This window comes from Nerophis lumbriciformis, linkage group LG09 (assembly GCF_033978685.3).
Source record: "Nerophis lumbriciformis linkage group LG09, RoL_Nlum_v2.1, whole genome shotgun sequence".
In the NCBI taxonomy this organism is placed as follows: domain Eukaryota; kingdom Metazoa; phylum Chordata; class Actinopteri; order Syngnathiformes; family Syngnathidae; genus Nerophis; species Nerophis lumbriciformis.
Genome location: NC_084556.2, coordinates 36,488,848 through 36,633,026, shown reverse-complemented (window position 1 = coordinate 36,633,026; position 144,179 = coordinate 36,488,848). Strand labels below are relative to the sequence as shown.

Here is a 144,179-nt window from a genome sequence, read left to right as displayed (position 1 = left end):
ATCACAATTGAGAATGCAGCTCACAATGATGGGTAAAGGCCCTCCAGTTAGTTATGAACCTTAGAGAAGCATGATATACAGTGTCAATCCTATGTAGACATTGAGCAGAGGCATTCATGTAAAACAGGTCTCCGTAGTCTGAAATGGAAATAAACAAAATGTTGCAGTGACAAAGCCCTTTTTTGATGAAACTAAGACCAAAACATGTAAATATTGTGGTTTCTAATCATAAAGTGCTATCTTCGCCAAAACGTTGGGAAGACTGGAAGGTGTGTAAGATCGATCGAAGAATGGGAGTTCATACAGGCAAATGGGAACATAATCTAGATATCAAAATCTCATCTTTACACATTTGGACAAATATTAACATATTTTTTAAGGAACCCTATTTGCCAGTTTGTCGTAGAGGAGGATTATAAAAAATATATAACAGTTTGGCCAGAATAAAGCAAATATAATTAAAGCGATGAGCTGTCTGACCAGTAGGGAAATAAGTAAGCTATTCTTCTTTGAAAACATTGCATTTGGCTGTGGTAGGATCTGTGTTGGATTAGTGTATCGAAGCATATGGTTCTGCACGCAGTTGGATTTTAAGGAAATTGGATGCCATTGGAGGCCTTTAAAAAAAACGATTTCACTCATGTTCTGATGCAATTGCCTGTTGCACATTTTATAAATGTAGAAAGAAAGTTCAATTCACAGCAGCAATATCCACACGATACACACAATAAAAGGTGAATACGGTACTGAAAACAAAAATAAGAAGCGCAAGGATGCAAAGTAGCCAAGTATTTAGGAGGTGTACGCGTGACTCTCTCGTCCCCTCTCACTGCTGCTGTCTCTGCCGAGAGTCTTCAGCAAAGGGAAAATATTGTGTTCAATTATTATCGTTTGGTTTTGTCTAATCTTGCTATATTTCTGATCATGCAGTGTGATTACACTGCAGACAACAGCCATTTAAGTAGTAGTTTGCATCAGAATGTGTACATCAAAATTGGTACATCCATCCATCCATCTTCTTCCGCTTATCTAAAGTCGGGTCGCGGGGGCAGCAGCCTAAGCAGGGAAGCCCAGACTTCCCTCTCCCCAGCCACTTTGTCCAGCTCTTCTCGGGGGATCCCGAGGCGTTCCCAGGCCAGCCGGGAGACATAGTCTTCCCAACGTGTCCTGGGTCTTCCCCGTGGCCTCCTACTGGTCGGACGTGCCCTAAACACCTCCCTAGGGAGGCGTTCGGGTGGCATCTCAACCAGATGCCCGAACCACCTCATCTGGCTCCTCTCGATGTGGAGGAGCAGTGGCTTTACTTTGAGCTCCCCCCGGATGGCAGAGCTTCTCACCCTATCTCTGAGGGAGAGCCCCGCCACCCGGCGGAGGAAATTAATTTCGGCCGCTTGTACCCGTGATCTTGTCCTTTCGGTCATAACCCAAAGCTCATGACCATAGGTGAGGATGGGAACGTAGATCGACCGGTAAATTGAGAGCTTTGCCTTCCGGCTCAGCTCCTTCTTCATCACAACGGATTGATACAGCGTCCGCATTACTGAAGACGCCGCACCGATCCGCCTGTCGATCTCACGATCCACTCTTCCCTCACTCGTGAACAAGTCTCCAAGGTACTTGAACTCCTCCACTTGGGGCAGGATCTCCTCCCCAACCCGAAGATGGCACTCCACCCTTTTCCGGGCGAGAACCATGGACTAGGACTTGGAGGTGCTGATTTTCATCCCAGTCGCTTCACACTCGGCTGCGAACCGATCCAGTGAGAGCTGAAGATCCTGGCCAGAGGAAGCCATCAGGACCACATCATCTGCAAAAAGCAGAGACCTAATCCTGCAGCCACCAAACCGGATCCCCTCAACGCCTTGACTGCACCTAGACATTCTGTCCATAAAAATTATGAACAGAATCGTTGACAAAGGGCAGCCTTGGCGGAGTCCAACCCTCACTGGAAACGTGTCTGACTTGCTGCCGGTAATGCGGACCAAGCTCTGACACTGATCGTACAGAGAGCGGACCGCCACAATCAGACAGTCCGATACCCCATACTCTCTGAGCACACTCCACAGGACTTCCCGAGGGACACGGTCGAATGCCTTCTCCAAGTCCACAAAACACATGTAGACTGGTTGGGCAAACTCCCATGCACCCTCAAGGACCCTGCCGAGAGTATAGAGCTGGTCCACAGTTCCACGACCAGGATGAAAACCACACTGTTCCTCCTGAATCCGAGGTTCGACTATCCGGCGTAGCCTCCTCTCCAGTACACCTGAATAGACCTTACCGGGAAGGCTGAGGAGTGTGATCCCACGATAGTTGGAACACACCCTCCAGTTCCCCTTCTTAAAGAGAGGAACCACCACACCGATCTGCCAATCCAGAGATACCGCCCCCGATGTCCACGCGATGCTGCAGAGTCTTGTCAACCAAGACAGCCCCACAGCATCCAGAGCCTTAAGGAACTCCGGGCGGATCTCATCCACCACCGGGGCCTTGCCACCGAGGAGCTTTTTAACTACCTCAGCAACCTCAGCCCCAGAGAGTCCACCACAGATTTCTCAGGCACTGCTTCTTCATAGGAAGACGTGTTGGTGGGATTGAGTAGGTCTTCGAAGTATTCCCTCCACCGATCCACAAGATCCGCAGTCGAGGTCAGCAGAACACCATCCTCACCATACACGGTGTTGATAGTGCACTGCTTCCCCTTCGTGAGGCGGCGGATGGTCTTGATACATTTTTTTTTACTTAGACTTAGACAAACTTTACTGATCCACAAGGGAAATTGTTCCACACAGTAGCTCAGTTTCAAAGCATGGAAACAGTAAGGATAGAAAGGATAATGCAGGTATTAAGTAGACTAAAAATGTACCATAGTAGCAATATAAAATATAACATATATGTAATATTTACATATTACATATACAGTATATAATATATGCTGATATGTTATATTATTATATTATATTATATTTTTTCTTTAATATATACAATACATAACAAATCCCAATTACAGCTGCAGCAAAAAAAAGAAAGAAAAAGGGCAGTATAAAATAGAGAGTAGATCCAGCAGAAAATAAACATTATAAACAAAGGGAGGTAGCGAACGTAGAAGCGGTCAGGTAATCTTCTACAGCTGGATGGAGTGCAGAATGAAGGAGTTCCTTTTAAAATGTTGCAGGTTAGCATAAATAAATGAAAAATATAAGTAAATAAAATGTAAAATAAATAAATATAAACACATTTATATTTTCTTATTTGTGTTCAATGTAATTTACAAATTGCAACAGTTTTTTAAAATGTGTTTTTAATTGTAAACCTTTTCTGACAACGACACTTCTGGTCAGCAGGTGGCGGTAGTTGGCCCACGTGCACAGCTGTTCACCGAATAAAACAAAGAAGAAGCAACAAAGCGGAAAAAAAGAAAGTAGCAAAAAGACATGTCAATATTATGTTATTTGTACACGCTCGTTGTTGCGTATAAGATCAATTTAATGATGTCGTTGACGTTTTCAGATGATTCTTAACAGCAGGAAACATCAAACGTGAAGAGGAAAGCTATGAAATAAATAGTGTTTAGTCCGTGTTGATTGGGAGGATAGGTGACATCCTTCATCATGTTCCCAGACTTGTATCCTTTTGTGGAGGATAGTTTTAGTCGCTTCCCCTCGCAGAGTAACATCTACGGACTGTGTCAGGCGGGGGAACACGAGCTGCTCGCTGCTACGCTCAAAGGGAAAGTGGTGAGCTTCACCTACCAGGAGCTGCAACAGAAGATAAGACCAGTCGCCAAAGAGGTTCAATTCACCTACATACCAGGTAGCGACACAATACTTGACTAAATGTTCTATATACACATGAATATCATCTTAAATACCGATACATTCGATATCTAACATTCCGAATGTTCTGAATAGTATTGAGATCGAATCATTCGATACCACAATGAAAATAAACAACCTAACTTCCATCCATCCATCCATTTCTACCGCTTATTCCCTTTGGGGTCGCGGGGGCGCTGGAGCCTATCTCAGCTACAATCGGGCGGAAGGCGGGGTACACCCTGGACAAGTCGCCACCTCATCGCAGGGCCAACACAGATAGACAGACAACATTCACACTCACATTCACACACTAGGGCCAATTTAGTGTTGCCAATCAACCTATCCCCAGGTGCATGTCTTTGGAGGTGGGAGGAAGCCGGAGTACCCGGAGGGAACCCACGCAGTCACGGGGAGAACATGCAAACTCCACACAGAAAGATCCCGAGCCTGGGATTGAACCCCAGACTACTCAGCACCTTCGTATTGTGAGGCAGACGCACTAACCCCTCTGCCAACAACCTAACTTATATACTTTAAAATGTATTACTTCATTAAAATGTGTCAAGTATTTTAAAGTTAAAGTACCAATTATTTGTCACACACACACGAGGTGTGGCGAAATAATTCTCTGCATTTGATCCATCACCCTTGATCACCCCCTGGGAGGTGAGGGGAGCAGTGAGCAGCAGCGGTGGCCGCTCCCGGGAATCATTTTTGGTGATTTAACCCCCAATTCCAGCCCTTGATGCTGAGTGTCAAGCAGGGAGGTAATGATTCCCATTTTTATAGTCTTTGGTATGACAACTTACCGATCTCAGGACACTCTAACCACACATTTTTGCTCGCAATTAAATTTGCCGTTTTAGCTGCCAAGAGTAACTATACATTCAAAAAAGAACAGCAGTATTCTACAACTTTCCAGTACTGTATATTAAAACAAACATCACTGTGATTATAGATATGATCATGAATAACAGTTCAGTTCAGTTTCAGTTTATTTCGAACATGCATACGATACAATGTAATGCATCACCTATTTCCAGTTGTTTCAATACACCATGTCCGAAAAGGAGTAGGAAGAAGCAGAGCTTATTAAATCCTACCCCTTTTCATACCATAGCAATTTTATCCAATTTCCTTGTTCTCTGTAACAGAACAGTGACAAAATAAATAATATACTACAGTAAGCAAACAAATAATAAATACATAAATAATCTTTGTCTCAATAAAAAGGAAAAAAAAAAAGGGTTCAAGATGTTCATCATAATTTTTGTTCTGTGTACTTTGTGAACACTTGTAGTTTGAAAGGTCTCTTAAAGTGAATCATATTGATGCTTTGTTTGATTTCTTTGGTTAATCCGTTCCGTAATTTAATTCCACATACGGATATACTAAAGAATGTAAGTTTTGTACGAGCATACAAATGTTTACATTTAGATTTTCCTCCAAGGTTATATTTCTCCTCTTCTGTTGTGAAGAATTGTTGTACATTCCTGGGTAGCAGGTTATAGTTTGCTTTATACATAATTTTAGCTGTTTGAAAATGCACCAAATCGTTGAATTTCAATAATTGTGATTTAATAAATAAAGGGTTTGTATGTTCCAACATTATGTATTATTCTAATTTATCTTTTTTGTTACACAGTTAGTGAATGAAGCGCACATTTGTAGTTATTTCCCCATATTTCTACACAATCACTCAGATATGGTAACACTAGCGAGCAGTAGTCAATAATAGTCAACTATTTCACATTCTAAAAAGAACAGCAGAGTTTTGGAGCTATCAAGTACATAAAACAAACAATATTTGTTCAATGTGGTTTTGGCGTGACCATCTGTGATGTCTTGTAATTTGTCATTAAATAGGCTAAAACAAATGCTGAAACATATTTAAAGGAGAACTGCACTTTTGAGGGGAATTTTGCCTGTCGTTCACAATCCTTATGACAGACAAGAAGATACAAGTTTTTTTTTTGCATTCTAATTTGTAATAATTGGCTCGTTACCATTAGCAATGCAGCTATTGTTAGCAATCCAATCTGTCTCTAAATCACATTAAATATGCATCCAAAAACTGCCAACAATACTTCATTTACATTAAGTAGTAATAACCAAGCTGTAGCAACATTGTTATTGTAAGAGCAAACACTGAGGAACTGTTTTTCAAGCGTAGTAACACATCACCTTGCGATGGCATGCTACGGCATTAGCCTTAAGCTAACTTCTTGCGTTGGGGAATGGCTTTTGACTTTGTATTGCGAAACACAATGTGATAGGACACCAATCTGTACTGACTGAAAAACATGAACAATCATATTACAGTATTAGCCCACATTTCGTGTTTTGTTTTTACACCGCTAGCTCAAGTGTTTTTGTAGTTGTAATAACGTGCTGCATGTATTATGATCAATTTTGTAGAGACTTACTTAATGGACATTTGTCTGTTTTGGTCCAGCTGGCACGTTTCACACTCTGTTCGTGCTCGCTTCTATAAGCAGCAGTTCATCGTCCGTATATTTAAGTTGAAAGTGAAGTTTGTGAATCCTCATTTGTCTAAAACTAGTCGTCTTCGTTGTCTATTACCAAATCTTCCATGATTAGCACACACTTGTTTGTTTTCGGAAGTAGGAACACACATTTGTTGCCAGAAGTTGGAAGTGGAAATAAATGCGCAGAGGAAACAAGTTCTGGTAATGCTTAAAATGTCCAAAATAGGGTAAATATTGTACCTATTACATATTGTTATGAACGTGTCTGTTACTAGATTATATATGTACCTGCAATGTGTATATACAACGTTGATGGAGGGTTTTCAAGTTGTTTTAAAGGGCCTTGAAGGCTACAATGGTGACTCCCATTAGCCACTTTTTGCAAGCTTTTTTTTTTTTAATCTTCTTTGGAATTCTAAAAAAAAACAAAAAAAAACCATATGTTCTTTCAGCCATCCATTTTCTACCGCTTGTCCCTTACGGGGTCGCGGGGAGTGCTGGAGCCTATCTCATAATTATTGTGAACGACAGGCAAAATTCTAAAAAAAAAAAAAAAGTCCAGTTCCCCTTTAAAGACAAATCTTAGTTTTTTTTAAATTTGTTATCAGTATGAACATTTCATCCTTTTCTCATTATGTATTGCCTTTTGTTAAAATTGTCCATTTTGCTGTTTTTTGTTTGTTTATTTATTTTATTTCCGTAATATAAAAAAAGAGCTGCATCAGGCAATGATCTGCAGGCCACACTTTGCCTTTCTGGTGAAATAAGTAAAACAGTGGTGCTTAAAGTGTTGACAAACAACAGAAGAGTGTCTCTAAGCTGTGTTTTGTAAAGGTTGAGCCGCACGCTTCCAGAGGTTTTGCATTGTTTCTTTGGTAATGCTCACTCCCTGGGCTTGTGGTGTCAGAGCTCTGCTCTCACTCGCACGTCGAATACTTTTGTGACCGCTTGTATTTGATTACCGAATAGATACATCACTCAAGATACACCTTTTTCACTTTTTGATGTGCAATGTGATTCTTTAAAGCTTCTCCTCTATTTAGTTGATGCAGAGATTGTGTCCATTGATGCGTTCATCAAGTCTTCACCCAAAAGAGGCCTGGTGGTTGGCATTACATTCATTAAGGTATTTCATATCCAGCATAGAAATGTTTAAATGTATTCATGTGTATTTATTAAGTGGAATGTTCTTTTTAACGTGGTCTCCTCACAGGACTCTGGTGACAAAGCTACCCCTTTCCTGAATATCTACTGTGACTATGAGCCCGGCTCAGAGTTCAACCTGGAGTCTATTGCACGTGAGTGAACCTCGCTCCACTCCACATCCGTCCTTGTAAACACAGAGGCATCATGAATTGATTTTAACCAGCCTGTCTGAACAGAGAGTTGCCTGAATCTGGAGTTGCAGTTCACACCCTTCCAGCTGTACCACACAGAGTAAGTTGGGTTGGTTTATATATGGTATAATAGCTAAAGATTGTGGAATTTAGCATCACATTTACAATATTACCATGAATTGATTTACGTGGACCCTGACTTAAACAAGTTGAAAAACCTATTCGGGTGTTACCATTTAGTGGTCAATTGTACGGAATATGTACTGGACTGTGCAATCTACTAATAAAAGTTTCAATCAATCAATATGAAATAAAGTAAAAAAAAAAGTACAGTAGATTTCCAAAGCCCTCATTGTACAAACTTTTCAGTTTACGGACCACAGACTGAATAAAAAATATATGCTTGGCGTACAACCTTTTCATCCGCCCATTGTGTGCCTAGACAGCGCAGCCATTTTATTATCGATCTCTGTTTCTCATTTAGTCAGCAGAGCAGTGCTGTTGTTAGCTACGTGCTACTTTGTATGCTTTTAAGTGTTTTTTTTAGCCTTTTGACATCATTTGTTGAGTTTTGCTGGCTTAATATGAGTCCTAAGAGAGCAATAGACAAACGATGTGTGATTAGAAAAATTCAGGAAGTACTCACAGCGTTGTCGACACCGCCGCTTCTACCCTTCATTGCATACCAAGAAAATCAACTGACAAAGTCAAGTGGATTTAATTTTTTAATTTTTAAATTTTAACCATTGTGGTGACCTGGCTGTTAAAGTTAAGGCGTTTTGTGATTTCAAACTATGAGTGCCCCACACGGCCAGTGATGGTTTGTGTGGGTCGGCAGGGCAGCTGCAAATGGGGACAGTTTTGATTGATTGATTGAGATTTTTATTAGTAGGTTGCACAGTGAAGTACATATTCCGTACAATTGACCACTAAATGGTAACACCCGAATAAGTTTTTCAACTTGTTGAAGTCGGGGTCCAGTTCAACTAATTGTTGTTTTGGCTTTGTTATTCAAAAGTTGATCCATTACCCCCTTATGTTTGTTTGATATACAGTACTGTATAGCGCGTTATGTTGTGTTTATAGTGTAAAAAACTTTACTCCAAAATATGTACTTTTGTCAAGGCTGGGACTCATTGTTTATGTTTTTATTGTCGCTTCACCATATGAACATTTCTGTTTACAAACACTGTTCGAAAACCAATTAAGTTTGTAAATTAAGGTTCCACTGTAAATCCATTCCAAGTCCAAAAGTCACTATCATGAAACATTTATTAGCCATGCAAAAAGGTATACAAACAAATGTCCACAACATTGCTCTCATTTAACAGTGATCCCCAACCACTGTGCCAAGGCACGTTGGTGTGTTAAGAGAGATTGTTAGGTGTGTAGTGGGAAATCTCACTTAATTGGTACGAAAATAATAGTTATTTTATATTTATATATTTAGTACAAATAATGCAATATTGTTCATGCCAGAAATGTTCATTATCGTGACGGGCAAAACTATTTAATAGGGATGTAACGGCATCAAAATCTCACGGTACGGTATTATCATGGTATTAAGGCCACGGTACGATATTATTGTGGTATATGTCCAAAAAAAGAAAGGACTTAAAAATGCCATAGTGTATAAAGTGCCAGGAATGTTTAGGATAAACACACTTACTGTAATTGAACACAAACATAATGCTAAAATGTTCTAATCATATATATTACTACAACATTTTTTACTAAAAATTTGTTTTTAAGTGCAAATAATTGTGCAGCAACATCTACTGTTTCAAGCAAATATGAAAAAAACTTACAGTTGAGTGTCTTTAAAGTGACAATGTAAACATCCAGTGTAGAACAATGATGTTCACTTTAGTGTCTTTCAACTTTTACATTCTGACAAGCAATGTCCTCCACTGTGGACATATTCGTTTGGAAAATGCTGTTTCTCAGAAAATGTAACTAACAGTTTAACTTTTAATAATGTAAATACCTCACAAACTGATGTTTAGCTTTGTTGGCTTCAAATCTATTTTCTGGGTGAGAGTTTGAGGCGGAAACTTGTCCCAGGGTGTAACCTGCCTTCTGCCCGAGTCCAACTGAATAGGCTCCAGCCCCTCGCGACATCAAGAGAGACAAACAGTGGTAAAATGGATGGACGGATTGAGGATTCATCAAGTAGCTTTTCAGTTTACTCCTATTATCCGCGGTGTAGTTTTTTTTGTTGATTTTCCTACGTGCGGTGCAATGTGACCAGCTGGCTGTGTCGCCTTCAAAATTGCTTGAGACAGAAGTGGCACACTTTGCTTTGCAGAACACAGACTTTTTTTTTTTTTTTACCCCCGCCAGGGTTTGTTTGTCTGTTTGTTAGCAACATAACTGAAACAGCTATGGATGGATTTTGATTAATTTTCAGGAAATTTCACTTCCTGCCTACGACGTTCCACGCCCTTTGCCCTGGCGCCACGGGCTGCGCAGAGGATTATGGGAGACGTTGTTTATTTTCAGACCCAGCCAATGCTAAAGCGCCAAAAAAAACTACACACCAAGTTTTTGTTAGATACCGTCACTGCACTATTGTGAAGACTTTGAAACCGTAATATCCGCAATATCTACAATGCCGTTACACCCCTACTATTTAATGTTTTTCCACTAGGGGTGGAAGATACACTACATCCCCTGCCATTTATGGGGGTTACATTCCAGGACCTCTGGTGAATGGTGAAAAATTCCAATAATGGTTGCAGTCATAAAAAGTTCTTAAAATGCCTATTTTAAATACCATAAACAAGGCACCTCAAATAGTCTTTTCATCACCCAAATAATAAAAAACCTCTGTCTCCCGTGAAAAATGCTCATTCCTGTAGTACTTCCTTTTCTTTGCGAAGGGCAACAGCGAGGCAAATGCGTCACAATGAAGCGGCGGTAAGAAAAGACAAATTAATATTGACCCCCACAAGAAGGTTTGTTGCTACTGGTTAAGCCCTGCTCCGAATTCCCACAAGTTAAGCGTTAAAAGTGGAAGACAGGAAGTGTTTCTTGTGTCATTTAATAGCAGGATTAAATAAATGTTCTTGTCAGTCATGCACAATCTTTATCTCTCTGGCTGGAGGCAGGATCGCTAGCTTACACTCTCAGAATGCACCGACCAAGAGCCCCGCTAGTGAGAAGCACCACAAACTAACAACATTTAGGAGGAAAAATATTATTGCAAACCTAAATGTCCAATGTGGGACCATTTACGCCTCAAACGAGGGAGCAAGGTGAGACCATCAACATGGTTGAATGAGCAAGTATGCCAAATTGTTGGAAAGTCATAGCAACATCAAAACAAAACACACAATCCAGTTTTTCCAACTGAGGAAAAAAACTGCAATTCAAAATGTTCTATATCTATTGTAATGCAATTTTTGCTAACAGAAATTGAGAGTCAATTTTATATTATTGTGTATGTACTTATTTAGGATAATCAAAAGTTGTGATTTTTACCAATTACAATGGGGGGAAAATACCAACGAGCAATCATAGTTCATTGTGTTTGAAAGCAATACTTGCACTATTGTTATTATATGATTATGTTAGTGCTAAATTTGGTCTCAACATAATGCTGACAATAATACCCTTTTTCAGCAATAATTTTATGAGATGATATATCGTTCAGCAAAATGTGTTATTGGCCTAAGGATGGCATGCACCTGTTGACATGTAAACAACATTTTAGTTGTGTTATTTTTCTAATGTAAAATATGTGCCTGGGCTAGATAAATGTCTAGATAAAGGTTTGGAAACACTGATATTCAATTATAAATATGATGCAATGAAATTAATGATGTCAAATGATTACATTTTTAAATCAGATTAAAATATGATGCAATGAAATTAATGATGTCAAATGATTACATTTTTAAATCAGATTAATCGCACTTTTGAATTTGCATTAATCACAGGTTATTACTCACATGCATTATTTAAATTAACTTTTAGATAGACCCCAATATTTGGACATAAATGCATTTTTATTGTCAGAATGTCATGACGGATTTTAAAAAAATTTAATTTATTTGCCTAAAACTTGGTAACAGTTGTATTTAAATTATAAATTTAAATTTTATTTAAATTATTTAAATTTGAAGCCAAATTTGCCTGTGAGCTCATTAGTGGAGTCTCCTAACTCATCTTTGCACTGACGTATGCATTGACCTAATCACTGACCGTATAACAACCTCTCAGGTAACCATCCACGGTAAAGGTACAGGAGCATCTATCCATCTATCGATTTTCTACCATTTGTCCCTCTCGGGGTCGCAATTGTGTGATTAATCTGCATATATACTGTACATGATTAATGCCATATTTTTTGTGATTAATCACATTAGTTAACTTATTTTTGACAGCCCTATTTGAAATATAAATGATGTCAGCAAAATTTCCTTTGTGTTAGAGTGCAGAGTGACGATGGAGGCAGAGAGACTGTTTTTCTTCTCAGTGGTCACGATCAGAGGATCCACCTGTACAAAGAGGTGAGATCATACCATGTATTTGTGCGAGAGAGCTTTTTCATAACTCATGGGAAGGGACTAGATTTGGTCCAAAAAAATGTTTGGTCAGCACACCTTATTTTCTTAAATGTTAAAGGGAATACTACTGTTTTATTAGGAATACTGTAGATAACCCCATAAAAACCTGGTAGCTGAGGTAAGCCCTTGACCAGTTTGCTAATTATTTAACAAATTTGCAAGAGATGTTAGTTTTAAATGACACGGAGAGTAGTAAGGATTATAACTCTGAAGTCAGCTGGTGTCTGACTGTGTTACCATGGTCATATAATAAATATGATATAGCCAATAAGCACATGCTTATACATCCACATAAGTGAAAAATGTCAGCTAAAAACTCTGCAAAACCAATTTAAGGAAAACAGAAGAAATTTCAAACAAGAAGAACCTTAATGTGTAAAGTGTTGTGACTGAGTGTTGCTTTTCATAGAACTATACAGGATTTTCATTTGCATATCAATACTTAGTTTACGTTGCATGATTGAGCCTCATGTTTTCAACAGAATGCTTCATTGCACCAGTTTGAAGAGCAGCCTGTGGAGAAGCTCTTCCCTGAACTCAAGGAATTACCCAGCAAGTTCGTCTTCCTTTAAATTCTGTGTGTGTGTGCATGTGTATACTTGCATGCGTGTGTGTGTGTGGGTGTGTGTGTGTGTGCATGCATGCGATATTTAACCATAGAATATTAATATGGATATTTGGTAACACTTTAGTTTGGGGATCATATTCGAAGTAACAAAGACTTAATTTAGAGTTATTTGGACACTAGGGCAGGGGTCGGCAACCTTTACCAGTCAAAGAGCCATTTTGACCAGTTTCACAAATTAAAGAAAACAATGGGAGCCATAAAAATCTTTTGAAATTTAAAATGAAATAACACTGCATACAAAATTTTTTTTTGCTTTGTGCTATGTATAAACCAAGGGTCTCAAACACGCGGCCCACACCTTTAATATGAAAATTTAATGTTAGTGCGGCCCGCGGGTTTTATATGAATGGCGCTTGACAGCGTCATACTTGTCAACCCTCCCGATTTTTCCGGCGGACTACGAATTTCAGGGCAACTGTTCTCTCGAATGTGCCGTGATGGTACAGCATTTAGCGCCCACTGCAACCAGCGTGCCGGCCCAGCCACACGTTGTATGGGGCTTCTGCTTGCTCACATAAGTGACAGCAAGGCATACTTGGTCAACAACCACACAGGTTACACTGACGGTGGCGGTATAAAAAACTTTAACACTCTTACTAATAATGCGCCACACTGTGAACCCACACCAAACAAGAATGACAAACACATTTCGGGAGAACATCTGCACCGTAACACAACATAAACACAACAGAACAAATACCCAGAATCCCATGCAGCCCTAACTCTTCCGGGCTACATTAAACACCCCAGCTACCAAACCCCGCCCACCTGAACCGACGCACAGAGGGGGGGTGTTGATGTGTGAGGGAGCAGGGTTGGGGTGGGGGCGGGGTTTGGTGGTAGCAGGGGTGTATAATGTAGCCCGTAAGAGTCAGGGCTGCATGAGATTCTGGGTATTTGTTCTGTTGCGTTTATGTTGTGTTAAGGTGCAGATGTTCTCCCGAAATGTGTTTGTCATTCTTGTTTGGTTTTGGTTCAAAGTGTAGCGCATTATTAGTAAGAGTGTTAAAGTTGTTTTATATGGCCACCGTCAGTGTAACCTGTGTGGCTGTTGACCAAGTATGCTTGCTGTCACTTATGTGTGCAAGCAGAAGATGCATATAACAAGAGGCTGGGCTGGCACCCTGTTTATACAAATTGTAGAGGGCGCTAAATGCTGTACCATCATGGCACGCCCTTATTATTATTGTAAGGGTGAAAATCTGAGAATATTAATCCCGGGAGTTTTCTGCGAGAGGCACTGAAATCCGGAAGTCTCCCGGGAAAATCGGGGGGGTCGGCAAGTATGCAGCTGAGCCGCATCAGAGTGATCAAGGAGCCGCATACGGCTCCGGGTTGCCGACCCCTGCACTAGAGGAACATATAAGGGTTAGGGTTAGGGTTAGGGTTACTAATAAGCAATAATTCTGAGGTTATTGAGGGAAGACTCTTAGTTAATGGCTTACTGGTTGTATAATAAGGCCATGCAGAATAAGGCATTAATAAGTACTTAATAATGACTGATTAAGAGCCAATATGTTACTAATTTGCATGTTAATAAGCAACTAATGAATGGTGAATATGTTCCCCATACTAAAGTGTTACCGGATAATTATTTATTTATTTCGGACACAACAAACCAAAAATACTATTCCATCCATCCATCCATCTTCTTCCGCTTATCCGAGGTCGGGTCGCGGGGGCAGCAGTCTAAGCAGGGAAGCCCAGACTTCCCTCTCCCCAGCCACTTCATCCAGCTCCTCCCGGGGGACCCCGAGGCGTTCCCAGGCCAGCCGGGAGACATAGTCTTCCCAACGTGTCCTGGGTCTTCCCCGCGGCCTCCTACCGGTCGGACGTGCCCTAAACACCTCCCTAGGGAGGCGTTCGGGTGGCATCCTGACCAGATGCCCGAACCACCTCATCTGGCTCCTCTCGATGTGGAGGAGCAGCGGCTTTACTTTGAGCTCCTCCCGGATGGCAGAGCTTCTCATCCTATCTCTAAGGGAGAGCCCCGCTACCCGGCGGAGGAAACTCATTTCGGCCGCTTGTACCCGTGATCTTGTCCTTTCGGTCATAACCCAAAGCTCATGACCATAGGTGAGGATGGGAACGTAGATCGACCGGTAAATTGAGAGCTTTGCCTTCCGGCTCAGCTCCTTCTTCACCACAACGGACCGATACAGCGTCCGCATTACTGAAGACGCCGCACTGATCCGCCTGTCGATCTCACGATTCACTCTTCCCTCACTCGTGAACAAGACTCCGAGGTACTTGAACTCCTCCACTTGGGGCAAGATCTCCTCCCCAACCCGGAGATGGCACTCCACCCTTTTCCGGGCGAGAACCATGGACTCGGACTTGGAGGTGCTGATTCTCATCCCAGTCGCTTCACACTCAGCTGCGAACCGATCCAGTGAGAGCTGAAGATCCTGGCCAGATGAAGCCATCAGGACCACATCATCTGCAAAAAGCAGAGACCTAATCCTGCAGCCACCAAACCAGATCCCCTCAACGCCTTGACTGCGCCTAGAAATTCTGTCCATAAAAGTTATGAACAGAATCGGTGACAAAGGGCAGCCTTGGCGGAGTCCAACCCTCACTGGAAACGTGTCCGACTTACTACCGGCAATGCGGACCAAGCTCTGGCACTGATCATACAGGGAGCGGACTGCCACAATCAGACAGTCCGATACCCCGTACTCTCTGAGCACTCCCCACAGGACTTCCCGAGGGACACGGTCGAATGCCTTCTCCAAGTCCACAAAGCACATGTAGACTGGTTGGGCAAACTCCCATGCACCCTCAAGGACCCTGCCGAGAGTATAGAGCTGGTCCACAGTTCCACGACCAGGACGAAAACCACACTGTTCCTCCTGAATCCGAGGTTCGACTATCCGGCGTAGCCTCCTCTCCAGTACACCTGAATAGACCTTACCGGGAAGGCTGAGGAGTGTGATCCCACGATAGTTAGAACACACCCTCCGGTTCCCCTTCTTAAAGAGAGGAACCACCACCCCGGTCTGCCAATCCAGTGGTACCGCCCCCGATGTCCACGCGATGCTGCAGAGTCTTGTCAACCAAGACAGCCCCACAGCATCCAGAGCCTTAAGGAACTCCGGGCGGATCTCATCTACCCCCGGAGCCTTGCCACCGAGGAGCTTTTTAACTACCTCAGCAACCTCAGCCCCAGAAATAGGAGAGCCCACCACAGACTCCCCAGGCACTGCTTCCTCATAGGAAGACGTGTTGGTGGGATTGAGGAGGTCTTCGAAGTATTCCCTCCACCGATCCACAACATCCGCAGTCGAGGTCAGCAGAACACCATCCTCGCCATACACGGTGTTGATAGTGCACTGCTTCCCCTTCCTGAGGCGGCGGATGGTGGTCCAGAATTGCTTCGAAGCCGTCCGGAAGTCGTTTTCCATGGCCTCACCGAACTCCTCCCATGTCCGAGTTTTTGCCTCTGCGACCGCTGAAGCCGCACACCGCTTGGCCTGTCGGTACCTGTCCGCTGCCTCGGGAGTCCTATGAGCCAAAAGAACCCGATAGGACTCCTTCTTCAGCTTGACGGCATCCCTCACCGCCGGTGTCCACCAACGGGTTCTAGGATTACCGCCACGACAAGCACCAACTACCTTGCGGCCACAGCTCCAATCAGCCGCCTCGACAATGAACATGGTCCATTCGGACTCAATGTCCAGCACCTCCCTCGTGACATGTTCAAAGTTCTTCCGGAGGTGGGAATTGAAACTCTCTCTGACAGGAGACTCTGCACTATTCTTCTACACAATTCCAATTCCAATACAAAATTGTCATTTGTAAAAAAAATAAAAATAAACATTAGTACAATTAAAAGAACATTTTAAAAATAAACATATTTAGTGTCTGAACATTAGCAGGAAGAAGCAAAGCTTATAATGTCTTGCCCCATCATTCAGATATGATAGTCTGATTTTTGTTCAACAGTACAATACATAATCACGTGATATACAACAATATTCAATATATTATTACAAGATACATATCATATATAATTACATCGACATGTACTTGCGAGTATTCATCATGTCATCAAATGCGATTTGTATGAATACATTACACCTTCTAGATATGTTATGTTTCCTTCTCCTTGTTGTACCTATCAAAAACATCTAAAAAATGTCATACCACTTGTCATACAAATTACAGCTTTTATTGTTATTTTTTGTTAATTTTTTAATTGCTGTTTAATTGATGTTTTTGTGTTTCAAGTATATTGGCCAGACGTTGCTGTCAAAGAGGCCGGAAAGGGGGTCTAATTTGACCTTTTACAACATATTACAAAATCAACACAATTTTTCCAATAAGTGATAATTTAAATCCAATTAATCTATTTCAGAAACCCTAAAAAATCAACACAAAACACATTTTATAGAGAATAATTAGAGTTTTACATACAGAAATATAACAATAGAGAAACATACAGAATATAATAAAATACAAATACATTTGAAATGCATGCGGAATTAAACCTAACTTCACTTTTACCTTTTATTGATGACTTGTGTATTTCTTGAATGCAATAGTGTTACTTACCTAATTTATAAGAGGTGCAAAATAAATATTGTAAAATAATTATTGGGCAGATATAAGGGATTATGATGTCAGACAGATAAATCCGAAAATGTTGAAAAGTAGCCACGATACGTTCAAATGAGGCAAGATTACACGTTCTGCGCTGTAAGTGGGTTAGCAAATCAAGCGCGCCTTTTCACCTACCTACCCTGTGGTGAACCTCCCCTGAACTCATTGTAAACAAACATGGCGTTAATCATGTGGGAATTCTTTACTGTATTTACACCAAATGTTCTGAAAACATTCCACGAGGAGATAAAAAAAACATCTCACATCAATACGTCAAATCTTATCAGCAACCTGAGGAGCCAGGATCAATACATCCGTGTTTTGAAATCCCATGAAAATGTCTGCTACTAAGAAAAGTGTGCACAAACTACAGTTAAATCTAAATAATAATGAAAAAAAGATATAAAGAAGTTATAGGTCTTGAAAAGCTGGAAGTTATCTGTATCGGTATCAGCTTGAAAAAAAAATTGCATCTCCATTTATCAAAGTGCTGTCACTCGCAACTTTCTTTGGACCTTTGGTAGCTTATTTTGCATGAATTTTTTTAAAAAGCACAAAGCTTTAGACACCAACGCGTGGGATTTTTTGTTTGGCCGAAGAATGACAAGCGGGCAGTCGGACTAGTTTGTAACGCGTAATGTTTGGCCGTGCGATATTAGAGACGATATACTAAACTTTTGGCAAAGGTTTTTGTCGGTAATGAATCAAACGAAAAGTGATGTGTACGAAAACCAACTCTGCATGGAATTAAAAAACATCATCTTTTATTTTTCCAATGGCGTTGTCTACAGGTCCAGTGGAAGAAAAACCCTTAATCATTGTAACCAAAGCATGAAAGAACAATATAATCCAGTATAAAATGACTTGTGTAAATCAAAGAGATTTGTAAAAGCAGTATTTCTCTTCTTTTTTAAAAACCCTGTTAAATGTAGATGTTTTCTGTTGAATATTTTCTATATTTGTTTTAAAAGCTATAAACTCGTGAAATAACGTCTTACAAAAGTTTGCTTGTAAGAAGAGAATTTAAAGATAAAAAGTTGCATCAATCCCTAATGAAATATTGTGCGTGTCCTTCCCTGCAGTGTGCTGTGGTTGGACATGTTGAGCATTGCTGAAGACAGAAGACTGTCTGCGTTTGGCTGTCAGAATGGATGTGTTGGATTGGCTCTTGTCAAGCAATTTGAACCAGGTGAGACAGAAGTCCTTACAAAATATGTCATAAATAAAAGAACAATATACCCAAATTTTTTTAAATCAAACTTCAAGACTATTCTTATCAACAAATGTTGTTTCTTTACACTTTGTTGTAGGGTTGTACGGTATACCAGTATTAACTAGAATATGCAATTCCGGAAGGAATTGCGTGTGAATGCCTTATGTGTGCCAAACACAATTACCCGCAAGCCGCCGATACGCGTGAGTGGAACTAAAATGTTTGTATGGCGAGGATGAGTGGATTGTGTGGCTATTGGAACGGTTCGAATCGGACAAGAAATGTGGGATATGAAGATGGTTTTTATATTGCCCATTCTATTTCAGTTGGGTAAAATTCCTGGTATTTTCGGGTAACCGGGAATTTTTATGGAATTGGGAAACATGTTGGCTTGAAAAAAAAAAAAATATATATATATATATATATATATATATATATATATATATATATATATATATATATACCGTATGTATATATATATATATATATATTATTATTATATATGTGTGTGTATATGTATATATATATATATATATGGCCAATATATATATATGTATAATTGTGTGTATATATATATATATATATATATATATATATATATATATATATATATATACCGTATATATATATATATATATATATATATATATATATATACCGTATATATATATATATATATATATATATATATATATATATATTGTCATTGAAATTAATGGGCCATTTTTGAAAGTTCCACATTTTTCTGCGCCATTTCTTACCAGATTCGAACCGTTCAACCATCCATACGCTCTACTCACCCTGAATATTGAACCCAAAAACATGTTTCCCAAAATTCCTGGTTTTCCTGGAATTTCCAGTAATTTCTCCCTATTGAAAATGAATGACAATACACAAACTCCACTACGAGGAAACACACAAAAATGTTACCCGATTTTATTCTGTTCATCTTTCAATTTAATTTAGCCTTCATTCTTTGTAGAGTGTGAGTGACTTAGTTATTAATTTTGGTACAGGCTCTGGTGTCCCCTCTCTAGGGGAAACACAGAGTATGATTTTTACAATGATGCATCACATTGACACAGTCATTGCTGTACATTCAATAATAACGACTATCATGTAACTGTCTGATTCACACACTGATCATCAGGAGTAATTGGGAGTTTACTATCTAGCTCAAGAATGCTTAGTCAGGACAGAGGGGAAACCGAGAGCAAAATCAGCAGACCTCAAATTGCTGCATGGTCACAGTACTATTCGAGCACTGCCCCCACATCATTTAAAATGTTTCTTACAGCAATCAAGTCATGCTGAAGACGGTTTTCATACACATCAACTTTTGTATGTATTTAGTTTTTGGGTGATGCCTTTCAGTTTTTAACTTGTGGTGACTTTGCTTCAGTTGAATCAGCAAAATTAGATGTAATCAGTAGGTCAACAGGAAGTCTGTAAGTGTGAAGTATTTCATTTGGGAATAATGCTGATCAGGTAGATCTTCTGGTTATGTTGGCGCTGTGCTAATTTGTGGAATCTAATTTGAGTGCTATTGTTTGCTGATTTATTTTTAGTATTATTTATATTGATCAGTACTGTTCTTGAAGTTGATATGGTTTTATCAAATGCCAAGCTAATAAATTATACTAAAAATTATACTGGTTGTTTAAGGCTTAAATTACGGCTGAGAAGAAAAGTCCACCAGTTTGAAAAATGGTGTACAACTGAATGGAATGTTCAGTGGCCTACTTTTGTGCAACTGGGAAGCTCCCTTGTTTCGTGACCCAAGGATTCGCACCATGGAAGCATACAGTATGTTTTGTTTTCTGTTATTTAGGGCTACATGATTTTTCTCTCCAAATTTGCGATTGCAATTCGATTTGCAATTTTTATATTTTATACATAAGGCATGTGAAATTTCCGCGAAAACGCAGAAATCCGTGTTTGTTAACATTAATTTTTACGTCAAAATATCACTTCCGCTCTTTTTGGTTAACGTTTGCCTCAGCCGCAGGTACTCACTGTTCATCTTGCCTAAACGGCGCTCTGAGTTGCAGGAAGGGGAATCTTATCAGAAACACCGAAACAAGCTCGCTAGTTAACTAACCATCTAGTTAGCTTACTTGTTATCGCCTCCGTTCGCTCCTTGAGCTACAACGTTGACGGCTGTCTAAATTGCTGATAATCATATTTGGATGATTACAAACTAAACACTGTTAGTTCTGAACTAGTTGTAGTGCTACAGTATTTATTAATAGCCAGCGAGAAGATATATTTTTTGATGTGATGGATCGTCCCGGCCTGAGAGGGACAAGCGGTAGAAAATGGATGGATGGATGGATTGTAACCACAAGTCACAACACCGTAAGTACAGTGTATTACCGGAGGGGGTGTGGTTACAGGATAGAGTTGCTAAATGGGAAACATTTGTTTTAGTTCTTTGATTGCATGGTATAGACTTTTGCATTGCATTTTCAGTGATAATAAGGCAAGCAAATTATCTACTAAAAAACCCCAAAATTATGTGGTACATTACAAGGGACATGTAAGTGTCAAAAAGAGAGCCAAAAAAAGTTAGTACATGAGAATAAATCTAACGGTAAATATAATGTAGAAATATACCCAATGGAAGGAAATGTAATCTTGATTTTCCCCACAAAATGTTGGGGGTTTGCGTGGAAGCACTTTGTGCTGATAGAAATGTTCCTCTTTTTTTTTTTTTCTCAATTTCCTTTTTTTTTCAAAGGATGCTCACATTCCTGTATATTCCTTTTTTTACCTATTTATTTACTTATTTTACCTATTTATTTACTTATTTAAATTTTTTTGACTTATTTTACCTTTTATTTAATTTGACCTTTTTTATCTCCTATATTCCTTTTTTAGCAGTTTTATCTTGTGCATTGTTCTACCTTTTATTTTCCTTATTTTACCATTGATTTGCTTATTTTACCTTTAATATATTTATTATTTCACCTTCTATTTATCTCTCTTTATTTTTACCTCATTTTTACTTCTGTTTACTTCATTTTACCTTCCATATTCTTTATCTTTTGTTTTTTTGGGGGGTTTTTTTACCTTTTTTTCTTACCTTTCTTAACCTTTTCTTTTGTTTACCTTCAATTCAACTTGATTTACCTTCTTTTATACGGTCTGGATTTTATAATTTTTTTATGAGTTACTCATTAAACGATTAATTGAAGCTAAAGAATATAAAGCAAAGCTATTTCCGAATCAAATAAATCAATTTATTTGTCTTATTACAAATCCGTCCAGTAGATGGCAGTGCTTTTGTACATAGTTGGCATTAGGAAGCTGGCTAGCTCTGAACAAGCTTGATAACTGTTCACAGATGGTCGGTCATTAGACCGAACAACAGTTTTACTCACTGTGGAAACCTGAAATGGTAAACAGCACAATACAAGTAAGTTAACACGTGACAACAATAAACTATCATTCACAAGACACATGCTCATCTACTGCTGCACAAAGTCAAACCAACCTCTCTAAGTCAATAACTTCATGTTCTGTTGTTAAATGAGATAACAATATGAGGTAATGTGGCACAATTCTTATGACACAAAGCAAAAAGTGAGCTTTTTACCTGTCCACACAATAACAGTGAGTTTTGCGTTAGGTTAAATTATGCAAATTAGAGAATGATGTCGTCGGAATTCTGCAGATAAACATTACAACCCAAGCAGGTTTTAACAAACTTCATTGTGCACAGTTAATACACAAGTCTTGCATGTAGGACTAATTATGTTGCTGTTTCTTCTCAAATTGTGCCAAAAGTTTGTACTTAAAGTGCTGTCAAATCTTCCTTTTTTTGTGTGGATTTTATATAATTTTTAGGGGTGTCCCAATCTGATAATGATATCATATATTGATCAGCATAAAAACAAGTATTAGATTATATCAGCTGGCGTGTAAAATGTCAGCTATAAGGTATGATACAAACCGTCCTGCAAAATGTTAATTTGTACAAAGCTGGGCAGACAGTTAACATTTAATGTCCTCCAATAAACATTCAAGGTTAGTCTTTTCTTATATTTTCATGTGGTGACGACTTGTCCAGGGTGTATCCCGCCTTCCGCCTGAATGCAGCTGGGATAGGCTCCAGCACCCCCGTGAAAAGCGGTAGAAAATGGATGGATGGATATTACTTACACATACAAAGTCTCCAAGGCAGAAAAGGCGTATTAGAAAGTATCCAGTAAAGAATGTGTCCGCATCATTCAACTTACTCTGTCATGAGGTTAGCTTAAAGAATTATTGTGACCACTAGGTGTCGCCACCGACAGCATAAGTCCATTCGAAAAGGTTAATTATAAATAGGTTAATGTTTTTCATACATACCATTATTATCCGTGTAAGTACTTTTTTTACTTAATTAAGCCATTTCCAAAATTACACAATAATAAAAGTATGTATGATTCTTGCTGATATTGTATCTGATCAATTTCGGTATCAACCAATTACTCAAGGCTCCAATATCGGTATCGGAAGTAAAAAGGTTGTATCAAGAGATAATTTTATTTTTGTTGTTGATGTATTTGAATTACGAGATTGTTCAACTTGCATGTCTCAAAATTGTGTCAAAATAAAAAGGTCTGGTGTTTTTTTGCAAAATTTGCATGTTTTACCTTTTTCCAGTACCGGTTCAGGCACCGTTTTATGCACCAGCATCATTTTAAAAGTAGGGAGTTGGCACCGGTATCGGATAATTGATTGCTTGATTTATTCATTGAGTGGTGTTTATTATAGGACTATACAATACATGTTTAATAGTTTTTTCCATTACAAACCAAACCAACAACATTAATTTGCAGTGTTAAGGCTTGCAAGAGACTTTCCACATCAGAAGATAATTCAAACCAGTTTATTACAATGTTTTTTTTCCCCTCTTCCAGTTTAATAATGTGGTTTAAACATAGATTTCAATTTGCCCAGAAAGAAAAGACAACAAAACATAATTATTTTTTGTTAATTTAGGTAGTAAACATGTTTTCTTTAATGACTACATTGTGTCCAGCGGAGGTTTTGCAGAGCTGGCGAGTTCAGTTCGACAGTCCAATTTCCATCGTGCTGCTGTTTCCCCTTACCTGCCAAACTGAGCCTGCTCCATCCAGCAGAGACAAAAGTATGTACGTTTTGTCCACCTTTTGTCACTTACAGTAGAACTGAATGTACTTAAATTAGCTGAATTTGGGAAATATCTTTTTTTTTTTCAGTTTTGGGAGTTAAAGGCTACAACCTTCTGGTAACTAGCACAATAGAGATGGCTGTTGTCTACAGGTAAAGTATCACATTTGCAATGCTTTGTTCTGATTTAAAAACAAAACAAAAACACCCTATTTAAACTGTATTTTTGTGTGTGTCAGAAATGTGCAGGAAGGAGGTTTGTCCCACTCTATGTGCCTCTCTGAGAGCGATCAGTGGGATGCGGTGCTTTGCGCCCTCGTCATCGACCTGGACTTTGATGGGGAGAAGGAAGTGCTGCTGGGAACATATGGACAGGTCATGAAGTGATAAATATACTTTACATGATAAATACGCTCAATCAGTGCTGTGCGGTGACGTTCATGGCTGGTGAGGAGGCACTGACTTATTTTTAAACGTTACATTCTAGTGCTCTAATGTCTTCCTTTAAAGGAACCATAGCGTTCAGATGACCAAAATTTCCCCAACAAATTCTCTTTATGTGATTTTTGTTCTTAATAATGAATCTGGCCGTCATTCCCATAATATGAATTAGTTTTTGAGTAATGGATAGATGCTGTATCCAACTGTTCTTGGAATGCCCCTTTTCTATCGACTCAATATGCCGCCGCCTCTCAGTGTGACGTCATCTACAGAACTGGAGCCATTTCCCACAATAGACAGTGTTTATTGATATTTGAATCTTATAGAAAGTGAAAAGGTTGTATCGGGACACCCCTACAATGATGTTCATGTTCATATCATTTTCCTACGGTATTCCCTTAAATTACATACAATCGTTTGAGCAAAAATAAAGTCAATAGTAAAAATAAGTAAAGAAAAGAAAACTATTAGCTCTTCAAATCCTAACTACAAACAACAAAACAACACAAAGGCTCGTATCGATCCAATACTGATACCACCCTAGATGTCTGGATCACCCCTATTAACTTGACAATCTTTGTTCTTCAAATGCAGGAACTTCTCTGTTATAAGTTCCAGCATACAGCAGAAGGGGAAGATGGACACTTTCAGTTTCTGTGGCGACGAAGCTTCAAAAGCCCTTTGCTGTCAATCATCTACTTAGACTTGACTGGTGACGGTTTGAGAGAGTTGGCGGTCCTGACGCTGAAGGGACTGCATATTTTACAGGTACAGTATGAGGAACAAAAGTGAAAGAGATTTACGAATGCAATAAACCATCTCTAACGTTAACAATACTGCACTTCTGACCAACTGAATGATTTTCAGTTCATTTAGGTAAATTCCCCTGGAACGGTTTCAATTTTGGATTATTTAACCCTTGAACGTGTCACACAGGCACAAACATGCCGCCAAAAATTATACAGTAGTACCTCGACTTACAAGCTGAAAGAGGAAATGCACTTTTTGGGGGGAATTTTGTCTATTGTTCACAATCATTATGGGGTACAAGAACGCAGATTTGGGGGTTTTTTGTATTCGAAAAAGCACTCTAAAACATCTTCAAAAACGTCCTTTAACGTTGTATATACATGTAGTAAGTATATATATAATGTAGTAACAGACACGTTGATAATATGTAATATTTGCATTATTACTGTATTTTGGTCATTTTTTAAGCATTACCAGAACTTATTTATTGGGCGCATTTATTGCAGTGCACATAGCATTGAAATAAGGATTCACAACCTTATCCTTTTGAAGCTGAATATACGGAGGATGAACTCCTGCTTATAGAAGCTGAGCGAGCACGAAGAGAGAGTGAAAGGCTGGAGAAAACGAGAGTTGTCAGTCGAGAGAGTCAGGAGCGGTGTGACTTTGTGGTGTAAATGTGGGGATTGGAGCCAAGCTACGACGACAAAATGGAGAGCTTCTGTTGCACTGAGTGGCACACAATGTCATTATGGATGGAAAGCCTTCATGTATGTGGCGAGGGGGACAACGCTGAAAGTAAAAGCACGAAAGACAAACTGCAAACATTTTTTTTCCACATACTCAAAATCTACTTGAAACGTTCCCCGGCCAGCTTGACCAAACAGACAAATGTCCATCGAGTCAGTCACTATAATATTGATCATGCTACATGCAGCATACATGCTTGTTATTACAACTACATACACTGTCGAACAAGCTGTGTACAAACAAAACATGAAATGTGGGCTAATACCTTACAGATACCATAATATGATTGTTCATGTTTTTAGTCAGTACATAATGATGTCCTATGGCGTTGTGTTGTGCATTACAAACTCAAAAGCCATTTAGCTGATGTTGAGATGCTAGCTTACCTCTTGCCGTAGAAGTGTGATTGTCTCTGTGAGCAAGACAATGTATTACTGCGCTAGAAAAAGAGTTCCTCAGTGTTCGCTCTTACAATAACAATGTTGCTACAGCTTGGTTATTATACAGGTTACAGAGCATAAATTGTTATTGTTATTGTTGGCGATTTTTGGAAACATTTATATAGTGATTTAGAGGCAAAATGGATTGCTCCCATTAGCTGCATTGATAGCCACCGGGGACGGTGTGGCGCAGTTGGGAGAGTGGCCGTGCCAGCAACCTGAGGGTTCCTGGTTCAATCCCCACCTTCTACCAACCTCGTCACGTCCGATGTGTCCTTGAGCAAGACACTTCACCCTTGCTCCTGATGGGTCGTGGTTAGGGCCTTGCATGGCAGCTCCTGTCATCAGTGTGTGAATGTGTGTGTGAATGGGTGAATGTGGAAAAAGTGTCAAAGCGCTTTGAGTACCTCGAAGGTAGAAAAGCACTATACAAGTATAACCCGTTTATCATTTAAAATGAGTGAAGTGAAGTGAATTACATTTATATAGCACTTTTTCTTTAGAGACTTAATGCGCTTTACATAGTGGAACCCATTATCTACATCTTTGAGCTACATTTAAATCAGTGTGGGTGGTACTTGGAACAGGTGGCTGAAGTGTCTTGCTGCTCAAGGACACAACGGCAGTGACTGGATAGCGGAAGCAAGAATCGAACCTGGAAAACTAAAGTTGCTGGCATGGCCGCTCTACCAACCAAGTCTCGCCGCCCCAATGAGCTGATTATTAAAAATTAACATGCACAAATTAAGACAAACATGTTTCTCATAAGGATTGTGAACGATAGGCAAAATTCCCAAAAAAGTGCAGTTCCCCCTTAGTTGGTTCTGTGACAGAGCTCCTAACTCAAAACACTTCTACCTCAAATTAACGTCTCCCATCGAAAATAATATATATATATATATATATATATATATATATATATATATATATATATATATATATATATATAATCAGTTTAATTGGTGCTCGGTCCCCCCAAACATTACAATTTGATCATGTAACATGCCTTTTAAATAGAAAAACAAACTTTTTGATTAGAATTTCTAAATGTAAATGTAAATGCTGTATGTGCACAAGCCGCCGATACGCGTGAGCAGAATTGAAAAGCTTGAATGTCCAGGGTGAATGCAGTGTGTGGATGTAGAACTGTTCGAATCCATTAGAGAAATGTGGAGGTTTGTAAATTGCCCATTCATTTCCAATGGGGGAAAATTCCTGGTAATTCTGGGTAACCAGGGAATTTTCGGAACTGTGAAACATGCTGGCTTGAATGTCCTCGGTGAGTGGAGTGTGTGGATGTTGGAACGGATAAGAAATGTGGGATATGAAGAGGTTTATATATTGCCCATTCATTTCCAATGGGGAGAAATTCCAGAAACCGGAAATTTTGGAAAATGGAAAACATGTTCTCGCCTTCCATATCTAGGGTGAGTAGTGTGTGTGGATGGTTAAAAGGTTCAAATTGGTAAAAAAAAATGGCGCAAAAGAAAAATTTGGGAGTTTTAGAACTTTGAAAATCCCCATTTATTTGAATATAAATTTACAGAAAAATTTGGGAAAACCGGGACAATAAAGATAATATCACAATTGTACTCGATAATATGAATGGGTTGGTGTTGGAAATTGTTGTATCGGTTTAGAAATGTTGACGTCGTAACACTTTGTAATTGAGAATTGGTATTTCGGAATTTGTACAAATAAAACAAAACAACTTGATGTCCCAACCGAGAAAAATGTTTTGATGGTGGAATGGCTGAAAAATGTGGAAGGTGAAAAAAACAACAAAGGGGGAAAATCAGGATTCTGAGACTTCCTGGAATTTTTTCAAACTTGGAAAGTGGTAGTTTGATTGTCCAAAGTAAGTGTAAGTTGTTGAAAGTGCAACGGTTCAAATCGGGTGACAAATGTGGCATAATTGTGCAAGTTATAAAATTGCCCCATTCGTTTTTAATGGTAAAAATGTTCTGGAAAACCTGGAATTCTGGGTAATCTGGGGAATTTTGGGGAAAAAATTAGGAAGCCAGTGATTCCCCGGCCAAGCTGAACGTTTTAATCCTCAAAGAGTTCCAATGTGCCTAAAGTTTTTGGGGCGGAATAATAGTAAAAAAAATTGATGATTTTTTGGTGTTGAACAACATTTGAGTGAATGCTTCAGCATTCACACAATAATAAATATTGTTTCAAAACAATACAATATAATGTACTACAAACAACTATAGTTTTTTTATGAAGTCATGTAATAATAATGTACATCATTTAGCTTGGAGACGGGACTTCTATGATATCTTCTTTCAGCTGCTTCTCCGTCTAGCACACCTTCAGCAGCATCTCTATATTTTCATGGATAAATGTCCACTGTTTGGATATCATTTTAGCGTCCTTGGCTAGCTTTATCGACTCATGCTGCTTCAGTGTGGTGTAGACTAGCAGTGCTATAGTCCCAACAGCTTTGCCAAGTCAGCGAGTTACATGCTCGGTCATGTTTTTAATTCAATGAATATCCTCCACTTCTTCTTCTCAGCACTGTCCTTCACACTTATTTTCTTCCTTCCCATGTTGGAAAAACAATTTTTGTCCATTTTCAGTTGTAAGTGAATGCTAGCAAGTCAGAAAGGCTGTTTTGGTCGGATCTTTCGGAGTTCACCGTGACATTTTGTTATGCCAGCTAATGGCGGGGATGCTTGTAACTCAAATTTGTTTTTGCAACTTAAGCATAAAAATTAACCGAAAGACTGCTCTTATCTCAAAACGCTCTTAATTGAAGGTACTACTATATTTCACATGTGACATTATTCCTTTTGCAATTTCAACTCTAAACAGTTAAATGTGTGCAACACCTTCAAATAAGCTAAGACCTTGACGTTATATTTGCATACACATTAAGATAAATCTTAGTTGTTGTTGTTATCATATGTTCTCTCTCTGTCCTTTTAGCATAGTCTCACCAGCACTGCCGATCTGGTCGTGGAGCGTCTTGCCAAGAGGGTGGCGGCGCGGACTGCCGACTCCAAATGGGTGTTGGCCAAAGGTCAAGATAGCGATGAGAAGAAAGAGGACCGTACATTTCATGCATCTTTAAATTAACATACAGTATGTTCTAACTGCATCTTCATGTCACCTATCACCACATTTGGTACAGTCACAATTTCATACCTGCCTTAAAATTACATTCATACAGTATATTTACTAGGGCTGTCAAAATTAACAAGTTAACTCGTGATTAATAACCAAAAATGATCGCATTAATGATGTACACACTTAGATTAATCATGTAATTTATTTTGACCCTACAAGCGCTTCTACCTTAACCGCAATACGGTCAGATCAGATCTATGCATATGTCAGTACAAAAACAAGTGAGGAACTCCGACTGGTGTGCTCGCTGGAAAATGTCACTCCAAAATACAGCCTGGAAAAACTTTAGATAAAACTGTTGTCAAGTTTTGTGCAAATAAATGTGGTGCATTCAAGTACAACATTAAAAAAAATTGCCGGATGACATTCCGAGAATAAAATGGCATTTGTGTATAAATATCGGGGTCTTTTATTGACTTAATTTCAATGATGCGAGTGATTGATCATAATCCATCCAAATTCCAAAATGTGATTAATCTGATTAAAAAGTTAATCATTTGACAGCCCTAATATTTACATTAAATGACATTTCAATGCTTGATTAAACTGCTCAATCAACTGAATACCTGCCCAACAAGTAATTTAATGTTTGATGCAACTTTTGTAATGATCTATTTGGCTTCTTAAAGCCTATTTTAGATACATGCCCCTAATTGTGTTCCATTTAGTATATACTGAGTGGTTATTATAGGGGAACTGCCCTTTTTTTTCACAATCATTTTAAGAGACAAGAAGACACTTTTTTTTTTTAAACAAAAATCATCTCGTTTAATTCTACCTCTAAATCACTTAAAAGATGCATTCAAAAATCGCCAACATTACTTAATTTACATTCCGTAACCTGTATAATAACCAAGCTGTAGCGACATTGTTATTGTAAGAGTGAACAATGAGGAACTCTTTTTTTTTTTTTTTCCCGTAGTAACACATCGGCGTGCTTCGAGATAAGCTAGCTTCTACATCAGCACGAAACGCGTTTGAGTTTGTAATGCACAACACATTGCGATAGAACACTAATTTGTACTGACTGAAAAACATGAACAATCATATTACACTATATGTAAAGTATTTCATGCTTTTTTTGTACAGTTTGTACAGTGATGTGTTGCACGTATCATGAGCAATAGTATAGTGACTTACTCGATGGACAGTTGTCCGTTTAGTCAAGCTGGCCGGCGATGTTTCCTGTAGATTTTGGTAAACGATCCATTAATTCGGCATAGCTAGGCTCAAAGTTCCAGATAAGCAGCATGACCATGTCGCATTCTGTCGGCTTCCGTCTGCGCCAACGTTTCAACCTCTTCTTCTTGCTCGCTTCTATTAGGAATTAGGAACATACAGTATGTGTTGCAGGAAGTTGGAAGTGCGCTGCTATGGAAACGGAAATAAATGCGCCGAAGAATTGGTTCCGGCTGTGCATAAAATGACCAAAATAGGGTAAATATTGAACATATTACATATTGTTATGAAGGTGTCTGTTACTACATTATATATAGACTTGCAGTGTGTATATAAAACGTTGATGGAGGGGTTTGAAGTTGTTTTAGAGGGCTTGCAAGCGTTGTATCATCTTTAAAATCCTAAAAAAAAAAAAAAGAAAAGACATGTGCTCTTGTCTCTAATAATGATTGTGAACGATAGGAAAATTCCAAAAAAGGTGCAGTTCTCCTTTAACAAAGTTTTTCGGCAACGTGTAATAAACCAAATGCTTCACTAGATAGAGCAGCTCTTCTTAATCATGCTTTCGCCAACTTGCTGTTTGTCAAAAGAGTTGAAGAGAATTGCCAAAAATGTGTTGCAGTCCTGCTTGATGATGAATAAAATACATTTGAACAACTTACTCTGTAAATCTGTTTTGGGGTTGGGGAGAAAACAAATTATAATATTGAAGTCAATATTAACCACAGTTAATTATCTGATGAATATTATACATTATGGACTTTTGTCTCAATGTTTTGCTTTGTTTTAATGTGGGATTTCAGTGATTGATCACAAAACATATTACATTAAACATGTATACACGCAGATTAATCATGCAATTTATTTTGATTGCACATGCTCCTTTATCATAACGGAGAATGGTTACCTGGAATGTGGCGCAGGTCATTGATTAGGTCATTGCACACTTTAGTGCAAATATGGGTGAGGAGACTCTGATTATGGTGTTCACAGGCAAATTTCACTTCAAAATAAACTTTAACAATAAATACAACTCCTATCTAGTTTTGAGCAAATGAATGACATATATTTAATTTAAAAAATGTGTTTAGACTTTCTGATCCTAAAATTGCTTTTGTGTCAAAATATTGCTGAATTTTTTAAAAGTTAAAGTTAATTTCCTCGAACGAAATAACTAAAGCAATTGAGGTAAAATAAAGAACATTATATTGTGGTTATTTTTTAGCATTTCTTACATACCAAGAAACAAACTAAAACAAAAACGGTATAAACCTTGATTAACCTAAAATGCATGGCTGGTTGTGTGTCTACGTACTGTATGGTGACAGAATGAATGGCAACAATGAGTATTTTGACAAGCTCATATATGAATAATAATGAAAACTGCAAAAGCATTTATTCCTGGACCTATTACGGACATTTTCTGAGCTTTGCATCCGAATCCGTCAATCACTTATGTTGGTTACAATCGGAGTACGCAACTGGTTGAGCCTTGGAGTCATCCATCGCCATTTAGTGGTATTGAAGTGTAACTGCAGTTTTCAATGGCGTTCTCTGTCATATTCTACCTCTGTGCAACGGCGTGAATGGTCTCTAAATGTGTACTTTACTAAAAACAAACCTTGTAAACCATCCATCCATCCATCCATTTTCTACCGCTTATTCCCTTTGGGGTTGCGGGGGGCGCTGGAGCCTATCTCAGCTACAATCGGGCGGAAGGCGGGGTACACCCTGGACAAGTCGCCACCTCAGTTATGTCCAAAATAAAACTTTGTTTTAATAATCAAATATATTACCTCAGTTTTTGTGGGCACCACATTTTATAAGATTCCGATTTCTAAATTGTGCCTGGTTTACGTATTTCGTCTTGGTTATCAGGCAAACGAACTCGTTTGTCCGGTAACATTTATGTGGAATCGAGTCCCCCAAGAATCCTGCTCCGTACGGCCAGCATGGGGCCAAAAAGAGTTATGTGTCAGCACTTTGATAAAGAAAGTGAGAAACACTATTGCATTCAAGAAAGTGTGAAAATGGTGTTTGTGCAGTACTTTCCTCCCCTCGTGCCTCTCTGCTCATCCATGTTTTCGCCAACAGTCTTCAATAAAGGTAAAAGTGATGTTAAATATTCACTGAAATAAAAAAAAATAAAAAAGGAAGGTCGTTTTTACACCAAATTACTGAAAATTAAAAAAAACAAAAAACTACCACTGTTATTTTTACATTAAAATCCTGGTGACTGAGCTGCCAGTTTTTTACCGTAAAATCTATAGATTTTTTTTTATAACATACATTTTATTCGCTCTTTGTAAAACTATAGTTATTCTATATATAATATGTTTTGTGTAAATATTTTTGGCTGTCTGGTACAAAAATAATTGGATATGCATTTGCTCCGTTTTTGTTCGATTTGATTTTGGTCTGTTCTTTTGGAACAGATTTCTAATGAAAACGGTATTCAATATTCCACTTACCGTATTTTCCGCACTATAAGGCGCACCTAAAAACCTCCAATTTTCTCAAAAGCTGACAGTGCGCCTTATAATCCGGTGCGCCTTATATATGGACCACTATTGAGCCACAACAGGTCTCGCAACTACGGGATGCATAACGTAACCCCATCCTCTACTGTAGCGTCTATTCTATGCGCCTTATAATGCGTGCCTTATAATGCGTGCCTTATAATGCGGTGCGCCTTATATATGAACAAAGTTTTAAAATAGGCTATTCATTGAAGGTGCACCTTATAGTGCGGAAAATACGGTATTTGCTTTGTCACTAACACAAAGCTGAGATGTGGATGTTTTGTCCGGTTAGCTTAGTACAGTCAATTCTCAGACTGTGTTCCACTAGTGTTACGCCAAATTATCATTTGATTAAAGTACAGTGTTTTATTTTCCTATAATCAAATACGGTGTTGCTGTTCAAACTGTGTGTGATGTTACAGTGGCCCAAAATATTACAAACATTTGTCAAATAAAACTATAATATAATATAAAATATAATATATACTTAGATCTACTATGCTTCTGTATTTTAATGTTAGTCATTATAGCGGTAATTGGAGAGCCAGGTTTTTTTCTGAGGTAGTATTAAGTGAAAAAAGTTTGAGAACCATTTCTCACATATTGACTGTTTGTTGGATTGTTGTTTAGTAGTGATGGGTAAATGAGGCCTCGGTGAGTGTGTGGCACACTCACTTGCTGTATTGACACTGCACTGATACTGCGTTAGTGTTTCATAATGACCGTCTGCCATCTACTGGATTTAAAAAGTCACTAAATTTTTCAAATCAATAGCTGTGCAGAAAGGAAAATGAAATGCGCAACTCTGATCAATGAGCCAACCAGTAAACAGAAAACATTTAACCTATTTGATGCTATGAAAGAAAAACGGTCCCCGGCCTTTGGAATATTTCCCACACAGCAGCTGTATCTGTCATGATCTGTGGCCCAGATCAATGTTTTGTTTAGGTTTTGTTCTGTTAGTTTTGGACTCCCTCAGTTCCTGTTTTTGTGCACCCCTGGGTTTGTTTCGTTTACCATGGTTGCTGATTGGTTTTAGCTGCCTCTGACTAATGTCCGGGATGCTCACCTGCTGCCAGGCACTAATCAGAGAGCTATTTATTCACGTTGCTCGACACACACTGTCTGGCTTTGTTATTTGCAGTATGCAACACGTTACGTTTGGTTATTTCTATGTCCTAGTTCGAGAGTCCTGTGCTAAGTTTTACCTTAGCTTCCGTGTGCGATCGGCACACATCCTTTTTGTTTGTTTCCTGTTTTTGGTTTGTGTTATGATTTATGAGGAAAAAATCATATCCTATCTTCACGCTGTCGTCCGGAGTTGTCCGCCTGCATCTTGGTAAAACCACCCCGCATAAACCTCGACGTGACAGTATCGGTCACATATATATATTTTTTGTTTCTTAAAGGGACGCTCACATCAAGGCTTCTGAGCGGCACTCAAACACATGTATTTATATATTTATTCAACATTTATACTGTATATCCGTGGCAAGACAATCAACAGCAGTTTTCTGACTCGCAATGCTGACCTGGCAAAGAGGCAGCATTTACATGTTAGAGAAGTTGAAGTGTGATGATAATCTCTCCTCGCCTTTCATTTACCAACAAAAATTAGCGCTATAGCGAGCTCTCAGCAGTTCACAAATGCGGGTAAATGAATGTTTAAGATGGACAAACACTTTCAAGCATAAAATAAACACGGAGAATGTCTGCAACTTGTGGACGACCGAGCATACAGCGGACAATTATCAAGTCTTTAACAGTGTTTTTAATATATAATCATAATCATTATTAGCTATAATGAATTGAACCAGTACAGAACATTGCCAATGAGCGCTGAGTGTGTGGTGTTACTGCCATCTAGTGTCTACTGTTAAATCCCTGTGGTATAAAACAAGTAATACATCAATACAATAATTGTTGAAATCATGTGCTAATTGAGTTTACGGTTATAAAGAACACTTATAACATTGACAAGCAAAAATCATTAAATCACAAGATGATTCTATATGTTATGAATTAAAATAAGCTTCGAAAACATGCTCACTGTCTGATTTTAAACATCATCGAAAATGTAAGCCAGGAGTTTTCATTGAGGTTATGTTTGCCTTTAGACGGACGCTTGTTACAGTGAATAAAATCCATCCATCCATTTTCTATCGCTTGTCCCTTTCGGGGTTACGGGGGGTGCTGGAGCCTATATATATATATATATATATATATATACATACATATATATACATACATATATATATATATATATATATATATATATATATATATATATATATATATATATATACATACATATACATACATATATATATATATATATATATATATATATATATATATATATATATATATATATATATATATATATATATACCGGTATATATATATATATATATATATATATATATATATATATATATATATATATATATATATATATATATATATATATATATATGTATGTATGTATGTATGTATATGTATGTATATATATATATATATATATATATATATATGTATGTATGTATATATATATATATATATATATATGTATGTATGTGTATATATATATATATGTATGTATATATATATATATATATGTATGTATGTATATATATATATATATATATGTATGTATGTATATATATATATATATATGTATATATATATGTATGTATGTATGTATATATATATATATGTATATATATATGTATGTATGTATATATATATATATATATGTATGTATATATATATATGTATATATATATATATGTATGTATATATATATATGTATATATATATATGTATATATATATATATATATATATATATATATATATGTATTTATATATAGATGTATATATCTATATATGTGTATACTCCGCTCCAAATTGACATTTGTTGAGCACTGTACGACGATCAGAAATGGAAAAATTCAACATCGACTACTCCACGAAGAACATTCCCATACCCGCGCAGAATGACTACAAGCTAAGGCTCATAGAAAAGACGGAACACTTCCTAAGAAGGATGCGGTGGAAAGCACATTTTTTCCTCCACCCTGAAACAAAAGGAATGCAAAAGGAAACTTACGGATTCAAATCACCACGCCCCTAGGCCAGCCTGTACCCACCCACTCTGTGCCCTATATAAACCATGGTATGCGAATGCTCCCATTAAAATCTCCTGATGATTGAGGGTACCCCCCCTCATGAAACAGGCCTGTAGAGATGAAATAGTCTTGTGATTTTTTTCCCACACATACATATATATATATACATATATATATATATATATATATATATATATATATATATATATATATATATACATACATATATATATATATATATATATATATATATATATATATATATATATATATATATATATATATATATATATACATATATATATATATATATATATACATATATTTAAATTTATTAGAGATGTCCGATAATATCGGCCGATAAATGCGTTAAAATGTAATATCGGAAATTATCGGTATCGTTTTTTTAAATTATCGGTATCGTTTTGTTTGTTTTTTGTTTTTTTTTATTAAATCAACATAAAAAACACAAGATACACTTACAATTAGTGCACCAACCCAAAAACCCTCCCTCCCCCATTTACACTCATTCACACTAAAGGGTTGTTTCTTTCTGTTATTAATATTCTGGTTCCTACATTATATATCAATATATATCAATACAGTCTGCAAGGGATACAGTCCGTAAGCACACATGATTGTGTGTGCTGCTGGTCCACTAATAGTACTATTTTTCACAGTTAATTTTACTCATTTTCATTAATTGCTAGTTTCTATGTAACTGTTGTTATATTGTTTTACTTTGTTTTTTATTCAAGAAAATGTTTTTAATTTATTTATCTTATTTTATAAAAAAAATTTAAAAGTACCTTATCGTCACCATACCTGGTTGTCCAAATTAGGCATAATAATGTGTTAATTCCACGACTGTATATATCGGTTGATATCGGTATCGGTTGATATCGGTATCGGTAATTAAAGAGTTGGACAATATCGGAATATCGGATATCGGCAAAAAGCCATTATCGGACATCCCTAAAATTTATATATAATACATGTATATAACTGCCTCTGCGCTTGAGTATTATATATATTCTTATGTATGCTGTAAAAATGTTTTACATTTTACTGTAAAAACTCAGCTCAGCTCAGTTGCCAGAACTTTACCGTTAACATCTGTGGTGTTTTTTTTCACAGCAATAAAGATGAAATTAATAAATGGAATGAAATAGAAAAAACGTATCACTGCTTTTTATGGTAAAATTTATGCAACAGAGCCAGGTTTTTTTTTTATAACTACCCTCAATGGTTGTTGTTTTAATAGTGTATTACTGTCCATGGAAAAACAGTTAAAAAGTTTATTATAAGGTAAAAAAAAATAAAAAAATCCTCAGTTGCCAGAATTTTACTGTAATATCTACAGTCATTTTTACAGTGTACAATTTGATGGATAACTTGCTTTGAATTCGTAACTCAAGCATATATTTAAGCATTTATCTTTAACCAAACCAATTTTTTTGTGTGGTAATTATGATAATAAAAATATAATAATTAAAATATATGCATTTGCATGCAGTACATGTATTTTTTAATGTCAGAATGGAGAAAACAAATATTTTATGTAAGAAAAGATTAAGTACTTTATTAAGGCATATTATGTCCAGGCTTTTGCAGGCCATATAAAATGATGTGGCGGGTCAGATCTGGCCCCTGGGTCTTGAGTTTGACACCTGTGGTCCTTTACCGTACCCAAATCGAACCACCGTGATTATAGGCGTACAATGTTTGAATTTGTATTTTTAACCTTTTAATTATTCTATTCTACTCTCAAAAGACAACAATCATAGCTACGTTCAGCACACGTAAAAGTTCAGTCACACTTTTCTAGCAGATATATTTCTCACTTTTCTCAGTTTTAACTATTTGTGGAGGGGCGTGGCCTGCGGGCCTGCCGCGGAACGGGGTGTTGCCAGGACCGGCCTCGAAGACAGCGACAGGTGCGTAGATGGCCTTGTTATCTAATCACCTGTCGCCTTTATTAGCAGCAGCCTTGATGAGACGAGTAGTTGGAATACGGTGCTTCCCGCGCAGACGGCCCCTCAAACGCCTGGGCAGGCGTGCTGGAGGCGTGGGTAGCCCGGTCAAGTGCGTCAGGGACCTCCACATGTGGGGGTGAGGCAGGTGATCCGGGTTGCCGGCCCTCCGGTGCCCTCCCCTGGCACGGGTGAGACGTACTGTATGCCGGTAAGGATACAAGGGAGTACACACTGGGCGATGGTGGATTCGGGCTGCAAGCAGTCCATGATCCACCAGAACCTGGTTCGACCCGGGGTTTTGAGGCAGGCAACACGGGTGAAAATTAAATATGTTCATGGGGATGTGCACGAGTACCCTGTGGTGCCAGTAGAAATTTGGTGTAATAAAAAACACCTCAACCCCTAGTAAGAGGCAGTGGAAGTTTGAAGTTCCTTGGAGTATCCCTGTCGACGAAAACACGTAAATAATACATGCTCTTATGAATGTGCCTGTTACCATCTTACATGTATACTTACAGCGTCATCATGGCAATGTGAAACATATAGGAGACAGCCTAATCACATGATAAAATAATTCCTCATTTGTGTTTGCATATTGTGGACTACATGTACCAAGTTATATGGCAATCTGAAATGTTTGAAACAGTAGCCTATAGGCATACCTTGGTAAAATGTCTCCTCTTTAGTTTTGGGCGTACATTAGGCTAAGCATCCATCCATTTCCCACCCCTTGTCCCGCTCGGGGTGGCGGGGGGTGCTGGAGCCTATCTCAGCTGCATTCAGGCAGAAGGCGGGGTACACCCTGGACAAGTCGCCACCTCATCGCAGGGCCAACACAGATAGACAGACAACATTCACACTCACTTTCACACACTAGGGCCAATTTAGTGTTGCCAATCAACCTATCCCCAGGTGCATGTCTTTGGAGGTGGGAGGAAGCCGGAGTACCCGGAGAGAACCCATGCAGTCACGGGGAGAACATGCAAACTCCACACAGAAAGATCCCGATCCCAGGATTGAACACAGGACCTTCGTATTGTGAGGGACACGCACTAACCCCTGTTCTACCGTGCTGCCCAAAGCATGCTAAGCATGCTCTACTTATTTTCACCTGTATAACTATTGCTAGCGTTGGTTGTAGTTCATTTTAGTCTTTGTTCTCTGATAGTACTGACAATACCCATATGATTGCCATTTGTTGTGATATTGTACACAGGCATGACATACTTCTTCCTGAAAATAGCCTAATTTCTGTGTAAAATGCATTGGTTAGAGATTTGTTATTGACTAAACGCTTGTCTATTCAGCGATTATGGTCCCAGCACCTCAAACCTTAGTAAGAGGCAGTGGAAGTTTGAAGTTCCTTGGAGTAGCCCAGTCAACGAAAACACGTAAATAATACATGTTCTTAAGATTGGTTGGTTGTAGTTTGTTTTAGTCTTTGTTTTCTGATAGTACTGACAAAAACCATATGATTGCCATTTGTTGTGATATTGTACACAGGCATGACATACTTCTTCCTGAAAATAGCCTAATTTCTGTGTAAAATGCATTGGTTAGAGATTTGTTATTGACTAAACGCTTGTCTATTCAGCTATTATGGTCCCAGCACCTCAATCCTTAGTAAGAGGCAGTGGAAGTTTGAAGTTCCTTGGAGTAGCCCAGTCAACGAAAACACGTAAATAATACATGTTCTTAAGATTGGTTGGTTGTAGTTTGTTTTAGTCTTTGTTTTCTGATAGTACTGACAAAAACCATATGATTGATATTTGTTGTGATATTGTACACAGACATAATGTACTTCTTCCTGAAAAAAAGCCTAATTTCTGTATAAAATGTGTTGGTTAGATATTTGTTATTGGCAAAATGCTTGTCTTTTCAGCTATTATGGTCCCAGCACCTCAATCCTCTAGTAAGAGGCAGTGGAAGTTTGCAGTTCCTTGGTGTAGCCCAGTTGATCGAGCTGGATTTGGCTGTGTACCTGGCAACCTTAGTCAGACAGAGAGAGCTAGGGACTACAGAATTTTGACCGTGATTACAGTACCATTTCTGGCCGGATTCTTACATATGGCTCCTTTAAGATTCACAGCAGATACTTATCGGATGAGGTGGCTGCAACTGACACAGCCAAATAGCTTACTTGTCAAACCAGATATCTGGTCAAATTGGTATAGCTTTCACAACCCAATTAGACATACGTGATAACTGTCTTTAATTGAACAATATTGCAGTCTGAAACTGCACATTTATCAATACGAGCAAGTATCAAATAATTATAGTTGCATATTACTGACGCATACAAAGTCTCCAAAACAGAAGCGTATTAGAAAGTATTCAGTACCAAACATGTTGGCATCCTCAAAAGCCATTACCACGGTGAACTCTCATAGGCACTGATTTTATAGTTTAGCACCTCTGTGTGCAATTTTTTACTTTCCACCCACAGTCTGAATGCTTCTGTATACATGTATATAGTATAATATTTAATACTAAATATTAATAGGCAGCACGGAAGAGGGGTTAGTGCGTCTGCCTCACAATACGAAGGTCCTGAGCAGTCCTGAGTTCAATCTCGGGCTCAGGATCTTTCTGTGTGGAGTTTGCATGTTCTCCCCGTGACTGCGTGGGTTCCCTCCGGGTACTCCGGCTTCCTCCCACCTCCAAAGACATGCACCTGGGGATAGGTTGATTGGCAACACTAAATTGGCCCTAGTGTGTGAATGTGAGTGTGAATGTTGTCTGTCTATCTGTGTTGGCCCTGTGATGAGGTGGCGACTTGTCCAGGGTGTACGCCGCCTTCCGCCCGATTGTAGCTGAGATAGGCTCCAGCGCCCCCCGCGACCCCGAAGGGAATAAGCAGTAGAATATGGATGGATGGACTAAATATTTAAACAACACATTCAGAACATTCGTTCCAGGACTGGACTGTGCGCCTACCTCCTTTCGCACGATTTTTCTTTTTTTTCCTTCCTATGTTTTGCATATTTATAGACTGTTGCACTGATACTGGAGTTGCTTTTAATCTCATTGTACCTGTGTATAGTGACAACAAAAGGCATTCTATTCTATTCTATCCTATTCAACTTACTGCGTCATCAGCCTCAGAATGTCATCAGAATTTTGACTGTGATTGCAGTACCATTTCTGGCCACATTATTACATATGGCTCCTTACCCATCCATCCATCCATTTTCTACCGCTTGTCCCTTTTGGGGTCGTGGGGGGTGCTGGAGCCTATCTCAGCTGCATTCGGGCGGAAGGCGGGGTACACCCTGGACAAGTCCCCACCTCATTGTCATGATCTGTGGTCTGGATTATGGTTTTGTGTTTTCTGTTAGTTTTGGACTCCTTTAGTTCCTGTTTGTGCACCTCCTGAGTTTGTTTTGGTTGTCATGGCTGCTCATTATGTCCACCTGTCTCTGATTAGTGTTCGGCCGCTCACCTGCTACCCGAGCACTAATCAGAGGCATTATTTAAGCCTGCCTTTGTCGGTTAGTCGGCCTGGCGTCATTATTTGCGGACTCACCGTGGCTTCGAGCTGGATCCGCTCCGCATCCATGAGCAAAACCTAACCAGCAACGGACTCATAAAAACCCTGGCTCATCTGGCCCGGGTCCGTTTTGGACCCGTTTATCTTATTTTCAAAATCCCTTCTGTTCTTGATGTAGGATAAAATAGGAAACTAACACTATTACGAGGCCCTACTACAGCAATATAGGCTTAAATATGCATTGCCTTGTATTTTTAAACCAACAATATTGTCAATAGGCAGAAACAGAAAATGGTCAATTTGTTAGTTTAGCTTCAAGCGCGATCAGGCACATTGTTCTGTCGGCTCGCTTTCTGTTTTGTACTCCTTTGATTTCGTGAGGAATAAATCATGTTTTTGCCTGCACGCCTTGTCCGGAGTAGTCCGTCTGCATTCCTGGGAGAACGACCCCATAGTAAGCTGCGAAAACCACCACGTGACACTCATCGCAGGGCCAACACAGATAGACAGACAACATTCACACTCACATTCACACACTAGGGGCCATTTAGTGTTGCCAATCAACCTATCCCCAGGTGCATGTCTTTGGAGGTGGGAGGAAGCCGGAGTACCCGGAGAGAACCCACGCAGTCACGGGGAGAACATGCAAACTCCATAACGGAAAGATCCCGAGCCCGGGATTGAACTCAGGACTACTCAGGACCTTCGTATTGTGAGACATGCACTCACCCAGGGGTCAGGAACCTATTTGTCTGAGAGAGCCATGGAAGCCAAATATTTAAAAATGTATTCCCGTGAGAGCCATATAATATTTTTTAACACTGAATACAACTAAATGCGTGCATTTTTAAGTAAGATCAACATTTTTAGAGTATAATAAGTATCTTATTCTTTTAAATGACATTGTTTTTCTGAAGCTAGCCAATAATAAATAAAATACTTCTTACCATTAATGCGACTTCTTGAACAGGTGCGATTGAAAATGCATGAGAATGTTTTATATTTTGAACGTTATTTTTTAACACTGTGATTACCAGCGGAATTATTAAGTGAAGTGAATTATATTTATATAGTGCTTTTGCGTTGGTGGACGCTGGCGGTGAGGGATGCCGTCAGGCTGAAGAAGGAGTCCTATCGGGTTCTTTTGGCTCATGGAACTCCTGAGGCAGCAGACAGGTACCGACAGGCCAAGCGGTGTGCGGCTTCAGCGGTCGCGGAGGCAAAAACTCGGACATGGGAGGAGTTCGGGGAGGCCATGGAAAAAGACTTCCGGACGGCTTCGAAGCAATTCTGGACCACCATCCGCCGCCTCAGGAAGGGGAAGCAGTGCAGTGTCAACACCGTGTATGGTGGGCATGGTGCTCTGCTGACCTCGACTGCGGATGTTGTGGATCGGTGGAGGGAATACTTCGAAGACCTCCTCAATCCTACCAGCACGTCGCGGAGTTCCTTAAGGCTCTGGATGTTGTGGGGCTGTCTTGGTTGACAAGACTCTGCAACATCACGTGGACATCGGGGGCGGTACCTCTGGATTGGCAGACCGGGGTGGTGGTTTCTCTCTTTAAAAAGGGGAACCGGAGGGTGTGTTCCAACTATCGTGGGATCACACTCCTCAGCCTTCCCGGTAAGGTCTATTCAGGTGTACTGGAGAGGAGGCTACGCCGGATAGTCGAACCTCGGATTCAGGAGGAACAGTGTGGTTTTCGTCCTTGTCGTGGAACTGTGGACCAGCTCTATACTCTCGGCAGGGTCCTTGAGGGTGCATGGGAGTTTGCCCAACCAGTCTACATGTGCTTTGTGGACTTGGAGAAGGCATTCGACCGTGTACCCCGGGAAGTCCTGTGGGGAGTGCTCAGAGAGTATGGGGTAACGGACTGTCTTATTGTGGCAGTTCGCTCTCTGTATAATCAGTGTCGGAGCTTGGTCCGCATTGCCGGCAGTAAGTCGGACACGTTTCCAGTGAGGGTTGGACTCCGCCAAGGCTGCCCTTTGTCACCGATTCTGTTCATAACCTTTATGGACACAATTTCTAGGCGCAGTCAGGGCATTGAGGGGATCTGGTTTGGTGGCTGCAGGATTAGGTCACTGCTATTTGCAGATGATGTGGTCCTGATGGCTTCCTCCGGCCAAGATCTTCAGCTCTCACTGGATCGGTTTGCAGCCGAGTGTGAAGCGACTGGGATGGGAATCAGCACCTCCAAGTCCGAGTCCATGGTTCTCTCCCGGAAAAGGGTGGAGTGCCATCTCCGGGTTGGGGAGGAGATCTTGCCCCAAGTGGAGGAGTTCAAGTACCTCGGAGTCTTGTTCACGAGTGAGGGAAGAGTGGATCGTGAGATCGACAGGCGGATCGGTGCGGCGTCTTCAGTAATGCGGATGCTGTATCGATCCGTTGTGGTGAAGAAGGAGCTGAGCCGGAAGGCAAAGCTCTCGATTTACCGGTCGATCTACGTTCCCATCCTCACCTATGGTCATGAGCTTTGGGTCATGACCGAAAGGACAAGATCACGGGTACAAGCGGCCGAAATGAGTTTCCTCCGCCGAGTGGCGGGGCTCTCCCTTAGAGATAGGGTGAGAAGCTCTGTCATTCGGGGGGAGCTCAAAGTAAAGCCGCTGCTCCTCCACATCGAGAGGAGCCAGATGAGGTGGTTCGGGCATCTGGTCAGGATGCCACCCGAACGCCTCCCTAGGAAGGTGTTTCGGGCACATCCGACCGGTAGGAGGCCACGGGGAAGACCCAGGACACGCTGGGAAGACTATCTCTCCCGGCTGGCCTGGGAACGCCTCGGGATCCCCCGGGAGGAGCTGGACGAAGTGGCTGGGGAGAGGGAAGTCTGGGCTTCCCTGCTTAAGCTGCTGCCCCCGCGACCCGACCTCGGATAAGCGGAAGAAGATGGATGGATGGATAGTGCTTTTCTCTAGTGACTCAAAGCGCTTTACATAGTCAAACCCGTTCTCTAAGTTACATTTAAACAGTGTGGGTGGCACTGGGAGCAGGTGGGTAAAGTGTCTTGCCCAAGGACACAACGGCAGTGTCATGTCTTGGTTTTCATGTTTAGTTTGGCTATGTTCTGTTTGGTTTTTGCACTCTGTCAGTTTCTGTTTTTTCACTCCCTGTTTTGTTTCCTGACTACCAATCAGTTCACCTGTCCTCACGACTCACGCACCTGATTCATTTGAACTCACGCACCTGTTTTCAATCACCACATGACTATTTAAGCCTGTCATTTTCTGTTGATCGGCCTGGTGACATCTGTCAAGACGTGGACTTAGGCGTGGTTTGTTTTCCCATGGTGCAAATGATTTGGACCGGACATGGCGTGAAGGTAAATACATATTTAATTCTATCACTCAAAAAAAGAACAAACAAAAGGCACTCACAGTGGAGGCACAAAACTTAACGCAGGGAACAAAAACTTGGACTATGCATAACTATGAACATGGCAAAACAAAAGACACTAACTGTGGCATAAATGAACACAACTTACTTGCGGAAGCAAAGAGCAGCATGAATGTGATGTCGCCAGGCCGACCAACAGAAAATGACATTGAAAACAGGTGCGTGAGTTCAAATGAATCAGGTGCGTGAGTCGTGAGGACAGGTGAACTGATTGGTAGTCATGTAAACAAAACAGGGAGTAAAAAAACAGAAACTGACAGAGTGCAAAAACCAAACAGAACATAGCCAAACTAAACATGAAAACCAAGACATGACAGGCAGTGACTAGGATGGCGGAAGCAGGGATCGAACCTGCAACCCTCAAGTTGCTGGCACGGCCGCTCTACCAACCGAGCTATACTGCCCCAATTTATTGATTACTTATCGTGTTAAGCAATGTCAGCTAAGATTTGTCTGAGAGCCAGATGCAGTCATCAAAAGAGCCAGATCTGGCTCGAGAGCCATAGGTACCCTACCCCTGCAAGAACTAATGTTGTGTCGTTCGCGAACGATTCGTTCGAACGAACAAATCTTTTGAGTGAACGTACTGAACCGAATCACTTCATGAACTGATTCGTTCCTTTCTCAGTTCAGTTGAGCTCCGCCGCGACCATGCCGGTATGAGTGGAACTGGCGCATTCTGTGACTCACTGAACCCTCGACGTCGGCGAACAACGCAGCCAGCTACTCATCACGGGGGCGGGGGGAGGGACTGAGCGAACGATTCGTTCACCGCGGATTAACGACATGAATCACTCAGTGAACGACAGAATCAGGACTCGCGAACCTACTGACACAGAGAACTGACTGTGTCGCGGAAGAGGACGTCACATTGAGGCTCTCGTTCAGTCACTGTGCGCGTCGTTCATTGGGTGCTGAGGGCTTGTGTCGTTCGTGAACTGACACACACTGAGATCTGCCGCTGGGGAAGCTGTTACTGACTGACTCATGATTCGCCGACCTGCACACAGAACTGCTGCTGCAGAAGTGATTCAGGTTCACGTACTGGACTGTGCTGACTGTGGCGCTGTGTCAGTCACTCACTGCCTGGTGTACTGCATGCACAGAGCTGTGTAGGGACTCGCGTTCACCTATTTGCTGCTTCTCTCGCGAATGTCTGCACTGTATTGTACTACGCACGCCCCCCCCTCCTATTTTTTTTTTTTGGGGGGGGGGATTCGGTGAACGAATTTTTTGAACGACTCAATTTAAGGAACTGATTCTAGTGATTCAGTACAGTCAAAAGAACTGCCGATCCCATCACTAGCACGAACCCCTGTACCACCGTGCTGCTGGGACCCGTTACCTCCCTGCTTGGCACTCAGCATCAAGGGTTGGAATTGGGGGTTGAATCACCAAAAATGCTGCTCACTGCTCCCCTCACCTCCCAATCATTGGTACTTTAACTTTAATATTGAGCATTCACATTTAGATTTAAGATTGATATTTAACATTTAGGTTTAGATTTAACCTTGAGGTGTAATATTATAGTCAACATTTAATTTAAACTTAATTGTGATGAAAATTAGCTAAATCTGAGAAAAGTGTGACTGGACTTTTTATATTCGGCACCCTGTGCAAGAGAAATGACATAGTTGTAATGTTTCTTTGCAGACTGCAGCCGGTGTTGGTATTGTGTGTGCGGGATTGGGGGTGCGAGTGAGTTTGGTTGAGCGCGTCAACAATAAAGCAGCGTGAAATGAAAAGAGCGCCTTTCATTCAATGGGGTTTATATTTAGCTCGGTGTGTGTGTGTGTGTGTGTGTGGGAGGGGGGCAGCAGTAAGTGGAGACCCCCAGTCCTGCCGGAGCAGATCTGTTTGACGCCAAAACTTGCTCGTTTGGCGGCGCGCGTCATCGTTTCGTGCGGCGGGCACGGCGCGTGAGTGTTGGAGAGACGCAGAGAAGGAAGAACACACGTTTTTTTTTCTCTCCCAGCTCCTGGAGAGGAACAACAACACACCACTTAAAGAAGAAAAAAGATGATGGCCGGTGGTGGCGAAGCCGCCATGGACCATAACGGGATCTTTTCCACGTCGAACCTGCACAACCTGCAGCAGAGCCACATGGAGGCTGACAACGCAGACTCCCGCAAGCGGCCGCTGGAAACTCCGGAGGAGGAGGCCGGATGTACCAAGCGCACCAACACGGGAGGTGAGAAACAACAAATACCCGCTCATCCGTTGCGTTGACGTCGCCTTTCGGCCCTTGTGTGTTGCTTCGACACAACGCACTGTTGTGGCGCACTTGCTCACACTTTGGAGTGCACGAGTGCTGTTCACACTGAGAAGTGCGCCAACATGTACACTGTAACTACCCGGATGTTGCAATCAAAACGGTCCAAAATAGTGAGCGTCCAGTGATGGATGGGGATGGGCATAGTTTGAATTTGAACGATTCTCGAAAGTTTGTACGGTTTATATCAGGTTCTTTTGGGATAAGATGTCCCCCTTTTTAACTAGAAAAAAAATATCCCCTTTAAAGGGGAATGTTGCAGTTCCTTCACAATCCCTATGCAAGACAAGAACACACATCCATCCATCCATTTTTTTTACCGCTTGTCCCTTTTGGGGTGGCAGGGAGGGGGTAGTGCTGGAGCCTATCTCAGCTGCATTCGGGCGGAAGGCGGTGTACACCTAACCTGACTCTCGCCAGATCCTTGTAGTTTGCTGAGCTCCACACAGGGATCTGGGCTCGAGGGCAATGCAAAGTCTTTCAAGATAGCAAAAAATAATGAACCAATCAGGATCGCTGGGCGGGATTTCATAGATGTGACGTAGCACCGAAGCGACTGTTTGATTCAAACAACAATGGTGGCATGCGGCGAGGAGTCGTGTGCTGACAACTGACCGTGTTTGTAAGAAAGCCAATCAGAGGCTGTTTTTCTTGAGGAGACTGAGGGGCTTTCAGGTTGATAGAACACTGATGAGGATGTTCTATTCATCTTGTATTGAATCTATTTTAACTTATTCCATCACTTCCTGGTTTGGTAACCTCAGTGTGGCCAATAAAAATAGATTGGGTGTTATAATCAAGGTGTGCCAAAAGACCATAGGCACTACCTTGAACCCCCTGAACCAGATCGATCAGGCCAGAGTCATCCAGAAGGCAAAGGCAATTCTGGTCAACCCTCAGCACCCTCTCTTCTCAGAGTTTAGACTCTTACCCTCAGGATGCAGGTACGCCCCTACTAATAGAAAGGCCAAAAACAACAGATACATAAGATCCTTTGTTCCCTCAGCTGTTGCCTTTATAAATGAGCTTCTTAAACAAGCTTAGCTGCTATGCAGTCACTTTAGTGGGAAGCGACGTGTGATGATTAGTTTTTATTGTTTTACAAATGTTTTTATTTTTTAGCTCAATGCTTTCATGATGGTTTGTATGTTGTATGTATTTTACGTATTTGTACCTTGTTTTACTGTTGTACCTTGTTTTTACTTTTGTACTTCGTTTTTACTGTTGCACCTTGTTTTTTACTGTTGTACCTCGTTTTACTATTGAACCTTGTTTTTTAATGACTACTGCTGCAAACCAAATTGGCCCTCGGGGACAATAAAGATTTTGTAAGTCTAAGTCAAAGACATTGATTCTGCTATTGCAACTGTTTTGTCGAATCTATCGAATATTAATTATTTAAAAGATGAACAGAGAACTTTTCGCTCTGTCATTATCCAATATGTCGGCTGTTCTGTTTTGGATTTCCCAGCGTCGCTCTTATCAGCGTCACGGGTTGATTTGGATGTGAGTGGTTGAAGTAGCACGTCATTCAAGATAACGGACAAGTGGTTTATCCAATCACATACAATTTTTTTTTTACAAGGCCCCGCCTTCGGAAATACATCTATTGAGAAGTCCCAGATCCTTGTGTGGAGCTCAGCGAACTACAAGGATCTGACGAGAGTCAGGTTAGGGTACACCCTGGACAAGTCGCCACCTCATCGCAGGGCTCAAGAACACACATATCTTTTATTTTGTATGCTTTGTAAATCGTAAATACGAGCTTGCAATAAGTATAGCTAACAATGCAAGTGGGATTCGATCTATCTAAGTGCTCTAAAAAAAACTCCATCAATGTTTTATATACACGCTGTAAGTATACATGTAAGATGGTAACAGGCACAATCATAAGAGCATGTATTATTTACGTGTTTTCGTCGATTGGGGTTACTCCAAGGAACTTCAAACTTCCACTGCCTCTTACTAGGGGTTGAGGTGCTGGGACCATAATAGCTGAATAGACATGCGTTTTGTCAAAAACAAATGCATTTTACACAGAAATTAGGCTATTTTTAGGAAGAAGTACATCATGCCTGTGTACAATATTACAACAAATGGTTATTATCAGTACCATCAGAAAACAAAGACTAAAACAAACTACAACCAACGCTAGCAATGGTTATACTGGTGAAAATAAGTAGAGCATGCTGAGCAGCCTAAAGTACGCCCAAAACTAAGGAGGAGACATTTTAACAAGGTATGCCTATAGCCTACACAAATAAGGAATTATTTTATCATGTGATTTGGCTGTCTCCATACATTTCACATTGCCATGATGACACTGTAAGTATACATGTAAGATGGTAACGAGCACATTCATAAGAACATGTATTATTTACGTGTTTTCGTCGACTGGGATACTCCAATGAACTTTAAACTTCCACTGCCTCTTACGTGGGGTTGAGGAGCTGGCACCATAATAGCTGAATAGACAAGCGTTTTGCCAATAACAAATCTCTAACCAATGCATTTTACACAGCAATTAGGCTATTTTCAGGAAGAAGTGCGTCATGCCTGCGTACAATATCACGACAAATGACAATCATATGGGTATTGTCGGTACTATCAGAAAACAAAGACTAAAACAAACTACAACCAACGCTAGCAATGGTTATACTGGTGAAAATAAGTAGAGCATGCTTAGCAGCCTAATGTACGCCCAAAACTAAAGAGGAGACATTTTACCAAGGTATGCCTATAGGCTACTGTTCCAAACATTTCAGATTGCCATATAACTTAGTACATGTAGTCCACAATATGCAAACACGAATGAGGAATTATTTTTTCATGTGATTTGGCTGTCTCCTATATGTTTCACATTGCCATGATGACGCTATAAGTATACATGTAAGATGGTAACAGGCACATTCATAAGAACAGGTATTATTTACGTGTTTTCGTCATTTTAAGCACACTGCGGCACAATTATTTCACAGAAGCATTACAACGTTCACTATTTCCCTCAACAACAACAACTACAACTAATCGTGGCAGACTTCATGAGAGCCTACTTTGGGAAAAATGATGATCCAGAGCGTAGCTACAAGAGGGGAAAGAGCCCCCTCAAATAAATGTCTTGCCTCGCAAATCAACATTTTTAAAGTTTAATATACTCACAAAATGTATATATTTAAAGTTAACAAAATTACCAGCAATAGTGGAGAAATCCCCTAGAAAGGGGACACGATACACTATCATCTTCCCTCATCTCTGTCCCCCTGTCCACTGTTGTCACAAAAGAAAGCCAATCGTATTTAATTTCCTCTCGTAGATAGGTGGGACAAGTTCGGAATACATCCACTCACAATTCTTCTACAGCATAGAGAGTGAGTGGGGGTTAGTTATGAAGTAGAGCCAGTCATATATTTTTCCTTGTGAGATGAGGGAGCTGAAACAAAAAATGTGTGGATTTAAAGTATTCTGCAACGTAATATGTGAACACCTGAGGGAAAGTGAAGAGGATACATTTTATTTTTTACGCTATATGATGCCATCAGCAGGCGAGTCATCGTGACATTTACACAACTGTAAGTTAAAGGGGAACTGCACCTTTTTTACAAACCCCGTTTCCATATGAGTTGGGAAATTGTGTTAGATGTAAAAATAAACGGAATACAATAATTTGCAAATCCTTTTCAACCCATATTCAATTGAATGCACTACAAAGACAAGATATTTGATGTTCAAACTCATAAACTTTTTTTTTTTTTTTTTTGCAAATAATAATTAACTTAGAATTTAATGGCTGTAACACGTGCCAAAGTAGTTGGGAAAGGGCATGTTCACCACTGTGTTACATGGCCTTTCCTTTTAACAACACTCAGTAAACATTTGGGAATTGAGGAGACACATTTTTTAAGCTTCTCAGGTGGACTTCTTTCCCATTCTTGCTTGATGTACAGCTTTAGTTGTTCAACAGTCCGGGAGTCTCTGTTGTGGTATTTTAGGCTTCATAATGCGCCACACATTTTCAATGGGAGACAGGTCTGGACTACAGGCAGGCCAGTCTAGTACCCGCACTCTTTTACTATGAAGCCACGTTGATGTAACACGTGGCTTTGCATTGTCTTGCTGAAATAAGCAGGGGCGTCCATGGTAACGTTGCTTGAATGGCAATATATGTTGCTCCAAAACCTGTATGTACCTTTCAGCATTAATGGCGCCTTCACAGATGTATAAATTACCCATGTCTTGGGCACTAATACACCCCCATACCATCACAGATGCTGGCTTTTCAACTTTGCGCCTATAACAATCCGGATGGTTCTTTTCCTCTTTGGTCCGGAGGACATTACGTCCTCAGTTTCCAAAAACAATTTGAAATGTGGACTCGTCAGACCACAGAACACTTTTCCACTTTGTATCAGTCCATCTTAGATGAGCTCAGGCCCAGCGAAGCCGACGGCGTTTCTGGGTGTTGTTGATAAACGGTTTTCGCCTTGCATCGGAGAGTTTTAACTTGCACTTACAGATGTAGCGACTAACTGTAGTTACTGACAGTAAGTTTCTGAAGTGTTCCTGAGCCCATGTGGTGATATCCTTTACACACTGATGTCGCTTGTTGATGCAGTACAGCCTGAGGGATCGAAGGTCACGGGCTTAGCTGCTTACGTGCAGTGATTTCTCCAGATTCTCTGAACCCTTTGATGATATTACGGACCGTAGATGGTGAAATCCCTAAATTCCTTGCAATAGCTGGTTGAGAAAGGTTTTTCTTAAACTGTTCAACAATTTGCTCATGCATTTGTTGACAAAGTGGTGACCCTCACCCCATCCTTGTTTGTGAATGACTGAGCATTTCATGGAATCTACTTTTATACCCAATCATGGCACCCACTTGTTCCCAATTTGCCTGCACACCTGTGGGATGTTCCAAATAAGTGTTTGATGAGCATTCCTCAACTTTATCAGTATTTATTGCCACCTTTCCCAACTTCTTTGTCACGTGTTGTTGGCATCAAATTCTAAAGTTAATGATTATTTGCAAAAAAAAAAAGTTTATCGGTTTGAACATCAAATATGTTGTCTTTGTAGCATATTCAACTGAATATGGGTTGAAAATGATTTGCAAATCATTGTATTCCGTTTATATTTACATCCAACACAATTTCCCAACTCATATGGAAACAGGGTTTGTAGAATGTTGCCTATTGTTTGCAACCTTTATGAGACAAGAAGACAGGGTTTTTTTTGCATTCTAATTTGTATTAATCATAGGCCTGGGCCGATATTCGATAAGTCATTTAATCGACGATAAATTAAAATTAAGTCGATAAATTTTTTCAGCATCGATAAATCGCCATCTGCATGCTTCAAGAGCATTCTCGCTTTTTGTCGCTTTTAGCAGCTACGTACGTTTGTGCTATAGCGGAATGAAAAGAAGGGGGTGAATTATCTTGTCATCGTTAAGTGTCGGTGACTCTTTGTGGGGAAACTCGTGAGGCAAAAAGCCTGCTAGCTTCACACAGTGCAACTAGTTAGCATGTAGCAGCTAACTTGGACAAAATGAACACAGTTCTAGTTTAAAACTTAGTTTAAAACTTTGGATAAAGTTGAGCGTATCAACACCGAGGAGCCAGTTAGATGAGCACGACAGACCTGCATGCGCTCCTAAAACTGAGGCGTTTGGTTTAATAAGCCAGGTCAGTGCAAACAACACAGCGCAAAATGGTGTGCGTTTATAGAAAATGTGGTTCTTATCACTACATCGCCAAAGACATGCTACCCTTTTATACTGTTGAAAAACTAACATTTCTATTGTGCTGCAAATGTTTGACAGACCTTTGTCATGTTGTCTTGTCATGTCGGTTTTTCCTCGCTGGGAGGTCTTAATCTTATACATATGACTTTTTAATACATCTGCTTATAATGTAGAGTTTATATTGTAATTGCAATTTTGTCTAAAAATGTCCTAGCGTAATTGCCAGTAATTTACAACTCTACCTCTGCCTACATGTTCAACAGTGAAGTGCAGCTTTGTTTGTCAATACTTAAAATGTAGCCATTTTATTTATTGTTTTGCTTGTGTATATTTTAGGCCTCCCCCCCGAACATATTGTGTTGCTTTTAGTTGTGATTTTTAATCAAGTGCGACATTTTGCTAACCAAGTAAATGTTATTATTAATATATGTTTGTTTTATTTTACTTGGAGATTTAAATGTTTGTTTCTTAATGAGCAACAACATTAATGTCTCTCGTATTTGCGTTAGCATTTAAGCTTGCTTATGAGCTAGTGCTAGCATACTTCTCCAGTAAAAGAGCAGTATCAGTTCATTTATTAAAGTGTTATCAATCACTGTTTTCCGACAATTTTAATACAAAATAGTAATACCAATTGTCGGGAGTTGTACCGCCGTTTATCAATTAACCTTTTTTCGTTACATCCCTCCTATACAGCGATCAAACTGTGAGAGTTTGGACTCAGTTTAAGTGATTCTGATCACACATAGTGACCTCTGAACAGCGCAAGGTACAATATCGTTTAAAATAAACAAGGTAGAAGTGCCGCTAGCAACAAAAGTAACCAACGCCAATGGCCTTCAGTTGGCTGCTTAGCAACTATGAAAACGCACACTATGGAACAGAACTCCCAGCCCGAAGCTTCCAGGCTCACAGATGGAATCTCAAGAAACAGATGAACGGAATATGACAATGTTGGTGCAAACAATACACAACCTACAATTAGATATCAAAAGTGCATCCATCCAATTTTCTACCGCTTGTCTCTTTTGGAGTCGTAGGGGGCTGTAGCCTATCCCAGCTGCACTCGGGCGGAAGACGGGGTACATCCTGGACAAGTTTCCACCTCATCACAGATAGACAGACGTTCATTCACTCTCACATTCACACACTGGGGCCAATTTAGTGTTGCCTATCCCCAAGTGCATGTCTTTGGAGGTGGGAGGAAGCCATAGGACCCAAAGGGAACCCACGCAGTCACGGGGAGAACATGCAAACTCCACACAGAAAGACCCTGAGCCCGGAAATCGAACCCAGGACCTTCCCGCTGTGCGACACTACCGCGAACCACTGGCCCACCTTGCTATCACCCAGATAACATAAGTCTACAATTAAATATAGAATGTCAACAATTAGATATTAGAAGTTTCAAATATCAAATATTGAAAGTGTACACTCACAGATTGACAGAGAGAGAAATGATTTTCGTGATAATATAAGGAAGTTCAAAGATGAAATGAAGATTCTCAGAGAGGACAGTTCAGCAGTGAGACAGGTCCTACAAAAGGAGAATGCAGCATTGCGCCGAAGTTGAATGCCAAGCAACAAGATAACACCAATCTGGAGAATATCAGACATTTACATGACCAAGCACCTCACTAAACACAATGCAGACATCGCCAAGAAAGCACGTGACTTGAGGAAAAAGGGAAAAAATTCAGGGAACTTGGAGTGCCAACTGCAAAATCTACATCGAGCTGAATTGAGGTCCAGAAGCAAGAGTACTTGTTGTGAAAAATATAAAGGATCTGGACAAAACTAAAGTTCACAGCGCTTTCACAACAACAACGATAATGGAGTCAGACGAAAAACAAAAATCTACATTCAACATCAACACTACCACGTTAGAAGAGATTACTGAGCAAGAAGACCTCCATTCAGGAGAACATTCATCTACACTCAAAGACATTCTTAAAGGGGAACATTATCACAATTTCCGAAGGGTTAAAACCATTAAAAATCAGTTCCCAGTGGCTTATTTTATTTTTCGAAGTTTTTTAAGAAATTTTACCCATCACGCAATATCCCTAAAAAAAGCTTCAAAGTGGCTGATTTTAACCATCATTATATACATAGCTCGGATTCAGACTCGGATTTCAGCGGCTTAAGCGATTCAACAGATTACGCATGTATTGAAACGGATGGTTGTAGTGTGGAGGCAGGTAGCGAAAACGAAATTGAAGAAGAAACTGAAGCTATTGAGCCATATCGGTTTGAAGCGTATGCAAGCGAAACCGACGAAAACGACACGACAGCCAGCGACACGGGAGAAAGCCAGGACGAATTCGGCAATCGCCTTCTAACCAACGATTGGTATGTGTTTGTTTGGCATTAAAGAAAACTAACAACTATGAACTAGGTTTACAGCATATGAAATACATTTGGCAACAACATGCACTTTGAGAGTGCAGACAGCCCAGTTTTCATCAATTAATATATTCTGTAGACATACCCTCATCCGCTCTCTTTTCCCGGGGGTCTGGCGGCAGATTTCTTTGACTTTATCGTTGGAAATGCATCTGCTTTGAGTGTCGCAGGATATCCACACATTCTTGCCATCTCTGTCGTAGCATAGCTTTCGTCGGTAAAGTGTGCGGAACAAACGTCCAATTTCTTGCCACTTTCGCATCTTTGGGCCACTGGTGCAACTTGAATCCGTCCCTGTTCGTGTTGTTACACCCTCCGACAACACACCAACGAGGCATGATGTCTCCAAGGTACGGAAAACAGTCGAAAAAACGGAAAATAACAGAGCTGATTTGACTCGGTGTTTGTAATGTGTTTGAGAAAATGGCGGATTGCTTCCCGATGTGACGTCACGTTGTGACGTCATCGCTCCGAGAGCGAATAATAGAAAGGCGTTTAATTCGCCAAAATTCACCCATTTAGAGTTCGGAAATCGGTTAAAAAAATATATGGTCTTTTTTCTGCAACATCAAGGTATATATTGACACTTACATAGGTCTGGTGATAATGTTCCCCTTTAAAGCAACACAGAAAACTTGCCGAACATGAAAATATGAAACTGAAAACCTTCTGCAACATACACAATAAATATTTGGAATAAGAGAGTGAGATATATCCAGATATATTTTTTTTATCAGGAATAATTGTTTTTAGTATACAGATGAACAATGTAACAGCAACATTAAATCCAACAACAAACTGGGACTTATTCATTTCAACAGCAGAACGTTGTGTAACACAAAGCATTTTTTGTAACAATTCAACGGAACCCTTCAAAATGATCGCTACCTCAGAAACTTGGATTAATGATAACAAGGAATTGATTTTTATCTGGAAAGATACGGTGGAAGAGGGGTTAGTGCGTCTGCCTCACAATACGAAGGTCCTAAGTAGTCGTGAGTTCAATCCCGGCCTCGGCATTTTTCTGTGTGGAATTTGCATGTTCTCCCCGTGACTGCGTGGGTTCCCTCCGGGTACTCCGGCTTCCTCCCACCTCCAAAGACATGCACCTGGGGATAGGTTGATTGACAACACTAAAATTGGCCCTAGTGTGTGAATGTTGTCTGTCCCGGAAGGGAATAAGCGGTAGAAAATGGATGGATGGAGGATACCAAAAGGGACAAGCGGTAGAAAATGGATGGATGGATATGAACTCAATTAGATCAGCAGAACCAACAAGAACAAAGGAGGTTAGTGGCGTTTGTGATGAAGAACCTGAAATACAAAGTGGTAAAAACATGTAATTTGCTATTGATAATATCTTACATTGTATAACCATTGAAATATGTCATGACAAAAGCAAACATGTAATGATTAGCTGTATATATAGAATACCTAAGTCAAGTATTGAAATGTTTGAGGATTGGATTAAGGCAACTTTTACTGACATCAGTCAAAAAGTATTTTTCTTATGTGGTGACTTCATTGAACTCTTGAATTCTAACAAGCAAATACCATTGATGACTTCATAGATACAATTAGCATAATATAAGTATATTATCCTAAATTACAAGACCAAACAGAATCCCAGAATCTGGCATCATACTCTCTTCAGCGGTCTTTGGAACTACCTCGGTGTAATATTCTTCTGAGTATCGAACAAACACTCCGTTATAGGAGAGCACAGCTGGTAGTTTCATTGTGCACTGTTGAATATCTTAATTGATCACACATCAATGTGTTTACATAAGTTTAGATTGAGGTATGTCGTTTCTTATTAGGGAAATACATTAATGTCTCTAATATGTACGTTTATGTCTCTAATGTAATGTTTTCATGTTAGCATTTAAGCTAACAAGGTGGTGCCAGTCAGTCTGTGAGTTTATTAAATGACAGTTATTAATCATGGTTTTTCGATAATTTGAATTCAAAACGATAATACTAACCATCGTGAGTTTTATCGCTACTTGACAAGGCTATATTTACGCAAAATTTGTAACTCTGACAAAATAAATACACTGGAAACAAATTTCCACAACAGAGATTGTTGGTTCTCAAATAAGAATGATAGTGAAAGAAGAAGTAAGGGCCCCCGGTCCTTACTTTTCTGGAAATGTGTTCCCTTAGTACAGGAGTCTGCAACCTGCGGCTCTTTTATGCCGTTGTTGTGGCTCCAGCTAGTTTATGCTTCTGAGTACTGTAGTCACTACACTGTCCCTTGAGGCACCGTCACGAGTCTTTCAAAGTTCTGCATTAGCCATACAATTCTCTGGTGAAAAGACCATGACACCTAATTTAACATGATTTATCTTGTTAGTTTCCTTTGTTGCCAATAAATAACGGTAACTCGAGAGGGATTGAGAGTTATTGGAACTGGTGCTGTGTTACAATACTTGAATTTCTAACAAAGAAAGCATTTTTGCAAAGGTGGGCAGTATGCCTCTTAAGGAATGGCATCAACACAGGACAAGTACTAAAAGCCAACCAATTACAGCCTTTGCCGCATCGCTGCTACGTAAGGTTAGACTTTATTTTAGGCATACGTCACACTGCACAATAAAATTTGGAGGGGGACGACAGAGCTCGCCTTGACACAGCAGTTCTTTTATCTATAGTGTAAAACAAGGGTAGGGAACCTATGGCTCTCGAGCCAGATGTGGCTCTTTTGATGACTGCTTCTGGCTCTCAGATAAATCTTAGCTGACATTAACACAATAAGTAATGAATAATTCTGCTGGTAATCACAGTGATAAAAATAACCTTCAAAATATAAAACATTCTCATGCATTTTAATCCATCCATCCGTTTTCTACCGGACCTCTTCAAGAAGTTGCATTAATGGAAAGAAGTATTTTATTTATTTTGGTTAGCTTCAGAATAACAATGTTATTAAAAACAATAAGATACTTATTATACTCGAAAAATGTTGGTCTTACTTAAAAATTAATGAGTTATATTCAGTGTTAAAAAATATTATATGGCTCTCACGGAAATACGTTTTAAAATATTTGGCTTTCATGGCTCTCTCAGCCAAAAAGGTTCCCGACCCCTGGAGTAGAACAATAGTAGAGAAACATGGAAATACCTAGTAAAGGAGAAACATGGAAGAAAATTAGAAGTTTGACAACTAGTGTTAGGCATAAGGCCGTTACATAATAATGGCATTACTAACACACCCACAACTTTTATACTAGTGGGGAATAATCATCAACAACTCAATGAAGTGATAATCATGTACTCCCACAATACTCAGTTTATGGACAAGGAGAGATACAGCCACCAAAGCACATTCAATCGCTGTATTAACTATAATTTATAATTCAAAGTAATTTGCCTAAAACTGGTGACAGAATCAGAATCAGAATCAGCTTTATTGTCATTACGCAAGGTAACGAGATTGAGGCCATTCCATACAGTGCGATGTGTGCATGCTAGAAAAACAATGTGCAAATATATAAAAATATAAAAAATGTAGAAGTGCAATGAATATGGTGTGAAATGAATATATACATGAAAAAAACAAAACAAAAACAGGGTGGTTGGTGGAATGGGTTATTGCACCGAAGAGAAGGCAGTTATGAGGGACAATGGGGCAGTCCGTTCAGGATGGTTATGGCCCTGGGGAAGAAGCTGTTCTTTAGCCTGTTTGTTTTGGTTTTAATGCACCTGTAGCGCTTCCCAGAGGGCAGCAGGTGGAACAGGTCAGAGCCAGGGTGGGTGCTGTCCTTGATGATGGCACTGGCTCTGTTGAGGCAGCGGGAGGTGTAGATGTCCGTCAGAGAGGGGAGAGGGCGGCCGATGATCTTCTGAGCCGTCTTGACCACTCTTTGCAGCCTCTCCCTGTCTGCTGCAGTGCAGCTGCCATACCATACCGTAATACAGTAGGTCAGCAGGCTCTCGATGGACGAGCGGTAGAAGGTCAGCAGCAGGTCAGGCTTCAGGTTGTACTTCCCGAAGACTCTAAGGAAGTGTAGCCGCTGCTGAGCCTTCTTGATGATTGATGTGGTGTTGACTGTCCAGGAGAAGTCATTAGAGATGTGGACTCCAAGGTACCTGAAGGTGTGGACCCTCTCTACACGCTCGCCGTTGATGTAGAGGGGGGCAGGGTCGGTGCTGCTCCTCCTGAAGTCGACGATGATCTCTCTGGTCTTGCTGGTGTTGAGAGCGAGGTTGTTCTCCGAAGACCAGGCCGTCAGCTTCAGGACCTCCTCTCTGTAGGCAGCCTCGTCACCCCTGGAGATGAGCCCGACCACTGTGGTATCGTCGGCGAACTTGACGGTAAGGTTGTCACTGTGGGCCGGACTGCAGTCATGGGTGTAAAGGCAGTAGAGGAGGGGGCTCAGCACACAGCCCTGTGGGGAGCCGATGCTCAGCGTGCGGGAGGATGAGAGGTGCGGGCCAAGTCTCACATTCTGGGGTCGGTCCGTTAGGAAGTCCTTTATCCAGGCGTTTGTGAGAGGGGGGAGGCCAAGAGTGTCCAGTTTATTGCAGAGTCTGTCCGGGATTATTGTATTGAAGGCAGAGCTATAGTCCACAGAGAGCATCCGGACGTAGCTCTGCTGCTGCTCCAGGTGGTTCAGAGCAGAGTGGAGAGCAACAGCGATGGCGTCCTCTGTGGACCTGTTCGCCCGGTATGCGAACTGGTGGGGGTCGAAGTCTGGAGGGATATGGTCCTTGATGTGCTGGAGAACAAGTCGCTCGAAGCACTTCATGATTACCGGAGTGAGGGCCACTGGTCGGTAATCATTCAGGCTGGTGATGGGAGACTTCTTCGGCACCGGGATTATTGTAGATGACTTCAGGCAGGATGGGATGACTGCCTGAGCCAGGGAGAGGTTGAAGATCCTGGTGAGGGGGGGAGCGAGCTGGTGGGCGCACGTCCTGAGCACCTTTCCAGGTACTCCGTCTGGTCCGGTAGCCTTCCTGGGGTTCACAGCCAGGAGCACTCGTCTGACACTGTGCTCCTGTACAGTGAGTGGAGTGGCGCCGGAGCCCGGTGGGGGCGGGGGCAGGGCTGGAGCAGATGAGTGTCGCTGGGGGGTTTCGACAACATAACATCATAAAACATAAATCCAGCAAAGTTGGGTATTGACTAATTGTCAGGTGGCGACAGGTGTTGGTCTTTTGCTACAGGGGAACTATACGGAAACTCTACAAAAGAAACCAGTAACAAAAGAACATGCAAAATACGGGGGGGAGAACAAGACAGAAAAATAATGTGACAATACGTGAAAGCAAGGGTCGGCAACCCGCGGCTCTAGAGCCGCATTTAGCACCGCCCTAGAGGCTCTTTGGAGCTTTTTCAAAAATGTATGAAAATGGAAAAAGATGAAGGAAAAAATATATTCTTTGTTTTAACATAATTTATGTAAGACAAACATGACACAAACTTTCCTAAATGTTAGAAATCCCACTGTTTATATTAAACATGCTTCACTTATGAGAGTATTTGGTGAGCACCGTTTTTGTCCTACTAATATCAGTGGTCTTTGAACTCACCGCAGTTTGATTGATTAAATTTATAAATTTGGGGAAAATTGCTTCGGTTTGTTCCTTTTGGAACAACCGAGGTACCATTGTATACATATTTGAGTTTATTTGAGTGCAGTTTTCGTAACACAGCCACAACCCGACACTTTCCACCCTCAATAGTCAATCAATCAATCAATCAATGTTTATTTATATAGCCCTAAATCACAAGTGTCTCAAAGGGCTGTACAAGCCACAACTACATCCTCGGTACAAAGCCCACATAAGGGCAAGGAAAAACTCACCCCAGTGGGACGTCGATGTGAATGACTATGAGAAACCTTGGAGAGGACCGCATATATGGGTAACCCCCCCCCCTCTAGTCTCAAGTCGCTATTTTGGCGGTAGGAGAGTGACTAACTCAAGTGTTTGCAGTTCACAATAAAAAAAAGAGAAATAAGGAGAAGTGGCTATATTTTGTGATATAACGATTGAAAATGTCATATCACAGTTATTGTGACCAAAATGATCACGGTTATCATTAGAGGTGGGAATCTTTGGCCACCTCACAATTCGATTACTATTACAATTATCGATTACAAATTGATAATTGATGCATCTTTAATTTATGTATAAAGATGCAGTTTTACATTTATTTTCGTTTCACTAAACACGCGTTTATCACTTTTAAAAACAGTGCATTTGTAATAAGAAACAGCTAAATTAATTCCCACATTTATTAAATTAATGGAAATGTGTGCAAAACTGGAACATAAGTGCCCGATAATAAAGGAGCTGGTCGGATTTCTCGGTGAAGTCAGCCAAGTTTGTATTTATTTATTTATTTACAATTTATAAATCGATGATCGATTATTGACATTTACTACCGTATTTTTCGGAGTATAAGTCGCACCGGAGTATAAGTCGCACCTGCCTTTATGCATAATAAAGAAGGAAAAAAACATATATAAGTCGCACTGGAGCCCGGCCAAACTATGAAAAAAACTGCGACTTATAGTCCGAAAAATACGTAATGGGTCATCTCAGGGCGCACACACCCCCTCGAGAGATCTGGTTTCCAATCGCATAATCAAGATGTGTTAGTCCGACTTTTCAAAAACCGAACACAATCAGATTAAGGTGTTTCCATGAGTTGAAGGATGCTTATTTAGAGCCAAACTATTTGAGAAATCAGGAATTTTACCACGGTTTAATCGTTACATCCCGTGCGCAATGAGACACTATTTGCACCCACAGAAACAAAGTTTAAAATAAGGTGTAGTTCCAGCGTGTAGTTCGTTCCCCATCTCTACTGAACAATGGCGCCACTCTGCTTTTGTCATACCCGCTTTTCTTTATCCAATTATGTCTTTCATTGGGAAAATTCCAAGGTAGAGACTCAGAGAACAGAAGAGGGTTTTTGTCGTTAGCCAAAGACTGGGCTGCACTGCATTTAAAGTTAAAGTACCAAGTTGTGGTGAAATGTGTCCTCTGCATTTGACCCATCCCCTTGTTCACCCCCTGGGAGGTGAGGGGAGCAGTGGGCAGCAGCGGTGCTTTGCCCGGGAATCATTTTTGGTGATTTAACCCCCAATTCCAACCCTTGATGCTGAGTGCCAAGCAGGGAGGTAATGGGTTCCATTTGTACAGTCTTTGGTATGACTCGGCTGGGGTTTGAACTCACAACCTACCAATTTGTTTATGGAGTAAACTCCTAACTGGAGGCATATTTCCTGTCACTTACTTTAAATGTGTATTTTGTAGGAACCGGACCTACAGTTACAATCCCCAATATTAGATTATGAATCCATGCACAGTTACACCCCTAGTGTACACACAGTATACAATAGAGGTTGAAGTGTACTAATAGAATATTCGATTTGACGCACAGCTTTTCACAGGACATTTAAAGTATTCCCACCACTGATAACCATCAGTTTCTCTCTTACTGTATGTCGTGGTTGCAGAGTCAGACAAAGAATTCCTCTGGTTATTAGATGAATACATCTTTTTTCCCCCTTGACAAGTAGGAATGATGTGGATGTCAAAACACTGGAATCGCATTGACAATGTACAATAGTTTCTGATGGTGTGAGTCTTTATGAGGACTGGATCATTTTGAAATCACAGTATAGTAAAGTATCAATCATACGATAAAAAGTCACTTTTAATTGTTGGGTAGAATAACTAAGTCATTCATTGTTTGGGATTATCTTTATGTTTTTGATAAACATTCTAAAACCACGGGACTCCCGTACAGAGGGGAGCTGGGTTGCATCTGTGTGGCTATGTTGATTGTTACACGACAGTCATCTCAATAAACACATGTTATATATTCACGTAACCAGAAGAACGTAACCTAAAAGCTGAAACAAACCACATTTTAAGAAAACAGAAGACAGTTGAGACTACAGGCATTTAAAATGGGCAAATGTCGGAAACTAGGACATGATTCTGGACAATTCAGTCGGGCTGAGCCAAATGGGAAAACAATTATCACAATTAATTTTGTATTGATTAATAACCTGATGATTGATATTGTTTTTAACCTGCTAGTTTTAAAGCACCTGTACTAAAAACTAAATAAACTAGAGATTAGTTTAAAGTATTATAAACATACTGAGTAAATAACAACAGTAGATGAAATAATAAAAAGTACAGTAACATACCCTGGGCCGTTGGTAGGATGGGGACGGCGTGGCGAAGTTGGTAGAGTGGCCGTGCCAGCAATCGGAGGGTTGCTGGTTACTGGGGTTCAATCCCCACCTTCTACCATCCTAGTCACGTCCTTGGGCAAGACACTTCACCCCTTGCTCCTGATGGCTGCTGGTTAGGGCCTTGCATGGCAGCTCCCGCCATCAGTGTGTGAATGTGTGTGTGAATGGGTGAATGTGGAAATACTGTCAAAGCGCTTTGAGTACCTTGAAGGTAGAAAAGCGCTATACAAGTATAACCCATTTATCATTTATAATTGTGGGCCCCCTAAAAGTGTATCAGTGTAGGCCCCTTTAACCTATTCATTGCCACCTTCAATGTTCTTTTTTTTTAATGTTTTAGACGGTGCCTGGTGTAATACACCCAATTTCTTTACGATTAACCACCTAACAAGTCAGGGTATAATTATGTAAATCATGTATTATTAATTGTCTTTTAACTTTTTTGTATTTAGGCAATGTTTCACAAATAACACATTTTACAAGGCCACATTGAACACATCATGATAACATAACTGACCTTCGTCAGATGCTCATAATTGTTAATTATGAGCATCTGATGAAGGTCATTATTTAGTTGCTCAGTAATTATTAATAATAATGTTTAATAATTACTCAGTAATTATTCATTACTAAGTAGAACTTGAATGTGTCTTAATACAATTCAATGCAGCCTCTGATGGGTTCACACTGGAGCACTGTCCCACAGTGATATGTGGGGACTTTTTTTTTTTTAATGAACTGGTGACTTGTCCAGAGTGTAGTGCGGCCAGATGACAGCTAACGTAGACTTCAGAGTCCAGCCTTTGCCCCGTCAAAGGTAATGTTACAGACATTAAATGAATGAACAAGTAGGCTAATTGTTTCAGCCGCCCTCAGTAGTTTTTCTCTCTCTCCATTCTTAGAAAAAGTTGTTTAATGTCCTCAGCTGGTCCTACTTCATACCTTCTTCTCAGATCTTTTCTGGTGTCCGGACTTGTCTTTTTTGGGGGGCATCTTAACCCTGCTGGAATTCGCTCGCGCTTACTTAATTCCAATGAGATAGAACCATGGGAAGAACAGTTTTGCTAGATAGTAGTTTTGTCGCTGATGTTCTTTTAGTGTGTTTATGGCCTTCTCCTCCTTGAAACGTCTCGGCTGATGTCGTCATTGTTTTAACTGTCGTGATCACTCGTTGAAAAGATTTCAGAATAAATTATGTGTTTGTTTAGAGTTTAGGTTGGATTTGGATTTTGTGCGCTGCATAAATTTTCTGGCCGCAAAGGTCACGGGAGCAGTGTGCAATTGCTAAGGTGCGAACCTTAAAGAGAACATTGGTGTGGAGTCTGTGGACCAAATCATTTTTTAAGAAGGGGCCAGGGAGGTTGTTGAAATTAGAATATTTTATGACTAAGGGATGGCGTGGCGCGGTTGGGAGAATGGCCGTGCCAGCAACCTGAGGGTTCCTGGTTCGATCCCCACCTTCTACAAACCTCGTCACGTCCGTTGTGTCCTTGAGCAAGACACTTCACCCTTGCTCCTGATGAGTCGTGGTTAGGGCCTTGCATGGCAGCTCTCGTCATCAGTGTGTGAATGTGTGTGTGTGAATGGGTGAATGTGGAAATAGCGTCAAAGCGCTTTGAGTACCTTGAAGGTAGAAAAGTGCTATATACAAGTATAAGCCATTTATGACTTGTGGCTTTATTTTAAATCGGATTAATTTGAATGAATGTATATTAGTTTAGTGTATGCATATTCATGTTGTCATAGAGGCTACTGGGGGCTGTGTGTGGGCTCTTGCGGGCTGCGGGCCCTTAGAATTGTCATCACTTTCTCCTCTATACGACGGCCCTGAACATACCAATGCTTAAAGGGGAACTGCACTTATTGGGGAATTTTCTCTTATCATTCACAGTCCTTGTGTGAGACAAGCACACACAGGTTTTTCTTTTTTTTTTTAATGCATTCTAACTCATAAATAAATGCTAGCAAGTGTCAGCTAACAATGGAGGTAATGGTGTTTGCTCTATTCCGCCTATAAAGCCGTCTAAAAACCCTCCAACAATGTTTTATGTACACGCTGTAAGTATATACAGTATGTAATGTAGTACCAGGCACGATAATAATAACATTCAAAATGTATTCATTTTAAGCATATGGCGGCGCATTAATTTAACAGATGCAACATTTGCACTTTCCTTCAACAACAACTACTAATCATGGCAGACTTCATGAAAGCCAACATCGACTACTTTGGGACAAATGATGATCCAGAACCTTACATTTTTTATCCTGAATATACAGAGCAGGGTTTCAAGTAGATTGCCACTATATATGTAGGGATGGGGGCATAGCTAGGGGCGTGGTCAATATGAAGTCATCATATATCCAATCAATGCAAACTTTATTTTATATATATGATGTCATGATCATTTTGATTTGCAATGATGCATATATTTTCTTTAAAAACAAATATGTGTTATTTGTTATTAATAATAACATATATTTTTTCTTATATTATCAGAATCAGAATCAGCTTTATTGGTATTGATATGTTTAACACACACGGAATTTAATTTTGTAGACTGTGCTGTCTTTGTTCAATGCAATTTCAATTGTTGCTGCTTAATGTAAAATGTAACACAGGCTACGTTATATTCTGCCCTCCCTGAATGTTAGAGTTTACTTTGCTAAATGTGTAAACAGTCATATGAATTAAATATGAAAAATATAACTTGAAGTGTTTTGTTGATATTCTCCACAATGAAGTCACTGTAAAACTAAAACTAGGCACACTAAGGAAAGTGCATTACATACACGCATGAAGTGCACACACGTAGAATCATGTTAAATTAATGATATCGTTTGGGGGGAAAAAACAATACAGTTATGCAAGATGAAGGTTGGCTCTCACATCGCTGGCTTAATGGTAATGTACAATGGACGTAATAGATGACTCTCATTAGCTTCACTGTAAATTACTATGAAAAAACTGTTATATTGTTAACCTTTTTACAAAAAAAATGTATGGTAATATGCTGGCTGCTGTGGTTCCCAGGACTTCACCGTAAAACAAATGATGGCCAATTTTAGTGTTGCCAATCAGCTTATCCCCAGGTGCATGTCTGGTGGGAGGAGAAAACATGCAATCTCCACACAGAAAGACCCCTAGCCAAGTAATCGAACCCAGGCTCTTCTCACTGTGAGGTAGAAGCACAGGGCAGCTGTGGCTACAAATATAGCTTACCACCACCGAGTGTGAATGTGGAGTGAATGAATGATGGGTTCTCACTTCTCTGTGAGCGTTTTGAGTATCTAGTTGATAGAAAAAGCGCTATATAAATTTAATCAATTATTATTACTATCGTTATCAATATTTCTTACAGAGAAATTTGCTTCAATATACAAAACTTTTCTATTTATAAAACCTATTCAAGAACCAATTAAGTTTGCAAATTAAAATAAAAATGACAGTATCCAATCCTTCTGTGGCAGTCCAAAAGTATTATGGCAGACCTTCACAAATAAATTAATGTATGGGAACGTGTCCCTTGTTCCTAATACACTGGTAGGGGGAACGCTGGATTTTATGTTTTGTTTTTTGTCCGTGGAATAGGTTGCAGATCAATAAATAAAACAAGCTGGAGGAGTCAAATGGCCCGCAGGCCACATTTTGACGCCCCCTAACATACAATATAATAAGCATGGCATTGCATTGTACAGTACTGATGGTACAGATCCCCTGCTGTAATCACCAACCTCCTGACTACAACTGGTATTGATTGCGTTTCTTGTAGTGAACTGATCATTAACATGACTGTCAGTTGTAACAAAGGAAAGAAATCCCTGTGCTCTTAGAGCCGAGCCCCTCTGTCGAGCTTTAGAAGCTACGGACACGCCGAATTGAGCCGAATCACCCGTCTTTTATCAGCACTTTCCGTCCCCTTACTCAAAATGAACGTCTTTCATTCGTTCCTCTTTGTAATTACCAACCGGTCGAGCCCATTTTGCTTGGCAAACCTGCGTCTTCCAAAAGCCCAGCGAGGCTCAAGCAGAACGAGTGATCATCTAAACGATGCTAATGGAGCGCTTGGCACAGGAATGTGAGCTGTAGTTCTTCCCCCCTGGTTTTTTTTTTTGTTGGGAAGGACACAGGTGCCCTTGCAGAGCGATGTGACGTGAGCAGACTGTGAATTTGCCAGGTGGCGATGGAAGAAAGCGCGAAGGGGAGAGATAGGAAAAACGACGATAGATGGAGTCTACAGGGAAGCTTTGTCTATATACACAATGGCTCCAATATGCTGGAAAGACCAAAAATAAACGGTTCTTGATTCACTGGTGGAGGTGGAAACGGACCACCTTGTTGTTGTTTGACCCTCTGTCTACTCACACACACACGCACACACACACACATTGCAGTCTTTATGTCTCTTAAGATACCTTTCTGTGTGAGATTTATAGGCGTAGTGATTGGCTTCATCGCCCCCCTCCCTTACCCCCCACCCTCCACCATTCTGCGGCACTGCCATTTGCAATGGTTGATGAGCCCCTCCGCCCTCTCAAACATGGCCGTCTAAGGGACTGGGGGTAGGGGCTGTGGGGGGGGGGGGGGGTTGGCGGCGTGGGCGTACAACCCGCCGTCTACAATCACTCCTCTTTAGCATCCTTCATCATCCGCCTACATTATCAATACACCCCCTTCAGTCGCCGCTGAAGGTCACGCCGCACGCATTCGCTGTCCGTGGCTCTCGACGCGGTCGGCCCCGACGCCTCATCCCGTCGGTTTCCTCGGGAGGAAAAAAAAAGGCGAGCGGACGGGCCCCCGTGCTTTATAGTGCTGCGTCAAAAGAGGCGGAGCACGGGGGGGAGAAAATTCAATTTTTTGGGACCGGCTTTGGGGGGGGCGGGGACGTGACGGCTCACACGAGGAGGCCCGCCATTGGCCGAGTGGAGTGTCATTCCCGCGCGCTGCCGCAGATGGACAGGCCACTCGATGAATATGGATGAGAGCAGTAAAAAGGGTGATGCGGCAGGGAAGACCCCCCCCTCCTCTTCCTCCTTCACACCGATGCAGGCTCGAACAATGCGTGCCGTCTTTCACTGAAAACACTGAGAGCCTGCATTAGCATTTTCGCAGACAATTGAAGCTGCGGCCAGCTGCTGGCATGGCTCGGACACTGCGGTGAAATCCCTTCTTCCGCACCCGCCGATGAAACAGTGGAAAAAGGTTGACTGGCCGCATTCCTTAACACTACGCTCGCACCTATGCCCAGGCTGATGTTAAGATACCCTTAAGAGATTGCGCCCCGGCATTGATGGCGATCTGACACAGGACTTGAGAAGCAGCAGATCTCATAATGGGTGAGCTTCAAAACTCTTTTTGTCTTACTTGTTGAATTTACTAGACGTGCTCATTAAGTGCTCTACACTATGGGTCATTTTGGTAAGATGGTCCATCTAAATGCGCAATGGTTAACCAGTTGTGAGAAGAAGGGAGGACAGCCATACCCCCCTGACCCACCCCCTTTGGGTGACTTAACTAATGATATTAGCTTCAGCAGTATTTGGAAGACGGGGGTTTGAACTAAACACCCCACTGGCTCAGCATCCCAATTCGCCCCACTGTTCGAGTTCCCTTGGCGGATTGCAGCAACAGATTGCTGTGTTTACTCTACCACATGATGTCGTTGAAACCTGTTACTGTGATCTCAGACGTGAGGTTGGAATTAATTATTGATGACTACAAACATGACCGCGAGGGGTTGACGGAGAAAAGCCATAGCGGTTTTGCGTCCCCACCCCAGCCCCCCACCGCATTTACCTGACGCCAAGCTGGAAGTTACGCAGTGGGTTTGGGCTTGTCTGTAAACAACAGGTCTTTCCATGTTGGGCTCCTGCAACAGGAGTCATTCCAATCAAATCTTCAGCATGGCTACAGGACCACGGATCATACAGTGCCAGAGTAGTAGATGCGTTACGGTGACCGTGTCGGTCATGCGTGATCTGAATTCTTTTCACCAAGGTCATTTTATAGTTATCCCAATATGCGGATTGCGGCAGGAGAAGCAACCGCCTCGTGAAAATTCAATGATTAGACATCGAAAAATTCTCACGTTGGTGGAAATAGCTTAACGAGAGGACTTAGTATGTTTACATTTCTACGTATGATTTATAGTAAATGTGCAATATTGAACGCAAATTTAAAAAAAAAAAAGAATCAACTGACACTGACACAGTTGTCTTTCTGTTTGCTGGGAAATTATTGGGTGTCTGAATGGAACATGAGGGGCATATTAATGCAAAGAGGAGAGGGGCAACTGTTTAGGCATGACATTGCCATCCGCTGTCACGTTCCTCCACATGACACTTTAACACGTGTATTAACGAGGCTACAGGTTGATCTTCATGCACAGAGATCCACCTTTAGCAATCCGTCTTTGTCCCGATGCTCCTAATCGCCTCACGGTGTTCGATTCTGTGGCTCGTAAAAAAATACCTGACTAAATAACACTGGTGCATTAAAATCCAATCAAATACATTAATCCCAGTGTTTCTTTACATCGCTGCCCGCTCCAGTGGCGTCACCCTCGAGGCAGCTGAACAAGATCGAACATGACGTCATTGCATCGGTCTCAGGATTCAGGGAGAGGGAGTGTTATTGTTACAGAGCTTCAGAACAGGAGGATCGGAGCAAAATTTTGGTCTGTGTCTTCAGTATGTTTGATTTATTTGTAGACTTTCAAGATTTTTGTTTCAGCATTCAAAATCACTTTTTCTATCAACAACAAATACAGTTCATTAGTTATTTTAAAAACTTTGCTTTTGCCAAAGAGAAAGACATTTGGCGATTGAGTCTTCAAACTGACTCCCTTCCAAAACTGAAGGAGCCTAGGAAATACACCAGAGCAATTTAATTGGCAAGCTGGAGGCCAAATCAGCCCCAGAAATGGCACCAGACCGGCTCGCAAGTTCAGTTCAAAGACTTGGAAGAGACTAACATCTTTTGCAGCAGATACCTAAAAACACAAGAGCGCTGTAATATATAGGATCTTTGACTAGCTTTTTGGCAGTTGGTCCTTAAATCAGAATCAGAATCAGGTTTATTGGCCAAATATGTTCAACACACAATAAATTTGACTTGGTAGACTATGCTCTCTTTGTTCAATGCAAGAAACAAAAACAGCAAAGTACTCCTGTTGTATAGACAGGGCTTTTTTTCTATATTAAATAACCTTGATAAAATAAATAGACAACATTTAAAAAGTCCACTGCAGAGGATGCTGGTTCTCAGGAATTTACAAAATAGGAATAATAGTGAAGGGAGAAGTCTGGCCCATCGGTCCTCAGCCGTCTGGATATGTGGCCCCCAAAACAATGTAGTTGAATAGCCCTGAAGTACACCCTCTAATAAGCGTATAACAGCATGTCGTTGTCACGAATTGATACATACCTCGGTTTTAGGGTCATTTTGAGTACATTAAGGGGGCAAAATGCAAAACATAAAACTGCTTTGATTTATGATATTTGAAATGAAACAGAAAAACTGCAAACCCCTGATAAGTAATTTGTCAATAAACACAATAAACAAAACATCGAGACTAAGGCTGAATCCCACTTCTCCCCCTTAACCATTCACCCGTCTTATCCCTTGTTCTCACTCTTTCAAACAGAAGGCCAAGGCATATTGGTGAAAAACACGCCCTAGGATATTAGACGCCAATTGTTTCCCGCTACATTATGACCCCAAGCTGTAAACATACTACACTACAATGTACTACAATATGTTACATCACAGTTATTGGACAGATACACTAATAAGTTATAAAAAGCAAACCTTGTGGTATTCAGAAGTTACAATATGTACAAAAGTTTATACCGTATTTTTCGGAGTATAAGTCGCACTGGAGTATAAGTCGCACCTGCCGAAAATGCATAATAAAGAAGGAAAAAACCATATATAAATCGCACTGGAGCCCGGCTAAACTATGAAAAAAACTGTGACTTATAGTCCGAAAAATACGGTAGTTATCCATTAAAAAAAACAAAAAACATTTTAAACATGGCTAATGTAAATTCTGAAAGTAGATTAATCAATAATTAATTAAATGAATTGTAGTGAAGTCTGTTTGCTGTTCGTCCCAACATTGTAGTTAAAGTTAAAGTTAAGTTAAAGTACATTTGTACCAATGATTGTCACACACACTAGGTGTGGTGAAATTTGTCCTCTGCATTTGACCCATCCCCTTTTTCACCCCCTGGGAGGTGAGGGGAGCAGTAGGCAGCAGCGGTGGCCACGCCCAGGAATTATTTTTGGTGATTTAACCCCCAATTCCAACCTTTGATGCTGAGTGCAAAGCCGGGAGGTCACATTTTTATAGTCTTTGGTATGACTCGGCCGGGGTTTGAACTCACAACCTACCGATCTCAGGGCGGACACTCTAACCACTAGTCCACTGAGTAGGTGGCCTAGTGTAGCCACGGGGGGTGCTGGAGACCATCCCAGCTGCATTTGGGCAGAAGGTAGCGTACACTCTGAACAAGTCGCCACCTCATCACAGGGCCAACACAGATAGACAGACAACATTCACACTCACATTCACACACTAGGGCCAATTTAGTGTTGCCAATCAACCTATCCCCAGGTACATGTCTTTGGAGGTGGGAGGAAGCCGGAGTACCCGGAGTGAACCCATGCAGTCACGGGGAGAACATGCAAACTCCACCCAGGGATCAAACCCAGGACCTTTTTGTTATGAGGCACACAAACTAACCCCAATTCTGCCGTGCTGCCCATTCTTAAAATAGCTAACATAAATTTTGAGAGTAGATTAGCTGTCTTATTATTCATGAAATGTAGTAAATTGTAGTGAAGTCCATTTGCTTCGAGCCTGACATCGTAATTTACTAACTTCAACGGTGTTAGCTAGTTCGTATGATGAACATTTTTAAAAATCAAAAACAACATTCTACACATGGCTAATGTAAATTATGAAAGGAGAGTAGCTGTCTAATCATTCATGAAATGTAGTAAATGGTAGTGAAGTCCATTTTGCTGCCAGTGTGACATCGTAGTTTACTAGTTACAGCCGTGTTAGCTAGCTCGTTTGGCGAGCACTTTCTTAAATAAAACCTTCAAAACATGGCTGTTGTACATTTTGAAAGTAGATTAGCTGTCTAATCATTCATGGAATGTAGTAAATTGCTGTGGAGTATGTTTGCTGTTAGTCTGACTATGTAGTTTACTAGTTAAAGTCACGTTAGCTTGCTCGTATGACAACCAATTTTACAATTAACACATAAACATGGCAATTTTTACGTGGTGTAGGATTGAGTACCCGATAAAACATGAGTGTCAGTGGAATGAAAATCAATAATGTTTATAATTACTTACATGTACAGTATGTGCTTTTCTGCTCATAACAAATGGTTGCAAGTGTGGTCGGGACCACATTTTGTTTTGAGGGGTATACACTATTTGGCACTCAGCCCCTTTCTTAACCTTACAGGAAATTTGGTAGACCACTTGCTTGACGTGAACACGCAAAATTGAGGGCAAAGGGCTAAGACATGGGGTAAAGGGGAGAATTGGATTTCAGCCTAGTTAGACTTCGAGAATTTCAAGGTTATTCAACACCAATGTGTGGGATGCATTGTTTGGGCGCTTGATTCCGTGAAATAAAACCCTGGCAATGTAAACGGACTCAGTTTAAGATAATCAAGATGGTATTGCTAAACTTGTGGACATATTAGGCGAAAGCTGAATCATACAAAAAGTGTAGAATAGTACTTTTTGTAATAGTTGAGTTTGAGTTTGAGTTTATTTCGAACATGCATGCATACAACATGATACAACACAATTTCCAGTTTTTCTTTTCAACATGTTCGAAAAGGAGTAGTTGTCAAGGTTTCTTCCTACTAGGGTTGTACGGTATACCGGTATTAGTATAGCACGCGATACTAATGAGTCTGATTCGGTACTATACCGCCTCTGAAAAGTACAAACGCCATGGGTGGATCTACACCTAAGATCCACTGTAATGATACCAAAGTACAGGAGCGTATTTAGTCGATACTACTATGATTACGTAGATATTTTTTGGCATCACAACACCTTTTTCCGTTTAAAAAAAATGTATATAATGTTTATAAACTCAGGAAATATGTCCCTGGACACAAGAGGACGTTGAATATGACCAATGTATTATCCTGTAACGACTTTGTATCGGACTGATACCCAGATTTGTGGTATCATCCAAAACTAATCCAAACAACATAAGAATAAGTGATTATTACATTTTAACAGAAGTGTAGATAGAACATGTTAAAAGAGACAGTAAGCAGATATTAACAGTAAATGAACAAGTAGATTAATAGTTCATTTTCTACCACTTGTCCTTAATAATTTTGACAAAATAGAATGGAAAATGACACAATATGTTACTGCATACGTCAGCAGACTAAATTAGGAGCCTTAATTTGCTTACTTACTAATAAAAGACAAGTTGTCTTGTATGTTCACTAACTTGCAATAAGAAACATAGGTTTAATGTACCCTAAGATTTTTTGTTAAAATGAAGCCGGTAATGCAATTTTTTGTGGTTCCCTTTATTTAGAAAAGTATCAAAATAATGTTGGTACCGGTACCGGGACAACACTACTTCCTACTAAAGTGCAACGATTCAGAGTTACAATTTAGTTCCTTATTGGCTGAAGTGCAGCATTATTATTTCCAGCGTGGGTCACAATGCAACATCCCTGTTGAACAATGGCGGCACACAGCTCTCGTCTTATCTGCTTGTCTTTGACCATTTACGTATTTCATTTGGAAGGCCCAAGTGTTAACGCCTGAAGACGGTGCTCTGGGTTCTCACTGTGTAGCCACGTGTGTAACAGTAGTCAAAGGTACTGTGCTCTTTTCCTTTATTGTAACGCATCAGCGTGTTGCACAGTTTGCATTAAATATACTTATTTATACCCTTCTTTTTATAATATCTGAGTAACAATAACTGCGTTTTGGAGAGAGGTAGCTTAAAACCCATTGAAAAGAGTTAAAATTAGGCCCTTGCAATCTGGAAAGGAGGTCATCATTTCTTCTAAAAGAAATCTAGGACAGGACACGGAACATATTGCCAGTCTCTGGTTGCACTAAAGCTGCATTTTCCCTTTGCCAATGTTTGGCGTTTAAAGGCGTCGGAGAGGAGTATGGCGTATATGATCACCTTGCAGGGCTACTTTACGAGATGTGACCCTTTTTATATTATGTTTCTCTCACAGAGGAGGGTGAGTACTTCCTGAAGGTGCTGATCCCCAGCTATGCAGCCGGCTCTATAATTGGCAAAGGCGGCCAGACCATTGTACAACTACAGAAAGAGACGGGGGCCACCATTAAGCTGTCCAAATCCAAAGACTTCTACCCAGGTAAAACACATACATATGTCCTCTGTTTTTCTCTAATAAAATAATCATTTGAGTCATAAACACATTATTACTCTTGTGTACTTGAGAGAATACAATGTATATCTATATAGTGTCTTGCTCAAGTTTTAAATGAGACGCTTGGCGAACTTCAATGCCAGTAAATGGCCTTGACCCTAACCCTTGTTCTCTCAATTGTATCCATTGCTTTACGAAACACTACAATAGGTGAAAGAGGCTCGTGTCAGACAGATCGATGTTAAAGCGGAACCAAACTATCCTTTCTACCAAATTCAAATGGCTGAAGAGTAGAGCAGCCTGTGTTTGTCCTTCATGCCTCATGGGAGGCTTTAAACAGCTAAAAAAATAACAGGTGCTGTAGAGGTGGGAAAAACGATCAATTCTTTGATGCGGACACACACAGGACGAAGGAGAAGGGGACAAGCTATTGCTAGCCACGGTACTAACCTAGCTTGAATGTAAAAAGGAATAGGTGCTGTGTACACTTCAACAGGAGCCGAATAGGCACCGCGTTACAGAAAAGAGTAACCTGCTAAGAAGAGGAAATAAGCAGGTAGATGAATAAGTCAGGAGAGACAATAATATTTACACAGTACGGCAACACGTCCGTCAGCCGTAGATCTGAATGAGCAGGGAGACGGCAAACGTCTCTGAGCCGCAAGTTTATGGCGACTGGGGCCAAGGTGTCTGAACATTCTGTGGCGTTCGAGGGCACGAAAATTAAATCAAGGGTGCCTGTTCGCCAAGTAGGGACTTTTATTTATTTGTTCACTTAGCAGGCTACAACAGTTCTCACGCATCAAGTCTTCCATACTGTATATATATCTGTGCACACATCCAAAAACTGTCAATGACGGTAGCCAAATGAGGAGATTTGTAGACATATTGTTAAAATTATTAATAATTGTAATACATTGAGAATATATAATAATAGTATTTGATATATTAACGATATACAGTATAGCAATGATATATGTAATATAATAATTGATAGTAGGGATGAGAGCTTGCCCCAAGTGGAGGAGTTCAAGTACCTCGGAGTCTTGTTCACGAGTGGATCGTGAGATCGGCAGGCGGATCGGCAGGCGGATCGGCAGGCGGATCGGTGCGGCGTCTTCAGTACTGCGGACGCTGTATCGATCCGTTGTGGTGAAGAAGGAGCTGAGCCGGAAGGCAAAGCTCTCAATTTACCGGTCGATCTACGTTCCCATCCTCACCTATAGTCATGAGCTTTGGGTTATGACCGAAAGGACAAGATCACGGGTACAAGCGGCCGAAATGAGTTTCCTACGCCGGGTGGCGGGACTCTCCCTTAGAGATAGGGTGAGAAGCTCTGTCATCCGGGAGGAGCTCAAAGTAAAGCCGCTGCTCCTCCACATCGAGAGGAGCCAGATGAGGTGGTTCTGCCACCCGGACGCCTCCCTAGGGAGGTGTTTTGGGCTCGTCCGACCGGTAGGAGGCCACGGGGAAGACCCAGGACACGTTGGGAAGACTATGTCTCCCGGCTGGCCTGGGAACGCCTCGGGATCCCCCGGGAGGAGCTGGACGAAGTGGCTGGGGAGAGGGAAGTCTGGGCTTCCCTGCTTAGGCTGCTGCCCTCGCGACCCGACCTCGGATAAGCGGAAGAAGATGGATCGATGGATTGTATTTATAATCGAATCTCAGCCCCTGAATCGTAATCGAATTGTGAGCTGCCCAAAGATTCCCACCTGCGGGAAGTAAACTGCAGTTTTTAAGTAATATTATTACTGGAGGACAAGGCTGAACATGTTACACACAAAGGAAGAGCAAGAACAGGCAAGCTAATACCTAAGATAGCTGCTAAAGTAGCTTGAAACAACACAAGAAATAAGTGCATAATAAAGTATAAGAAGTGTAGATGTAACCACATTACAGCAGAAAGTATGCAGATATTAACAGTAAATTAAGAAACAGATTAATAAGAATTAGAGAGAGAATAATTTAGCAACTGTTGTGCTGCTGTGACGCTGATTGTAATGATAGTATCGATAGGGGAGTGATTCGGTCGATATTTTTATTTTCACAAACAATTTTTTTTTTCGTTCTTGTTAATGCTTACAAACTCAGGATATAATTCCGTAGACACAGGAGGACTTTGAGGGCAAAAACCAATGGGTTTAAATTAGTAATATATAGTAGTTTTGGATTGTGTTTAGTTATTGTGTAGGAGTGTCAAATAAATAGATTTTCGAACATTTGTTTATTGGATTTTTTTTTTTACAAAGAGATGCCAGAGATCAATACAATACAGGTTCTCCCCCCCCAAAAAAATGTAATTACAAAAAATCAGTCAAATAAGTACAGGCAAATACTGACATAAAGTCACAGACAACTGCACTTCTTGAATGTCCTCTAACACGGTGCAGCAATACACAACAGCAGACAAAAAGCTTATTATATATCTACATTTCAATTATGTTTCAATCGGGGTTAAACTGAAGTTCAGACTCTTTTACCGGTACATATTTTATGAAAACACCCCATTTTTTTGAAAATTCTACAGAACAATCATTCAATGTCAGCCTAATGTTCTCCAACTTAAGGAAATAAAGAATATCTCCAATCCAGCGGGTGTGGCAGGGAGGCACCACAGCCTTCCTATTTAGCACAGTGAGTATAATAGCCAACGAAGTACTGAATGCCACTAGATTCTTTTTGGATTTGCTGAGAGAACATGACTTAGGGGTCACCCCAAAAAGTCCACTGAGAGCGGTGATTCACAAACTATGGTAGTACGCGGGCTCCATTAAGTGGTACGCCAAAGAATCACTTAATTAAATATTCAAACACAATGTTACTGTTCAAACTGTGTGTAATGGTACAGTGGCCAAATTCTTAAACGCACTTGTTAAATAAAACCTCTGCCTTGTTTTTAATGAATACTTAGGCCTTCTATGTCACTTTATTTCAATGTTGGTAATTATGGTAGTACTTGGAGAGCCAAGTGTTTTCTGAGATGGTACTTGGTGGAAAAAAGTTTGAGAACCACTGACTTAGAGGATTTGGTTCAATCTTTTCCCCAATTACCAAAGACAAAGTATTACAAATTCCAGTCCAACAACTGTAGAATGATGGGGAGTGGTGGGATTAAGTTAGCTGGAGATTGTTGATATTGATCACTTAATACCGATATTCCGTCATACATCTTAGCCAGTCGGACCTTGTAATGATAAGTACGATATATTAGTTTGCATTGAATAAAGCTATGTCTGGCACAAATAGAAGACTTGTGAACTCTGCTTAAAATCGTTGTCCTGCTATCCTCAGAATCACTCCTAAATCTTCCTCCCAAAGTGACTTAATTGAATTCTGAGCGACTCAGGCTGTAAAACAAAAATGTGGTTATTAATTGCATGTCATTGATCCTTCGAGAGTTGGAAGTGGTGTCAGAAACACATCTAAAACTGTGTCAGTCAGTGAATCTGGCAACCTAAGGAAAGTATTATGATCAAAACTGCAGATCTGTAGATTATCTAAAAAAGTGTTGCTTAGGGAGTGAAAATGTATTACAAAGTTGCTGAAAAGAGGCAAAAGTGTTGTCAATGTATAAATCTTTAATTTTGTTGCTCCCCAGGCGTGACCACCTTAAAAAGGCACTATCGAGGAGGGAGAGAACACATGATTAGCAGTGATGGGTGCAAGACTAGAAATAGTCTGTAGACCAACATAGCGCTTAAACTGAACTCAAATCCTAAATGAGGTTTTTGCGATTGGATTTTTCGTAAAAGCGAAAGTAAATGAGTGAATGAGAGAGTGAACTAGAGACCTTAGAGATACTGGTTTAGTTGAGTTTGCCTCTTGCGATTCTTTTTTGTAACGGTTCTTAAAGGGGAACATTATCACCAGACCTATGTAAGCGTCAATATATACCTTGATGTTGCAGAAAAAAGACCATATATTTTTTTAACCGATTTCCGAACTCTAAATGGGTGAATTTTGGCGAATTAAACGCCTTTCTATTATTCGCTCTCGGAGCGATGACGTCACAACGTGGCGTCACATTGGGAAGCAATCCGCCATTTTCTCAAACACCGAGTCAAATCAGCTCTGTTATTTTCCGTTTTTTCGACTGTTTTCCGTACCTCGTACCTCGTCGGTGTGTTGTCGGAGGGTGTAACAACACGAACAGGGACGGATTCAAGTTGCACCAGTGGCCCAAAGATGCGAAAGTGGCAAGAAATTGGACGTTTGTTCCGCACACTTTACCGACGAAAGCTATGCTACGACAGAGATGGCAAGAATGTGTGGATATCCTGCGACACTCAAAGCAGATGCATTTCCAACGATAAAGTCAAAGAAATCTGCCGCCAGACCCCCATTGAATCTGCCGGAGTGTGTGAGCAATTCAGGGACAAAGGACCTCGGTAGCACGGCAAGCAATGGCGGCAGTTTGTTCCCGCAGACGAGCGAGCTAAACCCCCTATCGACCCTAGCTTCCCTGGCCTGCTGACATCAACTCCAAAACTGGACAGATCAGCTTTCAGGAAAAGAGCGCGGATGAGGATATGTCTACAGAATATATTAATTGATGAAAATTGGGCTGTCTGCACTCTCAAAGTGCCTGTTGTTGCCAAATGTATTTCATATGCTGTAAACCTAGTTCATAGTTCTTAGTTTCCTTTAATGCCAAACAAACACATACCAATCGTTGGTTAGAAGGCGATCGCCGAATTCGTCCTTGCTTTCTCCCGTGTCGCTGGCTGTCGTGTCGTTTTCGTCGGTTTCGCTTGCATACGGTTCAAACCGATATGGCTCAATAGCCTCCACACTACAACCATCTGTTTCAATACATTCGTAATCTGTTGAATCGCTTAAGCCGCTGAAATCCGAGTCTGAATCCGAGCTAATGTCGCTATAGCTTGCTGTTCTTTCCGCCATGTTTGTTTGTGTTGGCTTCACTATGTGACGTCACAGGAAAATGGACGGGTGGTTAAAATCAGGCATTTTGAAGCTTTTTTTAGGGATATTGCGTGATGGGTAAAATTTTGAAAAAAACTTCGAAAAAAATATAATAAGCCACTGGGAACTGATTTTTTAATGGTTTTAACAATTTTGAAATTGTGATAATGTTCCCCTTTAATAGATTAAAAATAGTCCAAAAATCGTTTTTTTTTGGTTTGTTTTTATAAACCTCCCTTGTCCAGCCATCCAGGCAAATCATATTGTTAATCTAGACGCCCATATCTGCTGTACAGATTTACTTTAGAAAAGAGAAGTCTGGGATACTTCTCTTGTTGCCTTACTTGTGTTTGAAGTTAATAAATGTTTGTGTAGAATTTTATTATGCAAACAAACGTGATATCAAAATTTATCAGAGCTGTTCATCTATTTTATGAAGGAATGTAGTGAATCACAGAACTGGCACCCAATGTTATAAAAAAAAAAAAGTACTGTTTTTGAATCGAGAATCATTTTGAATCCACCAAGAATACCCCTAAGAATCAAATCTTGTGGTGCCAAATGATTCACACTCATTTTAATGTGAACTATTGACTTTGTTTTAATCAAACTACTATTAAAGTTTGATTATTATTATTATTATTATTATTATTATTATTGTTATTATCATCATTAAAGTTTGTCTAAGTCTAAGTCTAAACAATTGTATGAATAACAATAAATTGAGGAACAAGTTTGAATATTGTTTTGATATTGTCAACAGTACTGACCATAAATACATTTTAAAATGTATGGTTAATATTTGTGATCGTTATCATCTGATTTAACTAATGGATGATCGGAATCGGCAGTATAAAACCCTTATCGGAACATCCTTATCTCGAATGCATAAACAACAAGATAGATAGGTAGATGCCGTTTTTTTATGTGGTTTTCAAAAATAAACTTAAACTTTTGTAAACGTATACTCATGTAGAAATAAACCTAATAGCATTCATTACTATATTTAAAGGATTGATATTTATATACTGCGATGAGGTGGCGACTTGTCTGCGATGAGGTGACGACTTGTCCAGGGTGTACCCCGCCTTCCGCCCGATTGTAGCTGAGATAGGCTCCAGCGCCCCCCGCGACCCCAAAGGGAATAAGCGGTAGAAAATGGATGGATGGATGGATATTTATATACTGGTTAAACAGCCATGTAAGAAAAGTAAATTTTTTACCCTGCGTCTAAAAAAACTTAGAATCGAGAATTGTTCGAAACCAGAATAGAAATAAGGAAGTGGGTTCTACTGTAGTAATGGAATTACACAACTAAGGTTTGGCTAGTGTGAGTGCTGTTGGAAGAAGAGGGCTCGGACCTGACATGATTGCTCATGCAGGCGTGTTGGCTCCCAACCTTGGTGTGTGATATAATCAATGTGATGCATGTTATGAATGATAAGCATGGAAACTCGAAATATTCCACCAAGTCAAAGCCCACAGAACGCAGGAGCACATGCACACAATGTTGTGATTACTCCACCCACCAATGATCACAACAGTCCCCTTGCATAATAAAAAAACAAAAAAAACTGCATAGCCCATTGTGGGTGCAGGCCAGAACAGTAAAAGAGAAGGAGTCAAATCCGGTGAATACAAATACAGTGGAAACAGTCAATGTCGACCAACTCATCAAGTCTTGGTCCACATTGTTGTTTTTATTACAAAAAAGTACCCACACAAGTCCATCTGCATTATCAACCAAAATGGGTAATTTCTATTAAAATGTGTTGACTTGTGGTGTAATATTGTAAATGTCATCAATATTGCTCGGGTGTTTTTGTAAAAGCAGATTTGTTGTAGGAATTTAATGTTAAGAAAATGTCATATCACAGTTATCAGGACGAGGCCTGGGCCGATAACACATTTTGCTGGATGATATATTGCTCCACAAATTATTGCCAATAAACAATATTACTGTCAGCATTATTCTGTCACCAAATTAAGCGCTAATGTAATCATAATATATAGTGATAATGCAAGTGACCATTCAAAAGGATACACATTTTATTTCTTATTACTTGAGAACTGTTTACCATGGCACGGTAATTGCAAGGTAAATAACTTTTAGTAATCCTAAACAAAAACAAAACATAAAGTGGACTCTCATGTCTGTAAGCAAAAATTTTACTTAAATAAATATTGAACATCATAAAGTGAAATTTTTTCCCAATTGGAAGAACGAGGTCAGGCGTTGTCTTTTTTTGATGCCATCACAGCATTCTTGCATGTTCATCCTTGTTGATGGGCTCATATTGCCCATCTGGGTTGAAGCTGAAATATTCCCACAATGGGACAATTGGCCTTGTAATCAATACTTTTTCCTCTTAATTTTTGTTACTTGGCAGAACTTCTCACTAGCGAGTCTCGAGAATCCTGTGTGTGTTGTGGATGACTAAAAAGAGGGCTCACTGCGTTCAGTTAATTCTACTATTAAATAAACCCGCTTAGGTGCTGAAAGCAAAGTGAAACCTCTTTCTCCCTGTTTGAGAGACGTACAAAACACACACGGACGTAACAATTTATTGACGTCAGCAAAGTTATTGACGTTATTTTTAATTATCGTTCGATTAATGGACTTATTGACCGGCCCAGGCCTAATGATGACCGAAATTATCAGGGTTATTATTATTGTCACGGTATTGTTGAATGTGCTCAAAACGTACTTATAAACACACTGAAATAGAAAAAAATGTATTAACTAAAATAGACACACTGTTAGAGACCATCTTGCATGTTTTGTGTTTCTTATGCGTCACTTCTAATGTTTTAGTCTTAGTGTTTTATATGTTTTAATGGCTAAGCTTTTATTGTTTTAAATTTTGGTTTGTACTGTAGCACTTTAGCATTTCTTGAATTAAAATAAAACATATTTTTATTATTTATTATTTCTGGCGCGCGTTTTGGCATCCTACTCTGTTCAGCGGTCTTTGAACCCACCGTAAAAACGCCTACGTCTCGTATCCCTCTGACTATTGAAAGATCACTCTGTTCTAAAAGAGCACAGCTTGTAGGTTCAATGTGCACAATTGAATATATTAGTTGCTCAGACAAAAATATGTTTATATAAGTTTAGTTTTGGGTATGTTGTTTCTTAATGGGGAAATAGGTTAATGTCTCTTGTTTTCATGTTAGCATTTGAACTCGCGAGCTGGTGCCAGCCAGTCCCTCAGTTTATCAAAGTCCAGTTATCAATCACTGTTTTTCAATATATTTTATATAAAACAGGTAATACTAACCGTCAGGAATTTTACTGGTTATTACTATAATCAAAGAAAAAAGGGTGTGGGGTAACAGTAAAGGTACCGCTACTTACCTTTTTTCTTTGGCGGTAGATTTCTCAGGTGTTCTCTAATCCCTCTTATCGCAACTAACAAATTGCACCCAATTTCAATTGTGCACTTGTGGAGAAAAAATATGTCAACAAACTGCTGTAGGCTCAATTTTCCTTCATTATCACCCATATGTCTTATGTGTCTGGTAAATTCGTACGCAATGGCTAGTTTGGATTATCTCAATGCGGCCTAAACGGGTACCACTGTCACAGTAAATAATTTCTTCTGTCATCTAAAAAATTATAGAACATTGTTTTTATCGTCGAGGACATACTATACTCATAAATGAAGGATGCTCAGTCTGCGGAATTTGGCTTTTGTCCAAAGTTTTGAATCCTGCTTCTCGCAGATTAAAAAAAATGCAGGACTGGCCTGTTTGAGGCGCTCGTCTGTTTGTCAGGCTCTCTCTCGAGGTGCCCTTGAGCAAGAAATACATCTCCCCCAGACTACTACTACAGAGTACATGCTTACTCCCTTTCCTGTATGCGTGTAAAAGAGTTATCTGCATGCTCTAATGCTTGCACAACAAAACACACAGCGAGAACATTGAAATTTCCCTTCAGGGACAGAATGGGTATGAAAAAAGATTGTACAGTAACAGCATTTTAGGAGTTGCATAAATTAAGAAACACAATTAGCAGGGGATGCTGGTGCTTGTTTTGTCATGGCTATATATTATTTTCAGACATGCTGAACAAATAACATTTTTGCAAAATTTCACATGTTCAAAAATATGTAGGAATAAGCAGATCTTTTATTGATATTTCAGCCACAGCATGTGTTTGATGTTGATGCTGTTCTTATATACTTCCTTCTTCCCTCTTATGTCAGACCTGTCAATCTTCCCATTTTCCACAGGAAAATTCCCCTATTTTTTCCGCATTCCATGCGTCCTCTGATAGTTTCCCGTATTTTCCTGTTCCTTAAATTTTATTTAAAATATATATATATAAATACATATATACATATATTTACATATTATCCGGTACTAATGCAGGAGCTTAGCATCCGGTCCATTCTGCAACACCCAGGCAAACGTTTGCGTAACAGATCCTGTAGCTGGTAAAGTCAGGCCTTTAAAATAAAAGCATGCCAGTAAAATAACACAGTTCATTAAACAAACTCTGGTAGACAGACCAAAGAATTTGCCTAATTTTCCAGAGAAATGTCCCTTATTTTCAAATAGGGGTGTCCCGATCTGGTATTGTATTGGATGACGGTCTGATATCAGTAGAAAATTAGGTATTGGATTATACCAGACTGCATCTATAACGTCTCATATCAAAACTTTGATAAAGAAGTCTGTTTTGCCTGCGCAAACGACCCTTCTTGCTTGTTTAGCAGACAGATAACAGATTGTCTCACTTTGAGACCCTTTTAAAGGCAACCTGTTCTGCAAAACCAATTTCTCTTACCTATTTGAGCTTGTTTTGTTTTGTGTATTTGGGATCTACAGAAGTCCTGAAAATTTGAAATCGGAGATATTTATAAAACAATCATATGTCCTCTAAACGAGCCGTTTGAAAATAGCCCCATTTGTGACGTTTTTCCCATTTGTGACATCAGCGGATATCTCCATATGTGGTAGAAATTTTGGCGCGAGTCTGCCATTGTAGTTTGACGTCCTCAAAGGGTTCCGTTTTTTTCCTCTATGCTCTAGTGGGGCAGACTGGCTCGTACATGCACATGTATCCTCTGCTGTTTCCATTTCTAATCTCGAAGTAGAGGCACGTAAATAAGACCGCACAAAAAACGGCAGAAAACAGCTTCAAGTTCATTTGTGAAAACAGAATTTTGACCAAAGAACCACCATTACACGGTATGTAGACCACAAGGAAGTGTTTTAATTGAACACGTCATGAATTTGAATGGACTCCTCTTAGGAAATCACTTAGGAAGAAAGATAAGAGGAAAAGTTAGGAACTTATCGCTGAATGGGGCCCAGTATTAGTATCGGCCGACCTCACTCCTGGATGATCGTAATCGGCAGCTTAAAATGTTGATCGGAACATTCCTAGTTCAGATACAAACACTGATGTGTATTCTTACTTTTCTCTTTTGATTATGGATATGTACATTCTTTTGCTCATAATTGTGATGAGTGAGGAGTTCATGGAGTGGGTGCTGGCAAGGATTTGATTGGGTGGTTGTCCTGGCTTATACAAGTAATGAGAGACAATCGTTTCTGTGACAGAGTAGTCAGTATTCAATGTTGGTAAATATTTCCAGCTACATTTTGGCTGATGAAGCATGCTAACACCATTACACACAGTTCACGCCCTCATCTGTCCTCATGGGACAGTTTAGAGCGCACCCTCACAGCAGCACAATTACACACGACAGAAATCTGGGAGCAAACAACCAATGCAGCCATGCCTGGGCCCACTTCACACTTAAAGTCCAACACGTTTGGTACGTGTGAGTGCACTGATTCACGCCCCGGCATGGCCCGCTTGCTCTCTTTTGGCATGATTAGAAGAGGTAGTCTGAGGCTCAGTCATAAAGTAGAATGACTATAATGTGAACCCTCCTCGCAGGTTATAATGATGAGCAGGTATGCTTGAAAATCTGTGCACCTCTGGATCGTGATTCTTATTTATTACATATCTGAATCCATTCCAAATTTTCAAGACTATTTAAAAAAAAAACATCTTTTAGCCCATATTCGCTGTGTGTATACGTCACACGTCAATAGGTAAAAGGAGATGATGTAACCTGTTTAGAATTTTTTTTATTACAATTTACATACCAAATAATTTATTGCGACAATCGGTTTGACTCGAGTAGGGGTGCAACGATTAATCATTAACGATTAGAAAATGCTTAAATTTATATTCCATTGCTTCAATTAATCATTTGAGTATAACTTCTAAAAAAAATTATACATTTCTGGACCTTTTAAAATTCCTAGACATATTTTCTGCAACAGAGCATACGTGAGAGGAGTGGTGTGTGGGTGCCGTGATCTGTGAGGCGGTGAACAGCAGAGAGCGGTTGTTTTTTAACTTTAGCACACATGTTTAAAGTGCAGTAAATGTTGTTAATATGCATTTATTAAAATAAAACAATGAAGCAAAGCAAAAAATCTAATTATGTCCTACAACAAGCATTGATGCTAAACGTGTGTTTTATCTGATTAATCGGACAAACTAATTGATAGATTATTCGATGACTAAATTAATTAATAGATGCAGCCCAAGAATCAAGAATTGATTCTGAATCAAATCGTCACCCCAACAAGTGGAATTGAATCGTGACTTTTTGTAAGATTCACATCCCTAATGATAACTGACACAATTTATAATAGAAATACAGTAAATTCTGCAAATCTGCTATCAGGCATTTGCCACTCTGCAAATTTACAGATTTTGGGTAAAAAAAAGATTTCTTTACCTCTCCAAAATTAAAAAAGCTCTGAATCGCATCCATCATAATAATTTAAAAATATGTCATAATAAATAGTGAAGTATACAATGTTTTCCCGCATGTGTACAATTTTAAAGGGACAAATACTAATTAACATCACTTTTACCAGAGTCTCCTTTTGACAAAGACAACGATGAGAAGAGGAGGAGGAGGGGAGTGGAAAGCCACTTGGACGACATCTTTGTACTTGGTTACGATTTCCTTCTTGAATGTATTAGTCTTTCTCACCTTTTTTTTTGCCAAATTACTGGCACTCGCAACTTTTTTGGGCCCCCTGGTGGATTACTTTGCATCCATACTCAAAAAAATATATATGTACACACAGTGAGTTACCAACATGTGGGATTATTTGTTTGGTACTTGTTCCCGCGAAATGATACGCAGATAAAGATACTAACCCACCATGTTGGACTGTTTGATAACTGAGACGGCATACAAAAACCGACGGCAAAAATTGCTAAAAATCGAATCATATGAAAAGTGGGGCGTACGACAACCCAAGGTGCCACTTGAGATTACAATACGACCGGCCGTGTTTGAGTACTCCCTCAGAATCCATCCAACGTCACTTCATGCCTCCCATCTGTCCCTTAAAGACATGAAAGCGTGTATTCAAAAAGGTCCTGACGGGGACTGTAAAACGATTCCTCGGTGTGGATGGCTGATGAGTGAGTTGAGATAGTGAAGAGTGGGGATGATGCATGATTGTATGCGAGAGAGGGGACAGGCGGGCCATCCCAGAAATAGCCTCTTTCAATCTCTCTCAGTAGACATGACCCCTCTCCCAGCTGTACTCAAGCTCCTCCAACACAAGCCAAATTCTCTCTGTACTCCCCCCCACCCAGTGTTTCTTTCAGATTAGGTTCAGAGTAGTCACGGACAGACAAAATGACATCATACTGACTTTTTACTCGCAAATGCACAAAGTTGTTCATATTTGGCCAAAAAACTAAACTTTTCCCTTGGCTAATGCAGTGTACTGTACTGCATATGTACCCATTCATACTTTGCAAGAGACACAAACACACACACACACACACACACACACACACACACACACACACACACACACACACACACCTGGCGACTCACATTGCATTGTGCGAGCACCTTGCAAGAGAACAGAACTGTGGGAATTCACCATTGCAACATAAATAAACAAGAACATAAAGAAAATAAACAGCAATCCTTTTGGGAAGTCTAAATGACGTCCTCTTGGTTGTTGTGATGTCAGAAAAAACATAAAAATACAATTATATTACAGTTGAACCCGTTTAAGTCAATGCCGCTTATGTTACTTTTTATTAATACTGCCTGCTTTGATTGACGACTCCAACATACTGTAGCTGAGTGGTTCTCAAACTTGTATCACCAAGTACCACCTCAGAAAACACTTGACTCTTCAAGTACCTCCATAATGCCAAAGATTAGAATACAGTAGCGTAGAAGGCCAAAGTATTCATTAAAAACAAGGCACAAGTATATACAAGTATATTTAATATTTTTGGCCACTGTAACATTACACACCGTTTGAACAGTAACACTGTGTTGGAATATAGGAAATCAAAACACTGTACTGTGCTTAAATCAAATGATTCTTTGGCGTACCACTAGAGGGAACCTCACTGCTGTAGATGGTTGATCGATATTGGAGCCTTGCATATTAGCCGATAGCAGTATTGATCTGATACGATATCAACACGGCATACTTTTATGCGGTGTTGGTAGTGAGAAAAAATACTGCTTTGATGCAAACAAGCAATCTTACTGTCAAAGCCAAAGACATTCGTTGAAGTATAATTTCCCCTCATTAGCATTGAGGTATTGTGTGGCAGAACAATCGCTGTGGATTGACCACTACCAGTCCAAAATAGTCAGAATCACCCACATTAGCATTTCATTCATTTGTAAACAAATGGCACAAATGGCATTCTGGTCACAGAAGGTGACCAGAATGTTTCTAACTCCTGTTATTTGTTGAAGGCTAAATGTCAGTCTTTTAGGAATTGTTGAAAGGACAGTGTTGTATGTGGGAGACAGGTGGTGTCGCAGACCACCTGCTGTGTTCAGGGATGTTTTTTTAACCTTGACACAGATGGCTTCCCTCACTCCTCTTTCGTACCATCCGTCCTCACTGTCCAGAATCTGTACATTAACCTGAGATGAAGACAAAATGGTCTCATACCCACAAGCCTACGCCTTTGTTTCACCATGATAGGCCACAGGACGGACATAATCCTGTTGAAAGCGCAAAAACAACTCTTGAATGAGAGAGTAAGACAAGTGAATTTTACAATTGAAACCCTCAGAGTAACATCTGATGAATTACTCCTCAAATTGCAATATATCTTGCCTGAAGAGGTCTGTGAAAAGGTGATTAATTTCACAATCAAAGCCCAACTCACACAACACAACTTAGTAATAACACCTCTACATCGCAAGCACTCATTTGGAGGCAAAAAACTTGAATTAATTTATCCGACAGAAATCTTACCCAACCAGAAAAAGGTCTATTGGCAAATGGGTTTGACTTTGCCATGACTCCACATCAGGTTCCTACAGTTGATTTAATCATAAAAGCAACCTAACAGAAACCGAAGGGGAGCAAATATGGCTGAAAGTGACAGCAACTTTTTCTAATGCCAAACCCCACCCCCAAACCTCTACTTTGAGGAGCGGAAGGCAGTAACATCTACGGCTGAAACGACGCGTCGACATAGTCGACGTCATCGGTTACGTAAATACGTCGACGCCGTTTTTATGCTTCGACGCGTCGCATATTTACGTCACACTGCCGTCATGGCGGAGCGCAAAGCAGATGATGCGAGCGGTGCGAGCGAGGGAAAAAAAGCACGCCAAAAGTCGTCAAAATTGTGGGAGTATTTCAATAAACGGCCTAATAATGTTGTAGCGGTGAACAGCTGTCTCGTCAGCTGACGCGCGAGCTCGCAACCGTGGCTGTTTAGCAACCAGCCAAACCCCACTTAATAAAATTATATTTTATCTTAGAGCACATCCGCATCCCTATTCACCTAGGCAACCCCAGGAAATGTATATAATTCGGCATTATTTCGGCCAGTCGGCTTATAAAATCAGAGCCGATCAGTTTACGTTCACGCGCAGGTATAACGCGGCGCGCTCCTGTCTCATCTGCTGGTGCGCAAGCCCAGTAATTAGACAGCTTTGTCAAATCAAGGAGTACAAAAGACGCCAGCGCAGAGTGGAAAAAGGTTTAGTTCATTACAGATAACCCAGAGTTGTGCCAAAAGTATGTAAGATTTAATATTTCTCTTCGTGGGTGTGGCGCACCTGTTGCGCTGGTGAGATTGGGGGGGGGGGGGGTTGTGTGCATGTAGCGTGCTTAGTCTGGAGGCTAAATACACACAGTGTGTTATGTAACTGTTGTTTAGTGTTGATATTCTTTGCTTAGTTTGATAAATGTTGGAGCAGTTTGCTTCATCAGGAGGGTGAAGTCGCTCAATTTAAAGTGTTGGATTTAACTGTGTTGGATCATTGGCTGCTGGTGAAGGCATAGAAAAAGGGGCATTTTTCTACCAGTAGACAGCGTTTAAGATTGAGTGTTTCACTGCTAAATTAATAATATATTTATATTGAATATGGATTTTAAATATGTATCTAAATAGGTGGTTAATTGGTTAGGTATTTATGTATTTGCATATTGGGTTTTCTGTTGCATTTATCTATTGTGTTTCTGGGTTTAAATGTATTTTATATGTATCTTGGTGCATTTATGTTGAGACAATTTATTTAAAATCTGTTTTAACTTAAAGGGAAAAGATGTGTCCATTTTCTTGCACTTGTTTAATGGTTAAGAGTTTGATAGCCTAATTAATAGTTGTAAATTATGGGATTGATAATTGATTGATTTTTTACAGCATGTTAATCTTGTGGTGTTTTGTCCTTAAAGGTTTTTCACCTACTAAAGAAGCTAAAGGCTACTAAAGGCTACTAAAGGCTACTAAAGACAGCTAATGACAGCTAAAGAAACTAAAGTCTATTAACACTGCTAAAGACTGCTAAAAAGACTAAAGAAGAAAAAAGAAGCTGTTTCTTGGTTGGAAAAACTGTTGCAAACTAAAGGAAAATAAAAGGAAAAAGTAACTACGGTCTGGTCTTTTGAGTGAAATCCAGAAGCCACATTCAGCATTGGTACATCCCTTCAAGTGTGGGATAAGCACAGCGAAAAAAGCAAAACACTTGACAGTTGTTGTATGCACACTGTGTCGAGCGGAAATGGCCTATCATAGCAGCACAACGGCTATGAACGAACATTTGAAAAGAAAACACCCGACAGCGTTCTTGACATCACCATCAACTAGTCAATCGTCCGCGTGAGTATATGTTGTCATCATTACACAAAATCATGAATGTGTCATTTGTATCTGCATTGTAAATTCATAAACTAAAACACTGTTTCGCTCTGAGTGGCGCGTTTGGCGTACCTGTTCAGTGTTTACAAAGACGCGCTCCTCTTTAACGCTAACGTTAATTAGTTGTGCAAATACCTTTTACAACATTAACAGTTACATATACTATGTACAAACGAACAATTAACGTTCACTTTAATCATACTATCATTGTTGTGTTATTAAGCAAAATAAGCAATACTTTTACTTTTGTTGAAATGTTTACACTGTTACAGAATATTTCGTTTTGCACTTTTTTGTATTGAATGTTTATCTTTATTTTTGCACATTTTAAAGCAAAATAAGCAATACTTTTACTTTATAAATGCTTATACTATTGCAGAATATTAAGATTTGCACTGGATGTTTACTTTTATATTTGCACATTAAAAAGCAAATAAGCTACTTTTAATTTTGTTAAATGTTAAAAGTTTTAAATGTTTACATTGTTACAGAATATTTTGTCATGTTGTTGTCAATGTTGACTGAGTGGCCATACTTTTTTTTTTGTAAAAAAAAAAGTCATGCCTTTTGAAAAAACTGGCCTACATTTATTTTTTCATCTTCATTTTAAATAAAAAAATAATCGGTAAAAGGAAAAATAATCTATAGATTAATCGAAAAAAATAATCTATAGATTAACCGATTAATCGAAAAAATAATCTATAGATTAATCGATAGAAAAATAATCGTTAGCTGCAGCCTTAGTAACATCACTGGGCAAGGAGGAAAACATCAGAATCCTGCCAGCATTTTATCATCAACCATTACACCTAGATGAATGAAGGATGAAAGCATCACAATCCTGCCAGCTGATAAGGGAGATGCACAGTAATTCTCAACACAACTGACTACCAAAACCAGTTGCTTACGCTCCTCAAATACTCTAACACATTTGAAATGCTCAAAAGGGACCCCACAAGTGGGTACAAGAGGAGAATCATTGAGTATTTAAAAACCCTACAAATGTCAGAAGCCATCAACCAGGGTTTGTATTATCGATTATACCCACAAAAAACCATTCCTGGCATTTATGGCCTTCCGAAAATACACAAAGATGGGGCTCTCCTCAAACACATTGTCGGCAGCATTAACTCTGTGACAAACAATATTGCTAAGTATGTGGCCAACATCTTTGCACCTTTGGTTGACAAAACTCACCGTCATGTCCAAAACTCAATTGACTTGGTAGTGGAGATCAGAGATCTAAAACTGGACAAAAATGAAACTGTAGTTTTATTCGACGTCACCTCCTTGTTCACCTGTATTCCAACCCAGGATGCAGTAGAAACTGTGAGGCAACGTCGACAAGGTGATCGCACCTTACAGGATAGATCCGCACTAAACCCAGAACAGATTTACCTTTTGCTGGAACTTTGCCTTAACACTACATACTTTCAATTAATGGGAATGTTTTACCAATAAAAAAAACATGGGATGACTTGTATACCCAATAGTAGCAAACTTTTACATGGAGAGCTCTGAGCTCTTTTAAGGGAACAGCACCAAGTCATTGGTACTGATATGTGGATGACGCATGGATGAAAATCAGAAACCCAGAAGTGCAAGTCTTCACCGAGCACATTAACTTAGTGGACAAAAACAACAAGTTCACATGTGAGGATGTCAAAGACAATAAGTTGTCTTTTTTGGACTGTGATGTCCACATGGGAGAAAACAGGGGCCTCCATGTCGGGGTTTAGCGAAAACCCACACATACTGTTTAATACCTACTTTTAGACTCAGACCACCCACTAGAACACAAACTGGGCATTATCAGAACCCTACAACACAGAGCTCATAATGTTCCCACCAGCCCACAAGCCAAAGAGAAAGAGCACAGGCATTTGAGGGAAGTCCTCAAAACCTGTGGTTACCCCGGTTGGTCGTTTGTGAAAAGTGCATCCAATTCCAGAATAACAAGAATCAGAATCAGAATCAGTATCAGAATAGTTTTTATTGCCATTGTTTGAGAACGGGTTCACAAACTAGGAATTTTACTTGGTGCAATCGTGCAACATAAAACACATACAACACAGAATAGAATAACATGAGCTGTAACTGAGCTATCAGATCTTGTTTTTGTTCATGTGCCTGCTGGCCGAGGGGAAAAAACTGTTCAGGTGGTGGAAGGTGTGGGTCTGAATGGACCGTAGTCTCCTGCCTGAGGGTAGAGGGGAGAATAGTTTGTGTCCAGGGTGAGAAGAGTCAGCTGTGATCCAACCCACACGCCTCCTGGTCCTGGAGGAGAACAGGTCCTGAAGGGATAGGAGTTTGCAGCCAATAACTTTCTCAGCAGCACGTATGATGTGCAGCAGTCAATGCTTGTCCCAGACTGTGTCGCCGGGGAACCACACGGTGATGGAGGAGGTGAGGATGGACTCGATTATGGCTGAGTAGAACTGCACCAGCATCTCGGTCGGCACCTTAAGTTTCTTCAGCTGCCGCAGGAAGTACATCCTCTGCTGGGCCTTCTTGATGAGGGAGCTGATGGTCGGCTCCCACTTGAGTTCCTGGGTGATGGTGGTGCCCAAGAAACGGATGGAGTCCACAATGGAGACGGGGGTGGGAGAGTCAATCAGGGTGAGGGGGGATGGTGGGGCTGTGACTTTCCTGAAGTCCAAGATCATCTCCACTGTTTTCTGGGCGTTCAGCTCCAGGTAGTTGAGGCAGCTCCAGGACGCCAGCCGGTTCACCTCTCTCCTGTCGGCGGACTCGTCAAGGAGGAAAAATGTGACAGACGTAAAAATATGGTCATTCCATATGTATCAGGTCTATCTGGGAAACTCAGAATATTTTTTAACCAACAAAACATCCTAGTACACTTCAAACCAGGCAACACTTTGAGACAGAAACTAGTGCATCCTAAAGACCGGACACCTCACACCCACAAAACCAATCTGGTGTATGCTATCCAGTGTACTGATGAATGCACTGATTTGTATATTGGGGGGGGGGGGGACACCACTCAGCCGACGCATGGCACAGCATAGACGAGCAAACTCTTCAGGCCAAGACTCAGCTGTCTATCTGCAACTCAGAGAGAACCAGCACTCCTTTGAGAACAAAAATGTACAAATCCTGGACAGGGAGGACGGTTGGTACGATAGAGGAGTGAGGGAATGTCAAGGTTGAAAAACCATCCCTGAACAGAGGAGTTTGTCGCGACACCACATGTCTCCCACATACAACACTGTCCTTTCAACCATTCTTAAAAGACTATGCAATTTAGCCTCCAATAAATAACAGGAGTTAGAAACATTCTGGTCACAGAAGGTGACCAGTATACCATTGGTGCCATTTGTTTACAACTGAATGGAATGCTTACATGGAGGATTCTGACTATTTTGGAGTGGTAGTAGTCGATCCACAGCGATCGTTCTGCCACACAATACCTCAAAGCTAACGATGGAACATGACACTTCAACGACTCTCGTTGGCTTTGACAGTAAGATTGCTTGTTTGCATCAAAGTAGTTGTTTTTCTCACTACCATAGGGTGAAACCATCCTCGCCCAGGCACACCCTTCTGGTGTTGGAGTATAAATATTTGGGGTTTCGGCACAAGCCGCTAGACTAGATCTGACCAATCCAAGTCTGAGACTAGATCTGACCAATCTAAGTCTATGAGCATGAACGGATGAAGCCTATTCGGATGAGAGGCGAAACAAACAAACAGTCTTGTTGTGATTGATTGAATTCCCTGTGATTATCAGAGTTAAGTTTTTTGCTGATATCATACTGATATTAACATTAGATTGGGACAGGTCCATTTCTTTGAAAGAGGTAAAGATTAAAGCCATGGCTCCTATTCTAGTCTATGTCGCCAAACTATATTTTGAAGGCACATTTCCCAGTGTATTCAAACTCTTGTTTGTCAGCATCAGTAGCTTTTGGACACGTTCTGACTCTTGGCGGTAAAATCAGTCGAAAGCGCCTAGGCACACATACTTTATATTTGTGTCTTAATGTTGAGGTTGCACAGACTGAAGACTTAAGCTGCAATTAAAGACATGCATCTGGGGATAGGTTGATTGGCAACACTAAAATTGGTCCTAGTGTGTGAATGTGAGTGTGAATGTTGTCTGTCTATCTGTGTTGGCCCTGCGATGAGGTGGCGACTTGTCCAGGGTGTACACAGCCTTCCGCCCGAGTGCAGCTGAGATAGGCTCCAGCACCCCCCGCGACCCCGAAAGGGATAAGCGATAGAAAATGGATGGATGGATGGAATGTTTCTGTCTTGAGATGCAATAAATAGGTTTGATCAAATTGTTTGTGAGTAGTTTCCGACACAACTGTTTTTAAAATGCTTCATCAATAGTCGCTTTTAATTTTGCAATTAATTGTATGGGAATTTTTCAAGTAATACTGTAACTTTCTTGTATTGCAAAATAAGTTAATGCATGTTTAATAATATTGAAATAAATACAACTACGTTGATGAACATGGAAATTAGAAGAGGGCTTACCGAAAATATGCGAAGGTCTCTCTTTATCCAAATTGTAGAACTTTCTACTTCATGTACGTTTACTTGGTTATCTTTAAAGTTTCATTTCCCCCATTTCTTTCTGCATGCACAACTTTTATCCTCACGTAGAAAATATCATATCAACCCAGGTTTGCCGAAGTCCACTTTACTTGCTACTTTTAATACTATATCATATGTAGGCATAATTAAATCCACACTGTGAAATAAAAACCTCTATGGATTATAAAATTTGATGAGCTTGGAAGTGCTCTTTTATGGGCATATTGGTGAGGAAATACAACTAGTGAGACATAAGCCTGAGTAGCAGTTATGGGCCAGTGGGAATATGACGGCAAACAGTATTTGTGGTTAACTGAATATAATGCTTCTATTTGCCGTTTAATGGGAGTAGGACTGAAACTGTACGCTATAATCCCGGTTCGGTATGTACTTTGGTTTTAAGGTACACTTATAAAACATAAAACAGCCACTAAAACCAAATATATGCTAAGCTATCTAAACAAACGATCAACATCTTGGCTTTGTGTCACAGTAGCAGTTAAAATAGTCGGAATTATGTATTTTGTTTTAGCAAATTAATTTGTTGCATGTGTAATAACAACAGTAATACATTTGACTTTAAATTATTTGAACCAGTATCTTTAAATGTTCCCCAGGCTGTTTTTGACTAAGGATTTTCAGAGTCTAATTTAATTTGTTACATGATGGAATATGTGCAAAAGGTTGTCGTATGTTAGCATGTATGCTAACAAGAGCAAATCCTCACAAATAAAGATATCTAATTTTCAACTTTTTCTGCCTTAAATCAAACTTGACCATCTAGAACAGTGGTCTCAAACGCGTGGTACATTTTTTGAGGCCCTTTACTTAACTTTATAGCTCAGTATAGTTGCGGCCAGCAATCAGTGTTACGGTATTTTTCGGACCATATGGCGCACCAGATTATAAAGCGCACTGCCCATGAGTGGGTCCGATCAGGTCTATTTTCAAACAAAATGCGCACGGGATGAAAGGTGCATTAAAAGGGTCATATTATGTATTTTTTTCTAAATTTTTAAAATACTTTTTTGTAATCAACATCAATAATGTTTAGTCAATCAATCAATGTTTATTTTTATAGCCCTAAATCACAAGTGTCTCAAAGGGCTGCACAAGCCACAACGACATCCTCGGTACAAATCCCACATAACATGTAATTGTGTTTTTTTGGTCAAAAGGTTGCATAGATTATGTTTTGCAGACCATCTTCAAGCCGCTTTTTGACCGTCTCTTCATGATGCACCATTTTGTGGGTTTTATTGGCGTGGCTCCACTTCGACAGTGTCTTCTCCCTGTCATCTTTGTTGTACCAACAGTTTTTAGGGCTTCCATAGCAAGTCTACTGACAGATAAAAGATAGAACTAGAGATGTCCGATAATATCGGACTGCCGATATTATCGGCCGATAAATGCTTTAAAATGTAATATCGGAAATTATCGGTATCGGTTTAAAAAAGTAAATTTTATGACTTTTTAAAACGCCGCTGTACGGAGTGGCACACGGACGTAGGGAGAAGTACAGAGCAGTTGCGTCTCCCAGTCATACTTGTCAACCCTCCCGATTTTCCCGGGAGACTCCCGAATTTCAGTGCTCCTCCCGAAAATCCCCCGGGGAAACCATTCTCCCGAATTTCTCCCGATTTCCACCCAGACAACAATATTTGGGACGTGCCTTAAAGGCACCGCCTTTTCGTGCCGGCCCAATCACATAAAATCTACGGCTTTTCACACACACAAATGAATGCAATTTATACTTGGTCAACAGCCATACGGGTCACACTGAGGCTGGCCGTATAAACAAGTTTAACACTGTTACAAATATGCGCCACACTGTGAACCCACACCAAACAAGAATGACAAACACATTTCAGGAGAACATCCGCACCGTAACACAACAGAACAAATACCCGGAACCCCTTGCAGCACTAACTTTTCCGGGACGCTACAATATACACTCCCCGCTACCCCCTCCCCCCTCCCCCCACCTCAACCCCGCCCACCTCAACCTCCTCATGCTCTCTCAGGGAGAGCATGTCCCAAATTCCAAGCTGCTGTTTTGAGGCATGTTAAAAAAAGTAATGCACTTTGTGACTTCAATAATAAATATGGCAGTGCCATGTTGGCATTTTTTTCCATAACTTGAGTTGATTTATTTTGCCAAAACCTTGTTACATTGTTTAATGCATCCAGCGGGGAAGTACAACAAAATTAGGCATAATAATGTGTTAATTCCACGACTGTATATATCGGTATTGGTTGATATAGGAATCGGTAATTAAGAGTTGGACAATATCGGAATATCGCATATCGGCAAAAAAAACATTATCGGACATCTCTAGTTAGAACTGTATGCTACTTTGTATTACAAATGGCAACAGCGGAGGATGGATGCCCCACAACAAGAGGATAGAGAAAAAGAAGCAGCTTATTAACTATGGCGCGGGCTAAAATGGCAGACGCGCACACATTTTCGGGACTTATGCAGATCCCAAATACACAACAGCAGGAACCAATATGTAAGAAAAGTTGTTTTTGCAAAATGGGTCAAAACGCCAGATAATGTCTCCTAATAGGTGCCATTTTGGGGTATTCATAGACACACCATAATAGTACTCCATGAGATTTCCATACTGTCATGGATAGACACGGCTCTCCATTCTCGGTGCTTAGTTTAGTGTTCGTGTATGTTTTGTTTTGTGTGTTTTTGTGTGGAAACACCACAGTATGTTGGGCGAATCCTACATACAGTCGCCAGGAATTACTATGTTTGGGATTTCGTCAGACTTCCAATGACCTACCAGAGGACATAGCCAGAACTCCGGGGTCTCCTTGGGTGGTTTTCCCCGGCAGTAAGCCCAAGAGGAGGCAAAAACAAAGGATGCAAAAGCGAGGCTGCAGGGCCGGTCTGCTAGCACAGCTAAGGAGACAACCTTTGAAACCGCCGCTTCCCAGCATTTTCTTCTCCAACGCTAGATCCATTGGGAATAAGATAGATGAGCTGAGACTACAGATCGCAGCCGACATGTGTTTCCGCGACTGTAGTGTTGTGGTAATAACAGAGAATTGGCTACAACGATCCATACTGAACTCGGCAATCGGGCTAGCAGGCCACACGCTCCACCGCTACGACAGGAACAGAGGAGGGGGGTTGTGCATCTACACCAACAACAGCTGGTGCAGAAACGCAGAGATCGTGCACAGTCATTGTTCCCCGGACTTGGAATATTTGACAATGAGATGCAGACCCTTCTATCTAACCCGTGAGTTTACCCTTATCATTTTAATGGCTGTCTACATACGACCCGATGCTAATGCTAACATAGATTTGGGGAAGTTATACAAAGCAGTTAGCAGTTATCCTGACGCAGTGCACATCGTAGCGAGAGACTTTAACCATGCTGGTAACCTGTACTTGTTAGCGTCATTTACTGAACAGGCGGCGTTAACCTGCAGTCCACACGTATCTCTCATGTGTGACAGCCATCTACTGGCCCCTCTTATTATTATACCATGTATCAGATAAAATTGCTTTGAGGTCGGTAAGCACATGCATCCACCCATTCATTTTCTACCACTTGTCTCTCTCGGCAACTAGAATTATTACATACATTTGGCGCACCGAGTTATAAAGCGCAGTCAATTTTTTTGAAAAAATTAGGTGATGGGGGGCCTCGGGTACTTGACTCGCCTCCCGCCCACAGACAAGGGATAGTTGGTTAATGGTTGAATCAGACTAATCCAAATTTAATCGTACAATAGTCGACTATTCTAAGACACCCTTAATGTTTACCATTCCATATCATTTCCTGGAGCTTTACTAATTAAGGTCTGCTCGAATACCCAATTGTTGCAAAGGCGGGCTTTATGGCATTTAGCAACCGTTAACACCACACTTCAAAATCTTGCACATTCACCTTACATGTCACAACTCATATTAGTTAAGAGGAGCTAAGCCTGCTGGAATCCACACCTTGTTCAATTCATTCGTAAAAGTCTTCAGGCTAGGTGTGACCAGTTTCACACACACCATGAACAGTTGGCCACCCTACAGAAACTAAAAACGGAATCGTTGCATATTTAGAAACAAAAGTCTACGTCCCATATTAACCTATAAAGGGGACATACTTAGTCCCGCATTACCAGGATAATCAAAAATAGTCTGAAAATGTCAATGGATGCCATTCAAAACAGCTTGCCATTGGCTAAACCAGGAGTTCTTAACCTTTTTGACCTCGAGGCACAACTTTTTCACTACAGAGGGACCCACAAACCCACTCAAATATGAGCACTGTATTAGTCATAATGATTTTAATCATATTCAATAATTACATCTAACCTACTTACAGTTTACAACCTTGTCAAATGGTAGGAAATTGTGTCTTAATCACAAATATTATTATTTATTTGACACATCTACCTTAGACTTAGGTCAGGCTGATTAGAAAAATAAGTACAAACCAAATATACTGCATAAGAAGGGAATTACAAATAACTGTACATGAAGTTATGTTGTGCTGAAATATACAAAATTACAAAGTTAAAATTAAACAATTTAAATTATAATATCGTATATGTATTATTTTTCTCTCTTTTTCTTTTCTTTTTCTTTTAAATTGTAATTTTACTGCCTTTTTTACATCATGGCCTGGCTAATTCTGGCTTTTTTAACCATGTGTAGTCATGTGTTTTTTTTAAATTGCATTGTCCCCTTTGAAATAAACTAGTCTTAATCTTAAAAATGTTTCTTAACTTAATTGTCATTCAAATTAAAGTGCAAATGAAAATACAGCTTTACCACTTTTGTACTTAAGAAACTTCTCCTATCCTATCCTATGGTTAAAATGAACACTGGGTTCAAACCAATCAATGCCAGTGTGTCTGATCACTTAACTATCAGACTCATCGCCATTTGACTTTTCTGGCATCTTTTTTGCATGGCTTGCGAGGATCGACACGAACTTGACGGACTGTAATGCGACCACCGCTAGGACAGTAGGGAGTTATGATATATATATATATATATATATATATATATATATATATATATATATATATATATATATATATATATATATATATATATATATATTTATTTTTTTTATTTTATTTTTTTTGTCATAAAGAAATGTGTGCTTACGGACTGTATCCCTGCAGACTGTATTGATCTATATTGATATATAATGTATATATTGTGTTTTTTATGTTGATTTAATAAAAAATAAAAAATATATATATATATATATATATATATATATATATATATATATATATATATATATATATATATATATATATATATATATATATACATATACATATATTTTTTTTTTTATTGTTTTTTATTTCTTGCGCGGCCCGGTACTAATCGGTCCACGGACCGGTACCGGGCCGCGGCCCGGTGGTTAGGGACCACTGCACTAGAGAATACCATACTAGGAAAATACCCACATGGCCCATATCAAAATTCGGTACTGCTCCCACTAGCCAATACTAGCAGGACTACTTCCTGCCCCTCACCAAACCAATAAATGTGATTATGAATACAATGAGGTGGCGATTTGTCCAGGGTGTAGCCCGCCTTCTGCCCGAATGCAGCTGGGGTAGGCTCACGCACTATCGGTAGAAAATGGATGTAATATGTGTACGTTTACACACCTAGTGGTTACAAACCAGCATTGCAAATCCAACTGCACAGCAATATCAAATTCCATTTAATCAACCGTGTTAATTAGGTGACATTATTTTGTCAACTAACTACCCATCTAACGAGCAAACTGAGAAATGTTTGCTTATCATGACATTACATGTGTGAATGACTTTGAAAAAGCGTGATGACAGTAATTACGGCAATGTGCGGCCTAGCGGGAAGGCATCGAACAGCGGATTTAACATGGAGGCTGCGGTGGATTCTTAGCAGGGAAGAGCTTAAGCAACTAAGCAGAGGAATTACAACTTTGTTCAGCCAAAATCAAGATGAAAAATCTGAGGACTGAAGCTGAGGACTGTGACGATGAGTCCCAGGAGCGTTTCTCTCTCCCCTTTCTGCCAACAAAAAGGCCTGCGAGTCAAAAATCTGAAATATTTCCAGTGAAATTTGTCACCTGGCATTCAAAATCAGAGTCATTTTGGTGTTGGAATCTAAAAGGATGGCTCTGTGGTGAATGGGCAGATGGTTGCATGTTGTAAAGGCATTTCATTTATGATAACATTTGTGCCTTACACCAACAAACAAGCACAGTGGCTTGGCAGCTGCAGGGTTGCACTGCGACACACTTTCAAGATGCGCATATTATCTTTCACCACAAGTGTCTGTATGGTTGCCTTATCACATCTTTTTGCTTCAGTCTGTTTTTTTAATCTTTACACACAGTGAACCCTGTCTTGTTTAACATAGTGTTTTATGTATCTGTGCTGCATTAATGGGAACAAAAGGATAAAACGATGAAGAATAGGACATTACGCCCACAGTCACACCTGAGACTTTTATAATCCATTAAACAAGGCTACAACATTTGGGAATGTTACTAATAATGAAGAATTTACGAGGGCCTGTAAAAGCTCACATTAACTTAAAAGCAATGCTTGGAATGTTTCCCTCGTCACTTTTTGTCGTTTCAAAAATGATCAGCAGGTGCCGAGCATCGACGCCACCTGTGCTTCGCTGTGGTCCCAAATGTTTCATTTGCAGCGTGTTTATTTACCACCCCCACATATTAGCTCTCAGTGTATTCTCATGGGTGGTGGTTCTCAACGGGTTTGGCTAACAAACCCAACATCGCGCCTCTTAATGACAAGCAGCGACCCAAATTGCGAACAATTTTCAACTCACATTTGTCAAATATCTTACATTTAATGGAAATAAAGTGCATTTTGACTTTGAAGTAGCGTAAAAGGTAACACATTAGTATGGGGAACATATTCACCATTAATTAGTTGCTTATTAACATGCAAATTAGTAGCATATTGGCTCTTAATTAGTCATTATTAAGTACTTATTAATGCCTTATTCTGCATGAACTAACCCAAACCCTCTAACCCTAACCCTAACGCTCTAACCCTAATCCTAACCAAATAACTCAAAATTAAGTCTTTGTTACTTAGAGTATGTTCCCCATACTAAAGTGTTACCGCGTAAAATAAGATAATTCAGATCTGGCCCGCGGGCCTTGACTTTGACACATAGGGACTAAATGAAATTTTTCGGGATTAATCTTTTAATCGTTTGACAACTTTCATTTAAGCAAATGCACTAACTCGAGGCTAATTAACATGGAAAACCCGATATATGCACTAGCGATTAGCAATAACGATTAGCGGTTTTACATGGCAATTTCAAGCACCTCCTAATATGACATTTAAATAGTCAACTCAGCTGATTATTCCTCGTAAAAAGTGTGATATAAAGTCAAAGCTCCTGGGGGATTAACATAGTGTTCGGGGAAACACTGGATTTATCTAGGATCATGGATGTATGATGATTTTCCTTTTGTCAGAATAATGTTACAGCTTTCTTATAATAAACATCTCGATGAAGGGTCTGCAACATTTACTCCCATAAGAGCCATGCTGCCCCCTCGTCCACGAAAATATGGTAAAATAGTCCGGAGACACCAACACAAAAAAACATTTGCAACACTGCGCAACATTTTCCAAATGCGTCTTAGATACTTACAATTCCTAGTGTGGTAATGCTGAAGTTTATTCTCTATAGTCGTCAAGGTGCATATTTGTATATCGGCTGGAGGGCTGCAATTTCTACCTTGACAGCACTTACTGCTTTACCACATTGCCTCATTCACACGCTGCTGATTGGAGGCCAAGCAGCTCATCATTCTCAACTCATCTGCGCTCACATTATGATGACAAAGCATCAGGAGCAATTAGGGCTTCAGTATCTCGCTGAATGACATTTCACCATCCGAGGAACTTGGACTGCACCAGTAATCTCCTCTGCAGCCTCTTCACCATCTGAGCCCTTTCAGACCAAAATGGTTTCTTTTTAGAACAAAGAATGGACTCTTCATCCACTTTTGATTGGAAATCCACTACAAAAACGTATCATTTGCTTCATTTTCAACCCATTTTAGTCGACATCACCGGCTGACTCATGTCGACATAACCGAAAACGAAACTAACCATTGATTGCACATTTACTTGTGGCCAAGAATGTAACTATGTAAACATATAGTATCATGGTTATTGCAACCAAAATTATCCTGGTTAACATTATTATCTTGGTATTGTTGAATGTGCTCAAAAAGTTATACATACACTGACATCTTTTAACTAACTTGAATAACCTACTCAGTGGCCTAGTGGTTAGAGTGTCCGCCCTGAGATCGGTAGGTTGTGAGTTCAAACCCCGGCCGAGTCATACCAAAGACTATACAAATGCGACCCATTACCTCCCTGCTTGGCACTCAGCATCAAGGGTTGGAATTGGGGGTTAAATCACCAAAATGATTCTCGGGCGCAGCCACTGCTGCTGCTCACTGCTCCCCTCACCTCCCAGGGGGTGATCAAGGGTGATGCAGAGAATAATTTCGCCACACCTAGTCTGTGTGTGACAATCATTGGTACTTTAACTTTAACTTTAACTTTAACAAAAAATAGACCAAAAAAATACATTACTACATTAATTATTGTTCTGATTTATTCAGTGTCACGATCGACTTAGCTGGAGTAGGACCCCAATGCAGAGCAAAAATAAAAAAGAATGATAACTAAAAGCGCACTCAAAAAGGAGTGAGGGAAAATAGCTCAGGATGCACATAAAAGGTGTGGAGAGGAAACAGTTCCCACTACACGGCAACGCCAGGGAAGAGCCACAGGAAAGAGAAGCGTGAGTGGAGCCAAAGCAGAGGAGATGAACACGACAGGAGAGCTGAAGTGGTCAGGAGGAAATGAGTATCAGGTGTGCTCGCAGGTGGCTTTGCACCGTGACCCAGAAGTCAGGCACTGCAACAACAACAAAAAATACAGGCGGCAGCAGTAGTAAGATCATGACATTCAGAGGCATATTATGTTCATTTTAAATTTGAATTTCTGAATTTGTTTATTTTCTTCCATTTTAATTTGTGAAGTATTTAAAGTGTTTTTTATTGATAAAAGGCTCAACGGTTGTTGCACATCTGGTTTATGTGATGTCACTTCCTGTTGTGGACACCTCTAAATCAATAAATCAATTACTCTCTGCTGTACAATCAATGTGCACAATTGAATAGCTTAGTTGCAAAGGCCGCAATGTGTTTGTACAAGTTTAGATTGGGGCAGGACTTTTTTAATGGGGAAAGACATTAAAGTATCTTGTATTCATTTTATCATTTAAAGTGGCGAGCCATTAGCACGATAACTTGCTACTCCAGTAAATGAGCAGTATCACTGGTCCGTGAGTTTTTCGAAACGCGATAATCAATCACGGTTTGACAATAATTGTCATTTAAAAGATTGTACTAACCGTCCGAATAAACTTTTTCTTAGAGCCCCCAATTTCTCCCTACGACAGCTATGTAAGTCGATTTTTATTGTAAGTTAGAACTTCTACCTACTGTATATGAAAGCTAAATTAACACTTAAGTCTAGGGATGTCCGACAATGGCTTTTTGCCGATATCCGATATTCCGATATTGTCCAACTCTTTAATTACCGATACCGATATCAACCAATACCGATATCAACCGATATATACAGTCGTGGAATTAACACATTATTATGCCTAATTTGGACAACCAGGTATGGTGAAGATAAGGTACTTTTTTTTTTTAATTAATAAAATAAAATAAGATAAATAAATTAAAAACATTTTCTTGAATAAAAAACAAAGTAAAACAATATTAAAACAGTTACATAGAAACTAGTAATGAATGAAAATGAGTAAAATTAACTGTTAAAGGTTAGTACTATTAATGGACCAGCAGCACGCACAATCATGTGTGCTTACGGACTGTATCCCTTGCAGACTGTATTGATATATATTGATATATAATGTAGGAACCAGAATATTAATAACAGAAAGAAACTACCCTTTTGTGTGAATGAGTGTAAATGGGGGAGGGAGTTTTTTTGGGTTGGTGCACTAATTGTAAGTGTATCTTGTGTTTTTTATGTTGATTTAAAAAAAAATAAAAAAATAAATGATACCGATAATAAAGAAAAACGATACCGATAATTTCTGATATTACATCTCTACTTAAGTCAGTCATGATGTACACAGAACACATAAATGACATATAAAATTCAGTAAGAAAAAGATTAAATACAAGAATTCAATAAAACAGCCTTAAAAAAAGCAATTTCTTACTTTTATTACTTTTATTTGTAACGTAGGGAGGGGCAAGCTCATTGGGTGGAGGAAGTGTTAATAATTACACCACTACCCTGCTCAGTTATCCCTGTTTATTTCATAGTGGAAGCCTTTCACATGTTCAAAATTACCATATTTACCCTTGATGATGATCCCAGCGTTTAAAAGCCCTGAGCTGGACACCCAATGTCGCCAATGTTGATCGCCATTTCACTTCAGTTTCCAAAAAATAATTAAACGGGCCCTGTTGTTTCTCAGTGTATCAACATGCGACTGTGAATTTTTATACTGGGTGCACATAACTACTTTTCTTTTTCATCTGGATCGTTATTGTTTATGCAGTTATCAAGCAAGAATGCACCCAAACTTCATCTAGGTGTAGCACATGGGCCAAGAAAGTTATTGATTCCAGTAAAATTATTTTGTCTTCCTTTATTTGTGGCAGTTTAACCCAAGGGGTAGAAATGACAGTATAACCCATGGTATGATATTTGCTAACAGTATTGATAATAACACGACAAAGCAATATAATGGTGGGTTGCAGCCTTACTGTAGTGAGTACTGCAGAGCAGGGGTGTCCAAACTACGGCCTGCAGGCTAAGAAGTGCGGCCCACCAGTGTCTTCAGTTTGGCCTGCAAGACGTTCCAAGATTATTGTGAAGTCTGACCCGCAACATGTCTCAAATTCAATTTGAATCAGTTCACAGCCTGATGCCGCAAATATGCCGCCATTTTATAGGCAACATGGATGATTTTGATCAACAACCAAGAGTTTTCTAATGAAGAGCATAGCATCAATTTATATGTTCCAATCCAAACAACCTTCCCCGCTAATGGTACAAATAAACTATTACCATCACAAAAAGTCAACACATATGGTCGCACATAATACACACAACTTGCTCACCAAACTTTGTGAACAATATAAAAAAAGTCTAAACACCATACACAATTTAAAATTACACCCATATAAGTCATACTACAAGACATAATGGGTAATATGCAAAACACTTTCCCTCCAAAGTTTGCCATGTTGGGCGCATTTTAGCTGCTTAATATTTCTGATTGATAACAAACTATAAGGAGGTTGTCAGGGAAGTAAACAATGTAGGAGTTGAACTTACTTTCACATACTCTTAATATTCAATGTTTTCTAAGGGTCAGGAAATGATGTGTGTGATTGTGATTGTTGTTACGTCACAATCAACTACTTAGCTATGTGGCAAAAAAAAAGTGTCATTATGTGTGTATTTTTACATGTTTAGTATGCAGACTTAAATCATTGCGATGGCCGGTGACGTGTTAAAGCAGCTGTGTAAAATTAACCAGCACGAGCACACAGGCACTCTAATTGAGAGCACATAGAGTTGAGTCGGAATAGATAATAATTAAAAAAAACAGAGGTATTTTGTCTTAAAATTCTAACTACAACTGAAGTTAGTCTACCGGTAATATTTCGATATCAAATTTATTTAGATGCTTAATCCAATTACATTACATATATATTCAATATTCTATACCTCTACACCACACTATACTAACTTCAGTACTGTATAAATAAATATATATATATGTATGTATATATATATATGTATATATATATATATTATATATATTATATATATAGTATATGTATAGTATATATATTGTGTACATAAATAGTATACTATATTAATATAATATGTATATATATTATGAACACATACTGTATGTATAGTAAAGGCTATTTATGTGTGTATAGGCTATATATGTTTGTATATGTATATATGTATATACGGAGCAGAAACGTGTGAACTCGTTGGGAGTTTCCTCCTCTCCCAGCTCGCTAGCCTCAATCTGAACCTTGGTATTTACCGTGATGACGGACTGGCAGTGTGTCGCGCCTCGCCAAGGAACAGCGAGAATACCAAGAAGCGCATATGCCAAATTTTCAAAGAGAACGGCCTACGGATCACGATTGAAGCCAACAAGCAAACCGTCAACTTCCTTGACGTCACTTTCAACCTGAGAAATAACAGCTACCAACCATTCACGAAACCCAACACAACACTCCAATATGTGCACCATGACAGCAACCACCCACCCACCACCACGAAAAGAATACCTACCGGAATCAATAAAAGGCTATCGATGCTGTCATCTAGCAAAGCTGAATTTGACCAAGCAACCCCCCCGTACCAAAAAGCCCTTGATGAAAGCGGATACAATTTCACCCTCACCTATGAACCCACGCCAGGAAACCAGCCAAAAAAGAACAGAAAACGAAACGACATCATCTGGTACAACCCCCCATACAGCAAAAACGTCTCAACTAACATTGGACACAAATTCCTCAATCTGATTGACAAACACTTTCCCAAAGACAACACCCTAAGAAAAGTATTCAACAAGAACAACATTAAATTGAGCTACAGCTGCATGAACAATATACGACAAATCATCTCAAACCACAACAAAACAATTGCAAATGAGCCGTCGGCCCCCAGACAGAGCGACTCCAAAGGCTGTAACTGTCGAAAGAAACCTGATTGCCCTCTCAACGGGGGGTGCTTACAAACATCAGTTGTCTACCAATCTAAGGTAATACGCAAGGACATTAACACATTCGACACATATGTAGGATTAACCGAGGGAGAATTCAAAACCAGATGGAACAATCACAAGGCTTCTTTCAGGAACAAAAACCTGCTGCGAAATACCACAGAACTCAGCAAACACATTTGGGACCTCAAAGACAATAATGTTGAATATTCAATAACATGGCAAATTCTTGCATCCAGCACACCTTACAATAGTGGTAATAAAAGATGCAACCTATGCTTGAAAGAGAAACTGTTTATTATTTACCGTCCAGACCTGTCATCCCTCAACAAGCGCAGCGAAATTGTCACAGCATGCCGCCATAGACGGAAACACCTCCTAGGTAACACATGAGCCAATCACCACGCCCCTAGGTCAGCCCGTACCCACCCACTCTGTGCCCTATATAAACCATGGTATGCGTATGCTCCCATTAAAATCTCCTGACGATTGAGGGTACCCCCCCTCATGAAACAGGCCTGTAGAGATGAAATAGTCTTGTGATTTTTTTCCCACACATACATATATATATATATATATATATATACACACACATACATATATATATATATATATATATATATATATATATATATATATATATATATATATATATATGTTTGTAGCCCAAGCGTAATAATTGTTATACAGTACAATTTCCCTAGAAAAACGTGAAGGTTGTCAGGTACGCTGACATGACATAGACATATAACAGAGGCAGAAAGAAGACAGAGAGGCGCATGCAAAAGGGTGTTTGTTTTAAAAATCGTCACCTGTTTCCATGCCTCAGCTTCTTTGCCATGGTAACGGAATGCTGGTTGGGCCATCAATGTGGGAGTAGAAAGAACCCCAGATGTTGTTACGCCTCTTCTGCAATGGTGTGCTGATAGAGTTACATCAATGAAGAGGAATCTTTCTTCCCCCCCTGTGGTTTACTAACCGAGTGTGTGTCTTTCAGCTGTTTTTCTCTGTTGTTTCTCAGTTGTCTGATTGTCCAAATGGATAAGGGAATAAATAGCTCAGTTATTTGGTTGCTTTGAGAAATGTCAACCATCGCTTTTCTATTGCCAAGAAGTCTTAATATAAATGTAGATATAACCCTCTTCTTTTAATTGTGCCAAGCTACCAATGATTAGTAAGTAAATGTAACTAGTTAGTCCACACCAAGCTTTCCGACCATAAAGACACACTGACCAGTGTGACCACTGCTGCATGCTCAGATCCGCATATTACATTTTGTTAGTCTGGATACGATAGCCACACCATGCTACCTAAACAACTCTGAACTTTTGACTGACACCTCACTTGTCCAAAAAGACAAGTGTTTACCCTTTCTGCTGCGGCACAACAGCCAATCTACTTCTGTGCCAGCGTAGTACCAGCGACTCTCCCGACGTACGTAGCTTGGACAAATTACATCTTAATGTTGAGATTGATGTTTTGAATAGCCAATGGCTCGCCAATTGTGAAAACACATCCTGTTTGATGGCTGTACATTTATTATAAACGCATGGAAAAAAACGGCGCAACGGAAATATAATAACAGTGCATTAACATTCAGTGTATAGGAGTTCCTCTGTATACGAACGAGTATAAGTCTTTTTTTTGTGTGTAAGTGCAAGTCTTGCTGGCACTGAGCACAGAACACATTAGGACATAAACACATACAGTAATATTCTTACACCACGCACACAAATTTAGTTCTCAGGCGAGTCTCACATTTACAAACAAAACTGCTTTGGTAGAAGTAGAGATGCCCGATAATATCGGCCAATAAATGCTTTAAAATGTAATATCAGAAATTATTGGTATCGTTTTTTTATTATCGGTATCGTTGTTTTTTTTGTTTTTGTTTTTTTATTAAATCAACATGAAAAACACAAGATACACTTACAATTAGTGCACCAGCCCAAAAAACCTCTCTCCCCCATTTACACTCATTCACACTCATTCACACAAAAGGGTTGTTTCTTTCTGTTATTAATAATCTGGTTCCTACATTATATTAGGGCTGCAATAACTAATCGATTAAATCGATTAAAATCGATTATAAAAATAGTTGGCGATTAATTTAGTCATCGATTCGTTGGATCTATGTTATGCTATTTAATTATTATTTTTTATTATTATTATTTTTATTAAACCCTTATTTATAAACTGCAACATTTACAAACAGCTGAGAAACAATAATCAAAATAAGTATGGTGCCAGTATGCTGTTTTTCAATAAAATACTGGAAAGGATAGAAATTTAGTTTGTCTCTTTTATCCGATTATTAATCGATTAATCTAAGCAATAATGGACAGATTAATCGATTATCAAATTAGTTTTTAGTTGCAGCCCTACATTATATATCAATATATATCAATACAGTCTGCAAGGGATACAGTCCGTAAGCACACATGATTGTGCGTGCTGCTGGTCCACTAATAGTACTAACCTTTAACAGTTAATTTTACTCATTTTCATTAATTACTAGTTTCTATGTAACTGTTTTTATATTGTTTTGCTTTCTTTTTTATTCAACAAAATGTTTTTAATTTATTTATCTTATTTTATTTTTATATTTTAAAAAAAAAAGGACCTTACCTTACCTTACCTGGTTGTCCAAATTAGGCATAATAATGTGTTAATTCCACGACTGTATATATCGGTATCGGTTGATATCGGTATCGGTAATTAAGAGTTGGACAATATCGGAATATCGGATATCGGCAAAAAAGCCATTATCGGACATCCCTAGGTAGAAGTGTTTTACATAGTCGGAGTGTGTAAACTTTTTCACTTCTGATACAACACTGATATTGGAGTCATGAGTATTGGCCAATACGATCTGCTATCAGCACAAATTATATATACTTTTATTATTTTGTAGTGGGAAATGTCAGAAAAGGTTTCATCGAGCGAAATGACTCACACAGCAAACTGGTAGATATGCAAAATATTAACCTATTATTCTTAACTGTCAAGATTGGATTTATGCTGTCTTTAAGTTAAAGTGGAGTGATAATTGCTTTTTGGCCCCCATAATTTATTAAGTAATGGTAAGCTCATGATGCAGACAACTTTGTTACTGCATACTTTCATTATAGGTAAGTAAAATGCGGCTACCATGTCTACCTTTTGTAAATGACTTGACTAAAATACAAGGAAAGACCAACCTTGTGTGCTTATTGGAGGACATTTAGATGTTAACTGGCTGTCCAGCTTTGCAAAAGTAAACAAGCCGCATACTGCTTGTAATGAAAATGCCAGTAGATACTTGTTTGTTGGCTATCAGGCCGATGTCCAATATCAATATTGAATCCAGACACCCTTAGTCGTAATCAAGGAACATAAAGACAGATGGCTGTCTTTATTCAAACTACTTTTTGTCAGTAAGTTTCACTTTCATTCTGACTGGGAGAATAATTCCGTTTACAAGCTTTGAAAGCCATGCCTATTCTCCAAATGGTTCAAGAACAGTTTTTAGGGTTTACTCTTTTAAGCGTTTTAGCCAACAACAAATCACAGAATTTGAAGGGTTATCCTGTAAATTTGCAAAACACCAAGAAATTAAAAGGTGCAGTAATGTAACTAACCATTTGCATTTGTCCTCTTTGTCTGTCATTCTAGGAACAACAGAGCGTGTCTGTCTGATACAGGGTACTGTCGAAGCCCTCAACGGTGTCCACAACTTCATTGCTGAGAAAGTCCGTGAGATGCCCCAGAGTGCCCAGAAGCCAGAACCAGTCAGCATACTGCAGCCACAGACCACAGTCAACCCTGATCGTATCAAACAGGTGAGTTACTGTATAGCAAAGACTCAAAATAACAACGGTCTCCTGCGCTACAAAAAAAAGCCAAAATATCTCAGCCATCAGCTGTTGAAAACAAAGTCTAAATATACTGGGTGGGCCAAAAGTAGGTACCGTATTTTTCGGACTATGAGTCGCAGTTTTTTTCATAGTTTGGCCGGGCTCCAGTGCGACTTATATATGTTTTTTTCCTTCTATATTATGCATTTTCGGCAGGTGCGACTTATACTCCGGTGCGACTTATACTCCGAAAAATACGGTAAATGTTTTTCAATTAATGTCTTTACACTGTTTTACCCTAATTGTTTTAAAGACGTGAATAACTTCCTCATTTTGAAAAGTGGATCTTGTTTTTATGGCAGTACATTTGTGATATAGGAGCATTTAAAGCGGAGGCATGATCTCGGTAACAAAGTTTGTTTGTTACCTTGCTCGCTAGTTCAGTGTTAGACAAAGTTGTGTGAAAAATAGATTTAACTATCATATAACCCAAAGTGGGCAGCACAGTGGAACAGGGGTAAGTGCATGTGCCTCACAATACGAAGGTCCTGAGTTCAATCTGGGCTCGGGATCTTTCTGTGTGGAGTTTGCATGTTCTCCCCGTGACTGCATGGGTTCCTCCCACCTCCAAAGACATGCACCTGGGGATAGGCTGATTGGCAACACTACATTGGCCCTAGTGTGTGAATGTGAGTGTGAATGTTGTCTGTCTATCTGTGTTGGCCCTGTGATGAGGTGGCGACTTGCTTTTTTTGCTAGTGGTTTTTAATAAGGACAAAGTCACTGAATGGATTGGAGAAGTCTCTAGAACAGGGGTGCTCATTACGTCGATCGCGAGCTACCGGTCGATCTCGGAGGGTGTGTCAGTCGATCACCAGCCAGGCATTAAAAAAATAGTCCTAAAAATGAGCGATCATAAATCTTCACTATGACGTCACTTTCGTCACTTGATTGACATTCACGGCACCCGAGGGTCTTCTGAGATGACGCTGGCTGCTGCCAGCTCATTAAAAGTACCGACTGGAAGGAGAGAAACACTTTATTTCAACAGACTCTGGCGCCGTACCTGTCGTCAAAACTCCAAAGACCGACTGCACAGTTGCACAGTTGCGCTACCAAAATAAGAGTCTCAGAAAGCTAGCACACACAAGCTAGCAAGCTACGGAGTTTGCCGACAATGTATTTCTTGTAAAGTGCATACAAAGGAGTACGGAAGCTGGACAAATAAGATGCCAAAAACCAACCACTTTCATGTGGTATTGGACAGAAAGGAGGACTTTTTTTCTCCTCCATTCGAAAATGCGGACATTATCAGCCCCACTGTCTGATTCCTATCAATGCAAGTCATCAGAATCAGGTAATACACCAACTTATATTCTTGTCTTCATGAAAGAAAGGAATCTATATGTGTTAAACATGCTTGTATTATCTTTAAACACCTTTAACTTATTAACAATATTAACTATATGTGTTAAACATGCTTGTAATATCTTTAAACACCTTTAAGTTGTTAACAATATTAACTATATGTATTAAACATTCTTGTATTATCATTAAACACCTTTAATTTTTTAACAATATTAACTATGTATTAAACATGCTTGTATTATCATTAAACACCTTTAACTTGTTAACAATATTAACTATATGTATTAAACATACTTGTATTATCATTAAACACCTTTAATTTTTTAACAATATTAACTATGTGTTAAACATGCTTGCATTATCATTAAACACCTTTAACTTGTTAACAAAAACATATATTTCATAAATAAGTAAATATAAATTATATATATGAATGAGGTAGATCCCCACGACTTGATCAATTGAAAAGTAGCTCGCCTGCAGAAAAAGTGTGAGCACCCCTGGTATAGAAACTTAGGGAATTCTCTACAAAATGCAGCCTGTTACATTGTACAATATGCAGCAAGAATTGAAAATTAGAGTGATACAATATAAAAAAAATACAAACGTTAATACTAATTACTAATAACACAGATTTGTTTATAAATGCATGTATAACATTTTTAAGCCTTTTTGAAGAAAATATATGCATCAACACTCATTATGCCAATTATATGATGGCATCATATTGACCATACCCATACCACAACAAGTATATTGGGAATCTGGGGGGAACGCTGGAATGCCAAAAAAAATACACAATCAATACAGCGGTACCTCAATTTTTGTTAATAATCCATTTCAAAGGGTCTGTTGAAAAACGAATTGTATGAAAACGGAAGCAATAAAATAATGTCAATCTAGTTCATTTATTCAGACACCCAAAATATAAACATAAAAACACATGTTGTACTTATAAATAAATTGGGTAAATTAACATTTAACATCACTTTTATTTAAGACTCTTAAAACCGCATTGAGTGTAGAGGAATGAGTGCTGGCACTCACAACTTTCTTTCATGGTGGCTTATTTTGCACGTATACTCAATAAAATAAGCAAAGACATGTGGTGTACCTGTGCTATTTAGAGTCAACCGACGATGATGTCATGAATGACGAGGTAACAGGGGGAAAATGACTTCCCGGTGAGAGTTGAGAGTAGGTTAACAGGCACGCTTAGTAATAAAGACATGTTACAAACAACCTGAGTTTGAGTTTGGGCACTCAATTCCACAGAATTGAATGCAGGAAAACAGCCTAGTTTGTTAAGTGCATTCTTGAGCTGTTTAATAAACAAGAACATTGTATGGAAATCCAGATGTATTTTTACAGGGTATATGAAAGCCATGGTACACTGTAATAATAGATTACCGGTACTCCGGGTTAGGAATGGGTACTGAATTTGGTACTTTTAAGTGCTACTAAGTGCTGTTTCACGTAAACTCAAACGGTACTATAATTCGATACGTCCTGTTGAAGACTCTGCACCGTCTTGAGCACTTGGCAGGCTAACTGGCATATTCATAGCAAGCCTCTAGGTAATTGCAATTGCTATTTTCCATGCCAACAAGGAAACTGATAAAAAAGCTCTCGAAAATGAGGCTCCACTTTTCAAAATGCACGAGGTCAATGCTCATTTACATTGAATATGCCATATGTGTTACTGATTAACATTAGCGATTTAATATGACATCATCAACACCTCCAAATTTGGTCATCAAAACTAGAACTAAGATGCACGTTGCAATAAAAAAAAAAAAGCTGGTGTGTTGTAAGTACAATACTGACAGGCAGGGCCCCAGCCTAAATTGGGACACTATGCAGAATTTTATTCTACTCCCCATTGCAACATTTTTCACACTTTTTTATGTATACAAAATAATTTTTATACTTTTTTAATTGAACTTGAATTTATTTTAATGCATGTTTTGGACTAAAATAAATTAATGAGAAATAAATTGCACTTTATTATGTTTTTCAGTGCAAAATAAAAATGTGTAGATCACTAAAACATAAAATCATGAACCTTACTACAACTTTGACTGGGATGTGGACTTAGTGCCTTCGGCTTTTTAAGACAAGAGCTATTGTGAGAGCCACTGGGACAGTCGGGGGACGTCTGCCATTACATTCTCATCTGTGACAGCGGGAAGCAGCGAGGAATACATTTGCAATAATATTTCACATGAAGCGCCCTGTCATTCGTTAATTGACATTTTACATGCGCTTCCTTACGCAGAACAGAGCCCCCCACGGATTGCAGCGCCCTACTCACAATGCCTGTTTTGCTTTTAGGGCAGGGCAGCCCAGCTTAAAACACTTTGTAGGCTCAAAAGACAACTAACTTTCTGACTACAACCCAGAAATGAATGTATATTTGCAAATGTGTAAAATATTTGCAAATGAGTAAAATATAACAACAGGGTGCACATTTAATCGACATCAAATCAGCATCAAGGTTTTAATTAGTGCGATAGAAAAACGCAAGAGGCTGAGTTTTTTTTCCTCCACCAGCATTTGAGTGGCAGACATGTTCATTAATCACAATTGTTGAGCCTCACGTTTCTTCCTCGCTTCAAACAGAGAGAAATATGTCTTACTCTGTGTATTTCTCTCTAGCGCATTTATTTAACAGAATGATTCACTGAACGCAGTGAGACCTCTTTTCAGTCATTCACAATCTTTGTCTCGGCGACACCGTACACACGGGGAGCACAGACGAGAGCCTTGCGACTCGCCAGTAAGAAGTGCTACAAATGTCCCGATACGAAACCTAATGTCCCATTGTGGGAATGTTTCAGCTTCAAATGCGATGGGCAATATGAGCCCATAAACACAGACAAAAGAGCAAAAAACAAACAAAAAGACAACGTCTGACCTAGTTTTTCCAAATTGGAAAAAAAATACACGTTAGGATTTTCCATATTTATTTAAGTAAAACTTTTACTTACAAAAATGAGAGTACATTTAGTTGTTTTTTTATTTATTTATTTAGGATAACAAAGTTATTTACCGACGAGTACCAATTCCAATTCTCATCTGTCCCACGCTGTGTCTGCTGAGAAAAATTCTGGCCCTTGGACAAATGTTTTTGATGAACCCTACAATACTGCGTCCAGCCACCAGGGGCCTTTATAGATTTTTATTTAGTCATGCCATCCATCACTGTGTACAGCCTATAAATTTTGTGGTCTCTATGTGGTAGGCGTCAAACATTGTGTTTATTAGTTACCACTGATTCTCTGGGCCATGTCCTACAGGCTGGTAGGGTCAGGAAAAAGTGAGGGTATGAGGTTATTTTTACCTCCTGTTTTTCATAGCAAGACAGAGCCGTGTGACAGCTGTAGCCTAAACCCTTAGGATTAACAAATTGCTGAGTAAAACGGGCGCTGCCATATTAGCCTTCTTTCTGTTCTCATGCTGTTAAAAGACAGTGTTGTTGTTTTGCTGCTACTACATATGGTTTATATTTTTCTGCAGGCAAAATTGATCGTGCCAAACAGCACAGCAGGGCTGATTATTGGCAAGGGAGGCGCCACAGTCAAAGCGGTGATGGAGCAGTCAGGAGCGTGGGTGCAGCTCTCCCAGAAGCCAGAGGGCATCAACCTGCAGGAGCGAGTGGTAACAATCAGTGGTGAGCCTGAACAGAACCGCAAGGCAGTGGAGATCATCGTACAAAAAATCCAGGAGGACCCCCAGAGCAGCAGCTGCCTCAACATCAGTTACTCCAATGTCTCGGGCCCAGTCGCCAACTCCAACCCCACCGGATCCCCCTACGCTAACACCGCCGAGGTGCTGCCTAATGCAGCTGCAGCAGCTGCAACTGCCTCCAGCCTTCTGGGTCAGGCCGGCTTGACGGGAATGGGTGCCTTCCCTGCTGCCATGTCGAGCTTCTCTGGCAATGACCTGCTGGCCATCACATCGGCCCTCAACACACTGGCCAGCTATGGCTACAACACTAACACCTTGGGCCTGGGCCTTAACCCCGCAGCTGCCTCTGGTGTCCTCGCTGCAGTAGCAGCTAGTGCCAACCCGGCTGCAGCTGCTGCAGCTAACCTCTTAGCCTCCTATGCTAGCGATGCCTCCGGCGGCGCTGGCCACCCTGTGACCGGCCTTGGCGGGTTCTCCCTGGGTTCTCTTGCAGCTGCTACAGGGGCTTCCAATGGGTACCTGAACGCCTCATCCCCACTGATGGCCTCCTCCTTATTAGCAACGGAGAAGCTGGCAGACGGAGCCAAGGACGTGGTGGAAATTGCTGTACCTGAAAATCTGGTTGGTGCCATTTTGGGGAAAGGAGGGAAAACGCTGGTTGAATACCAGGAGCTAACAGGAGCCCGCATCCAGATCTCCAAAAAGGGAGAGTTCATTCCTGGTACTCGGAACCGTAAAGTTACCATAACAGGGTCGCCAGCCGCTACGCAAGCAGCGCAGTATCTGATCAGCCAGCGGATCACCTACGAGCAGGGCGTGCGAGCTACCAACCCGCAAAAAGTGGGTTAAAAATGTAAAAAAAAGGAGGAAGAAAGGAAAGGATGAGGACAGAGCTAGAGGAGAATTCTAAAGGGTCAAAATGAGGAAAAAAAGAGAAATGTCCAAATATTTAATATTTCAGAATCAAATGAGAGGATTACAAAGGAGGAGGAGGGGGAGACACCGAAGACAAAGTGTGTGTGATATTTGAATGTTTTGGGACTGATGTCCTGATCTTTTTTAAAAGTTTGTGTCCAGTCCTTTTTGATGATGGTTATCAGAGTAAGCTGAACTTGTCCACTGCCAAGGTGCAGATTCAAGGGTGAGGCCACATGGTTTCACTTTCCTCTAAAACCTCATTGATGAGTTTCTTTACTTAAGTTTTGTTTTGTTTTTTTTTATATATATTTTTGATTGGTTTAATCGTTTTGATGTAACTTGCAGACCTCAGCTCCCGGTGAGTTGAATGTCCAGTGAGGTCCCAGCAAACCGACGGGGCCGTTTCACGGGTCTTTGTCTTTGTACGCAATGTGCAAGGCGTTGGCGATGGGGTGGGGGTGGGGGGTGGGGGCTCAAAGCAAGCATGTGAGATCACCTCACTTTATGAGAAGCAAATCATTTCCTTAAAGAAATCACACATTTGTAAATTTTTTGGGGGGGGATCTTGAAAATTGAAGTTTAAAAATTTGGGTATTTTATATTTTTATCCATTATTTATTGATATGATCTAATTCATTGACAGATGATTTGAACCTGTAAATGCAGGTTAATCTGAATGTAAAAAAATAGCCTATTGATATTTTTTATTTACAGGGATCAAATGTTGTCTCGCAGTGAAAGAAATGTACAAGATAAACCCAGTCTGAGCTTCACAGTTGCCGTCTGCAAGGGTCGTTCTGGGGTTCAATAATCTACATGAGATAATAGAGGAGACACACAGGAATGTATAAATATATTTCACGTGAACACACTTAGTTAATGCTCCTACAAATGCACAAACATATTTAGTCATTGTGACAAACACTCCAAAAACAAACAAACCTTTCTTGGTGCTACAGGATTGGCTATAAATCATCACCATTAGAAAACCAGAATCTCCCACTCACTCTTGGTTTAAATAGGCTGACTTGTCATCAAGGGTTAGGAATAAGGGTGTGCGATACTGCTATTGTTGCTATCAACCTGATAACATGTAAATACAGGGAAAGTACAGTGGTATCTTGGTTTTCCGTTCCAAAAGGTCTGAAGACCAAATTGCATCCATCCAACCAAAATAATAACACTATTTGTACAAACATATTTTAGTTTTACATGCAAATACTTATAAATGATGAATGAAATAGATAAATGAATGAGTGATGAGTGGAAAGGTAGGATGTTAGGGGAGCGAGATTACTTTGCTATGAGTTCTTTCCTGAATTCGTTACTTAGTCACCAACACGTTGGATTCTTTGTTTTGACCAGTTTGTCTGTCATGATATTTAGCTGTGCATCAACCGAGACGATATGCAAAAACCGTGGCCACATTTTCATTTAATCATACAAAAATTGGGGCGTATGAAAACCGAGGCACCACTGTATAACAATATAACAATGTAACATTATGACTAACCCAATAAAAAACACATTCAGCTATCAGTGAAAATAAACATAGAAAACTGAAAAATCATCACTACCCTTGGTATTAATGCCATATATATTTGGATCGATCCACCCACCCCAAATTAGTAGGCTGGATCATAGGTAGAACTAGATACAATGTGCCTACATGGCGGCCATCTTAGCCTGGGCCGCTTTTCCAACTTGCTTATTTCTCAACTGATATGTGCTATTAATACACAACATTGGATTATTTTAATTACCTATAAAAATGTTACTTTTTGTTTCTTTGTTTCGACTTTACGGCGTATTTTGGAACCGAATGCAACATAATGTCCAGGCATTCTTGTTGTCTTTCATTTCCATGCCATCTACAGCAATGTAATGCCTTGGCACTTTGCCCCTACTAGCTTAAGCTGGCCGCAGGCACGCAACTCAAAGGGGCGTAAAATACGTATCTAGTTTTATCTATGACCTGGAAGACGTGACAGTCGCTCTTGCATGATAAAATAGGGTTGGTTCTTAATTTCAATACAGTTTTAAAGTCTCAAGCCAACCCATACTCCCTAAAATTCACTTACAAAGGTTTGCCTTATTGTCATATGCGCACATCCCAATTTTACCATCAATTTAGATGTACCTTCTGAGCCGAAAATAGTCCATTTCACAAAGAAAAGCTGTACTACCAGTATCTGTGAGAAAAAAAAAACATGCCTTCACATAAGGGTACCAAATATTCAAGAGACATCCTCTAAAGAAAGGGAATGACACTTGAAAAGAAGTCTTGGTCACAGTTTCTCTGTGAGCCATCCTTCTGCATTTGCATCGAGACAAAAAAGATTTGTTCAATTCATCCGGGCAGCCTTTTATCCGACCCAAAACATGCGACTCATCATTAACTTTGGGAGGAGCATACAGAAACCATCAGAAATAATATCTTGGAATCACTGTCTTTCATGGACAATAGTTGTTCTCGTGGAGGGAGGCAAACTATTTAGAGCATTTCCAAGCACTCCAAGAGTACCTTGGCCTCCCTATGTGCTGCTATCCATCGCGTTCATTTCGAAGACTGCACTGTGAGACATTAAGAACACAATGCGAGGTTCGTCTATTACTTAGTGGGGCGAGAGAATATTTTCTTCCAAATCACACAGATAGACCAAGACCCGATCCCCATAAGCGCATCTTCCAGTTTCTGGCATCAGCACTGACACACTAAATTTTTAAAGGATGTACTCTAACGAATGTTTAGTGTGTCATGTATTAGATCATAGTCAATACATCATAATTTCAACAGTCCCTGTCAAGCAAAAAAAAAAACTCTGTGATCGGCTTTTTGAAGACACGGAGCTGTAAGGGTCGGTGCTGAGTGGTATCCAAGAAAATCTGAACCATTTGTGGGTTGTTGTTGTTTTTTTTTCCTTCAAAGTCTTTTGTCGCTGCAGTTTTCATGATAGTTCATAACGTTTTTCAAAGTACATGGATTTTTCTGTGTTAACGTTTTAGTCGCGGTGAGCCTCTCTTCCTTTATGGCTACAAAGTCATCCATTACCAATCTGGCTACTAGTGAAATCTTTGTCTACTAGAACATTTGCACTGCCCAATGTTTTAGCGAATAAGAAACAAGCACAAAAAGGGGATGTTTATCAATGCAAATGGACTGCTTGATTGCAGGGAGCTCTTCTCAAACCTCTCTCATCGAAACATAGTGCCAAATCTCTCTGCACCTCATTAACTTTCCTCTTACTCCCGCACCTACTTATTGCCCTTTGTTATGATTCTTAGGGTGCGTTCACACTTTGTGCACTGGTCCGGAGCAAAAAATGCTAAAAAAAAAAAAAAGAAAACTTGGTGTGTACTTTATTGCGGGTCAGTTCACACCAAACAATGCTCAGTGAAGCATATGCATAGTCGCGTGTCGACTGTACCCTTTTTGTGACGTGTCTATTGACACACCCAAAACAATATGTTGTCTTCCTGGTTATACATGGCTTGTAGGGCTTGTGTTTCTGTGGTAAAATCTTTACCAATATAGATTACACTGGACTCCGTTTATGTCCGTCTAACACCTAAATTATATATGCAGTCTCTACACCGACCCCTCCAATGCGTCCTAATCTTTCTATAGCTCTTCTTCTGGATTGACAGTGTGACGTGCAGTTATCTGACGGAACACTAGGGAGACAATGTTTTCCTCCGAATGACCAACCGTAACTCTCGTTTACTAAACTGTTCAGTTTGTCTTAGAATTGTCTTTCCAGGATTTAGTCGATTGACTAATCAAATCCCTGTCCACCGCTTGAACCGATGTCAACATACACATATGATAGGGTCGTTTTTGTTGACGTGAAATTCGAAACCTAAAGGGGCCTTTTTCATGTAAAAATTGGTAATTCCATTCCTATCATTTGCTGTTTTATTGCAAAAGAATATTTGTGGAAATTTTTTGGTCATTTTTCTAAACCTTTTCTTGGGTTTTACGAACCATTGCCTGGTTTCAGTTGCAATTAGTCGTATCTTATCTGATCTGATTGTGCAGTCCGGTCCAGGGTTTGGTAGATTGTGTTCACGCGCAACCAAACACATCGTATTAACAAAGTTAATCCTAACCCAACCAAGTGTGAACGCACCTTTAGGTGTCACCTGTGCTTTTACCTCCTGTGCAGTACACTGTGCTCTCTCTCCCCTTCTTTCTCCTGTCTTGTCTTCTGCCGGGTGGTGTCGGGCGTGCTGCGGGGTGGCAGTTATGACCCCTGTCGTAAGGGTATGAAAATATTTAGCAAGGCTAAAAATGCACAGTAAAAATAAAACCTGCCTCCAAAACTGTGACACCCGCTCTGAGACCAACCAGCAACAATTCCCTTAAAGTGTCCCATTTAGTCAATGACGAGAACAAGTCTTATTTTAAAGGGTTTGGACCACAAGCTGTGGTCCTCTAAGAGAAGAGGTATTGTTGTTTTTCAAATGTCCGCCGATATTCATAATCGAACTGAACAAACAAAGCTCAGCCTCTAGACAAAGCGAGCATAAGTTAAAAGTACGTCGGGAACTCGTTTGTAACCTCAAGCTGAAACAATGACATCTTTTATGCATATCCTCTTATCTGAAAATGACTCCAATTCATTTCTGTGGAATAGGAATATGTCACGTCATATGATCTATATGTACTTTATTGTAGCTATTCTAGTTTGTAGTCTAAATGCAGTCCGGCGTTGTCGATACAATGTGAACTATGTTATACTTGTGTGGATGATGAGAGTGCCAACTAAGCCTGATTAAGATTAGCTTTGCAATTTGTTTGTGCATTCTGATGACTCATCAAACGGTGGCGTCCACGTTTCTGTCACTGATGATTTAGTTTGACCGTAAGAAAACGTAAAGAATATTGAAAGCAATATAGTAGCATGTTGTCCTGTTTTGTGTTTTATGTCTGTTGTACGAACTTTTGAAGTTACTTCAATTTTGAATGAATAGGTTTACATGTACTTTTTTGTAAGTTATAAAGATGCTGCTATTTGATAAGTAAACTATACAAAGTATTTTAGTTGAAAAGATGTCTGGTCGGTTGATTAGAAACACGGGCATACAAAGAGGTGTATAGAATACTACAGTATTGGTAAGGTAGTACAAGTAGTACTAGACTTCATAGTACACCCTGTGCCAAACTAGACCTCTGCAGCTTCTGAAATTGTAGATGTGCGATCAATTGTTAGATATCAATAACTTGTTTAGAAGTGCTGATCAAGTGCCAACCAAACACTGTCTTTTAAGTTTAAAAAAAAAAGAAGATAATCATGAAGAAAACAAAGGAGAAAAAACTGTCTGTGCATTGTTTTATCCCATAGGTACATAGAATATAAGTAAAAGATTGTGATTTTTATGTTGTTTTACATGCCATGCATCCCTTGTGTGTTTGACCTGTGGCTTAAGTACTGCTGTTTTCTCACAAATGTCTCTATAGGCCAGCATGGACTAAGCATAACATGTTATACGCATTCATAACATAGTCATTAACAATCAAAAATGTGTTTGTGGAGTTAGGTGTTATCTTTTTGCACGTCTTCTAATGCATGGTATCAAAAAGAAAACCTTTGGAGGAGGGGGAGGAAAAAAAAAAAAGAACAAAAATTTTGCGAGGCGACTCCAGACATTCAAAGACATAACACTGCATGCGGTCAAATGTAAAGCGCTTACGTTTACTCGCCTCATGTTTATCCAGTTGTGTTTTAATGTTGTTAGTTGGAAGGGAGTTTATTATTGTCATGTTGGCCCAAAAACGGCACTAACACAGCACTCATCTCAGAAAAGACGTTTTGGTTTATGGGCCTTAGGGGTGTCACGGTACGTCGTAGTCACGGTTTGGTATGCACCTTGAGTTTTAAGGTTGTTCTGGGAACAAAATGCAAAACTGCTTAGCTTTTGTGGAGATGGCTTGAATTATTTTATTTTTTTTAGTAAAACTGCAAACTGCTGGCAGGTAATTCTCTAATAAAAAACATTTTCAAATATATAGCATACAGAAAGATTAAAAAGGGGTGGACACTTTGATTAGAGATGATTAAACCAATCCAAAGTATGTCAATGGATGCTAAGCTATCTGAACAAAACAACAACATCTTAACTGTGTGTTATTAGTGACAAAGCAAGCCACTGGCATATATATTAATTTATCTCGTTAATATTTTTTACAAGATGCCAAAAGCCTCCTGTCCAACAGTAAAAGTATAAACACTGTGAATTACCGTTTTATTTTTAGTTAGGTCCCCTTTGCCCAGTTCCTGATCTGGCACATTGCTTTTTTTTGTCGTATCCACTTGCAGTTTACGTTTTTCACTTGGAAGGCCATCTGGTTTTCAAGCTCTGGCTTCTTCTTGGCACTATCGCTAGCCAAGGGCTGGACCACCAGTGTATTTGTTTACCAAGTAGACGCGATAAACACTTCCTGTCCCTCACTTTATGTGTGCCGTGTGGGGAAATCGGTGCGCCTTTGTACCGAACTGATTACCAGTACCGTTACACCCCTAGTAGGTACAGCAAGAACTTTGAACAAAAAAAAAATTTGAAATGAGCAAACGTGAATATGTAATTCAATTAAATTGTCTTCTTGTTTTGTCTTGTTTCTGTTTTGTTTGGGTTTTATTAAGGATATCAGACATACGAGGATACTAGACATTTATTTAACAACCAGGTTGAACCTCATGTAACCTGTCCCAAGATGTGATTCATTTTCTTTTATGTCACAGCTTGAAAGCCTAGATCTAATCTATGAATGTACACATTACTGTTTGAATCCGTCTTTAATGTCAAATCAGGGCAGGAATGTCACAAACATGTAGAGTTAATATCTATGTCAATAACAGATTTCAGCTATAGTCAGGTAGGCCTCGCACGGCCATTATCATGAACCAGACATGTTTTACCCAATTTCCAATTCACTGTCACCATTATCTTGTTTGTTTGGTGTTGCATAACTGCACTTTACTGATAATTGGGTCATAGTAGGTGTGAGATGAAGCAAACCATGTTTTGAAATTTTCTTATGTTCGGATGTCATTCTTTTTTTTTTTTGTCGTATTTATTTATTTTCCCTAATCCTGTTGGGCGAATAACGGAAAGGGCTGGAGTCTCAGACAAAATGGAGAAGTAGCGCCTGCGTCTTCTCTCAAATTGTGTTCTCCTTCACATTCCCTTCAGCAGAAGTTTGTGTCTATCACGGAGTGCTTTGTTTCTAACAAGGAATACTTTGCTTTTCTAATCTATAACTGTTTATGTGTTTTGCAAATCGGAAAGTGTGCATCATTACCGTAGATATTTTCTCTGTGGGGGGCTGACGCCACTGAGGGATGCATTCTGATCCAACAGTCTGGTCTGAGAGGCTTCATCGGCACCAGCAAAAAGCACGATTCTCCCTGAAAATAGCAGAGGAAAATGAGATGTCGTGAATAATATTAATGTCTCTTAGGCTACCAGCCCCCCACCGCCCTGCCTCGTCATTGCATTTACTTATCCATGATACGAACGCCAAGTGGATTACTGTTAGCATTCCAAAAGAAGATTCTGTCCACACATGTTCTGGACATTCATTGGCTGCCTCAAGAAGGCTCGGACTGGCAAACGCGACACTCTTAAAACCTCCTATGGAATCACAGCCTACGTGACACCGCCGTTCAGTCTTTTAGTCCGGTGAAAACCGTGTTCACCCTTTAAACGGATCCAAGTATTTCAGAGAGCATCCATCCGAGAAAAGATGATACTTTTTTGTGTATTTTTGTTGTCTTTGACCCTCACATGAACCTGTTGACTTCTACATCCTCAAGAACTCATGTATACGTTGGATTTGCTACGCCACTTTTTTTGTTTTTACTTTGTCAAACTGCAAGGAATGTCATTTGTTTTCTAGAGAAGGGTCGAGTGCCTTGCAAGATGTTTTTAACATTGTACAGCGGAACCCGTTTTTGTCGACAGCTGGTTTATGTCAACCGACTCAGATTACTAAAAGGTGCCCAACATACATACATTTTGTCAACAATAAATTTGACAAGTGTTGTAGTATTGTTAATGTCATCATTATCGCGGCAAAAAAACTGCGACATAGCCACTTTCGATTTACACCACATTAAAACGTGCACACAGTGACTTCCTGTTTAATGCAAAGTAAGCTCCATAATAAAAGCATGAGAGTATTAACCAACAAAATTCACCCATTGTTATTTTGAGTTTTTTTTAGTCATTCTGGTCAGGAAAGTAAAATATTGCGAATGTGAATCTTAAAACAACTCAAAACTCAATTTGATTCTCAGTTTAACAAGATGCTAGCAACATACTACTTGGTGTTTTTTATGTAAAATCTTTTTAAAACAGGTTACAGGTTACAAAAGCTCCTCTTGGCTGCTGAAGAATACGCGCGGGGAGAGGGCCGGAAAAAATCGAATTGTAATTAGGGATGGAACAACGAACGGTATTAATGCAAACCACATTAAAACCTCTGACAGTTAGTATTACCGTTTGAATTAAAATTATGAAAAAAAACGTAATTCATAGCCGCACTTGGTCAAACTCATGGACCGACTAGTGCTACCATGAATTGATTAACGTGGACCCCGACTTAAACAAGTTGAAAAACTTATTCGGGTGTTACCATTTAGTGGTCAATTGTACGGAATATGTACTGTATTGTACAATCTATTAATAAAAGTTTCAATCAATCAATCAATCAAAAGCTAGCTTAAATGCTAACATGAATACAAGCCATATTAATATATTTCCACACTAAAGGGGGTCATATTATGATTTTTTATTTCTACATTTAAAACACTTCCTTGTGCTCTACTGTCTACATAACATGTAATGGTGGTTCTTTGGTCAAAATTTTGCAAAGATGATGTTTTACATACCGCAATCAAGCCGCTTTCTGACCGTCTCCTTAGGATGCACCGTTTTGTGGGCGGTTTTATTTACGTGCCTCCACTTCGACTGCGTCTTCTCCCCGTCAACCACGTTGTACTTTTTAGCACTTCCATATTGAGTCTACTGGCAGATATAAGTTTAAACTACTTTATATTAGAAATGGCAACAGCAGAGGATGCATGTGCACGTACGAGCCAGTCTGCTGCGCAACAAGAGGATAGAGAAAAAGAAGGCGCTTATTGACTTCAACATCACTACAATAGCTGACTCGCGTAAAGCTCTAGGGGTAAATCTCTACTGTATATGGAGATATCCGCTGACATCACCAATTGGAAAAACATTACAAATTGGGCAAAATTCCAAATGGCTCGTTTGGAGGAAGTAGGCAAGATTGTTTTATAAATGTCTTCGCCATGGTTTGATTTCAAATTTGCAGGACTTATGCAGATCCCAAATTCACAAAAACTGGTACTAATAGGTAAGAAAAGTTAGTTTTGCATAATAGGTCCCTTTTAAGAAACGACATTCCATAAGCTCAACCTATATAAACACATTACTGTCTGAGCAACTAAGTTATTCAATTGTGTGTGATCGATTTCTACTCAGAGGACAACAATTATTATATATTTTTTTTGTAATAAAACTTGGTTAAAATATTTCAGTGTGTATATAAATACACTATGAGCGAATTCAACAATATCAACAGTTCCGTGATAATAATGATACCCGTGATCATTTTGGTCACAATAACCATGATATAAAATTTTCATATCGTTCCATTCCTAATCGTAATAAATAGGAATTGCGGATGTGAATCCATTTTTCCAGCTCCCCTATAAAACTAGTGCTCTCAAATGATAGATTTATTAGATTAATCAAACTTTTTAGCTGATATTAATCATGTCTAAATCACAGTTGATTATTGGTTTTTATATTCAAAATAAAGAAGAAAAAAAAGACCCCAATATTTTGACACAAATGCAATTTTATTGTCAGAATGTCATGCTATTTTTTTAAATGTTTTACTTGAATATACTCATTTTTTTGTTCAAAACTTGGTAGCATGAAGTGCATATTTTGAGCAACTGCATCAATATTGCAAATACCAAGGTGCTAATGTACTAAACACAACCATATAAATAATTAATCTGCATTTATACATTGTTAATATGATGATTTGTAACAATTAATCTCATGTGTTAAGTTTGGCAGCCCTAATGAAAAGATAAGAATCTAAATATATATGCACAAATGGAGCAAAACCCATTTAAAATGGTTTATTATCGCCCATTCTCTAGAAAAAAAAATCTCACGTAAATGTGCAAGCAATGGCTTGTTTTGGTTATGTCGACGGCTGTTTACGTCGGCGTGAGTAAGGGTGTCGACTTGAACGGGTTCCATTGTACCTTCTTTTCTTTACTTTTTTACATCCCATTGTTTACATCTTGGAGAAAAAAAATGGACTGACAGCATACGTGCTAATAATTACTGCGTTTGAAACCAAGCAATGTTTTGTTGATTGGTGGATTTCTCCTGCATGCGACGGGAATCTGAGAGCATTCAAAGTGTCAACAACGCGAAGGGCTTCTGATGGCAGAATGTACGGTACATATCATCTCGAATGGAGAGTCGCATCATATTCACAAATGTAAGGATGATGCCTTGTAGTGCCATGGTAGAAAACGTGTGAACGGGTTTTATGGCGTTTAGTTTTTTTGTCAAAACGAGTGCCAAATAATTCTATACTGAGCCAAATGTTACTTTACCGAAACGGTGAATTAATCCATTCCTCTCGACAAACATTCGCCTAATTTGAAGTCATAAGTCACTGTTATGCTGCCAGTCTGTTTTCTTGTCAAAGAAGCAGTATATTTTATAGATGCTGAACTGTTGAAGATAAGACAGTTGCTAAGCTGGGAGACAGGGAGGATTTAAAAAAAAAAACTGTCATTGTTTTATTATTATATTATTTGAACGTTATTCATGAATAGATTTACTGGTAATTACTATTTAATGTAACTGTAGTACTGTGTTTGTAAAAGAAATTCAGTGAGTTGTGTTTTATGACTCGTGGACTACCAGTGAAGTCAGCATTTCAGTGTTAATAATAATTGAATTGTTTTTTAAAGATTATTTTTGCGACGGCAACAGAGTCATTATAAATGTTCATTTTAACATCACTTGTCTTCTGCTTCTTTTTTGTTCTCCACTCCAGTCTGACAGCGCATGACAAGGCGGTGGTAGTGCCTGGGGTTTTGTTAGAAATCCGTTGCAAAAGGTCAGACGAAAACTGAAGCAATTTTTCCCATAAGAAATCATGTAAATCCATACAAAAAAAAAACATCCATCCATCCATCTTCTTCCGCTTATCCGAGGTCGGGTCGCGGGGGCAGCAGCTTAAGCAGGGAAGCCCAGACTTCCCTCTCCCCAGCCACTTCGTCCAGCTTCTCCCGGGGGATCCCGAGGCGTTCCCAGGCCAGCCGGGAGAGATAGTCTTCCCAGCGTGTCCTGGGTCTTCCCCGTGGCCTCCTACCGGTCGGACGTGCCCGAAACACCTTCCTAGGGAGGCGTTCGGGTGGCATCCTGACCACATGCCCGAACCACCTCATCTGGCTCCTCTCGATGTGGAGGAGCAGCGGCTGTACTTTGAGCTCCCCCCGAAAGACAGAGCTTCTCACCCTATCTCTAAGGGAGAGCCCCGCCACTCGGCGTAGGAAACTCATTTCGGCCGCTTGTACCCGTGATCTTGTCCTTTCGGTCATGACCCAAAGCTCATGACCATAGGTGAGGATGGGAACGTAGATCGACCGGTAAATCGAGAGCTTTGCCTTCCGGCTCAGCTCCTTCTTCACCACAACGGATCGATACAGCGTCCGCATTACTGAAGATGCCGCACCGATCCGCCTGTCGATCTCATGATCCACTCTTCCCTCACTCGTGAACAAGACTCCGAGGTACTTGAACTCCTCCACTTGGGGCAAGATCTCCTCCCCAACCCGGAGATGGCACTCCACCTTTTTCCGGGAGAGAACCATGGACTCGGACTTGGAGGTGCTGATTCCCATCCCAGTCGCTTCACACTCGGCTGCGAACCGATCCAGCGAGAGCTGAAGATCTTGGCCAGAGGAAGCCATCAGGACCACATCATCTGCAAATAGCAGAGACCTAATCCTGCAGCCACCAAACCAGATCCCCTCAACGCCCTGACTGCGTCTAGAAATTCTGTCCATAAAGGTTATGAACAGAATCGGTGACAAAGGGCAGCCTTGGCGGAGTCCAACCCTCACTGGAAACGTGTCCGACTTACTGCCGGCAATGCGGACCAAGCTCTGGCACTGATTATACAGAGAGCGAACTGCCACAATAAGACAGTCCGTTACCCCATACTCTCTGAGCACTCCCCACAGGACTTCCCGGGGTACACGGTCGAATGCCTTCTCCAAGTCCACAAAGCACATGTAGACTGGTTGGGCAAACTCCCATGCACCCTCAAGGACCCTGCCGAGAGTATAGAGCTGGTCCACAGTTCCACGACCAGGACGAAAACCACACTGTTCCTCCTGAATCCGAGGTTCGACTATCCGGCGTAGCCTCCTCTCCAGTACACCTGAATAGACCTTACCGGGAAGGCTGAGGAGTGTGATCCCACGATAGTTGGAACACACCCTCCGGTTCCCCTTCTTAAAGAGAGGAACCACCACCCCGGTCTGCCAATCCAGAGGTACCGCCCCCGATGTCCACGCGATGTTGCAGAGTCTTGTCAACCAAGACAGCCCCACAACATCCAGAGCCTTAAGGAACTCCGGGCGGATCTCATCCACCCCCGGGGCCTTGCCACCGAGGAGCTTTTTAACAACCTCGGCAACCTCAGCCCCAGAAATAGGAGAGCCCACCACAGACTCCCCAGGCCCTGCTTCCTCATAGGAAGACGTGCTGGTAGGATTGAGGAGGTCTTCGAAGTATTCCCTCCACCGATCCACAACATCTGCAGTCGAGGTCAGCAGAGCACCATCCCCACCATACACGGTGTTGACACTGCACTGCTTCCCCTTCCTGAGGCGGCGGATGGTGGTCCAGAATTGCTTCGAAGCCGTCCGGAAGTCTTTTTCCATGGCCTCCCCGAACTCCTCCCATGTCCGAGTTTTTGCCTCCGCGACCGCTGAAGCCGCACACCGCTTGGCCTGTCGGTACCTGTCTGCTGCCTCAGGAGTCCCATGAGCCAAAATAACCCGATAGGACTCCTTCTTCAGCCTGACGGCATCCCTCACCGCCGGCGTCCACCAACGGGTTCTAGGATTACCGCCACGACAGGCACCAACTACCTTGCGGCCACAGCTCCAATCGGCCGCCTCGACAACAGAGGTACGGAACATCGTCCACTCGGACTCAATGTCCAGCACCTCCCTCGTGACATGTTCAAAGTTCTTCCGGAGGTGGGAATTGAAACTCTCTCTGACAGGAGACTCTGCCAGGCGTTCCCAGCAAACCCTCACAATGCGTTTGGGCCTGCCAGGTCTGTCCGGCATCCTCCCCCACCTTCGCAGCCAACTCACCACCAGGTGGTGATCGGTAGAAAGCTCCGCCCCTCTCTTCACCCGAGTGTCCAAAACATGAGACCGCAAATCCGATGACACAACTACAAAGTCGATCATGGAACTGCGGCCTATGGTGTCCTGGTGCCAAGTGCACAAATGGACACCCTTATGTTTGAACATGGTGTTTGTTATCGACAATCTGTGACGAGCACAAAAGTCCAATAACAGAACACCACTCGGGTTCAGATCCGGGCGGCCATTCTTCCCAATCACACCTCTCCAGGTTTCACTGTCGCTGCCAACATGAGCGTTGAAGTCCCCCAGTAGAACGAGGGAATCACCCGGGGGAGCACTCTCCAGTGCTCCCTCGAGTGAATCCAAAAAGGGTGGGTACTCTGAGCTGCCGTTTGGCGCATAAACGCAAACAACAGTCAGGACCCGTCCCCCCACCCGAAGGCGGAGGGAAGCTACCCTCTCGTCCACCGGGTTGAACTCCAACGTGCAGGCTTTGAGCCGAGGGGCAACAAGAATTGCCACCCCAGCCCGTCGCCTCTCACTGCCGGCAACGCCAGAGTGGAAGAGAGTCCAGCCCCTCTCAAGAGAAGGGGTTCCAGAGCCCTTGCTGTGTGTCGAAGTGAGTCCGACTATATCTAGCCGGAACTTCTCCACCTCACGCACTAGCTCAGGCTCCTTACCCCCCAGCGAAGTGACGTTCCACGTCCCAAGAGCCAGCTTATGTAGCCGAGGATCGGACCGCCAAGTGCCCTGCCCTCGGCTGCCGCCCAGCTCACACTGCACCCGACCTCTATGGCCCCTGCTATGGGTGGTGAGCCCATTGGAGAGGGGACCCACGTTGCCTCTTCGGGCTGTGCCACCAGGCGCTCGCCATCGTGCCCCACCTCCGGGCCTGGCTCCAGAGGGGGGCCCCGGTGACCCGCGTCCGGGCGAGGGAAATCTGGGTCCTTTGTGTTTGTTCTTCATCGAGGTCTTCGAGCTGCTCTTTGTCTGATCCCTCACCTAGGACCAGTTTGCCTTGGGAGACCCTACCAGGGGGCATAGAAACCCCCGGACAACATAGCTCCTAGGATCATTGGGACACGCAAACTCCTCTACTCAGAGAGGAGACAAAAAAATAAAAAATAAATAAAAAAATTAAAAAAATAAAATACATTTTAAAAAAAATAAATAAATAAATAAAACCACATCGATAATTATAGTTTTGCAAGCAGAAAACAATGTGAAATGCACAAACAAATGAAATTAACAAATGAACACTTAACATCACTTTTCACATGATTTAAAACCATTGCTGGTGAAGACATAAAGAGAGAAATGTGTTTCTTTTCAAGCAACCAAACATTTTCGACCAAATAAAAACATTTGTTAAAGGGGAACATTATCACAATTTCAGAAGGGTTAAAACCATTAAAAATCAGTTCCCAGTGGCTTATTTTATTTTTCGAAGTTTTTTTATTTATTTTACCCATCACGCAATATCCCTAAAAAAAGCTTCAAAGTGCCTGATTTTAACCACCCGTCCATTTTCCTGTGACGTCACATAGTGAAGCCAACTCAAACAAACATGGCGCATAGAACAGCAAGCTATAGCGACATTAGCTCGGATTCAGATTCGGATTTCAGCGGCTTAAACGATTCAACAGATTACGCATGTATTGAAACGGATGGTTGTAGTGTGGAGGCAGGTAGCAAAAACGAAATTGAAGAAGAAACTGAAGCTATTGAGCCATATCGGTTTGAACCGTATGCAAGCGAAACCGACGAAAACAACACGACAGCCAGCGACACGGGAGAAAGCGAGGACGAATTCGGCGATCGCCTTCTAACCAACGATTGGTATGTGTTTGTTTGGCATTAAAGGAAACTAACAACTATGAACTAGGTTTACAGCATATGAAATACATTTGGCAACAACATGCACTTTGAGAGTGCAGACAGTCCAGTTTTCATCAATTAATATATTCTGTAGACATACCCTCATCCGCTCTCTTTTCCTGAAAGCTGATCTGTCCAGTTTTGGAGTTGATGTCAGCAGGCCAGGGAAGCTAGGGTCGATATTCTTCTCTTGATCATCTTCGGTGGCATAAGGGACGGTGTGAGCCAAGACATCCAGGGGGTTTAGCTCGCTCGTCTGCGGGAACAAACTGCCGCCATTGCTTGCCGTGCTACCGAGGTCCTTTGTCCCTGAATTGCTCACACACTCCGGCAGATTCAATGGGGGTCTGGCGGCAGATTTCTTTGACCGTTGGAAATGCATCTGCTTTGAGTGTCGCAGGATATCCACACATTCTTGCCATCTCTGTCGTAGCATAGCTTTCGTCTGTAAAGTGTGCGGAACAAACGTCCAATTTCTTGCCACTTTCGCATCTTTGGGCCACTGGTGCAACTTGAATCCGTCCCTGTTCGTGTTGTTACACCCTCCGACAACACACCGACGAGGCATGATGTCTCCAAGGTACGGAAAACAGTCGAAAAAAATGGAAAATAACAGAGCTGATTTGACTCTGTGTTTGTAATGTGTTTGAGAAAATGACGGATTGCTTCCCGATGTGACGTCACGTTGTGACGTCATCGCTCCGAGAGCGAATACTAGAAAGACGTTTAATTCGCCAAAATTCACCCATTTAGAGTTCGGAAATTGGTTGAAAAAATATATGGTCTGTTTTCTGCAACATCAAGGTATATATTGACGCTTACATAGGTCTGGTGATAATGTTCCCCTTTATAAAAAAAAAATTAACCATTTTTTAGTTGCAAATGTATTATTTTTGTTTGCGAATCCATTATTTTCATTGTTTGGTACCTTCAAGGCGCTTTGACACAATTTCCACATTCACCCATTCACACACTGATGGCGGGAGCTGCCATGCAAGGCCCTAACCACGACCCATCAGGAGCAAGGGTGAAGTGTCTTGCTCAAGGACACAACGGCCGTGACTAGGATGGCGGAAGCTGGGGATCTAACCAAGAACCCTCAAGTTGATGGCACGGCCTCTCTACAAACCGAGCCACGCCGTCCCTTTTTATTAGATTTAGATTAGATTAGATTAGCACAAAGTCAAAGTCTTTCTCACTAGCTCGCACACCCCGGCTCCCTCTTCCTTGCCTTTATGCACTCATCCGATCCCCAGTCAGGACTCAGCCTGTACATACATGTATACATTTAACAACTCTTTTTGAAACTGCTCAGAGGGGAGATATAACAAGGAGTCAGTCGCAAGTTGCCAACCCCTGTTCGAACCCCAAACAAATACATTTGCTTTTTTGGCCTTTTAAAACCGTGCCAGTGCAGGCGGCATGTTTGCATTCGTGTTGCTATGGTAACTGCTACCAATCTACACAAGCCATGCATCAGGGCTATTCAGCTAAATTACTATAGGGGCCACAGGTCTACCTTCGGTGTTATTCTTCATTGTTAATGTAAGTCATACCAAAGACTATAAAAATGGGACCCGTTACCTCCCTGCTTGACACTCAGCATCAAGGGTTGGCATTGGGGGTTAAATCACCAAAAATGATTCCCGGGCGTGGCCACCGTTGCTGCTCACTGCTCCCCTCGCCTCCCAGGGGGTGAACAAGAGTGATGGGTCAAATGCAGAGAATAATTTCGCCACACCTAGTGTGTGTGTGACAAACATTGGTACTTTAACTTTTAACTTTTAACTTTATTATGTTCACCTCACCAAATATACAAAAAAGTCATACTCAGTTTTTAAGGTTATTGTATGGTCGATCATCATTCCTCGGAGCGGAGTGGCCAAACAAAGAATCTGAGTACAACTGCAAAATAATCCGCCACGGGGCCAAAGAAAGTTGCGAGACTCAGCACTTTGATAGAGAACTCGTAGCAAAGTACAAGTGTAACATCCGTGTGGCTCTTCCCTCCCCTCCTCCCTCTCTGCTCATCACTGTTGTCGCCAACAAAGTGTTTAACAAAGGTAAAAGTCGTGTTAAATGTTCATTTGTACATTTCATTTGTATTTCACATTGTTTTCTGCCTGTAAAACCACAATTATTCTTCATAAAATGGGTTTTGTGTCGCTATTTTTGGGTGTCTGAACAGGATTAATTGGAATTATGTTATTTATTATGCAAAAAATGTATTCGGTTTTTGTACGATTTGGCCTTTGTTAGACCTTTTAGAACGGATTACTGATTAACACAGTGATACCACTGTATTTTACACAGTTTTTTCACAAGTTAGGTTCAAGCGTTCCAAAGGTGTACCCCTGGTCACACAAAACAAAAACCTGTGTAAAGTACTAAGGGTGTTCTGATCCAACAATGATATCGGATATTGGTCCGATATCAAGTATCGGATGATAATGGCTTAAATCTAAAATCTTTGGTAAAAGCTCCAATAAAAACAGTCCTGCAGCGTGTTTACTCGTGGAAAGTTTGACAAGTTAACATCTAAATGTCCTACAATAGACACACAAAGTTGTTATTTTCTCGTGTTTTAGTCAAGTCTTTTGCAAACATGTAAACATGCTAGGCAATAGGCTACTTTAGCTAGCAGCTACACAGCAGCTAGGCACACAATAGCACACAAGCTAAACATACATAGTAAGTAGGGATGTGTATCTTACAACAACTAACGACTTAATCGATGCCAATTCTAGGGTTGAAGATTCAATTCAGAATTCTCGATTCAAAAGTCTGTAAAAAAAAATGTAATATTTGTTATGTCAATTATAATAAAAACCTTTTTAAAAGAGGTTATATGTTACACACGCTCCTCTTGGCGCTAGCATATTGACGTAGTGGATATATGGCTTAAAGAAAGTATTTTCAAAAATCAATTATTGAATATTTTGAAACGATTCAAGGTTGAAATTTGTGATTAAAGGCTATATAAGTAAACTTGGGTTGATTGATTGATTGATGATTGAAACAAAAAATAATTGCGATTTGGATGTGAATACATTTTTCCAGGCACCCCTAACAGTAAGAGTCCTTAATTGAACAATACTGCCATCTAAAACAGCACATTTTTCCATGTACTCAAGTATCAAATAACTATGGTTATATATTTCTTTCACATACAAAGTCTCTAAGGCATAAGTGCATTAGAAAGTATCCAATTACAAACATGTCCGTATCATTCAACTTACTGCCTCATGAACTAAAACTTAATGAGTTATTGTGGCCACTAGAACAATTACCACTCCACTTCAATTTAAGACAGCATAAGTCCATTTTGGCCAGATAATAATAAATAGGTTAGTGTTTTTCATACCTATACCTTTGTTCTCGGTTTGACTAATTTCATTTGATTGAACCTTTTCTAACATTTTACACTTTACAATAATGAAAATGAGTGGGATTTTGTGCTGATATCGTATCGGATCAAGTATCAAATAATTACAGTTGAATATTACTTACAGATACAAAGTCTCCAAGGCAAAAGCAAATTTGAAAGTATCCAATAACAAACGTGTCATTCAACTTACTGCATGGTGGGCTTAAAGGGGAACTGCACTTTTGTTCACAATCATTATGAGAGACAAGAAGACAAAAGTATTTTTTTTTGGTTTCTAAAGATGATGAAAAACGCTTTCAAGAAGCGGTTAATGGGAGTCACCATTGTAGCCTTCAAAGCCCTCTAAAACAGTGTTCCCCAACCTTTTTGTAACTGCGTACCGGTCAACGCTTGAAAATTTGTCCCCCAAATTTGTCATAAAAAAATACAATCATGTGTGCTTACGGACTGTATCCCTGCAGACTGTATTGATCTATATTGATATATAATGTAGGAACCAGAAATATTAATAACAGAAAGAAACAACCCTTTTGTGTGAATGAGTGTGAATGAGTATAAATGGGGGAGGGAGGTTTTTTGGGTTGGTGCATTAAATGTAAGTGTATCTTGTGTTTTTTTATGTTGATTTAATAAAAAAAATTAAAAAAAATTTTTTTTTTTAATTTCTTGTGCGCCCCGGTACCAATCGATCCACGGACCGGTACCGGTACTGGTTGGGGACCACTGCTCTAAAACAACTTCAAAACCCTCCATCAACGTTTTATATACACGCTGTAAGTATATATTTGTATAATGTAGTAACAGACACGATCATAACAATATTTAATATGTACAATATATACCCTATTTTGGTCGTTTTAAGCATTACCAGAACTTATTTCCTCTACGCATTTATTTTTGTTCCCATAGCAACAAATTTGTGTTCCTACTTCCGGAAACAAACTCTTGTGTGTCCTAATCATGGAAGACTTGGTAATAGACAACGAAGATGGCTATTTTTTGACAAATGAGGATTCCCAACCAAGGAACCAAACGAGCTGGACCAAACGAACAACTGTCCATTGAGTAAGTCACTATTATATCGATCATGATACATGCAACACATTATGCTCATTATTACAACTACTTACACTCTTGACCTATCGGTGTACAAACAAAACATGAAATCTGGGCTAAAACTTCAAAGTAATTTTGTAATATGATTGTTTATTTTTTTCAGTCAGTACAGATTGGTGTCCTATGGCATTGTTGTGCATTACAAACTCAAAAGTCATTCAGCTGATGACACAGAAGCTATCCTACAGCTAATGCCGCAGCATGTCGTCACAAGGCGATGTGTTACTAAACTGGAAAAAGAGTTCCTCAGTGTTCACTCTTACCAGTGACGTGCAGTCACGGGAGGCAGGTGAGGCGGGGCCTCACGTGCCATCATGGAAAGAAAAAAAATGTAAAAAGAAAAAAAAAAAATGTAATTGTTATATGTATCCAGTGTTTATACTATAAAGTTATTTTCCATTTAACTTCACCAGTTTTAGATTGTTTTTATTCAAAATCGCTGAATTTTCACATTTGCCGTTCAAATACTGAGAAGAGACGGTGCGGTGATCAGCAGCCAGTTGAGGCACGTCACTCAGTGCCTCAACATGGATTGCGGACTCGGCTAACTGCTGGCCTGCTGTGCAGTGAGACCGTATTGTTATATGAACTATATTATACATTTCCATAGTTTAGTTAGCTGAGGTATATAATGTACAGTGTATTTTGTCAACAACTGTATGTGTGTAACGTATTTCTTGTGCTGAGCAATCATAAAACGGCTGCGAAGACGCACTGGCTGAGGCTCGCAGTAATCCCGACTCCTGGTGGTAGAGGGCGCTAGTGATCCCAGAGATCATTCTTGCGACTACACGGAAGCAGAAGAAGTGACAACAAGCAGCAACAGTTAGCAGTGATCGTTTATTGTTTCCTCTTGCCTAGACTTTTAACATGGAGGATTACATATCTAAAATAAAACAGTTTTCTGAACTGGACTTTCAATCGAAGCAAGAGGTAATACTTAAAGGAAGATCTCCATCGAGACAGAAAGACTTTTAAAACTGAAGAAAGATAAGAAAGACTTCTGTAAACAAGTTATCGATGCTTTTGTTCAAAAGGAGCAGCGCATGGACTTCATTTATAAGTAAAGGTAAGACCATAATAACGTTTTTTTTAATTAAATATGCTTTTTTGTGTGCTACAGTTTGTATGTGTAAAGTTAAAGTTAAGTTAAAGTACCAATGATTGTCACACACACTATGTGTGGTGAAATTTGTCCTCTGCATTTGACCCATCCCCTTGATCACCCCCTGGGAGGTGAGGGGAGCAGTGGGCAGCAGTGGCGCCGCGCCCGCGAATAATTTTTGGTGATTTAACCCCCAATTCCAACCCTTGATGCTGAGTGCCAAGCAGAGAAGAATGCTGGTATGAGCTTTTAAACATAACCCGTTAACTGCTGCCAATCAAATGGTGAATAAGATACTCTTTAGGGTTCATATGTTTGTAAATCTGACTGTGATGAAGTCAGTGCCTCACCAGCCATGAACCTCACCGCACGTCACTGACTCTTGCAATATCAATGTCGCTACAACTTGATTAATTATGCAGGTTGCGTAACATAAGTATTGTTGGCGGTTGTTGGATGCAATTTTAAAGTGACTTACTGGCAGAATTAATTGTTCCCAGTAGCTGCATTGCGAGCCACATAGAACAAGCTGATTATTACAAATAAGAATGCAAAAAAATACACCTTTTGTCTTCTTGTCTCCAAAATTCCAAAAAAAAAGTGCAGTTCCCCTTTAACTTAATTAATTATTGTGGCCACTAGCGACCGCAAAAAATAGTATTACCACTTAACTTTAACTTAAGGGCAGCTTTAGTCCATTCCATATGGATGATAATATACAGGTTAGTATTGGATTAATATCAGTATTTGCCAAGGCTCCAAATCAATACTCATTGGTATCATAATGCATTGGAACAATTTTGTATCGGGACACCCTTATAAAATACTACATTTTGTAGTGCTGCTTTCACTTGTCCAATGTGTGTTTATGAAAGATAAATAACCCTTTAAATATTAGAAATGAAAATTCCAACAATAAATGGCGATGTGTTTATTTACGTACATGTCAACGCATCCTGTGAATCCCTGCAGCAACATGAATTTAAGCCACATTTGATTCCTGCTCTGAGACAAGGTAGCAATGGGCTTGAATGATAAAATTGCGTTGTCAAGGAAACAGGTTGTTCTGAAGACTGCAAATATGTCGCACTGGGATGCTCTTATACAATATTTTAACCTGCAGCCTCTCTCGGGCTGAAATACTCAAGCTGCTCCTTTCGCTCCTTCAAAGTCAAGCAGGTAATTGCAGAGGTAATATTTGCATTCATAATTCACAGACATTCAATAAGCAGTCTGTCATCATCCGAATTATTGGAACCATTCACTGCAAATCTCATTTACAAAAGCAAATCACGGCTTTAGAAAACCTTGAGGTGGCAGAGCGATGTATTCAAATGATGAATGGGGTGGGGGCTGCTTGAGAGTAGCGACCCACACTCCACATTGCTCCTGGTGTAACCATGGATACCTCTATTTCATGGATGGAGTCATTTTAGCTGGGGTGGGGTCTGAATGGATAGATATCACTTTCTGCACTGCACAGCACACTGTATCAGGACTTAAACAGCAACAATGGCAGCGGATATCGCGGTCATTTAATGAGCGTCCTGTAGTTCTGTGTATCGTTCCTTTTGAATAAAGTGCAGTGCTGGACACAACCTGTGCAGTTATCAATAGACGTGCAAGGCTTGATGAATCCATCAAATGCATCATCCATTTCCTCACACTCAGTGGAGCCCGTTTAACTCGACATCACTTGGATTTGCTGACTTACGTCGACATAAGCGATTGTCGACATAAGCGGTTGCCGACATCTACTAGCCCTTGCTTGCACATTTAAAGATGACAAATGGAGCACGGATGTTGAAAAAGGATTTTTTAAGCTGCGGATGTTTGTGGACATCATTTTTCTCCATTTGTAAAAATGGGGATGAAAAAATTGCAAATTACTTTACAGATAAATAATTTTATTTGACACAAACACAATTCAGCTTCAGCCATAATGATGAACTTAACAATACTACAACACGTTGAATTAAACAAACCCATTTTTCATTCAAATCTGTGTATGTCGACTTTTTGTAACTTAAATAGGTTTAGCTGTTTCAACTATTATGTCTACTGTGTGTGTTTATGTACTGTATGTACATTGTGTGCACATATCGGGTGTCCCGATCCAATATCAGCAAAAAAACTAGTATCGAATTATATCGGCTTGCATCTAAAGTCTCTGATACAAACAGTTAACATCAACAGTGCATCTGGAAAATATTCACAGCGCTTCACTTTTTCCACATGTTGTTATGTTACAGCCTTATTTTAAAATTGAATACATTCATTTTGGCCTCAGACAATACCCTATAATGACAATGAGAATTTTTTTTTTAATTTTGCAAATTTATGAAAAATGAAAACGAAACAAAGCAAAAAAAATCACATGAACGTAAGTATTCACAACTTTTGCTCAATACTTTGTTGATGCACCTTTGGCAGCAATTACAGTCTCAAGTATTTTTGAATACGATGCCACAAGCTTGGCACACCTATCTTTGGGCAGTTTCACCCATTCCTCTTTGCAGCACCTCTCAAGCTCCATCAGGTTGGATGAGAAGCGTTGGTTTTCATCCAGGATGTCTCTGTACATTGCTGCATTCAACTTAGTCTAGTCAGGGAGGTGACCAAGAACCCAATAGTCACTCTGTCAGAACTACAGCATTCCTCTGTGGAGAGAGGAGAACCTTCCAGAAGGACAACCATTTCTGCAGCAATCCACCAATCATACCTTTATGGTAGAAAATGCACCTGAAAGACTCTTAGACCACAAGAAACTAAATTCTCTGGTCTGATGAGACAAAGATTGAACTTTTTGGCGTGAATGCCAGGTGTAATGTTTAGAGGAAACCAGGCACCGCTCATCACCAGACCAATACCATCCCTACAGTGAATTATGGTGTTGACAGCATCATGCTGTGGGGATGTTTTTCAGCGGCAGGAATTTGGAGTCTAGTCAGGATAGAGGCAAAGATTAATGCAGCAATATACAGAGACATCCTGGATGAAAACCAATGCTTCTCATCCAACCTGATGGAGCTTGAGAGGTGCTGCAAAGAGGAATGGGCAAAACTGCCCAAAGATAGGTGTGCCAAGCTTGTGGCATCGTATTCAAAAAGATTTGAGGCTGTAATTGCTGCCAAAGGTGCATCAACAAAGTATTCAGCAAACATTGTAAATATGTATGTAAATGTGATTTGTTTGTATTTGTTGTATTCTTTATACATTAGCAAAATAAAAAATACTTTTCACATTGTCATTAAGGGGTACTGTCTGTAGAATTTTAAAGGACAAAAATGGATTGATTGCATTAAGGAATAAGGCTGTAACATAACAAAATGTGGAAAAAGTGAAGCGCTGTGAATACTTTCCGTATGCACTGTAAATGTCCTCCAATAAGCACACGAGTAACAATAGGAACAACAGGCTTTCCCATTTATTGTAGACTCATGGCTGCCACGAATAAAGGGGAACTGCACTTTTTGGGGAATGTTGCCTATTGTTCACAATCATTATGCAAGACATGAAGACGGATGTATTTTTTCTTTAATGCATTCTAAATAGTAAATACATTTGATCAAAAGTCCGCTTACAATGGAGCATATGGGAGCTGTTCAATTCTGCCTATAAAGCCCCTAAAAAAACATCCAAACCCCTTCATTGAGGTTTTATATACATGATGTAATATGTAATGTAGTAACAGGCACATTTATAATAACATTTATTATTTACGTATTTTTATCAATATAAGCATACTCGGCGCATTAAGTTAAAAAATATATCACATTTGCTTTTTTTTTCTTCTTCATCACTGATTTCTTTCTGCTCACTGCAGACTTCATGAGAGCCAACAGACATAATACAATATCACTCACTGGACAAGGTCTGCTGTCATTAGGATGCCGACTGCTAGGATGTTCATATATTCTCAATTAGATGAAGAATGTCTCATAATCCTCGCCAAAAAATGGGGCGGGCGGGGGCCATTCTCGCCAGTTCCAGGTCCTAAATGGCTGTCAAAGTGTCCCAACTTGTCAGGTTGTATCTTTGGTCATCTACTTTTTAGGTGAGAGGCAGGATTTATGATATAGAATAAACTTACAGGGAGCAAGGAAGTGAGGAAGCAGCGGACTATTTGATGATGTAAACATTGGGAGACACGGAAGTGATCGCGGCGCCGCTATAAATAGTTTTTTGTACGTTAGCGTTTGTAATAACCATACCAATAATACTTAATTGATATTCAAGTATGTAAATTATTTTAAAGTGTTATTGTTGGCGGTTTTTAAATGGTTATTTATCAGATTTTATGGGCAGAAAAGTGGAGCGATATAAAATCCATTTAGACATGACATAACACCCACATAGTCACATTTACACTATTTTAATACAATACAATCATGCTGCCTTAGGCTGAGCCAATCAGTGGCCACGTTACTGAGCAGTGCTCTGTGATTGGTTTGGTCTTCTCTCGTGGCAAATACTACACTATTGAGATTTCTAGTTCATTTAGCCAATTATATGTTTTAAAATGCTTAGTTTAGGCCAAAATTACCTGGAATGTGCTTCAAGAAATGTAACAACTCTATAATAGTGAATCTGGGAACTTTAAAAGAGCAATATGTAATAATTTATTGTCTAGTCATCATTAATTGGCCCTGATATGTCAAAAGGCATTAATAAATCATGTTCTTTTCAAATACCTCTATAACGGATAACAGTAGTTCAGCCGGAATATGCTAGTTTCAAAATTAGATTTACAGCTCCGAAATCTTGTTGTTGTTTTCATTTTGATGTCCGGCCCTCTACCGTTAGACCAATTAAAAAGTCTGTGAGTGTGTCACAT

General features: G+C 40.1%; 2 protein-coding genes across 4 annotated transcripts; both read left to right on the top strand.

Annotated features, from left to right (window-relative positions):
* The first annotated feature begins 3,404 nt into the window (after window positions 1-3,404).
* kptn (kaptin (actin binding protein)) lies at window positions 3,405-31,153 on the top strand. 2 transcript variants are annotated; one of them, XM_061961874.2, is made up of 12 exons: window positions 3,405-3,813; window positions 7,351-7,433; window positions 7,521-7,605; window positions 7,690-7,744; window positions 12,080-12,158; window positions 12,698-12,771; window positions 18,528-18,634; window positions 23,688-23,795; window positions 23,887-23,950; window positions 24,037-24,172; window positions 24,833-25,006; window positions 29,113-31,153. In XM_061961874.2, the coding sequence occupies exons 1-12, from the start codon at window positions 3,612-3,614 to the stop codon at window positions 29,260-29,262; spliced, it is 1,317 nt and encodes a 438-aa protein (XP_061817858.1). In that variant the 5' UTR covers window positions 3,405-3,611; the 3' UTR covers window positions 29,263-31,153. The 2 variants fall into 2 exon arrangements, with proteins under 2 accessions (XP_061817858.1, XP_061817859.1); XM_061961875.2 differs by lacking the exons at window positions 12,080-12,158; window positions 12,698-12,771.
* Window positions 31,154-46,831: 15,678 nt separating this feature from the next.
* nova1 (NOVA alternative splicing regulator 1) lies at window positions 46,832-129,485 on the top strand. Of its 2 annotated transcripts, none has more exons than XM_061961876.2 (4): window positions 46,832-47,198; window positions 74,904-75,047; window positions 112,241-112,407; window positions 117,310-129,485. In XM_061961876.2, exons 1-4 carry the CDS (start codon window positions 47,027-47,029, stop codon window positions 118,327-118,329), a joined length of 1,503 nt encoding a protein of 500 aa, XP_061817860.1. In that variant the 5' UTR covers window positions 46,832-47,026; the 3' UTR covers window positions 118,330-129,485. The 2 variants fall into 2 exon arrangements, with proteins under 2 accessions (XP_061817860.1, XP_061817861.1); XM_061961877.2 differs by lacking the exon at window positions 46,832-47,198 and adding an exon at window positions 68,693-68,990.
* The last annotated feature ends 14,694 nt before the right edge of the window (window positions 129,486-144,179 follow it).

Coding starts and splice junctions, on each gene's coding strand:
- nova1 (XM_061961876.2), top strand. CDS start 47,027: ATGATGGCCGGTGGTGGCGAAGCCGCCATGGACCATAACGGGATCTTT. Junction 47,199..74,903: donor CAAGCGCACCAACACGGGAG/GTGAGAAACAAC, acceptor TTTCTCTCACAG/AGGAGGGTGAGTACTTCCTG. Junction 75,048..112,240: donor ATCCAAAGACTTCTACCCAG/GTAAAACACATA, acceptor CTGTCATTCTAG/GAACAACAGAGCGTGTCTGT.
- kptn (XM_061961874.2), top strand. CDS start 3,612: ATGTTCCCAGACTTGTATCCTTTTGTGGAGGATAGTTTTAGTCGCTTC. Junction 12,159..12,697: donor GGATCCACCTGTACAAAGAG/GTGAGATCATAC, acceptor TGTTTTCAACAG/AATGCTTCATTGCACCAGTT. Junction 23,796..23,886: donor TCCATCCAGCAGAGACAAAA/GTATGTACGTTT, acceptor TTTTTTTTTCAG/TTTTGGGAGTTAAAGGCTAC.